The sequence below is a fragment of the Hippocampus guttulatus genome, chromosome 15, assembly GCF_054856545.1.
Source record: "Hippocampus guttulatus isolate MCC_2025c chromosome 15, RoL_Hgut_1.0, whole genome shotgun sequence".
In the NCBI taxonomy this organism is placed as follows: Eukaryota; Metazoa; Chordata; class Actinopteri; order Syngnathiformes; family Syngnathidae; genus Hippocampus; species Hippocampus guttulatus.
In genome coordinates, this window is record NC_141275.1 from 1,947,251 (window position 1) to 2,091,429 (window position 144,179).

The window sequence follows — 144,179 nt, forward strand, 5'->3', positions numbered from 1 at the left end:
AGCCCGGGTGAGGATCTCATTATTAGTCACTCTCTCCTCCCAGGAAACGTTGAGGAGAGATCGGAGTCGTCCTTGGTGGAACCTCTCGAGCCTCTTGATGCTGCTCCGATAGAGGGTCCAACATTCGGCGCCAAAGAGAAGGGTCGAGAGGACGACAGACTTATACACCATGATCTTCGTGTTGGTGGAAATGGCGTGATTCCTGAAGACCCGACGACCGAGGCGTCCAAAGGCTGTGTGGGCTGCCTGGATACGGTAGGTGAGGTCCTCCGTGAGGCCGGTGTCCTCCTGGATAATGCTGCCCAGGTAAGGGAACGCCGAGACCTGCTCGATGGGTTCGTCGTCTATGGTGATTTGGGGTGGACGATGGTTCAGGTGGAGGGTCTTTGTCTTTTTGGTGTTGACGGAGAGGCCAAAGGTCCTGTACGCCGCGGCGAAGCCGTCCGCGATGAGCTGGAGGCCCCCGGAGGAGTTGGAGACCGCAGCATTGTCATCAGCGTATTGGAGTTCGCTGACGGTCGTGACCATGGTCCCCCGCCTGCTCCTCAAACGGCTGAGGTTGAAGAGCGACCCTTCAGTTTGGTAGCGTAGAGTGATTCCGTGCTCCTGGACAGGGGTGACGTGGTGGATGAGCGCGGCGATGTAAAGGCAGAACAAAGTCGGCGCCACCGTGCAGCCCTGTTTGACTCCGGTCCGAACCGGGAATGGGGGAGTCGTTTCGCCCTGAGTCAGGACGCAACCCTTCATGCCGTCGTGAAACATCCGGATGAATTTGAATTTGAATGAATATGAATTTGGGGGGGCAGCCTTGACGTTCCAGCACTTTCCAGAGTGCTGCTCGGGGCACAGAATCAAACGCTTTGGCCAGATCATAAAAGATGGCGTGGAACTCCCTCCGCTGCTCCCGGCACTTCTCCAGGAGCTGTCTGGCGCAGAACACCATGTCCGCGGTTCCCCTTCCTGGACGGAAGCCCGCCTGGGACTCCGGAAGAACCCGCTCAGCGAGACAGGTGAGTCGGTCGGCCAGTATACGACAGATGAGTTTTCCAGCAGTTGACAGCAGGGAAATTCCACGATAGTTTCCACAGTCGAGTTTGTCGCCCTTCTTGAATATCGTGACGATGACGGAGTCCTTCAGTTCCCCAGGCACCGTCTCCTCGACCCAGCATTGAAGGATGAAGGTGTGGAGGCGGGTTAGGAGATGTGCACCCCCAGCTTGTAAAAGTTCTACGGGGATGTCGTCGACTCCAGCAGCTTTGTTCTTCTTCATCCTCCTCAGGGCTCCGGAGATCTCCCGGAGAGTCGGCAGCTCCGTCATCCAGTGTTGCACGGGGAGCTGGGGGACAGGATCGAGGAAGCCGTCTATTGCACATGTCGGACGGTTCAGGAGCTCCATGAAATGCTCCTTCCATCGCTGGTGAGTATCCTCCTTTTCCTGCAGGATTGTGCCGTCCTTTGCCTTCACAGCCATTGGAGGACTGTGAGCCGGACAGATGATCTTCCTCGTTGCTTCGAAGAAGGATCTGGTATCGTGACGGTCAGCGAAACTCTGCATTTGGTGGGCAAAGTTGACCCACCATTGATTTTGGATCCTCCGGATCTCTCTCTGTGCTTCACTCTTGGCCGCCCGGTAGGCTTCTTCAAGTCTCTTGGAGGAAACGCAGTTCTGCCATGCAATGCGAGCCTCTCTCTTTCTTGAAATCAGTGGCTCAATTTCTTCCAGTCCACGTCTTCTTTCGTCCCACCGGGGTTTAGCCAGTCTGGTTATAAAGAGACCAAGAATCTCTTTAGTGGCGAGCCAGCCCTTTTCCGAACCACGAACACTCTCCTTCGAATTTTTTTCCCCTCACGTGGCTACCCCATTGGATTTCTTCTCCCACTTCACTCCTCTCCATCTGTGACATGGCCGACATGGATACCTTCCAGCAGCTCCTTGTGATGCAGCGCCTCATGCAGGACGAGATCCGGGCGTTACGAGCCGAACTCCGGAGCCGTAGCAAGGACCGAAGCCACAGCCGTAAAGAGAATGAGTCACGGACGTGGCGGCAGCTGAGAGCGCTCCCCCTCCCAGGGCGGGAAACGGACCGGCCAGGAGGTGAGTACGTCACTCAACTCTCCTGATATCTCTGCTACGAGCCACATCCTTCACGTCTGCGATCAGACGTCTGGGCGACGCTTCATGGTCGACTCTGCCGCCGATGTCAGCGTCGTCCCTCCGTCCCCCGCAGAGTGCCATCACCCGACTAGCGGCTCCTCCCTCCAGGCAGCCAACCGCACCACCATCAAGACGCACGTCATATTTTTATTACTTTCTTTTAACCCAAACAAATGATGTTTATGCATTAGTGGATACGCTTTTATTTTGAAGGTGGCCAACGCCACTCGCTGGCGACAGATTACCGTAATGCACAGTATTGACAATCGCAGTGGCGACTCACTTGACTTCGATTTTGCGAGTGGAGGCTAGCTTGACCGCAGTCACGCCGAGTTCCGGGATAATGTTAATCGTCATTATTACCTTCAAAATTCAGGCTACACTCTATAGACAGAATTGTCTTCGTATTGTAACTGTCAAAGGACAAATGTTAACCTAAGCATGAAATAAATTTACTCACCACGTCTCTTCTGGATTTCTCACCGGAGCGTGCATAGGCAACTGTGGGTAAAGAGCGTCGTCGATAACTGCGAGCGCTGTACTACTCCTCCTCCTGGGCAATCGGCTAGTGCAGTGGTCCTCAACTAGAAATGCTGTAGGTCCACTTTTTTTTTTTTTTTTTTTTTTTAATAAGACGGTCATGGGGAGCTATATGCCCATTTAGTATAGTCAAGCCAAGCTTATACAAATCAACACTCCTCACAACCAATAATGGGGTGCATGAAAATAACAATTATTCACTTTGCCAGTACACAGCAAATAATGAGAGGTATTGTGTTGAGGCAGAGGAACTATTTTATTTTGTTAAGTTGTGCCTGCTTAATAATAGAAATAGCCCTTTTAGGGAAATGACATTTTTACTTTAACTTTGTTAAACAGTAGTTGTCTTTTTCCCCCTTAATTTAACAAAAGCAAAACAAAATACTCATTTTACCAAAATAAATACTAAACATGAAAACAAAAATATCCTTTTCATTTGTACAATTCCCCTTTTCACATCCCCTCTGAAATCACTTAAAAAATATATCAGAAGAGGAGTTAAGAACCATTTAAAATACTGACACAAGGGAGCACAGGAATGTGCAGTGCTGTTCTTCCACTATAGGTGAATGCATGCAAGGTCTGAGGCATGCAAATATTATTTGAGGACGCCATTGTGATGTTCATTTACCATGTTGCGGTGTTCTGCTGTTAAACAGCTGCAAAGATCCCCGGGTAGACGGCAGCAGAACTGCACACAATCGAAACCTCCCGCGATTCGTTTTGTCTAATTGTCTGTGTGCGGCTCTCCTGGGCTGAAGCTGTGAGCACACTGTGGCGTCGCGCATGCGTCTGTTTCCTGACACAATCATCCATTTTGAATGCTTGTGTATTGGGATAGACGCGTGCTGACACTTATGTATGGGCACACCTTAAGTTCAAAGGAGCCAATCAGCGCATCGTATATGCTGACGCTTATGTATGGTCACACCTTAAGTTCAAAGGAGCCAATAGCGCATTGTATATGCTGACGCTTATGTATGGGCACACCTTAAGTTCAAAGGAGCCAATCAGCGCATCGTATATGCTGACGCTTATGTATGGGCACACCTTAAGTTCAAAGGAGCCAATCAGCGCATCGTATATGCTGACGCTTATGTATGGGCACACCTTAAGTTCAGAGGAGCCAATCAGCGCATCGTTGTCGCCGACATGCCCTGCTCAGCCAGGGTCTCCAGTTAGTCAAACATTAATAAATGTATAACGTAAAAATCACTTTATAATTTTTTATTTTATACAATTTGCCGAGGATCCGGACAGAGGAGGTCCGGACAGAGGAGGTCGGCGGTCCGGTCGCGGATCGCGGTCCGCCAGTTGAGGAAGACTGGGCTAGTGCCTCACGAGGTTCACACCCAGTGAGGGCCCCAGCAGGGCCCTCGCCTGATTATTGTTTCAGGAGGGTTGTGGGGCGGCTGCTCCCACTCCCCTCCGTTCCGGTGGGGCGAGCGCTGGGCGGCTCACCTTCCGGTGAGACCCCACCTCCTTCCTCGCCGGCTGGTGGGCATTTAGCCGCGTCAGGGGCCCAAGAGCCACTTGGAGGCATCCCACCATGTGAGGCTGCACGCGAGCGCTGTTTCTTGCTTCTTGTTCTTGTTTTTGTTCTTCTTAATTGGTGGGTGGCAGCTAACATTTGCGGTGCATCACCACCTACTGTATCGGAGTGTAGCAATACTTGACTGTTGTATATTAAAGTACGTACGAGGGGGAAAAAAATCACGGAAATTCAAAACTTGTGTAAGTTGAGGGGTTCGTAGGTTTTGGATGGATTGCTCTATGTTCGGAATGGGCAAAAAGGGGAGATGGACTTCGTTTGAACACAGCTCTTTTTATTTTTTAACGTCTGCCTCGTAACTCTCGAACGAACACCCCTCTTTCCGGTAACGACCACCCTTCCTGCTTTCCTTCGCCAATCAGATGCAAGCAACATAAGAATATTTTAGAAAGTATTAAACAGAATATAGTTTAGGTAACTGTAACATAAAAGAATATAATGCTCAAATATAAAATGATATTAATTAACAATTTAACAAAAGCTTACACTTGTACTTGTACCTTCTTTCTCTGACGCCAGTAAACCTTAACAACATAATCTTACTTGACCACGTTTAATTTGTGTGTGCGCACTAGCGAGTGTGCACCAGAATTAGAATGTGTGTGTGCAAATGCGTGTGCATGCGCGCACACGCATGTGTGTGTGTGTGTGTGATGAATGGAATTCCGCATAGGTCTGCAATTGTAAAACAAGTCTGTGTGTAGAAAAAAAAATCTGAAACTGCATTTAAGGGTGGCTCAATACTGGCTGGCCATATATGGGCTGGAGTTGTAAATTGATTTCTGGCCCAAATACTTCACTCCACAACTGGCCCACATCTGGTTTGCCAGAGTCAAGCCAGTGCCTCCTTTGCCACTCCTGGGCCGTGTTCGGCCCACATGCATTATGCCAGTGCCGACACAAGGCCAGCTGTGCCAGCTTCATGCCGAATGCGGGCCAGATGCCTTTGTTGTTGTGGCTAGGCTATACAGTATTAGCCTGTGTGGTAAATCAAAGCTCTTTGATGTGTAAAGTCCGTTGCGTCAGTGCTGATTGGTTGAGTCAAAAGACGCACACACAACAGAGAGCAGTTGATTATTGACTGCTGAGTCGCGCTTAGCTCAAGTGGCGTTGCTACAAGCTATCCACTAAAAACAACGAACCCCTCAACTTACATGTACATTGAAAATCGGAAATTATGTCTTTATTAAAGACCAGAATATGAAATAGAATTTAAATCATTAGGTTAGTTTCTCTCTCGCGGCAAGAGAGGGCAAAAATAGGTTCTTATTTTTCTTACCGAAATAGCAGCGTTGTGGTATCCTAATCTTGAAAGGCATTTTTCACAGCATAGAGAAAAAAATCCTCTTTTCAAAGGAAAGAAAAATAAAAAGAATAAAAAGCAAGTGTCCGTGCTTGTTCTTTAGTTGTTCTCTTAGCTGAGATAAACATTTTAGAAAAAGGAAAAATGTAATAATCCATGCTGGGTCCAATTACTCTCGGCTGAGGCAGAGAGTTGGAAAAAAGGAAAAAAATCCCTCCGTGCCTGCTCTGTTGTTGGAGTTGGACACCGGCCCACAGGCCGTGTAATTTGTGTATAGTTATTTTTACTACCCATTTTCGCTGGAAGTTAATGAACCTGTCTGTTTTTCATCATGTGACATTATCTCAAAAAATAATATTCACAGGCATTTGAAGAACCCATAAAGCCGTTTCAAACATATCTACTGTAGTACAAAAGCTGTATATATCTGAATAATGCCATGTTATTTTCTTGCAACATTCTTAGAAAAAAAAGAAAAGAAAAACAATTATCATTCTTTGGATAAAAACCTCAGTTACAGTATCACCATACTATTGTATCATTCAACATTAAAGTTAGATACCAATCATTCTAGCATTATTTGACATCGACCAATTTTTTGTAAGGCAACTGTAAGGCTTTTCAAAGCATTATCAACTGAATAAAAAGGATCAAACATCTCTGGACCGAACTATTTGAAGGGGTGAATTTGATGGTCTGTGTCGCTCTCTAGTGGGCAAGATCCAATTTTGACTCCGAGCCCTTGAATCCACTTTCATTTCTGTATGGCTGAATTTACTCTTGAGCCAATTATTATTAGACTATTTATTCTTAAGCTAATTATTGATGTATTAACGTGACGCAGGGCACACGACAATATGATGTGGCTCTTTGCAGTAACACAGTAAATAAATTGCACACGACAATATGATGTGGCTCTTTGCAGTAACACAGTAAATAAATTGGTTCTTAGTCTCTGACTGGTTGGCCACCCCTGCTCTAAAACATGGCATCTACATCAGGGACAGTGACCCTGGATTGGCAGACTGGAGTGGTGATTCCCCTTTTCAAGAACATGCAACTAAAGATGAATCACACTCCTCAACCTCCCAGGTAAGGTCTATTCAGGGGTGCTGGAGAGGAGGGTCCATCGGGATGTCAAATCTCGGATTCAGGAGCAGCAATATGGTGAACCAGATCTACACCCTCAGCAGGGTCCTCGAAGAGGCATGGGAGTTCACCAACTAGTCTACATGTAATTTGTGTACTTGGACAAGACGTTTAACCATGTCCCTCTGGGAGTTCTGTGGGTGGGTGGGGGCTTCGAGAGTATGGTGTACCAAGCCCCCTAATATGGGCTGTTGAGTCCCTGTACCACTGATGTCAAAGTTTGGTCTGCATAACTGGCAATAAGTCAGATTAGTTTCCAGTGAGAGTTGGACTCCGCCAAGGCTGCCCTTTGTCACCATTTCTGTTCATAACCTTTATGGACAGAATTTCTAGGCCAACCAAGGCATTGAGGGGCTCCAATTTGGTGGCTTCAGTATTGCATCTCGGGTTTTTGCAAATGATGTGGTACTGTTGGCTTCTTCAGACTGTTCCCACTAACTCTCACTGGAGCAGTTTGCAGCAGAGTCTGAAGTCTTTGTGATGAAAATCTGCAACTTCAAATCTGGTCCTCAGTCGGAAAATGAATTCCTCCAGATCGGGGATGAGATCACGCTGTTATATATTCACAGCTCCTCTGAATATCACCTTTCTAGAGCCATCCATCCATTTTCAGAACCACTTGTCCTCAACCAGGGCCATGGGTGTGCTTGCTTGGAATAGTAGGTAGGGTCCATCCTGAACTGTAATTATCTGTAATTTTCATGAAAGGAAGCACCTGAAAGCATCTCGTTCCAGAGACCCAGCCTTGTATGTGTCCAGACGTTTTACAGTTTATGCTATTAAATCAGCTCCAGTGTAAGAGAATACAGCACTATGATCATTATGTGATCATAATGATTAAGGTCGTGTGGTGTGAATTCTGTCAAAGTCGATTTGATTAAATCAGTGAACACAGCAGGTGATGGAAGGTAAGGGTCTGTTTCTTAACGAGCGATGTCCAACTTCTGTAAAATGTTGCACTCTATGAGCTCAGACTAATTGTGCCACTTCTATTGACAGGCAAACTTGAGTTGAAGAGGTAGATGTCATGGCTAGGTGGGCAAAAATAACGAAAAGTAACAGTCACTAAGTCACTTTGTGGTTCATTCATTCATTTTCCAATCCGCTTTATCCTCATAAGGGTCGCGGGGGGTGCTGGAGCCTATCCCAGTAGGGCAGTAGGCGGGGGACACCCTGAACCGGTTGCCAACCAATCGCAGGGCACTTTGTGGTTCATCCACTTCAATTCGGCTTCCGCTGTCTGTCAGGGCGCAGTCACGTCATTAGATGATGTAGCTGCAACGTGTCATCACACACACACGTAATTCGTAATTTGGGCAGACCGGAATGCTGCTAGGAATTTCCGCTAACTACATGGCAACGGCCCGAGGTTTACTGAGGTCCTTTGTAAGATCGACAGGGAAAACCAGAAGTTGCTACGGGTATAAAGTTGTCTATATTTTTATATTCTTGTTAATTGAAGGGGCTTGAAGACAATTTTTTTTCACTTTAAATTTCACAAAATTGTGATTGTTTGCGGTGCAGTGCTTGGTGCTTAACTAATATTCAGTGGTAAATTACTTGTGACTTAATTGTCTTTTGTCTACTGTAATTGTCTTATTTATGTTGTGTTAAATTGTCCTTTTCTTTTGGTTGGTTCAATGCCAATGTTCTAAGGGATGCAAACATGATCATATGAAGCTCTGAAGAAGCATGAGAACGATCTTCATCAAATGAATCAGGTACGTTGATGAAAAACAGGCAGCACAGCGGAGCGGCCCTTGAGGACCGCATTTGGACACCCCTGCTATAAATTGTCCCTAAGTGTGATTATGAGCGCGGATGGTTGTTCGTCTCTGTGTGCCCTGCGATTGGCTGGCAACCGGTTCCGGGTGTACCCCGCCTACTGACCAAAGACAGCTGTGATAGACTCTAGCACGCCCGCGACCCTTGACAGGATAAACGGATTAGAAAATGGATGGATCAACCTGAACACTTTTCCCAGCAATAATAAGGTAGATATGGCTATCCCACTCGGGGGGAAAAAACCCATAAAAAAAAATCAAGATATGCATTTCCTTTACCCAGAAGGTGCACTTCCAGTCCGATGAAAAATAAGTTCATAGCTGTCTTCAGGCCTGATCAAATGTGGGAAATATTGACAAGATAGAATCGGCTAGGTCAAGAAACAACAGATTTTGCATTCTGTATATATATATACAGTATATATATATACTTTTGGTCAGTCTTTTGGGAAATGTTCAACCGGAGCTGTTTTGTTTTAATTTGTAGGGGCTACAACTAACCCATTATTTTTTTAAACTGCACAAACAACTAATATAATATTGATTATTTTGCAAGGTGTAATGCTTGTGCAAAGTTTCTTATGTTTTCATCAATGTTAAAAATATTAAAATCAGTGTCCTTTTTCTTGGCGAACAGCGTGTGTTCATGGCAACAGTTTTAGGTGAAATAAAATGCTTTTTTCCTGGTCATCTTGAATATCTGAGGATGAAACACCCACAGCTTAAATACAATCCGATAAAATATATCAGAGGAGTTTTTTGAAATGTAATCTCTGTAAAAAGCCAAATATTTGTATAAAAATTAAAGAAAATTCAAAATGTCAGCCTTTCTGTTTGCTTTAGCAAGTGGCTTCATCTGAGTTTTTGTTTGTCTTGGGCTGTTACATATCCCTCCAAAATTTCTGTGATCTTGGTGACACGAACAACAAAAATTGCAGGGTGTGTTGTTGAGCCATTTCGCACAACAAAAAAAATTTGACGTTGCCAGCCCTGATGTGTGTGCGAAGTTTCATGGTTTTTCGTGCATGTGTAGACCCTCAAAATTAGCATTGTTAAGCATAGCCACTGCAACAATACTTCATGAAAATAACACGCTAAGATAAAAAAAATTACGATCAAAACCTTTACATGCACTCTATATCCTTTATCCAGTAAGTGGCGCTATTGCTAAGATGAAAAATAAGTTTGTAGATGTTTTCAGGCCTTGACTTGAATTAAATAAGTGAAATTTGGAAAAGATTGGATCATCTGGGTCAAATTACAGCAACCTTTTTTTGACTTGGTGAATCATCAGACACTGTAAAGGCTCTTCACCGAAAACTCACAATATTTGGCCTTGATCATGACCAAATTTTCAGTGGTATTCATTTTGTGCAGTACATTAAAATATATAACAATTACATTTCTGGTCTTCACTAGGTGGCGTTATATGTAGAACTCAATATTATTATAATGGTCTTCGGGACATGACTATACTGGACACATGTCAAGTTTGTTTTTTGGGAGGGGGAGAATGTGCTTCAGCATTTCCTCCTTTGTGGCGAAAGAAATAGTGTTAAACGCACATTTTGATGCTGCGCCTAAATTATGTAGTATTTTTGAAAGTCAAAAAATGTCCATGTTGTTGTTCCAGGTCTTTAGATGATATAGCCAAAGATTGAAATCAATCGTTTGAATCCTATAAGACAAGAGTGAAAAAGTTTGACCCAGGTAAATGGGTAAAAATAGGCAAATTGTAGACAATCAAAAATTCAAAACTGACTTTGGTTTATTTTTGGTTTATATGGCTACAAAGGACATCTCGACGTGTTAGACCTGCCTGCCAATTTTAGTTGGCTTAGGTCAGACGTTCCAGGATTAATTTTTTTTTTATCTCGGTGACGCTACAGAGCCATTTTATTTTCATCGTTTGTGATGACTTTAAAATGTCAAAATTTTCACCAGGGCTGATGAGTGTACAAAGTTTGATGAGTTTTCTTCTATGTTTGGGTCCACAAAAATGTGATTTATTTTTGTCAAAACCCTAAAAATAAATAATAATAATAATAATAATACGCATTCGTTGCTCAGGCCCTAATAAGAGTTTCGACAGACAAGGAAACCGCTTGGACCCTAATCATCTAAATGTTACCGTAATTAAAAAAATGAACAAAAATATACAGTCGTAGTTGTGTTTGATTCTGTGTGCGCGTGCGACATTTGCAGCATTCTTTTTTATGTCGCGTACCGGATGGGAGGGGGCGCACTTCCTGCTGCATGACCTGCCTTCCTTTTTATGGAAAATGAGAAAATGCTTCCCAATCCGATATTCTAATTCTCTGTGTTTTCTGGGGGAAAAATAACTAATTAAAAGTCTTACAGTCGATCGCTCGTATCATTTGTGTTAGTCTTTTGATACTGAGCCTGAGTCTCGCGGTAACGGGTTAGAGTTGCAAATAATGTTTCCTTGAAGACGTATTGAAGAAGCAAGGACGTAATCGAAAGGTAAACGTTGAAGTTTCTTTTCATTGTTTGTTATAATAGTCTGCTAGTTTTGTCTGTTGCCTGGGAACAAAAAGTATATACAACTCGCATCAAAGTCCCGTACGAACAAAGGACAGCGAAGGCATAACTTTTCAAATGGGTTAAGAAGTTAACGGTGATGCTTGCATAAGTTTATGACTCAACTGGTGAGTATTCCATTCTAATCCGTCTGAGTAAACTGTTAGAGGCTCCATACTTGATGAAGTTGAGCTGAATATTTGCTGAGAGCTTATCAGTAGCGGCTTGATCAAATCGAGTTTTGGTTTTTCAGTGTGTGTGTGTGTGTGTTGGGGGGGGGGCACAGTGCCCGTAAGGATGGTAATGCTGTCTTCACGACCACGTTCAAGCCACATGTATTTTCTTTGACATTAAAGGATAGTTCATTTATTTTGAGAAATTATAACTTGGAATACGACAGGGTCAACCTTTTCCGCCACTCTCTGGTTTGCATATTTGTCCAGATTTCGATAACTTTAGTCTTTCTGATAGTTTATGATTTTACATTTGTGCACTCACACACACACACACACACACACACACACACACACACACACACACACACACACACACACACACACACACACAGACTCGGTGTAACAATCACCATTGTACTCTCTAAAGTATCATTTGGAATTGAACATTTTCAGAGAAACTATGCATAGAAATCATGAAAATGGCTTTTTTTCTTCTTTCATGACTCGCACAAAGCTTGTTGAGCAGCAAAAGCAGAATGGTCAACCATCAGTTAAATCACATTCTCTATTTATTTTGGGCCACATTTGAGTAATGATTGCCTTCAGAGAGCTGTCTGTGTCTTTGAAACCAAGTAAACGTAAAAATTCCTCATCATATTGTTCTTAATTGCCTCTGCATTCAAGTATTTTACAGTTTTAGATTGTTACTTATTATATATCATATAGGGTGGCCCAGTGGTCGCCTGGTTAGCGTGTCCGTTTTCTCCCACATTCCAAAAACATGCATGGCAGGTTAATGGAACACTCGAAATAAGGGGTCCGCAACATGGTGCCCACGGGCAACAGGGAGCCCTCAAGGATTACATGTGTAGCCCGCAGGCCTATTCCAAAAATAGCGTGTGATTAGACATTGTGACTCTCCAGGAATATTGTAGTCTCGATCATTTCAAAATGTGGCAGATATTTATAATAAAGTGTGGCAAATTGATGTTTCATAATTATTGTGAGAAATCGCTAATGTGATCAGTGTCTTCTCAGAAATGAATATCATTAATGATTAATCATTAATTATTACATATCAAGGTAGTTAATTGCTAATTTATTTCAAAAATGCATACTGTCAAATTGGTAGCCCTCTGCATAAATAAGTAGCCAAGAAGGAGATCTTAGTTTCAAAATGGTTGGTGACCCCTAAATGGTCCCTTGGTGTGAGTGTGAGCGCGAATGGGTGTTTGTTTATGTCTGTGGTTCTTAACCTTGTTAGAGGTACAGAACGCAGTTCATATGCACGTTCACCGAACCCTTCATCCGTGAAAAACTAAAATATGACTTTTCTCAAATTCATGACATAAAAACTATCACGACAGTCAGACATTGACTACTGAGCGAACTAAATTTCCCGCAGCACTGATTGGACAAGCAATGTAATGTGATCATCTGCAGCCAGTGATGGCCAAGCAGCCATGTCACAACTAATTGGCACGTTGAATCAAGTGTTGTCTTAACCTCCATGGCAGAGGCTCCATCGAACCCCTGAGACCGATTCACCGAACCTCTACGGTTCGATAGAACCCAGGTTAAGAACCACTGGTCTATGTGTTCCCTGCGGTTGGCTGGCAACCAGTTCAGGGTGTCCCACACCTACTGCCCGCAGACACCTGGGATAGGCTCCAGCACACTGCGACCCTTGTGAGGATAAGAGGATTTGAAAATGCATGGATTATATGTTATATATTTATGTACTGTATTTATCTTTTTAAATTATTGATTGAACCAATTTTGAAACAAGAGGTTAAGGTCAAGCAAGCAGGCAATCAAATACTCAGGCATATAACCATTGTACAATTAATTAACAAAACTTGTGGTCAAGCCAACTACGCATGCAATGACCATCTGGACAGTTTTGAGCCCTTTTTGCTCAAAATCAGCAGCGACACTTCATATTATCCTGACGTGTTACTCTGTATTTTTTCAAAAAATGGCTCAGTAGTGCCCCTATAAATTTTTAACGCATTTTTAACAGCCCCATTTGTACGTTTCACTAACATTTACACACAAAAAAAAATTAGGCCTTTTATCAAGGTCACATTTAAAAAAAAAATCCTCCTTGAGATTTTATCAGATTGCCTTGAACCTACGGATGTTTCATTTGAATATTTAACATAATAGCAGTTCTTTTGATCTCGTCGAAAATTGTTGCTGTTTGCCATGAAAAGTTATGCTGTATGTATGGTCTGAACATTGCATGAAAATGCGAAATTTTGCATACATCATACCGACTGAGGGCGGCCCGTGGTCCAGTGGTTCGCGCATCGGCCTCACAGTGCAGAGGTGCAGGGTTCGATCCCGTCTCCGGCCTTCCTGTGTGGAGTTTGCATGCTCTCCTCGGGCCTGCGTGGGTTTTCTCCGGGTACTCCGGTTTCCTCCCACATTCCAAAAACATGCTTGGCAGGCCGATTGAACACTGAAAAATTGTCCTTAGGTGTGAGTGTGAGCGCGGATGGTTGTTCGTCTCTGTGTGCCCTCTGATTGGCTGGCAACCGGTTAAGGGTGTCCCGCGCCTAGTGCCCGAAGACGGCTGTGTAAGGCTCCAGCAGCCCCCGCGACCCTTGTGAGGATAAAGTGGATCGGAAAAATGATGGATGGACCATACCTACTGATCCTCTTCATGCATCCTGGCACAGAAGGCGCCCGCACAACTGTTCTATTTGACCCATTCTTGAGCACACATCCTTGCTGCACCCGTGTTCGCAATTCCCCATCCTTTCTTTCCTTTTCAACTGTCCTTCTCCCTGTTGCTGTTGGCCTTCCAGCATTCCTTTCCCATCTCGCGGCCAAGTTAATACAGTCATTTACTATAATACATTTGTCACTTTTGTGCTTTGACAACCAGTGTATAACTGGTCATACAAGTGCTTGAAAATGTTTACTTTTGTTTTCCTACTGTACTGCTTACATTTCCCCACTTGATGCAGTTTTGAAAACCAGTACTCCCTCCACAACCTTCTTTACTTTCACTGGCACTAAGATAGGTGAAGTCATCCCCATCTTCAATGACTTTCCCTTCTCACTTTACAGCTACAGGGATCCCTCGCTATTTCGCGGTTCGTTTATCGCGGCTTCGGTGCATCGCAGATTTTTTCAAACATTCATAAAAATATACTATATATATATATATATATATTTTTTTTTTGAAGTCCGCAAAAATCAGTGTCTTAGTGTTGTTTAGTATGCGTGCTAGTGTGTGCGCACTCTGCTCAAGCGCGGAAGGTCCACGTGGGGCACGTGTGTGTGTGCGTGCACACATGGGCGAGCCGGTGAGTGGATGGGTGTTGCTGAGAGAAAGAGAGAGACAGAGAAGAGAGAGCGATCGAGGAGGCTTATAAGGACAAAAGCAGGTCTCTTTCATCCTTAATTGTCTTAATTGACTAATCATAAACACGTCTGCTGCAAGCTGCAGGATCGCTGGCGTGTGTGTGTGTGTGTGTGTGTGTGTGTGTGTGTGTGTGTTAGTGCCCTCTGCTCAAGCGCAAAGGCACACGTGGGGCATTTTTTTAATATACTGTAAATATTCTCTAGTACGGACTGTCCAATTTGTCCTGATGACAAATGAGCATGGTACATGTCCTTTATGAACCTGCAAGTATGTTGACAAAATGCACGTGTAACAACACAATCAATAAAATACAAAAATATACTGTCCAAAAACTGTTTATATAACAAAAACTGCAATACAGGTGTATCAAAAAAAATCACAACAGTAAAATACGTACAGTATTTTAATGTTTATTTTTTTCTGTCTTGGGGAAAAAAAATTGTATTTTGGATTGTTTTGTTGGATGCATTCTTTGGTTTATGACAATGTTTGCCTGTGTGTCACACAGTTTTCTTGCTAGTTGCAAGTAACTGTCCCGTTGATCACCGATGTCTGGTAATTCTTGTGCATACTGAAGGATTTTTGTTGCCATTTGCATTGCTTCTTTGCTGGATGGTGGCTTGTCATCAGGAGTTGAATTGATGCCTTGTTTTTTAAAGATTCGTAGATTTGCGTCTTTCCGACTCCAAGTGTCTCTTGGATGTTTTTAACTTTGTGTCCGACCTCGCTCAAACGGATGCATTTCACTCGCTGCGCTCTAGTCATTACATTTCTTCTACGTTTCGATGCCATGATCTACATGACATAAGTGAATAAAGTTAAAATCTTTCGCAATTACAGTAAAACGCAAGCCAATAAAAAGTCACTTACACGTCTTCGTTTAGAATCTGATGAATGAAAACGGCGAAGCGAACACGTTTCTTCGGTCGTGTCGAGTGGGTGATGCTTTTAAGCTAGTGCCGCGTTCTACAGGACGTAAGTGAATAAAGTTAAAATCATTCGCAATTCCAATAAAACGCACGGCAACGAAAACTCACTTACATGTCGTCGTTTAGAATCTGATGATCGAAAAACGCGAAGTGAAAACTTGTCTCAGCGTCGTGTCTTTTCCGTCGCATCGGGTGGGCGTTGCGTGTATTTAAGCTCCCGCAGCATTACGCCTCCATCCGGGTTACGGATAGTGGAATTCCCGCTTACGCAAGTTCCGGTAACACGTAATATCATAGTCAAAATGTTAATGCATAGGTTTTTATTACGGGTGAAGGATATTCCTTTTCATAGAATTCTGGGGATGGGAATATTTACTGTATATGTTAATTTGTCGCTACTTCGCGGATTTTCGTTTATCGCGCGTGGTTTTGGTCCCCATTAACCGTGATAAGCGAGAGATTACTGTACTACCTTTCTGTTGTTCATTCTTTTCATTGCTCTTTGATCCTCTTCTTGCTTCATGTCTGGACAACTCATCGATTTTTCTTTGCAATTTTGAGTGGTTGGATGATAGCAAGGTTATGTCGTCTGCGTAGTCAAGCTTTTCAAGTTTGGACATCTTTTTCCATGTAATTCCAGTGTTGTTACCTTCGGGTGGTCTGCCTCATCACCCAGTCATAATTCAGAACAAAAATCCTGACATCACTCACCTCTGCCCGACTCCTGTTTTCACATTCAACCATTCTGATGGTTCTCCGTCATCTAATAACTGCAACGTGGCGTCTGTATTTGCCAACTTGAATATTGATGATTTTCTCGGATATCCGAGAATGTATGGCTTCTTTATTTCCAACAGATTGTCCCTATGGACTGAATCAAAGTCTATGAAGTTCATGGAATGAAAGGCTTGCAACTTAATGAATTGTTCAGGAATGTTCCTTAACCCTTTCAGGGACAGCGGTTACCAGAGTGGACAGCCATTCAAATTTTGTTTTCTTTTATATTAATTAATCTTAATACCACAGATGTGCATCATCCACTACAATGGACCCCAATGTGTGTTGCCATCCACTGCCATTAATTTTTTTTCATGCCCCAAAACTAATAAAAACACTTCTAACAACTCTGGAGTTCCATTATTTATACCACATGCTTAGCCACTTTTCAACTTTTTGATCGCATCCTTGATATCTGCTTGACCTATTGGGGTTGTGTCAATAATTTCCATTTCAGGAAAGTTGGTATACTCAACATCTCCTGGGTTTGTTGGTGTTGTTTCAGTTAAGAACTTCTCCAAAGTGTTCCTTCCATCTTGCTTTTCTTTCTGCATCATTTCTTATGACATTTCCACATTTGTCTTTCCAACTTGATAAGAGGCATCGTTTATCATTGCATAACTTTTTGGTTATACTCAAGAGCAGGGGTGTCAAACTCATTTCACATTGTGGGCCACATACAGCCTCGGTAGATGTCAAGTGGGCCGGACTATTAAAAATTATACCATATATACCAATATATATATATATATATATATATATACCAAATATACTCTGCTATATACAGTAAATATTCTCTAGTACAAACTCGTGTTTGCGCTGTCCAATTTGTCCTGATAACAGAAATTCCTCATTTGGGAAATGAGCATGGTACATGTCCTTTATGAACCTGCAAGTATGTTGACAAAATGCACGTGTAACAACACAATCAATAAAATACAAAAATATACTGTCCAAAAACTGTTTATATAACAAAAACTGCAATACAGGTGTATCCAAAAAAAAATCACAACAGTAAAATACGTACAGTATTTTAATGTTAATTTTTTTCTGTCTTGGGGAAAAAAAAAGTATTTTGGATTGTTTTGTTGGATGCATTCTTTGGTTTATGACAATGTTTGCCTGCGTGTCATACAGTTTTCTTGCTAGTTGCAAGTAACTGTCCCGTTGATCACCGATGTCTGGTAATTCTTGTGCATACTGAAGGATTTTTGTTGCCATTTGCATTGCTTCCTTGCTGGATGGTGGCTTGTCATCAGGAGTTGAATCGATGCCTTGTTTTTTAAAGTTTCGTAGATTTGCGTCTTTCCGACTCCAAGTGTCTCTTGGATCTTTTTAACTTTGTGTACAGCCTCGCTCAAACGGATGCATTTCACTCGCTCCGCTCCAGTTGTTACAGTTCTTCTACGTTTCGATGCCATGATCTACACGACGTAAGTGAATAAAGTTAAAATCTTTCGCAATTACAGTAAAACGCACGCCAATAAAAAGTCGCTTACACGTCTTCGTTTCGAATCTGATGAATGAAAACGGCAAAGCGAACACGTTTCTTCGGTCGTGTCGAGTGGGTGCTGCTTTTAAGCTAAACAGGTTAGATTTTTGAAATTCCTTTCAAAAATCATCTCATTTCCTTCTTTTAAATAGGCCGTATTTTCGAAACCATGATTCATCAACAGATATTGAAAATTAAGTTACATCAAGTGTTTAATTTCCTTCCCTTTGAGTGTTTTATTTCCTCAAACGCTGCTGCCGTTGCGACAGTTAGTTTTTTTTGGAAGGTCTAAAAATGCGCAGAAAACATAATGAAATTCCAAAGACATTTTCTCTCAGGAAGTTTGGTGTGTCTTCACTAGCTCTAAATGGAGGACAAGCCATTTTGTTTTCAAGCTATGTCAATGCACAGCTAATATTTGCATAAGCGTAGTCACAGATATTGTGTATGAGGGATTGCCGCCAATGGGTGCATGTTATCCACCAAAACTAAACATGATTTTAAAACGACAGTAAATGCAAAAGTATAATTATTTTACTTGCATCGCCGTAACTCACAAAAGAGGTTCAACGGGCTTCATAGGCCTGCAGCTGACAATGACTGGCGACATCCCGTGATTCAAATGCCTGAGTGCAAGGAAAAGCTTAAATTCCCATTTTGGGGAGAAAAACAACCCCTTGAGAGGAGCCCGCAGGAGCTAACCATGCTTGAAAACACATTAAAGTTGGACATACAACAGGATTGGCAAAGGAAATAAAAATCCACATTCGACATTTATTGTGTCATAAAAATAAATAAATACAAGTCTATTTCACAGGTTGTCAGTATTACAATGTTCCATTATCCCAATGTGCCAGTACCCCAAAGTGGCCCGTTCTGGGAGGGCTCTTCATAGCTGCTCGCAGTGCCAGTAATTAGTTCTTTTGTAATCCATTCTCACTTGAAGATTTACAATGTGCAATATCTCTGCAACTTGCAATACACAAATAGTCAAACGCTTGCATCTTTGCACACTATACCATTATCCATTATTTGTTCTTTATTCACTAATGAGCATGATAACTACTTTCAAACTTGAGTACACTGTATTTTTTAAAAAAAACATTATTTTTAAATCGTTCTTATGTGCATTGCTCCAATAATGTAAGGAGGGAGAGTTTGAGGTAGACTGTCTTATAAAAAAAATTTAAACTGGTCCAATAAAGCCAAAACTACTGCTTGCTGTCATATATAAATAAGTAACTGTGTCATACTACATTAACATTTTACATTTTAACCAAATATGTTTTAGCTTTTACACTTATTCACATGTTTATTGTACATACAATTTAAGATTGTATGTCAATTATTTTTCACATTTTTGTCATAGACTAACTTGATTCAAATGGAGACTGTCGCTGTTTGCTGGACAATTCTTTTTATCTCAAGATGCTTGGTAATTGACCTGCGAATTTGCTTTCAATGCTGGTTGCTTTCCGCTTAAACATGGTTCCAGACAGACATTTCTGAAAAGTGTACTGATTACCGAAACATTTTTTCCGGTGACACAAGATTAGATTACCATATTTTCGCGACAATATGGCACACCGTATTAAAAAGCCGTCTCAGTTACGGGTGCTATTTCTGTATTTAACACATACACAAGGCGCACTGTATTATTGGACGCAGGCATGGCAAAATGTACGGTAGCTTAGAAAATACTGTAACATTTTTACACTTAAGCGTATACTGTATTTGTAAAAAGGCATCGGGAGCAAAACTGAGTTTGGTTGTAGTTTTGATTGATGTATTTAACATAGAGCTAAGATCGGTCCTAAAAAATCTAGCCTGACCCGAACCGGCCCGAGGGCATTTAAGCCCGACCCGGCCCGAGCCCGGTCACTTAACTTGATTTGCAGGCCCGAGCCCGAAGCAAACCCAACATTTCATATTTTATTTGTGAGTACTCGGGAGGAGGAGGGGTGATTTCTGATAACAAAGCCTGTCTTTTGTAACAAAATCTAAGTTAAACAAGACTGTATAAACATTTACATATTTTATATTTCTGTTTCTGAAGAGGTTACATTAGCTGACAATTTTCCATCATTGACTGATTTTTTTTTAAGAGTGGACGGGGAAAATCTAAGGCCGTCCGTCATTTTGACGGGTTGAAAATTGGGCCGTAAACCACCGCAGCAGTACGTCCTTAAGAATCTAGCGCGGCACTTTAAGAGAGAGTAGCAGAGAGACAAAGAGTGTTGTGATGAGGCGACTTCTGTTTTTTTTGCGAACCACGGTCTCTCGTGGCCAAAACTATTCACGGCCTCGAAAAAAAAAAAAAGTCAGTGAGGGAGAAGCCCGACCCGACCCAACCCGAAGCAATGATTGACATTTTAAGGCCCGACCTGACCCGAACGGGCTCGGGCTCGGGCGGCCCGATCTTACCTCTAATTTAACAATGTACTCATGTTACTTTCTGATCAGTCCTCATCCTCAAATCCATTATAGTCATATAATAGTATAATAATAATATAATAGTTTTCTGTATCCAAAATGAAGAGCTGGGCAAGTTCACAGTCAAAAATGCCAGATTCCCTCGCGTCGTCGTCAGAGTCAGTCTCGTTGCTGTGCGGCTCCTGAGAAATGGTGCCGGCTTTTGCGAAAGCTCGAACAGCAGTGCAAGCAGATACATTCATCCAAGCATCCACAATCCATTCGCAAATTGTGGCGGAACTCGCCCGGAACTCTGCCTCCCAGTTTTAATTGCTGTAACAAAGCGCTTTACAAAACAGTTAACATAAATAAGTTTTGTTGGTTTTAAAATACAGTTTATACATTTATGAAACTTAGAAGAGCCTTTTCATTTTGTCGAAGATTGAATGTATTACTGAGCTGCTGATACAAAAGGAGTATTTTATTTGTAATTCAGGAAAATTATTTCATGTTTACAAACATTGAATAAAGTTCTTTGCTGAATTTCAACCTGCTGGTACTGAAGTACGTGTACATTTGTAATAAATTTGTCGTTTTTGTGTTCATTTATTTTATTTTATGTTAAAGAACCAAAACTGAGGTTTTTGTTAATTGTCTTTTTTTTTTTACAAAATGCTGCCAGTTATTTTGGTTTTGCAATTTTTTTTTTGTCAATGGTTATTGATTACAGAATTGCATTTTGTAACTTTCCACCTTGCATGAATTTTAATAAAATATAACGGAAATTAATTCATCTCTTGTTTCTTATTACTAAGTGAATCCTAACTCAGGGAGACAAAAATGTGTGTTGTGAAAAAGTGCATCAAGACAAATCAATTAAAGACGCCTCAATAATCATTGAATAATCGAATTGTCGCCTCTGAATCGTCATCGTAATCGAATTGTAAATTGCCCAACACCAAGTAAAGTTGCATCCATGGTTCACACTGTCTTTTTCTCTGCTTTCTTAACATTCTCTATCCATTCTTTTTAGAAAGTAAAGACCCTGGACGGCACCCGGCCTTCTTTGAACTACGGAGTCAGTGCACGGCGTAGATGAGGGCCCCAAATGAAGAGTCATCCAGCAGCAGCAATAGTGCTGGAGGTGGCAGTAGTACCGTCCTGCAGCGTCTTTTGCAGGAGCAGATGAATCTGAGTTTTGTGATGCAGCAACAACAGGTAGGAGTTGGAGCTGGCAGCGGAGGAAATGGGGAGGGTGGCCCTTCAGAAGAGCATTCCAGGACCCCCAACATTGCCCGACAGGAGCCCCAGGGCCAGGAACTACAGACAGACGGCCTGGAGAAATTAAGTTCCAAAGTAGTGGGTGATGATGGGAGCAATGGAGGAGAAGGAAGCAATGGTGGAGGTGGCTCAACTAGCCACGGTCAGTGCCAAAACCCAGAGGAACTTCCGACTTATGAGGAAGCTAAGGTTCAGTCGCAATACTTTCGTGGCCATGGCCCACCTCCTCTGCATCAACAACAGAGCAACCAGCCACAGCAGAACACACTTCCTACCTTTGTGGGTTCTAGCTTTTATGTCACTGGGGTAATAGATTCTAAGTTGCGCACAGAGGGTCGGTCCACCATACAGCGTGTTAATGGGGCAGTTAAGGCACTCCAAGATGATGGACTAAAGGATCTTAAACAAGGGCATGTTCGATCCTTAAGCGAACGGCTCATGCAGCTCTCCCTGGCCACTTGTGGAGTCAAGGCACATTCTCCAGTCATTAGCACTTCACTCTCCCCCCAGCTGTCCCCTTCAGGGCAGCCAGAGGAGTACTACAAGCCCCAGCATCATGGCCCACCTCCAGATTACCCATTTAAACGAATGAGATCACCCGCTAAGCAGCAAAAGACTGGAAGTCCTTTTCATCAGGAACAAAGTGAGAGGGAGCTTTCAAGGACAGTGCCACATGTACGCTATCAGCCTCCACCAGAGTATGGCTCATTCAGGTGAGATAAATCAATGTTTTTCAAAACCTGTGCCGAGATATTGTCAGGTGTGCCGTGGGAAATTATACAATATGTATGCCTGTACCAATGTTCCCTCTAAGCTGTGAAACTGCGCACTGGTCGCACACTCTCAGCACACAAGAAAACCTAACCCGCGCAGTGAACGCACTGCAAATGAATTAGACTTTTTTTTTGTATCAATTTGCTGTGGAATTCAGTGAGTCACAGGTGTCCAGCCAATCACACGATACGATGCAATGACGCTATGCAGCCAATCACGGCATTGACAGTACTTGCGCATGTTCTCTGCTCCATAACAAAAACAGTGCGGTGGCGATAAGACGCTAATGCTAATCCTTTATCATGGCGAAACTCCCCAAACCAAAATAAGAATGAACTGCGGTTCTTTTAAGTTGTAATGGCTGTCGGACTATGTGCAAATAGAAGAACAAGCAGTGAAACTGGGTGAGATATTTACTTTTTCGAGTGAGAAAGGTCTGTTCTGCAAAAAAAGTAACTTGACTCATGTGATTACATCTTCTCAATATGTCAAATATTGATGAGAGGGCAGACCTGAGATCTTCAAACTTATTTTTCATTGTAGTGGTAGCACCACCTACTGTTTTTCTCCTAGCAAGAGGATCTTGAAAATAACTCTAAAATGAATGGGGAGCCAGTGAAGGGATGCCAGAGTAGGAGTTATGTGCTCCCTCTTACGAGTACCAGTCAAGAGGCGAGCAGCGGCATTCTGGACCAGCTGAAGGCGCTTAATGGAGGACTGGCTGACTCCAAAGTAAAGGGCATTGCAGTAATCGAGCTGGGATGTGACAAAGGCATGAATTACTGTCTCAAAGTATTCATGTGAGAGGAGAGGTTTTATTTTGGCCAGCTGTCTAAGGTGAAAGAAGCTGGATTTAACAACGGCACCAATTTGCCGATCGAGTTTGAAATCACTGTCCAGTTTAAGGCCCAAGTTTGAGACTGTTGACTTAAGATAAGGAGACAGGGGGCCCAAGTCTACAGGATGGGATGTACAAGGGCCACTGGGACCAAACAGTATCACCTCTGTCTTCTTTTCATTGAATTTCAAGAAATTTTGTGCCATCCAGGTTTTGATTTCTTCCAGGCAGGATAGAAGTGGCCTTAATGAGAAGGCGTATATTTTGCTCAGTGGGACATAGATCTGGCAGTTACCTGCATAGCAGTGGAAGGGAATACCATGTTTCCTTAAGATGGAACCCAATGGGAGCAGATACAGCGAGAACAGCAGAGGCCCCAGAATTGAGCCCTGTGGAACACCACATGACAGGGGAGCAGTGCGTGACTCAGAGCAGCCAAGGCTGACACAAAAGGTTCTGTCAGCTCAATAGGACCTAAACCACTCAAGAGCACTACCGCCAATGCCCACCAAGTGCTGAAAACGAGTCAGCAGAATACTGTGATCCACTGTATCAAATGCTGCAGTTAAGTCCAATAAAACTAGACACACGTGGTCTCCAGAGTCATTTGCCAGGAGGATGTCATTAGAAACGCGAAACAGGGCTGACTCCGTGCTATGCATCGTCTTGAAACCTCACTGGAAGACCTCCAAGATGTTATGTTCATCCAAGAAAAATTTCAACTGCATGTGCACCACTTTTTCCAGAATTTTGGAAATGAAAGGCAGTTTGGAAATGGGCCTGAAACTTGACAGCACATCTGGATCAAGACCAGAACTTTCGCAGAATTTTCGCGAAAAACATTTGCCATAGCAATGCACACTTCACCAATAAAACACCTATTGTGAGGGTCTAAACATGCATGTGAACTTTGCACACACATAAGGCCTGGTAAAATCCTCAATCATTTTTCAGTTCAATGTGCAATGAACAAACAATTGCTCAGTAGCGCCCCCTAGAAATATTAAACAAAGCAGCCTCGGTTGTACGTTTCACCTACATTTAAATTGAGGGGTTTATGTAACCGCCCAATACCTGCAAAACAGTCTCTTGGAGTCATATGCTAAACTTAATAGGAATGCTTCAATTTTGACTTTAAAATTCTTCCTTGCCGTGACTACAAAAGCTGCTGTAACTTCACCCACTTGATCATATCTTCTTTATTCATAATAGTCCAGTTATGAAAACTGGACTATATAATAGTCCAGTTATGAAAACTGGACTATTATGACCATTATTATTAATTCAACCCGTATTGTTTTGTGTTTTTTGTTATTGTAAAGTGTCCTTGGGTGTCTTGAAAGGCGCTTATAAATAAAATGTATTATTATTATTATTATTATTATTATTAATTATATATGATTCGGTGGGAAGCAAACTCCTCCTTACAAATTAGGCACAACACTCTACCTTTATCAATTGTGCCGTTAGAGCCTTTTTCGAATGTAAATTTTCCATTCGTTGGGCCGACAACTCCTCACCGCTGCTTTCCTGGCCCTCCCAACTCCAATGGAAGCCTATCAGCTTCTTGATAATGACAGCCAATTAATGTACGCTTCAAGCTGTGACTGACAGTTGTTTCCCCACCCTCAACAACTCAAACACAGGAAGCCAAAACATAAAAAGGGATATTATAAAAAGGCAACCCACCTTCAGAATCAATAAAGTTAGAGATTAAAATTTAGATTAATGCGATTAAAAAACATAACACACTAAATAGGATTGTAATTAATTATTCGCAATTAATCAGTACCAGCCAATTCTGGACCAAGTCTGAAAAGACATTTAAAAACGTCTTTGGGAGTGAATGAGTTAACGTGATAATTTGACACCTCTATTCAAAATATAGTTACATCTTGGGCCTTTTCATTCATTCATTCATCTTCCGAACCGCTTCATCCTCACTAGGGTCGCGGGGGTGCTGGAGCCTATCCCAGCTGTCTTCGGGCAGTAGGCGGGGGACACCCCGAATTGGTAGCCAGCCAATCGCAGGGCACACAGAGACGAACAACCATGCACACCCTCACTCACACCTCGGGACAATTTAGAGTGATCAATCAGCCTGCCATGCATGTTTTTGGAATGTGGGAGGAAACCGGAGTACCCGGAGAAAACCCACGCAGGCCCGGGGAGAACATGCAAACTCCACACAGGGAGGCCGGAGCTGGAATTGAACTGTGAAGTCGACGTGCTAACCACTGGACTACCGGGCCGCCCATATCTTGGGCCTAAATTTTCATAAAAATTACTGATGATAACGTGGCCCATTTCAACCACCACAACATGCAGTTTGCCATCAAGTTATATCTACAACCCTGAAAAAAAAAAACATCTTCTCTGAAGTTTTAATGTTTACTATGTTATTTGGGCTACAACGTCCCTTCTATGTGCACGTATGCGCGACGTATGTAACAGGACAGCTGCAAAACACAATGTGATGTCATGGTTTAATGAACAAGAAGCAACCCTGCTTTCTAAAAATTTGGGATTTTATATCAGTTTTATTTTTCTTGAAATTACAAGGGAATAGACTACATCTTTTCAAATATTTAGAGTCCTTGAAAATGGAGGTAATGCAATGACAAGAAATGGCTGTGATTCAATCAGGTAAATAGCATATATTTACACTTTACAAATTTGGTGGAGTATGAAGGCAAAATAACAAATGGCTTTGTCCAAATACCTTTGGACCTAATTGTATTTGTTTACCAAAAAAGTCATTTACAAATTCATAACTGTGACCAATTTGTGATTTATTGGGGGGTGGGGAGGGGGGGTTAATGCTATTCGTCACATTGATTAATTATGTCAATTCTGTTTTCTTTTTAACTGTACATGCACAGTTTGTATTGAGAGCAGAAAAATGCAAGTGTTGGATTCCAAGATTCTGTGGATACACCAAATAAGTCTAAGAGAGCTGTGTTAACGGAAACATTGTTCCTTTTCGCTCCTCAGGTCAACTAAGGAGGGTTCAGTTACTTTCCAGAAGTCCCTTCACCACCACAGTCCCACCTCTTCGATCACCTCCGTTGGTTCTTTGTCCCGGGCCCAATCTTCTACTCTTTGTAGCTTACCGAGTGCCTTCCATGCCCCTTATACCTCCCACCTGTCTGTCCCTCATCAACAGCCACATAGTCATGGTGAGACCTTCCGCAGCATGGGGATTCGCAATCTACAGGGTCCTGTTTCCCAGTTTGGCGAGACTTTCACACCGATGCCAATTGACCCAACACCACAAAGATGTCATGGTTTCCCCAGCGACTCCTTGCCATCGATTCACAATAAGCAGGAACAGACTCATCAATATCCACAACAGCATTCTCATAGCCTGCCCCTTCCCCAACCTCAACCTGTTGTCCAAGCCCGGCATTTCCCCCATCTGCATTCTTACTTCCACCTGCAGGAGCAGTCCTTTGAAATGATGGCACACGCTCAGCATAAGATGGACATGCTGAATGAAGAGAACAGAGTTCTGAGGCAGGAGATAGATGCCTGCCGTGATAAAGTCACCAAGCTCCACAAGGTAACATCAGAGCTAGTGATGGGCAAGTTGTGTCATTAAGGCTGCCCAGCCCATTGCTTTGGCAAAGGGTTCACTACTCGCCCTAATTGAAATGATTAATGCTGCCATCTGGTGTTCAAATTGACATGACAGGATCTTCGACAATATTTACTTTGGCACAATTGGGTATCACACCATGCAATGTGAACATATTCCTTGAAACAATAACGCAATACAGTGCCGTGAAAAGGTATTTGCCCCCGTCCTGATTTCTCAACTCAACTCAACTCAACTGTATTTATAGAGCACTTTCAAACAGCCATTGCTACATACAAAGTGCTGTACATGGAACAACTAACATATACAGCAGTAAAGCAACAAATCGGTAACAAAGACAATAGAAAGCACCGAACAGCAAAACCAAGAACAAATCTCAGTCATGCTGAGTCAAACGCCAAAGAATACAAGTGAGTTTTGAGGCGGGTTTTAAAGATGGGCAGGATTTCTGTGTTCTTTGCATATTTATCACACACCAAGGTATCAGTTCATCAAACCAATTTTAATACTCACAGAGACTACCCAAGAAAATGCAAAATGCTGTTTCTCAATGCCGATTTAATTTCTTAAGGCACACACAAAAGAAAAAAATCCAAACCTACCCGCCCCTATGTGAAAAAGTAATTGCCCCCTGAACCTAGTAATGGGTTGTGCCACCCTTGGTAGCAATAACTGAATCAAGCGTTTGTGATAATTGGTGATGTTGTCTTTCACATCACCGCAAAGGAATTGTTTTTTTGTTTTTTTTTTTGAGGGGGGGGGCACTCTTCTTTGCAGAATTGCTTCAACAAACCCATCTTGGAGGATTTTCTAGCAGGAACTGCCCACTTAAGGTCACATCACAGTTTCTCAATTGGATTAAAATCCAGATTTTGACTTGGTCACTCCAAAGCCTTTTTTTTTTTAGCCATTCAGAGGTGGACTTGCTGGTGTGTTTCGGATCATTGTCCTGCTGCATAATCCAAGGGCGCTTCAGTTTCACTCACAGTGCTTTTTTAGAAAACTGCCTTGGGACTACGGCTAAAAACGAGCATTTATACTAAATCCGGCGCATTTACACTGTTTAGTCTTGCGTTGATTAATATGTACTGCCCCAATGCAATGAATAAATAACTAAATTAATCAGTAAGTCAAACAAATAAATAAAAATAAAATTGAGTTTGAGAGTGCAAACTGTATGTCACATTTTCACCTTCAAGATTTTCTGGTGGACAGCAACAACGAATTCTCATTGTCCCATCAATCAGCAAGTTGTCCTGGTCCTGAGGTAGAAAAGCAGCCACAGTCCTCAAAGCGCTTTACACTTTCCTCATTTACCTACTGATGACGCAGCATCAGGAGCAACTGGGGGTTCAGTATCTTGCTCGAGGTCACTTTGACAAGGTCGCAAAGACCGGGAATTGAATCCCCAACCTACGGGTTGGGTGAAGATCGATGTTCCAAACTGTTTCTAAATGAATAAAATTGCGTGCTGTTACCCATGTTTGTTGACAGTGCTAAAATAGAGGTGACGAAATGTAAAAAAGAAGTGCATTAAAAATAATCATGATGGAATGACGAACTAACAGACTAATGTACTGGAACGGCCTGAAATAATAATGGACTGATGATGACCGACTTTCGGGTCTGCTTGCTGGCAAATGACAGAAAGTTCACTGACACAACCTATATTGGAGCTTAAAGCCCCATTCCCACTGAGCGGCGAACATTTGCAAGTGCTTCAGAATGTAGCGAATGTTGTGATCTCGTCAGGGTTCATAAGGGTTTGTTCAAAGTCGCAAACATTCACCAGTCACCAGGCATTGGCCTGTACTTTACGTCTCGCAACAGTATTTTGAAGAGGCTCAAAATTTCCTTGGATTCCTTTCAAGACAAGTAAAAAACAATAAAACTGTTGGTGAATGTCTGGCAAACATTTGGCGAACGTTTGCGACCTTGAATGAACCATGACGTGAACACGCATTTGCTAATGTCATAAATATTACCCCTTCAGTTTTATAGGGGCTGAAGCAAATAGTAAATCATGCACTTAGTTAATAGTAATAAATATGTCCTGTTGAGAATGAAGTCCACTGATATGCTCTGTGTGGTTTTAAATGTGAGGATAGACAACAAAAAAAGGATTAAGATTCTAAAATAATCAACTAAAAACTAATACATTATACAAAGTAGTTTCCTTGCTCTGTCTGTATAATCAACCAAAAGGCATATAACTAAACAACACCTTTTATACAATACAATAAAACTTTGTTAAAATAGCACAGCTGCAGCAAGGCACTTTACAAATAAAAATAACAAAAATACAACAAAATAAAGTGAGAACAGTAAATTAAAACACACATTAATGATACTAACACATATACCGTAGACATCAGAAAACAATAGAACAATGTCAGTTTTCTGTGGGGTCCAAAGTTAAAGAAAAAAGATGTCTTCAAACGAGTTTTTAATAAAGACAGAGTCTAACATTTAATGGATGGTCATGACAGAGGGAAGGTTCAGCAACAGAAAAGGCTTGATCCTCTCTGAGGCTCTGCTAAGTTCTGAATTCCTCCAGGAGCCACTAGTCGGCCGAACTGAGATACCAGGCAGGTGCGAAGGGGTGGAGGAGCTCAGAGGGGTAAGCTGGGGCAAGGCTATTAAAAGATTTGAAAACAAGTAGAAGTATCTTCAAATGAACTCTAAAATGAACTGGGAGCCAGTGAATGGAAGGCAGAGTCGGGGTTATGTGGTCCCTCTTAAGAGCTCCAGCTAGGATGCGAGCAGTAGCATTATGGACCAACTGGAGCATGTACATGAACAGTAAATACAGCAAAAAAAAAGTGACCTGGTAACTATAATAATATGTTTGTATTCACTAGTAGAGAATTTGAAAGTTGCCACATATGGTTAAAACAAGGTACAGTAATCCCTCGTTTATCGCGGGGGTTAAGATAAGATAAGAAAACCTTTATTAGTCTCGCAATGGAGAAATTCCCAATTCACAGCAGCAAAGTTATGAAAGGAAGAAGTAGAACAACAAAATATAGGAGCTGCTGGAAAGGCAGCCACTCTCGCGGCGCCATTTTGAAGTCAAAATAACAAAAATAATACAACACAACACGTAGGACACAGACAGTCGTGCAATCTTCACCAATTTTCTGCATACACTTTGTTGTCTGAAGCAGTTATATATGAAAGAGGAGAGGATCAAAGTGCCCTTTCTCCAGTGGATCAGAGACGTCAGAGACGCTACAAGCTAAGTTTTGAAAGCAAACACGAAGCTGTAGCGTCCATTGACGAAAAGAGATTAGTTCACTTCTCCTGTCCCACGTAATCCGCTTCAAACTCCAAGCCGCGACTCCCAGCTCCAAATCCGCATCGGCGCTCCGCGCTAACGCTCCTTTCTTTTCATCGTCGGCTCCTCAAGACTTACATCCATCCAGCCGCAGACCGTTCAACAGCACCGATCTCTCCGCTGAACAAAGCGGGGCTGTGAAAAATGCTGCCCATTACAGGCGCAAGACACAAGCGCCACGGGACTGTCCAGCAACGACAGTCAAATGGCGCCGACATTCCTCCCAGTCAAAAACAGTGCTGGTATAACCATGCTGCCGAGAAGGCGCAACCACCAAGCACAGAGTCTCCTCCTTGATGAATGTCGTGGCCAAAAAATGCTGAAAAAAGTCCACATCAGGTCCACACGACGTAACAACAAACACAAAGTGACAAAACAAACACAAAAACAACAAAAAAAGCAAGGCTCATGAGAGCACTTGCTGACAGCTGCCTACTCGGCTTCAAAGATGTTACGTTCCAAAAAGAACCAGTGATAAGTGAAATCTGTGAAGTAGGATTTTTTTTTTTTTAAAAAGCAACAAAATGTGAGAGGGACGAATTTTCAAATGAGCTGTATGTTTCACATACAGCATATTCGACAATAAAGTTGTACTTGGTACTTGATAGTCAGCTCTATTTTTTTTACAGTTATTATACAATACTGAACTATGTATACAATGCAGAGGTGATTGCTCTAAGACTGCAAGGGAAGCTCAGCTTCCCCTAAAATGTCAAAAAGCAAGTGATCAAATATATGTGTGTATGGACAATTGTGTGGACATGTCATTGACTAAATATGCGCTACAACGCGCTCAACTTTTTTTCCGAATCAGCTTTTTATTACTGGTTACGATGCGACTCTCTTCTCATTCATTTCCGCAGCTTCACTGTGCTTTAAACTGTGTGGATGCCGAGCGTCGACCGCACGGACGCTGGGCGTCAATAGAGTTCAGTGTAGGTTGTCCCAATGCATTGAAACGAGACATGTGCATTTGCCAACACACATCAAACAGACAACTACTTTGTGAGCTCTGCGCAGCCATTATCAAACGAAGATAATATCAAAAGCACTGGATAAATGCTGGTTTTGTCCCACCCATTGGACGCTCAGCGTCTCTGGGAGTCTATGGACAGTGGGCATTTATAGGCTGGCCAGGAAGCTCAGCTTTTCTGCATGATGATTGGATGATCTGTCTGAGGCTGAATCTCTTTTTGATTGACAGCGAAATGAGCCAATCCCCGATCTTATGGTGAAGGCAACCTTCTCATTTCTTTTGAAAAGGAACGGAGAGTAGAATTCACGTATAAATAAACGGACATATTTTATGATGTAGGCCGAAATTGAGCTTCCCCTCCTTGACAGACCAGCATCCGCCATTGATACAATGAAACCAAAGACCAAAACTATGTAAAGGTAAATTTGGCAAGCTGTACAGAGATGAGGTTGCGGAGACTGACGTTGGTCAGTCCCTTAGCCAATCAGGATGCAGAACACAATTCACTGTTTAAAAAAAAAAAGCATTAAAAAAAACTGCCCTTAAAAAAAATCTGTGAAACAGCGAAGTCGCGGAAGGTGAACCGCGTTAGATCGAGGGATTACTGTATGCTTATACTTTCGCGCGATATGATGGGAAGGCACAGACACGCTTGAGTGATTGTGATAAGCCATGTATTAATGTCACTTTGTGTTTTTCTTGTTCTCATCTGTCCTGGTTGTTGTCTTACTGCCTTAACTCACACCCCTTTGAGTTTGCATTTGTTTTGGGTCATCGAGAGTGTGTTTGGGTCAACCTGTCTTCACAACACAACCTTATCAATCCACCTATTTCTTCTGGCAGTTGGAAACCGAAATTCAGCTGGTTTCAGAGGCCTATGAAACCCTTGCTAATACCTCTGCCAAGAGAGAGGCCCTGGAGAAAACAATGAGGAACAAGCTAGAATTGGAGGTCCGGCGTCTGCATGACTTTAACAGAGATCTGAGAGGTAAGACAGCTGGAATGTCCAATAGCTGTTGTGACAAGTGATAGTGGTACCTTGATAACTCAGTAAACCAAACTCACTTCACACAGACTCACAATCACTTGGCAATCATCTTTGCCAAATAATAATAATAATAATAGATTTTATTTATAAGCGCCTTTCAAGACACCCAAGGCCACTTTACAATAACAAAAAACACAAAACAATACGGGTTGAGCAGCGGCAGCCAAAACGCGCCAGCGTTCACTCAACCCGAAAGTCAGAAAGAAACAAGGGAGGGAGAGGGGGAGAAAAAACCCCCCACGCTCGAACTACCCTCATTTGAGGATAATTTGAGTGAGGCAAAAAACTCCTGCACAAGCATACGACAGTTACAACAGGTCACAAGACATAAACAATGAAGACGGTGAAACAAGGGAATGTATGAGGGAGTGGGTGATGATGGGGGACTAGCTTCCGTGCGTACTTTCATCAGGGGAAGGTCGAGATAGCAGATAGTGTACAACTCTTAAAAAAATAGGCTTCAAGCTTGTTTAAGGCCCCTCTCAGTTGAAGTTTACCATCAAAATAAATGTATTTATTTAAAAGAACCAAATAGCTATTCAACAAAATTAAAAAGAACAGTTTAACCCTTTCAGGGACAGCGGTTACGACAGTGCACAGCTTATCATGTTATGTTACAGGTGCATGAAAGAGTTAAAAAAATGCAAAGTCACAGATACCCACAGTCTTTCCCTACATTTCATTGCGATCTGCCGAAGGATGCTCCGTCCTTCCTCTTCCTCCCCCTGCACATTGTGTGTCAAGCGACGCTGGCAGGTGGGCCCCACTTTTGACATATGGCTGATATATCAATGACACATTTCTAATAGGTCATTCCCATGACGTGTTGAGTGTCGAAGAAGAGCGCCCGTCCTAGCAGGCTTGCTGAAAATCCATATGTAGAATGTTACAAATCAACTACAACTTATTGGGAACACCAATGAAATTAAAAAAATAAATAAATAAAAAGACATATAATTCTGTTTGAATTTGTCTACACAGAACAGGTATTTTATAATGTTCCATTATTAGCCATGCTGCAAGTAGTTTGTCCTGTTCTGACAATGAACATTTATCCTATTAGCAGAATATTGCATCTTTTGTAAAACGCTGAAACTGATAACCTCAATTTTTCTGTCAGCTTGATCTGTCCAAACTGGTACTATGTGTTTAGTATTGTAAAATACGACTCTTATATCCTTATATTTACTGAGAGAGGATAACTGTTAGATTAAACAAAATGTTAACATGAAGCAATGGAGTTGTTACTGCTGTTCGTTATTCTGTACAGATTTCACTTTGTTATTTGGAAAACACAAGCTGGATGTTGCACATACAGCACATTTGATAATAAAGTTGTACTTGATAGTTGATACTTGACAACACATTTTTTGGATTTTATTCAAGCGCTATAACGTTTTTGTGACAACAGCAACCCTCTTCAAATGAAAGTAGGACTTTACTAAGTTTGTAGACATACATGGCACAATCCATGCAAGTGCTGCCACAGGGTGGATTGTTCAGATTTATGCATTGGACCATCAGTTTTAGAGGTTCCGTCATAATTTGACAGACATTTTTTCTTTGTCCCACAGTATTTTGTATCATACTGCCTTATGATGTAATCATGTTTATTTTGTTCTACAGTCATACCTCGGTTTTTGACCATAATCCGTTCCAGAAGGCTGTTCGAAAACCAAAACCACGCTCTTTAAAAAAAAAATAATAATAATCTTTATTGAACACGTCTGCTCACAATGGAACGCTACACGAGGAAGCGTCACTTCCTCGTCTACCCGAGGAAAAGCCCTCACTTCCTCGTATAAGGAAGGCGAGAGGAGTCAAGTGGCGCATTCAAGTGCGCTCAGTTTGGTCGAGGACAGATGTTCGGTCGTAATCCAAGGCATAAAAAATTCGAAATTTTTGGTCGAAAACCGATTTGGTCGAGAACAGAGACGTTGAAAAACCAAGGTTTGACTGTATTTCATTTGACTGCATCACAGGTTAAATTTTTAATGCTGTGTATTTTTGTCTAATAGACCGTATGGAGACTGCCAATAAGCAGCTTACTGCTCAAGAGTCTGATGGGTCAGAAAACAACCTAAAGACCATATCCCAACTGCTTGCACAGAGTGAGAACACACACACACACACACACACACACACACACACACACACACACACACACACACACACACACTCAAAATAGATCATATGGTACTATGTCTTGCTCTTACAGTCAAACCCAGGGGTCGGCAACCCAAAATGTTGAAAGAGACATATAGGACAAAAAACAAAACAAAAACCAAATATGTCTGGAGCTGCAAAAAAATAAAAGCCTTCTATAAAACTTAGAATGAAGGAAACACATGCTGAATGTATGTAGGAGACTGGACTGTCTCAGAAATGTTTATGTTATTCATTCCTTTGTTATGTTCACAAACGCCCCCATAGAATTTATTTTGTGATTTCGTCACTTGATTTTTTGTTTTGGTGCATTATTTTCGCTTTTCTTAGTGTCAGTGAAGTGATCATGAATTTCTGTTTTTCGGAGGCTGTCTTTGAACGCCTCTCGAGTTGAACGAGAAGAGAGAAGGCACGGAGTCAGACGCAGACGTGTCTGTGTTTGTCAAGACTGTTAAAACCACCAAGTATACGTTTTAAAAAACCAACACCACAGCTCTCCTTTTTCGGAGCTGCAACATGTATCTATATCGATTTGAGCTATATTAGCCTATGATCAAAATCTTTTTCCATTTTCAAAATTTTTTATAAAGCTCCACGGAGCCACTAGATGTCGCTAAAGAGCCGCATGCGGCTCTGGAGCCGCGTGTTGCCGACCCCCGGTCTAACCGTTTGAAATATGATAAGCGAAAATATCCTTAGAAGTCTTTACTTGTCTCCTTCTTCCTTCATTTAGTCAGTAGTTAACTTTGCTTTTGATATTATCTTCGTTTGATAATGGCTGTGCAGAGCTCTCAAAGTAGTTGTCTGTTTGATGTGTGTTGGCAAATGCACATGTCAATTAGTGTCGGGCAGAAACCTTTTAGGTTACAATTGGTTCCTGCTAAGAATCATCACTAGATGGCAGCGGAACACTAACAGGGAAATAACTCATTGGGGAATCTAAAGAGACTGTATATAAGGCACATCGGATTATAGAGCGCACTGTTGGCTTTTGGGAAAATTGAATGCTTTAGATGCCTTATAGTGTGGAAAATTTTAAGATTATCAATTGAACCCGCTTCATGGTAAAAACATACGATAATGATGCAGACGCCAGAGACTCAAAGACTGCTCATAGCCAAAATGACATGTTCAGTCAGTCACAGCTTTGTAGGGGGGGGGAAAAATGACCCACTATTTAGTTTAACCAGCATATTCAGATTCCAAGCATCAATCTATACACACTCAAATACACATGCAGAGCTGTATAACCATTTATAACTCATGTGTTGTTTGGTTTATGCCCAGACAAAGAGGCTTTGCGTGAGAAGGAAAAACTAGAGATGGAGCTGAATGTGCTGCACTCCACCACAGAAGACCAAAGGAGACACATTGAAATTAGAGATCAGGCCCTTAACAATGCCCAAGCCAAAGTGGTCAAATTAGAGGAGGAGGTAAGAACAGGGCTCTACATTAACTTTCTCAGTTGGCTGCGCTACCACGTGATTTGGTCACACTCTTTTTTGACTACGCATGCTGATGTCTAGTAGCCATACATAATTGGCAGACTGTAATTTTGCATTAAAAATGACAGTGCCTGGAATTATAATGTAAAATATTTCCTGTGAATATGATGTTTGTGTGCAACAAGCAGTGGCTGAAAACAGGTCATTTAATGCATATAATCTTCAATGAAAACAATGAAAATGATTTCAAACAAGTGCAAAACTAATAATAGGTATGCATGTGTTTACATATATTCAGGGGTTTTTTCTTGTTACTTTTCATAAATGCACTACAGAAATTACCTTAACTTTATATCAACATTGCTTCACTCCCTGCAATTCACCTCTGTACTAACTAACTAACTAACTAACGGTTTTCTCCTAGGAGAACCACAGTTTAATGACATAGTTTGTGGATGAACTGAATGGTGATTGTATGCCACGATAAAATCCGCCACAAAAAAAATATTTTGAACAAAAGTGCACCGACAAAGTATCAACAGAAATCGCTGGTCACAAGGAGCCAGGAAAAACAAGGCATAGATGAAAGGCAAGGTAATAGTCACGCTGAGAATATAAAAGAAATGACAAGACTCCAATTACACAAAAACAAAACAAGAGCAAGATCAAAGACAAAATTAGATCAACACTAATGAGGTACTAAAGAGCAAAAACGACAATGGCAATATTGAGAGGTCTGGAAAACAACTCTTGAGCATTCGTAACAACCAGGTCAATAATCCGATGGCGACTTGGCAATAAGACAAACCTTTAATACATTGCTTAACTGATGAAACGTTGGCAGCAGCTGTGCATGCTGGAGGGAAGGCTCTCCTCTGTCATCTGCTGGAGACACAAGACCAGAATCATGACAGTCCCCCCCCTCTCAACGGACGCCTTCTGGCGGACGACCTGGTTTTGGCAGATGGGATGAGTGGAAGGTATGGAGAAGGGACGGGGTCCAAGATCCAGGAGTGGGGATCCACTGCCGCTCCTCTGTTCCGTAGCCCTCCCTGTCGACCAAGTACAGGATATCCCTACTCCTGGGCCTACGGAATGAATGAATTGTTGTTACATTTTAACTACCTGTGGCATTAATTTCTCTGCTCTGATTCACCCAGACTCGGCTTTCCGAGGTCGCCTTAAAAAAGGGGTGTGGGGCTCGCTGGCGAGCGCCTTGTGGCCGGGCCTACGCCCATGGGGCCCGGCCGGGCTCAGCCAGAATAGGCAATGTAGGTCCCACTTCCCATGGGCTCACCACTTATGGGAGGGGCGAAAGGGGTCAGGTACAAAGTAAGCTGGGCGGCAGCCAAAGACGGTCCAATCCTTGGCTCCTGAAGCTAGCTCTTCGGTGGACGTGGAACTAGCTACGGACGTGGAATGTCACCTCTCTTGCAAGGAAGGAGCCCGAGCTGGTATGCGAAGCAGAGAAGTTCCGACTAGATATCGTCGGACTTGCCCCCATGCACAGCCTGGGCTCTGGTACCAGTTCACTCGAGAGCGGTTGGACTCTCTTCCACTCTGGAGTTGCCCACGGCGAGAGGTGTAGAGCAGGTGTGCCCATACTCATTGCCCTCTGGCTCAGGGCCTGGACATTGGGGTTTACACCGATGGATGGGGTATTGGTCCTGACTGTTGTTTGTGCCTTTACACCAAACAGCTGCTCAGCATATCCACCATTTTTGGAGTCCTTGCAGGGTTTACTGGAGAGTGCTACTGCTGCGGACTCCCTTGTTCTGCTGGGGGACTTAATTGCTTATGTGGGCAATGACAGTGAGACCTGGATGAGCATGATTGGGAGGAGCCTTCCCGATCAGAATTCGAGTATTGTTTTGTTATTGGACTTGTGTGCTTGTCACCGATTGTCCTTAACGAGGGCCATGTTCAAACGTAAGTGTGTCCATATTTGGACTTGGCACCAGGACACCCTTGGCCGCAGTTTGATGACTGACATTGTGATTGTATCATCAGATTTGCGGCCGCATGTTTTAAACACTCGGGTGAAGAGAGGGGCGGAGCTGTCAATTGACCACCACCTGGTGGTGACTTGGCTCTGATGGTGGGGAAGATGCCGGTCCAACTTTGCCGCCCCCAAACGTATTGGGAGGTTTTGTTGTGAGCGTCTGGCAGCTCTTCTGTCAGGAGTTTCAACTCCCACCTCCGGCAGAGCTTTTCCCACATCCCGGGTGAGGCGGGGGACATTGAGTCAGAGTGGACCATGTTCCGCGCCTCAACTGTTTAGGCGGCCAATCGAAGTCATGGCCATAAAGTGGTCAGTACCTGTCATGGCGGCAACCCCTGAACTCGCTGGTGGACACTGGCAGTAAGGGATGCCGTCAAGCTGAAGGAGGAGTCCTATCGAACCTTTGTGACCGATGGTATTCCAGAGGCAGCTGATGGGTATGGACCGACCAAGCGCAACATAGCTTCAGCGGTCGCTGAGACAAAAACTCAGCCGTGGAAAGAGTTCAGTGAGGTCGTGGAAGCCGACTTCCGAATGGCTTCGAGGAAATTCTGGTCCACCATCCGACATCTCAGGAGAGGGAAGCAGCGCACCATTAACACTGTGTACAGTGGGGATGGGGCTGTGAGTCGGTGGGCAGAATACTTTGAAGACCTCCTCAAACCCACTAACACAACTTCCTTGGAGGAAGGCTCTCCTATCCCTGGGGTTGAAGTCACAGACGTGGTTAAAAGGCTCTTTGGTGGCAAAGCCTCAGGGGTGGATGAGATCCACCCAGATTTCCTCAAGGCTCTGGATGTTGTGGGGCTGTCCTGGTTGACACGCCTCTGCAACATCGCGTGGTCATCGGCATGTGCCTCTGGACTGGCAAACCTGTGTGGTTGTCCCTCTTTAAAAAAAAAAAAAAAGGGATTGGAGGGTGTGCTCCGACAACAGAGGGATCACACTCCTCGGCCTCCCTGGTAAGGTTTATTCAGGGGTGCTGGAGAGGAGGGTCCGTCAGGAAGTCAAGCCTCAGATTGAGGAGGAGGAGTGTGGTTTTCGTCCCGGCTGTGGAACAGTGGACCAGCTCTACACCCTTAGCAGGGTCCTCGAGGGTCTGTGGGAATTCGCCCAACCAGTCTACGTGTGCTTTGTGGACTTGGCGAAGGCGTTCGACCGTGTCCCTCAGGGAGTTCTTTGGAGGGTGATTCTGGAGTACTGTACAGGGTTCTCAAGCTTTGAAGTCAAGATGGCGCCCGAGTAGGCAGCCGTCAGCAAGTGCTCTCATGAGCCTTGCTTTTTTTGTTGTTTTTGTGTTTGTTTTGTCACTTTGTGTTTGTTGTTATGTCGTGTGGACCTGATGTGGACTTTTTTCAGCATTTTTTGGCCACGACATTCATCAAGGAGGAGACTCTGTGCTTGGTGGTTGCGCCTTCTCGGCATCATGGGTATACCAGCACTGTTTTTGACTGGGAGGAATGTCGGCGCCATTTGACTGTCGTTGCTGGACAGTCCCGGGGCGCTTGTGTCTTGCGCCTGTAATGGGCAGCATTTTTCACAGCCCCGCTTTGTTCAGCGGAGAGATCGGTGCTGTTGAACGGTCTGCGGCTGGATGGATGTAAGGCTTGAGGAGCCGACGATGAGAAGAAAGGAGCGTTAGCGCGGAGCGCCGATGCGGATTTGGAACTGGGAGTCGCGGCTTGGAGTTTGAAGAGGATTACGTGGGACAGGAGAAGTGAACTAATCTCTTTTCGTCAATGGATGTTACAGCTTCGTGTTTGCTTTCAAAACTTAGCTTGTAGCAGACGTGTGCACATTTTCAGCATGACGTCTCTGATCCACTGGTGAAAGGACACTTTGATCCTCTCCTCTTTCATCTATAACTGCTTCAGACAACAAAGTGTATGCAGAAAATTGGTGAAGATTGCACGACTGTCTGTGTCCTATGTGTTGTGTTGTGTTATTTTTGTTATTTTGACTTCAAAATGGCGCCGCGAGAGTGGCTGCCTTTCCAGCAGCTCCTATATTTTGTTGTTCTACTTCTTCCTTTCATAACTTTGTTGCTGTGAATTGGGAATTTCTCCAATGCGAGACTAATAAAGGTTTTCTTATCTTATCAACCCTTCAGTCTCTATGCCACTGGTCTAGAATAACCAATTGTAATTCCCTTATTTTTTGCATAATAAGTTGCTTCGGATGATAAGACGCACCTTCAATGATTTTAAAACTTTTTACATTTATAGGGCGAACTGCATTGTAAGGCGCAGCGAATAGAAGTGGCTACGGTTTGCTAGGCATACACCAGATGGAGCTACTCCAAAAGGAATACATTACAATCCAACTTTATTTATCGAGAGCCAGCTGGAACAAAGCCGGGCATGAAACATATCCAGTAAATACAAATGGCATTACAAAACAATAAATGAAAGATAAAGGTTACGAAGACCATTGAGCCAACAAAAAGGCACACAAACCCATGGGCTCACATCCACAAGGGGCTAAATATCCTTAGAGGTCATGCTGGTCTTCTTCTTCCTTTGTTTAGTCAGTAGTTTACTATGCTTTTGGTATTATCATCGTTTCATAATGGCTGTGCAGAGCTCACAAAGTTGTCTGTTTGAGTGTGTGTTGGTGAATGCACGTCAGTTAGTGTTAGGCAGAACCCTTTTAGGTTACAATTGGTTCCTACTAATAATTATCACTAGAAGGCATAGGACCAGTAACAGGGAAACAACTCAATGGGGAATATAAAGAGACTGTGTAACACCATCCATAGAGAGCGCATCGAATTATAGGATGCACCGTCAGCTTTTGGGAACATTGAATGCTTTTAGGTGTGCCTTATAGCAGGGGTCCCCAACCTTTTTTGCCCCACGGACCGGTTTATGTCAGACAATATTTTCAGGGACCGGCATTTAAGACATGGCGGATTAATACAACAAAATAATATGCTATGAGCTGCATGAAAACTGTGGTGTTTTCAAAAAATAATAATAAACACAAGGAGCGTCTAATCTGGCCGCAACACTGATCGCTATGGTAATGTTTAATGCCTTCAAAATACGATACAACGCAAATTCAAAGTGCATGAAAATGACGACTCACCACCGCCCCGAGCTTGATTTTCTGCAACTAGACGGTCCCATCTCGGGGTAATAGGAGACAATGACACCTCAATTGTGTGGTTTATGTCCAGTCTACTTCGTAATTTGGTTTTAGTCGCCGTTGCTGCAGAAACCCCCCACCTCACACAGGTAGGATGTCGGAAATAGCAACAGTGCTATTGTGGCGATCTCAGAGTATTCAGCCATAACTTTAATCCAATTGTCTCGAACGTACTTTTAAGGCCACCGTCATTTGCGATCTCCGGCAGTTTTTTAACTCATTTTGCGACCTCCAACGTTTTGTTTTTAGCGTAATCGGTCACATGAGGGAGAAGCGTGGTTTGACGTGAGTCAAGCGTGACACAGACGGATGTCACGGAGAATCCGGTAATTTTTCAAAATAAAACATCTTTCGTATTCCGAAATAAATAAAACAGAATTAAGGCAAGTTCTTTCTGTGCGGCCCGGCACCAAATGCCCTGCGGACCGATACCGGTCCGCGGACCGGCGGTTGGGGACCCCTGCCTTATAATGCCTAAAATACGGTAGCTTATTTTCCATAATAGTTCAGCTGTAGTTGTGAATATGCCAAGTTATAGCAAAATGTTCTACTTTTGGGGTAAAGTTCCTGCGAAAAGTGTAAGGGCCTTAATATTAATATCTTCTGTGTGTGTGTGTGCGTGTGCGTGTGTGTGTGTGTGTGTGTGTGTGTGTGAGTGTGTAGCTAAAGAAGAAACAAGTTTATGTGGAAAAGGTGGAAAGAATGCAACAGGCTCTAGCTCAGCTACAGGCAGCCTGCGAAAAGAGAGAACAACTTGAACATCGACTCCGTACAAGGCTGGAGAAAGAGCTGGAATCACTACGCATGCAACAGGTATGCAAATCAAAATCGATTTTTTAAGCTTCAGACATTTACGGGTAATTTGTTTATTGCTGGCCACATTTGAACTAGAGAAGACAGTTATAGCTGTAATATTACCAATGTTGCACATAAGTGGTGCGACGGAGCACATGAGCAATTTAAATAAAACGCTTCAGTTCAAGTCATTCACTGCACTTTTGCGCACTCATATAATATCTGCATTCAATACACTCACTGTATATGCATGTATTATCTGAATTGCTTATCCTCAATATTAATATACGTTAATCATCTAGTCCACTCATGCAGGTTGACGTATCTTCTTCTTCTCCTTTCGGCTTGTTCCTTTTCAGGGGTTGCCACAGCGAGTCATAAATTTCCATCTTTCCCTGTTCTCTGCATCCTCTCCTCTGACTCCAACTACCTGCATGGATGCCATAACCTTTCCAGTTACCTGTGTGTGTAGCATTATTTCAAAGTCATTTTTTTCTCCAGACACTTAATAAATGTCCTTCTATTTTGTTAATAAAAGTTGGATACGCTTTGCACAAACACGGTTCCAGCGAGACCGCTGTGAAGTGTATTCAGTCACCCAAGAACTTTTAATTCTGGTCTTTCACAATGACATGCTAGTTTAGCAAATAGCATAGCTCCTCCGGCTTTCGCTCTGTTCACCATACTTGTAAGAAGGGGAGTTTATTCGCCGCCGTGGAGGCGAGATGACAGAGTGACTGTGACTGCTGAGTCAGCACCGAAAGCAATATGTTTCACAGGCATTATCAGCCAGCCAAAGCTCGTTGCTAAACTTGCTCTCGCTAGCTGTGGCTGCGTCTCGCGCCGATCTGCGAACTAACCGGCTGCACGTGATATAAGCAGCCCATTGAAGCTTTTAAGAACGTTTCTATGCTTCAATTGTTGGAAACACTTAAAAATATTATTCTCAGCGTTTTGATTAGATAAGATAAGAAAACCTTTATTAGTCTCGCAATGGAGAAATTCCCAATTCACAGCAGCAAAGTAATGAAAGGAAGAAGTAGAACAACAAAATATAGGAGCTGCTGGAAAGGCAGCCACTCTCGCAGCGCCATTTTGAATGAGGCTCAGCATGGCTTGGGCGTGGCTTGTTAGCTCTTCTTTTCCTCCTACGGCTCTTCTCATTCATGCACACAAGTTATTCCTTACTTGTGTTAATTTTCTTTCCTCTCCTTTGGAGCGCATGCCTCCACCCTTCTAAATGTTCTACTACTTGCTCCCTGCTTTCATTGCGGATCGCATATAAAAAATTTCACCAGGCCCCATGAGTGTGCAAATTTTGATGAGTTTTCTTGCATGCTTGGGTTCCAAAAAATGCAATCATAAAAGTCTGATTGTCATGTTTTCCATTCTCTGACATATTTTCTGGGACTGGATAGAATGTACATGTACGATAAAATACCTGTGTCTGAAGGTGATGTTTTCCATACTCTGAGTTGGTTTCTGTGTCCAAATGGAAAGTATCTGTTCACATTTTACACTGGTGGTGGGTCTTTTCACAAAATGACATTGGAGGACTGGAGTTGTCTCACTGGTTTCCCTTTGCACTCTGTTGATTCCTGGAGAAGTACGCTACTGCAGTGGTGAGAAATCAGCTGCATGGTACTAGCATAATATAGAATGAAATGCTGTGATAGTCTTTCAGGTCAGTGGTTGCGAGATCATAATTTGAGGAGTTCTGGGTTGTGAGGTGCCAGGGGTTGCGTGCAGTATACAATCAACTCCTTAAAAGTTTGCCTTTTCGTCTCTGTCATGCTTAACATTTGGTTTATTTTACCCTTCCTTGATGAGATGAAATATAGATCCACATCAATCAAAAAAGAACTTTGTTAACGGTAAAAAAAGCAGGGTTAGGTTGCCACACTAATATATAATAAATGCTCTTGCGATGGGGTTATCACAGTGCGTAGAGCCGATCTCAATGACCATGGTCATGAGCCAGGTCCACTGCGTCCTCCAGGGTAAGCCCCTGGTCCTGGAGATCCTCCCTGATGACATCAAGCCATCTGGTGTGGTGTCTGCGGCGTGGCCTCTTCCAGCCGGCTGTAGCTGGGTTGAATGAAAAGATGGCATGAGTAGGCTGTTCCAGGGGTAACCGGAAGAGATGTCTAAGTCAACGGATGCTCCTCTGAGCGACCAGCCGAGATGTGGGGGGCTGAAGGGTACGTTTTCGGAGGTCTGAATTGGTAACAATTGTAAAACTAGATAAGTATAGCACACATAAAAGTAAAAACATTTGGTTATATGCAGACTTTTCCTTTTCTTTTCTAATTGATATACAGTAAAAAAGATCCATTTATATACTATTACATAACAAGGGGTAGAACTAGATACGTTTTTTTACTTATTCCGACTCCTTTGAACATATAATTGTGCTGTATGATGACTGTTTTCTTTTACTTTCATACAATTTTACTTACCTTCACTTTCTGTCAATTTATTACTGTATCTTTTTATATGTTCAATAAACAATAAACAAACAAACAAACATGGAGGTGCCAGCTGCTGTTCATGATGGTTCTGAGTGACCTGCTGTCAAAGCCATCGACCCTCTTGGCCAGAGTCTTGTTAAAGGCCAGGATTCTGCACCATACAAGAGAATGGGAAGAACTGCTGTATTATAGATGCGCATCTTGGTCTTTTCGGACACTGAGTTGTGGCGCCATAGCGACTGAACAGCTGCAGCCGTGAGGCCGCGTCTGTGGTCGATCTCTGGCTTGGGATCGCCGTTACTTGTAATGGTGGAGCCCAGGTAGATGACGGAATCGACAAATTGCACTTCGTCTGAGCCAAAAAATAGGAGGGACGGGTGGGATCCACCACCAATATACCTAAGTTTTGTTTTCTGCCAGCTTAATTGGAGGCTGAGCTTTGCTGCTTCTGTTTGGTATGTGGAGAGAGTACTGCTGAGGTGTTGGAGGGAGTTGCTGAACAGGGTGGTGTCGTCAGCGTATTCAAGGTTGGTCATGTGGAGGTTGCCAAATGACATGCCTGAGACTTGCTCCCGGACTCGGATCATGAGGTTGTCAATGACACCTTCTCACCCATGCTCTTTCTGCCATTCGAAGCCACCGCCACCCTCAACTTCATGCCCAACCAGTCCACTATAGACCACATCTCAACTCTTCGACTTATTGTTGAGAAGGTCGGAGAGTCAGAGAGTTTCGGAAGGATCTCTTTATAGCTTTCATAGATCTTAAAGCTGCCTTTGACACAGTTGACCACCTCTCCCTTTGGAGCATCCTGAAGTACCTCAGAGTTCCACCCAAAATAACCACGTTGTTCCAGAGACTCTACAACAACTCAGAGAGCTGTGTTCGTGTCAATGGGAAGAACTCAGAGTGGTTCCCCATTCACAGTGGGGTCAGACAGGGCTGAGTGGCCACTCCTGACCTTTTTAACTGTCATTGAAACTCATATGCAGAGAAATAAATTGTATTAGCTGATAAAAATGTTGCCCATGCTTGATCCAGTTTTGACCCAGATCATCATAAAAACTGAATCAGTTTGTGCTTGTATATAAATACATTCACTCAAATTGTCACCAAAATATGTTCAGACCTTTCTATTTAAACAAGTGAATGTATGTGATGTTTTACATCCTTTTAATATGTCCATAAAACTGTATTGAAGTACTGTGTTAAGTTCTTGTCATCAAAATACCTTCTCCTTTCCAGCGTCAGGGAGGCACACCAAACAATGGTGTGGTCCCATCAGAGTACAGTGTCACCGCACTAATGGAGCACCTGAGGGAGAAGGAGGAACGTATTTTGGCTCTGGAGGCTGATATGACCAAGTGGGAACAAAAGTACTTGGAGGAGAGCGTCATGAGACAGTTTGCCCTTGAGGCCGCTGCTTCTGTTGCGTCTCAAAGGTAGAATTACCATTCTATGCATATGTATTATCATAATGAGATTAATTTTCTTGAAGGCATTATAGTATTTTGTTTACTGGTGATAATGTGTCCGATGAAGAGTTATTCAAAAGCGTCCCAATAGCAATAGCACAGGTGCCTCATCCTGGACATGGGCTATGGCATTTTGGTGGTTGGACCTAACCCAAACTCCAAATTGTGAGTGGCGCGAAAAGTAGTTGCCTCAAAGACCAGGATTTTAACTGATATATATATTGAAGAATCAAGTTTTGTCATTGATGATGCGCTTGTTAAAATCTATACCATGTCATCTCTACCCTATTCCAAATTACTACGCACGTCGTGTCTATGGTTTCTTAGGTAAGGCCAGGCAAGGTACTTTTATTTACATAGCACATTTCATACACAAGGCAACTCAGTGTGCTTCACACTTGCGAAGCAGATCTACAAGCATTTACAAATATAACAGTTAACGACATTCATTCAAAAGTAAAGCAGAGAAAACAAAATTAGTACAAAAATTATTCCAAGGTAGTTTGACAACATTTAAACATATTAGCAAACAATTTTAAAAACAAAAAAATAATTAATTAAACTGGGTTTCTAAAATATCTAAAAGAGAAAAACATTTTAAAAATTATTTAGGAGGACCTTAATCAAAGGTAAGAACAAAAGAGCAAAGATTTTATCCTGGAAAAGCATTTACACTTGGGGCTGACCCTGTTGTCATCTTATTCCATTTGTGCGCAACATAACCACAAACAGCTTGCACATTGTCCAGATTGACAAGGCTGACTTTTTTTAAATCTCTAAAATGGCAGGTGGCCAGCATAAACACAAGACCATGGCCGCCGTTGAGTTAGATAATACTAATCAGTTGGATTGTTTCCTCAATAGGTTTATTTAAACCTTGCTGTCTCTTCTTTGTCTACCAAGAACCTTTCCCAGTTCGACAGTCGCTGTACTTCACTAATCAAACACCAAGCCCACTTCATGAGCTGCCATGAGGAGAAGCACCCAGTCCTCTCCTCTCCCTCTGAACTATACACTTCTCTCGTGCTCTCATTACCACATCATTTTTTTCTGTTGCTTGTGAAGTCATAGTTGGATTACTGATTTAGGGTTAGGACAGGTCCTAGTTTATGGAGTTGGGGATCATCCTGTCTGATGTTGTGTCCAGTAATGTTGGAGCACAGTGACTTAATTGCCTTCTTTTTCATCTTGTACACAGATGAAACAGGCAAGTATGAAAACCTGCCTATTTCTCCTCTAATTACCCATTGGGTTTGAGGTGCCGAAGTTCTGCTGGTGGTTGGGAGCTGAAACTCCTTCTGACAGTTACCTCTGTCAGACATTCCCAGCACAATACATTTGGGTGTGCCAGGTCGGACCCGCATATTCCCCCACTGTCGCAGTCAAAACACCACGAAATGGGGATAGTTGACTGCTTCTCCACTCTTTTTATTTGAGTGTGCAAGACATTTGGCCTCGTGTCCAATGAATCCACTGCAAAGCCTCTCATCAAACTGTGGTGTGGGGTGTTGTGGTCCCAATTGCACAAAAGGATTGTTATTAATCTGTGGCAAGCACAGGAGTCTCTCGGGTGCTACCTTAAGCGACCCTGGCCAACGTCCCCTTTTTCACACTTTACCAAAAAAACTTCTATTGTCTTCAAAGTGTCGAAGCCAGGGGGATTTACACAGTCAACCTTGATATGACGACTCGTCTCTTGACTAAGTGGTTATTGCGCACACAGACAGTAAGTTTTATTTTTAGACACAGGTAGGGGGAACTCAAAGTTGCATGACTCGGGAGCAATGACGTTGGTTTTTAGTGCAGAAACCAATCAAATATTTACGCATTCGTCTATTCAGGGTTGCAGCAAAGGGGTTAGCTTGCTAATGCTGGCGACTATGTCGCACTGAGGACGATTCGATACACATCTCGATGCACTACCAGCGATGCGATACTTAAACGATACATGGAATTTTCTGGCGACACGATGCGATACGTTTCACCGTCGTCACGATGTGATACGATGCGATACACATTAAGTTCAAATCAATGCGATCCGATACGATACAATGCAATTTGTTGCGATATTGTGCAATTAAACATGATGCAAATAAGCAAAGAAAAAAAGTTTAAAAAAAGATGGAATTCAGTATGGTATTACAAAAAGGATACCACTTTATTCCTTATAAACAGTAGAACTTGTAAAACAACTTATTTAAGCCCTTTCACAATTGGGTTTTGTGCAAAGAAAATGTACGTAAACAATTTGGCACCTGAGACTCACAGCTGTTGCTGTTGTGTAAACACAAACAGACTACTCTCACTGAGTGTCTTATATGAAATATCCATCTCCATAGGACAGAAAAATACAATTTAAACAATATGGCAGTCACAGGCTCAAAGCTGCTGTGTGTATTGTCGCGTACACAGACCCCTGAGTGTCTCAAAATGAAATGTCCAAAAGAGTCAAAAAAAGAAAACAGATCTTTCTGTAAATGCCACTCTCATTATCAACATCTCACTTTGTGATGTACTTCATATGGCACTGCTTCAGTTTTTTTTCAGGAAGATTAGTTGGTCCACATGTTCAGGAAGAAGCCGACTGCGCTCTGCTGTTATATGTCACCTGCTGTGCTGAACACTCGTTCAGAGGGGACACTTTTTGCAGGGACGGACAAATAGCTCCTGGCCAATTTTGAAAGCAGTGGAAGATCTACTTCTTTTTTCCACCACTGCAACACGTCACCATTGACATCCAACCCATCCCTCCTCCTGTATTTTGTTATTTCTTCCTTAGCTCTCTCCCTTATGGTCTTCTCTGGTGCTCTAGGAGCAAGGAAACCTCCAAGCAACTGGTCCATAGCGGACTTCTTCTTGGGAGGCTCTGGCTCATCATCTGGAGTAGACAAGACAAAGCAAGACAGGACAAAAGAAACATGAGTCAAAACAATATGTCTACAATACTATCAAACACAAACAACAAAATAAACAGGATAATGCACATCCTCCTCCTGGTGCTGATACAGTAACAGGAATCATAAACAATAGTGCAGCCTCATAACTCACTTGGCAATGCTCCAAATTAATTCACACACAGCTGTGCGAACCAATAATATCAGCATATTAAACTAGTTATTAGTTAAATACCATATGACTGCATTACAATACCATCATCACACCTCTTTTCAAATCAATGAACTATTAGAGATAACATAACCAATTCCAAAAAAACAAACCTCTCTCATCTTCCTCCATCTCCTCCACATCATATTCATTGTCCTCCTCCTCCCTGTGGCCTCTCCCATCACCTTCGGCCTTAGCTGCCTGGCTCTCATCATCCAGCATACCATCAGCCCTTGCCTGACAATCAGCAGAGCAGAGAGCAGATGAAATTATCATCATCATCATCCTCTAGAAAAGCCAACCTGGACAAGTATTGAAAACTAGCATCAGTGTTGATTTATTTTCCATGTGAAAAAAAATACATATAATATCATTAGAACTAAAAAAGAAAACCCTTAAGTGAGATGGAAAATACTAAGAGTAAAACTAACTGCTGAATATACTGTATTATATTTCTTACCATATCCTCCACTTGTTGTGCTATCTTCAGGAATATCACATCCTTTGCAGTGTTGTCAGCATCCATGAAGTGCAGGTCATTGAAGTGGGGATCAAGGGCTGAGGCATTGTCGAGGAAGTCTTGGATGTAGTTGTAACGGGAATCAAAGTCCTGTCTGAAATTTTCTTTCATCTTGCCAATTGCGGCTATATCGCTGTGGTTTTCTCCAAATTCTGACCGTAGTTTGGCCAGTAGTGGGGAAACGATGGAGATAGTGGGGGTCTTTTCCTCACTGAGGAGCTTGGTTGCCAATTTCAGGGGGGACATCAGTTTCACAATATCTGGGATTACTTTCGTCTCATCATCTGAGAGGGGAGGCAGTGGTTCTCCCCTTGGCTTAATTTTCCTTAATGCTGCCGCCACAGCAGCCTTCTGTTCCCAGTAACGCTCCAACATATCAAGGGAACTATTCCACCTTGTGGAAACATCATGGATTAGCTTGTGGTGTGCCAGACCAAAGTTGTGCTGCTGATCACGGAGAGCATCGGATGCTTTGGTACTTCTGTGAAAAAATGTAACGACTCTCCTTATTTTCACCAGGATAGGTTTAACCTGGTCTACTGCAAATGTTTTTTGCAAGCACAAATTAAGTGTGTGTGCTATGCATCGCACATGCGGCTTCATTTCTGCGCCAGACCCTGCCAGTATCATGTTAGTGGCATTATCCGTGACTAACGCTGGCTTCTTATCGCCAATGTTCCACTCGCGGCAAACGTCGCGCAGTAACTCCGCAAGGTTTGCTCCGGTGTGCGACTCACGGAAAACTCTGGTCTGAAGAACGAAGTTTTGCATTTCCCACTCGTTGTCAACGTGGTGTGCCGTCACTGTTATATATGAATCAGTAGCGCAAGATGTCCACCCATCCACTGTAAGTGCAACTCTTTGCGCACTGTTCAGCGACACAGTAATCTCACTTCTCACTTTGTTGAACAGATCGGGAATATGTTTGTAAGTGAACACAGACCTGTCTGGTATTTTATACCTGGGTTCCAAAACGTGCACGAGCTGTCTGAAACCCTCGTTGTCCACCACGCTGTAAGGCTGGAGGTTTTTGCATATGAAATAAGCAGTGGCCTTAGTTATAGCCATTGCGCGGTCACAGTGAGCTGCAAGGGGACTCCCAAAATAAGAGGCAATTTTTTTCTGATCCTGACCTGGTTTGCCAAGAGTTTCTCCGGTGTCCAACGAGGAACTGGACGGGGAGGCAGGGGAGGGGGCGGGAAACTTGTCGGTGATGTGGTGCCATCGTTTTAAGTGGGTCTGCATATTTGTGGTGCTGCCGCTGTATGGCTTCTTAGTGCGACATTCTTTGCAAATTACGGAGGTTTTATCAAGCTTTCCGTCTTTCTTTAAGGAAGCTGTAGTATTTCCAAACATAAGATCTGAATGTTGCGGGTGCATTAAATATAGTAGTTTCCTCGCTGCTGCTTGCGCGAACTTCCTAGTGTTTCGCGAGTAGTGTACTGGACTGTATGTGACGCACGGCTTGCGTCCGTATTCAACACAAAACGCAAAATAATGATGGTGGATTCATCGCGCCTAGGAAAGGGCAGATAGGTGACGTTTAACATGAATAAAACTGCGCTTGCATCGGATTTTACCGATACCCACCAACGCATCGTGATGAATCTAGATTTCACCCGTCAATTGCGTCATACCCAGTGAATGAGCCGATGCACTCGCATCGCGCACGTGCGCATCGATGCATTGAGTAATATCGATTCTTTTCCACACCCTTACTAGATATGTGTGCCAGGGTGCAAATAGATAGAATAAGATACAAAGCCAGGAAAAAAGGTCACAGCGACACAACGGCCAAGCTCAAGTAACCCATCTACTTATGTGCCAAAGAGGCCTAATCCAATGATCCCTGATGGGTCACTTAACTAAAACTTGAGCTTTTGGCAAAAAAATGGTTTCGCCCCCACTTGAACTGAACAAAAGGTTTGTTCATCTCACCCTCTGTTTGTGTATACACAAATCCTAAATGTCCGTTTGATCCCGCACAAGGCAATGGTCACAAATGAGCCCCCCCCCCCGTACATGCCCCCTTAGGTGCCATTAACTTTAGGGATCACTAGTGTGGTACAGAATTATGGAAAATTCGACATAAATATAACAAAATAAGTCACTGATAATGGATTGGGTGTTTGTTTCGTATTGGTTCAGATGATGCAGGCAGGAAACTTGTGGACTGCATGACATTCAAGATCAACAACCTTTATCTTCATTAGTAATCAGAGAGCCTATACCAGACTATCTCATCAATGTTGTCATCCTTGTTGGAGTCTTTAAAACTGGGGTCTTTCAGCAGTGGGGGTTTCTCGAATTGAACATCCAGATAAGATGGTGGTCAGTACGTCCAATGACGGGGCCCGAATGCAAAGAACACAACAGGATCCACAAAATACAAACATGTCTAGCACTACTCCTATCAAAATGAATAAAAGAAAATAATTTCTCATGGGACGGCATGGTGGTCAACTGGTTAGCACGTCCGCATCACAGTGCAAAGGTGATGGATTAGATTCCCGCCCCGTCCTTCCTGTGCGGAGTTTGCATGTTCTCCCCATGGCCGCATTGGTTTTCTCTGGGTTTGCCGTCTCCGTGAGCCGTCACCTTACCATGGTGGAGGGGTTTGTGTGTCCCAATGATCCTCGGAGCTAAGTTGCCTGGGGCTTTATGCCCTTGGCAGGGTCACCCATGGCAAACAGGTCTTGGTGAGGGACCAGACAAAGCACGGCTCACAAAAAACCCTTATGACGAACAAAATAAATGGAACCCAGTTTCCCTTGCCCTGACGTGGGTCACCGGGGCCCCCCTCTGGAGCCAGGCCTGGGGGTGGGGCTCGTTGGCGAGCGCCTGGTGGCCGGGCTTAGCCTGAAGAGGCAACGTGGGTCCCCCTTCTCATGGGCTCACCACCGATGGGAGGGGCCAAAGGGGTCGGGTGCAGTGTGAGCTGGGCGCTAGCCAAAGGCAGGGACCCTGGCGGTCCGATCCTCGGCTGCAGAAGCAAGGTCTAGGGACATGGAATGTCACCTCTCTTGCAGCGAAGGAGCCCAAACTGGTGTGCGAGGTAGAAAAGTTCCGACTCGATATAGTCAGACTTACCTCCACACACAGCCTGGGTTCTGGTACCAGTTCTCTCGAGAGGGGTTGGACTCTATTCCACTCTGGAGTTGCCCACGGTGAGAGGCGCAGAGCAGGTGTGGGCATATTCATTGCCCCCCGGCTCAGTGCCTGCACATTGGGGTTCACGCCGGTAGACGAGAGGGTTGCGTCCCTCTGCCTTCAAGTGGGGGGACGGGTCCTGACTGTTCTTTGTGCATACGCACCCAACAGCAGTTCAGCGTACCCACCCTTTTTGGAGTCCTTGGAGGGTGTGCTGGAGAGGACTCCTGCTGGGGACTCCCTTGTTCTGCTGGGGGACTTCAATGCTCACGTGGGCAATGACAGTGAGACCTGGAGGGGCGTGATTGAGAGGAAAGGCCCCCCCCCCGATCAGAACTCGAGTGGTGTTTCGTTATTGGACTTCTGTGCTTGTCACGGATTGTCCATAACAAACACCTTGTTCAAACATAAGGGTGTCCATATGTGCACTTGGCACCAGGACACCCTTGGCCGCAGTTCGATGATTGACTTTGTGGTTGTATCATCGGATTTGCGGCCGCATGTTTTGGACACTCGGGTGAAGAGAGGGGCGGAGCTGTCAACTGATCACCACCTGGTGGTGAGTAGGCTCCGATGGTGGGGGAAGATGCCGGTCCGACCTGGCAGACCCAAACGGATTGTGAGGGTTTGTTGGGAGCGTCTGGCGGAATCCCCTGTCAGAAGGAGTTTCAACTCCCACCTCCGACAGAGCTTTTCCCATGTTCCGGGGGTGGCGGGGGACATTGAGTCCAAGTGGACCATGTTCTGTGCCTCTATTGTTGAGGCGGCCAATCGGAGTTGTGGCCGTAAGGTGGTTGGTGCGGCAACCCCCGTACTCGCTGGTGGACACCAGCAGTAAGGGATGCCGTCAAGCTGAAGAAGGACTCCTATCGGGCCTTTATGGCCTGTGGGACCCCAGAGGCAGCTGACGGATATCGACTGGCTAAGCGGAACGCAGCTTCGGTGGTCGCCGAGGCAAAAACCCGGGCGTGGGAAGAGTTTGGTGAGGCCATGGAAGCCGACTTCCGGACGGCTTCGAGGAAATTCTGGTCCACCATCCGATGTCTCAGGAGGGGGAAGCAGTTCACCACTAACACTGTGTACAGTGGGGATGGGGCGCTGCTGACTTCGACTCGGGACGTTGTGAACCGGTGGGCAAAGTACTTCGAAGACCTCCTCAACTCCACCAACACGCCTTCCTCGGAGGAAGCAGAGTCTGAGGACCCTGAGTTGGGCTCTCCTATCTCTGTGGTTGAAGTCACCGATGTGGTTAAGAAGCTCCTCGGTGGCAAGGCCCCAGGGGTGGATGAGATCCGCCCGGAATTCCTCAAGGCTCTGGATGTTGTGGGGCTGTCCTGGTTAACACGCCTCTGCAACATCGCGTGGTCAGCGGGGAGAGTGCCTCTGGATTGGCAGACCGGGGTGGTGGTCCCTCTTTTTAAAAAGGGGGACCGGAGGGTGTGTTCCAACTACAGAGGGATCACACTCCTCAGCCTCCCTGGTAAGGTCTATTCAGGGGTGCTGGAGAGGAGGGTCCGTCAGGAAGTCGAGCTTCAGATTTAGGAGGAGCAGTGTGGTTTTCGTCCCGGCCGTGGAACCAGTGGACCTGCTCTACACCCTTAGCAGGGTCCTCGAGGGTATGTGGAAATTCGCCGAACCAGTCTACATGTGTTTTGTAGACTTGGAGAAGGCGTTTGACCGTGTCCCTCGGGGAGTTCTGTGGGGGGTGCTTTGTGGGTATGGGGTACCGAACCCCCTGATACGGGCTGTTCGGTCACTATACCACCAATGTCAGAGTTTGGTTCGCATTGCCGGCAGTCAGCCGGAATCAATTCCAGTGAGGGTAGGACTCCGCCAAGGCTGCCCTTTGTCGCCCTCATCTATGGTCACGAGCTATGGGTCGTGACCGAAAGAATGAGATCCCAGATACAAGCGGCCGAAATTAGCTTTCTCCGCAGGGTGTCCGGGCTCTCCCTTAGATATAAGGTGAGAAGCTCGGTCATCCGGGAGGGGCTCAGAGTCGAGCCGCTTCTCCTCCACATCGAGAGGAGCCAGATGAGGTGGCTTGGGCATCTGATTCGGATGCCTCCTGAACACCTCCCTGGTGAGGTGTTCCGGGCATGTCCCACCGGGAGGAGACCCCGAGGACGACCCAGGACACGCTGGAGAGACTATGTCACCCAGCTGGCCTGGGAACGCCTCGGGATCCCCCGGGGAGAGCTGGAAGAAGTAGCTCGGGAGAGGGAAGTCTGGGCTTCCCTGCTAAAGCTGCTGCCCCCGAGACCCGGCCCCGGATAAGCAGTAGGAGATGGATGGATAGATGGATGGGTTTGCCGGGTTCCTCAATAATGGATGGATGGATGGATTTCTTCTAGTAATAATTAAGATTAATTATTCCTTTCCAATTACTAAATCATTTCACAGACAAACCATTTCATGGGTGAAACATTTCACACCAGCACCGCTCCCATTTTGGAGGTCAGCTCCATCAAAAAACAAAAACGAAAAAAACCCCAAATATTCATTTTAATCATTTATTGAACAGTTTGTTTGTTCCTTTATCCTCATGGTCAATCACTATTTAATGCAAAAACAATTTTTGCCGACTGCAGGACTCTACACTAACTTTTACACTGAAAGCACTGGAGCTACCAACTTTTTCAGTTGGTCGCACCAACATAGGATTTGGTCGCACCCATTTTACAACATGGACAACATGACCAGATTTGATGATGTATAGTCATCCCAACTGGCATACCGTAATTTTGTATGATGTAAAGATAAGACAAGTACAAATTATCCTTGTTGAAAATAATTTGCTTGTCCCTATAATCAGTAACAGATATCAGCTATTGGAAACCCCAATTGTAACCTGCCTGACCACCCACATAATAGACAAAAAGGAAGGAGACATCTAAAACACGCTGGATAGGAGCCCTCAAAGACTGAGTTTGGACACCCCTGACATCGAGTCTTCAATAAACAAAAATGTGTGTTTCTAGAATGTGGGAGGAAACTGGAGCACCCAGAGGAAACTCACACAGGCATGTGGAGAATCCACACAGGAAGGCCGTAGCCCAGATTTGAACCCACAACCTCAAAACAGGCAGTTGTACTAACCAGTTGTACATCAGATGTGTGTGAATGCTTCTCTGCATTGTATTATCTGATGGGCCACTCACTGGTTACAGCAATTTCAACAGAGAGTGTTGTTTGTTTCACCCTTAAAACAGTTGTTTGTTTTACAGGGACACCTCTGTCACAATGTTAAGTCATTCTTCCAGCAGCAGCTATGACACATCAGTGGAGGCCCGCATTCAAAAAGAAGAAGAAGAGATACTAATGGCGAATCGCCGATGTATGGACATGGAAAGCAGGTATTTTCGAAACTTCTGTATTTTTCTTGATAACTATCAGTAATGCAGAATGTAGACTGTTACTCTCTGTAAAAAATGTAGACGTTTCTTCAAGCCTTTAAATTAACATGACTTTTTACTGTCCCTTCACAGCGATTAAAGAAATTACAAACATTATTGGTCAGAGAAAATTGGTCACAGTAATCTTTTGACACAATCAGTTATGATGTAATCATAATCAAACTAAAAAATCATGGCATTTGCGGCATTGTGTTTCACTGGATTTAACACTATTTACTGACAACCATGTGTCAAATTGGGTGATTCATCATGTTTGAATATTTTTGACAGTGTCCCCCATGGGTCAGTGTTGGGCCCTAAATTCTTTTGCCGAGTTTACCGTACTGGGATTAATCCTGGTTCTAGATTAACTCCTACTTTATTCCAGGATTTATCGATAAAACTTTCAGAAATATGGACTCAGACTAGTTCTACTCTTGAGTTAAATAATCTCCTGTCTTGATGAAACACTCAAAGTCTAAATTAAGACTGAAATCAAGGCTGGCCAGGGGTAGGTTTAACTTCCAAACTAAGGCTGAATCTTTCACTCTGCATGATGAAAATGGATTTCCTTGACTACATCAATGATGTTGCCAGTGTCACATGACAAGTTCAATTTGTACCCAGGAGCAGACATAACACACAAGTTGAAAATCTACTGAAATACAACGTAACTAAAAAAAGGGGCTGCATGCAGAAGACAGCTGATGCGATGACTGGGTGAAAGCTTGACATACTGACCACACGTGTTAAGCCTCTTCCACATGATGGTAACAGAGGAAGTGTCTAACACGGTGGTTCTTAACCCATTTAATCCCACATTTTTCCCAGACATTTAAAAGTCAAAATCAGGTGTCAGTAGTAGCCCTTTTAAGTAATCAGTAATAAAAAAATTCTATAGCCCTGTAAACGAAATCATTGTTTGGTGAATCGGTTCTTCTCAGGGGTTCGACGGAGCCTCTGCCATGGAGGTTAAGGCACACCTGACTCAACATGTCAGTTATGACACGCCCGCTTGGCCATCACTGGCTGGTTCATTTTGTGCACAATTTAAAAAACGTATACTTATGTCTTGAAACTTTATTTAGCGTTTTTTTTCTGTTTTTAATCAATTTTATGTCTTAAATTTGTAAAAATAAATAGATAAAAAATATTTTTCACTCATGAAAGTTTCGGTGAATGTGCATATGAACTGGTTCGGTTCGGTTCCTCTAACAAGGTTAAGAACCATTGGTCCAACATAAGTATGGGAGTTGGCAAGGATTAAAATAATGGTGGGGAACACTGATTGGGTAACACAAGGGATCGGGTAAACGAGCATAGGTGGACACAAAGACATGCTCACCTTGCATGTTGCACCATCACAGCACATACACAATGAATATGTTTGTGAATAACGCATTGCGCTCTGCTAAATGCAAAGTGAAAAGGCTTTAACTTTCCCCTCAATGTTTCTCAGTATCAATCCTGCAATTGACAGGTAATCCTTCCAGGGTGTACAGTATCTCTTTTTACACTCTTCTAATTCAGTATAACCTGTTGTTTCTGACTAAGGATAAAGAATCTCCATGCCCAGATCATAGAGAAGGATGCGATGATCAAGGTACTCCACCAGCGCTCCAAGAAGGAGCCAATCAAGTCAGATGTGCCATCTGCAATGAGGCCCTCCAAGTCTCTGATGTCTATCTCTAATGCTGGCCCTGGAAGTTCAGGAGTGCTCTCTCATAGCATTGGACTCAGTAGCTCAGCCATCATTGAAGAACGCAAAGATAACAGCTGGAAAGGGAGCCTAGGTAAGAGTTGATAAAGTGTTCTTCACTATGTGTGTACTTTACAAACAGTGGGCTTGAAGTGTAATGGTGGTGAGGGTTTGCCATGCGCCATGGTCAAAATTTCCCATATTTTCCACTCCAGCAAAGGACCAATTCGTCCGTCAAAATTGCTCCGGCAAGACACGTAACAAAAGTCATGACGACAAAGAACAAATGTCCGTTTGCAAATAATCCCACTAGCTTCTTCGCGGAGAAATTTCGCATGTGATTTGTTGCAGTATTCAATCCGATGATGCATGAATTACATATGCCGGCGACATAGTCGTGAGGGTTAGCAAGCTAGCCCCTTGAATGGGACCCTGAATAGACGAAATATTTGATTGGTTTCTGCACTATAAACCAACGTCATTGCTCCCGAGTCATGCAACTTTGAGTTTCCCCTACCTGTGTCCAAAAATAAAACTTACTGACTGTGACACGGCGCAATAACCACTTAATCAAGAGACAAGTCGTCATAGTAAGTCTGACTGTTTGTTTAAATCCCCCTGGCTTCGACACTTCGAAGAGAACAGATGGTTTTTTGGGTTGTGTGAAAAAGGATACTCAAATGGTTTCACAGAGGGGAAGTTGGCCAGGGTCACTTAGTGACGATTTTCCAAAACACAAAAATACTGAAGAGCACAGGTACGTTTGTTTTTGACCTATCTCCAATTTTATTTCATGTGTTTTTACACATTTTTCCATACAAATTCCGACCCTGATGTATATAACGTAATTCCACATTGCACACTGACTAACATCTTTGTGATCATAGATTCTGTATGCAGTATGTATGCAGTAATCATGAATGTCATTATGATTGTAAACTGTAAATTAATCATAAAAATTCTATGTGCCAAATATAGTTTATAACTTCCTGTACACAAACATACTGCACAAAGTATGCCCGTAATAATAGCAACATAATTTAAAAAAATATAACTCATATAACGAAGGCCTCAAACCTTTTACAGCTAGTACCACCTAAAAATGTCGTTTTACAAATGCCATTATAGTGGCCTTCATCAAAAATACAGTAACATAGTGGGCCTACGTGTTCATTTAAAAAAAAATTGTTTCTTTTCCTAAAATATACCTTTCTTAAAATAACAATATTGTAAACCCTTTCAACATTGTTTAGTTCAAACATTAATACTGTGATGGAAATGATTACATTTAAATGTGTTGAAAAAATGTTGAGTAAAAATCATACTGCAAAAAACAAACCCTGAAAGACATTACATTATTTTTTTTCTAAATACATCATTTCAGAACACATGTTGAAAACATGCAAAGACTGAGATTAATTTAGTCCTGAAATGCAGAGACATATAAAACCCGTTTTCATTATCCCAGGTATCCAGATTTTTTTGAGAAGCTGAAGTGCAGGCAAGCTGACAACCAAGGAACAGCTTATTTGTACCACTACAACATGCACTTAGCCATCAAGCCACCAACTCAGGAAAAAAACATCTTCCCTAAAGTTTTGCGTTAATCGTCCAACAATGGCCTTGCCGTGTGTACAATTGTGCAGCGCACATAACAAGAGAGCGGCAAAACAAGCTTAAGTGTCGCCAGGAGATATTTATTCTGTTTAGGCTTCATGACCCAGTGCCAAGCCTGGTGGTGGTAGTCAGTAGTCTTACAAAAAAATCAAGGTAAATTGTTTTTCTCCTCCAGGGGTTCTGCTCAGTCCAGAATTTCGCCCAGACTCTCTCAGGACAGAATCTATGACATCATCTCCCTCCCCGGTATTTCCTTCGACACAAACGACAGCAGTTCACTCGAAGACAGGCAGTAGGGATAGCTGCACACAGACGGACAAGAATCAGAGTCAGGACACCAGTAAGCCAGGCACCCCAGCCCTTCAGAGTATGATGATGCCAAACCGATTGTCCAGCACCAGCCCCCTCTACATCACTGAGCGTGGCACTGGTAAGACAAACTGAGCATTATGTTCATTTTTCTAATATTTATTCACAAACAACTATGTTTTTGAATGCTCTGCGTCAACACGCACCTGATATATAGCTAGGTTTTAGTGATGTCAAAAATACCAAGATTATTTATTTCTCCACCAATGTGAACTATAATACATATGAAATTGTAGAATATATCACAAAACGCAGCAATTTTCAGAAAGGTGATAATGCAGCATGATGCACCAAAATGATGATTCAACTGACTTTTGTTTTAATTGATATTGTTTAATTTTGTTTGGCAAGATATTTCATTGTATGTTCAATTTTTGTAATGTTGCAACATTCATTTATAAAAAAAAATACATTTCCATGTATGAATTTATATTTTCTACTGTTGTGTGCCATAGAAAACAAATTTTGAAAGGAAATAAGGAATCCATGTTTTCTTACAAGTCTGTCTTAGTTTACTCACTTATGTTGAGATCTGTATGAAGATTGTGTTGTCTTCGAGTTGTGTTGAAGCCTCACGATTTGATTGAAAATGATTTATCGCTTTTTTGGAATGATCCAATTCAATATGATAGGCAATTTCAATTTTATATTTTGATACACAAAACATATTCTAATTAAAAGGTAACTCCAAATAACCAACATATTTTTTATTGAATTTTATTTTCAAACCAGCTCAGCTTTACTAATTCCCAATATTAAAAGAAAAAAAACTGATATCTGAAGAATAGTCAACGTGTCATGTGGAACAACAAAATTTATATGATTAAACTGTTCTGTACAGTGGTACCTCTACTTACGAATGTCTCTTCATACGAAACTTGCAAGTTATGAAAATCCTCAACAGGAAAATATTATCTCTTGTTTTGAAAGAAATTTCAAGATACGAAAGGTAAAAATTGTTAGGTTAATGCTGGTAATCTGATGTTAAGAACACATCAGGAACAGGAAGACTCAGGAGGCAGGCATGGTTGTCTTTCTTGCAAGAGAGAGTGCGCTAAAACATGTCTTGGTTCACAAACTCAGAGCAGCTCTCCAGCTGGCTCTGCAATGTAAACCGTTACAGGTTCCAGGGCAACTCTGAAGAGAGCGCGTTTGTCTCCTTGCATTTATTGGAAGGATTTCCCTGATACACGATCTTCTAACGGGTGTGGGGAGTATTTTCACATTCCACAACAGTTTCAGTAAAGCAGAGTTTCAATAAGAACACACAGTTCATTCCTGAGATGTCGTCAAACGGCCCCTACTGGATGTCGATGGTCCACGAACACAACTTCCACACTATGCTGATGTTTGCCTTGGACATTTTCGAAGGATTGCAAAAAGCAGACAAAAGCAAATGCCCTTTGATCAGTCCTTCACAAAACGCCAGGCAAAAACCACTTCTGAGAGAGAAGATGAACTAAAGAGGGCAAAAATGAGGAGGACGCAGTTAAAAATTAAATGACCATTATTTTTATTCTTCACTCTATTTCTTTGTTTTTTTTTTACATTATGCACATCTCTCATTTATTGTGCAATAATCTAATTGTAACATGTATGTCCATATTTTGATGCCTTTTTATGCTTTCAGTTGAAAAAAAAAGTCTCCATGTGAGTAACCTGGCTCAGCGCAGGTGCTGGTGAATTTTGTAATCTAGACCACTTTGCTTTTGAAATAAGGCATCTTAAGTCAGCTGACCATTTTACCACAAATTATTTTCAATGTTTCGCACCAACTAAAAAGAGAGAAAATTCTCCTTTTTTCCTGAGCTACTGTGTGTTGTGTCATGAAACGACTCCTCGGGGTCATTATTGAACAAGCGAATCCTCTCAACACTTGCTGAAATTCATGGAACATGTAGTTCACCATTTCAACTGTTTCCTCTCATGGTCTTTTCATTTTAGGGCCTTTCACACTTGCAAAGCTTGTCAATATGTCTTATTCCTTATAAACACACAGCAATGCTAAAATGCTACCCGCTCAAGTGAAGTTGCTCAAAGGCTTTTAAAACATTGTATTTAATGCTTTTCAACACAAGAAATGCTCAGTTTTAGGTTAAATTTGTATCTGTTTCAAATGTCCCCACTGAAAATGTTTCGCGACTATAAAGTACATTTTGTTGCTATGCACAATGTGGATTTCAGAAATAAAGTAGTTTTATTTTAAAAATAGGAAACCAATTGGTTTTGGTTGTCAGATGTATTTTGATAAAGTAAAAATATTTCCCTGAATACGTGATTATTCTCCAGAATTTTCAATAGGACACTCGAATACTGACATATTCGATAGCTGCCTAGTTATATTCAGACAATGGATGGATGGATGGATGTACACGCAAGTGTCTGATGCTGCGGGTACTTAAAACAGGTTACTGAGCCCCCACTGATGGGCTAACCTGGTGTGTGGATATCAAAAAAAAGTAAAACAACTAAAACAACCCAGTACAGTTTAAACTCAAAAGCAGTACAGTACTTGATAAGGAAAGTTATATCTGTCTCTTGAGTGTGCTTGAGTGTTCTGAACAGTGAGTCTCCTACTGTGGAGAAAACACTGGCTTAGTTTGAGAAAAAAACATACACGTGGTTATTATGTAATGCTAGCTGGCACCTGCAATTTCAAATTGAATCATATAATCTTGATCTATTTTATTTTGCTAATGTTCTTGTTCTTATTTTTATAGATGGACATGTGTTTCAGAGCAGCACTCTGGAGCGAAGGGTCCCGATCCAGTCCCAGACCCACCCACAGCATCATCCCTCAGCCAGAGCCACCCACCAAGAAGTGGACAAGGACATGATGGAGATTCTCATCTGACCCCATTAGCTCTTCCAAATGAGTGAATGGGCGGCAATGAGGAGGTGGTCCCGGGCATCCACAGCGTCACGCTCCCCAAACCCCCAGTCGACATACTGTAAATGTATTAGGTGCACGTTAAGCGCCGGATCAATAATAGAATAATGCGCATGCTGAAGCGGCACATTCTTTGAGAAAGGTCTGTCCCTCCCTAAATATGAAAATATTTATTTTGAGTTATGCATAACGGATGCCAGCTTGGAAAGGTTCACTTTGCGTACTTTCTAATGTGGTTATAAAGCAAACTGGCGTGCCAAATTTTTACCTCAGTGGTTTGTGCTCTGTGCTCCAACAGCGCGGTTTGGTCACTGCAAGAGAAAAACGGCAACAGTTACACATGTCCGTCGCCGGGAGTGAAATGAAATCAAAATGAAAATCTGCTATGTTCGAAAAGAAATGTTTACACACGCTGCCCACACGCGCCCCCACTCATTGACCAAAAAAATCAAATCGGGGGCTATCAAAAGCGGTCGTTGGCATCTTCTGTGCTTGGCACGCCCCTGAACTCGATACAAAAATAATGTACTGTACATACCGGTATTTTCTTTGTGAAGCACGTATCACAGCTTTTACACATTTCACTAATTCCTTTTATTTTTGTTTATTGAAAAATGCCTCTTTCTGTCCCAATAATAATGTTTCAATCAAACTATTGTTTCAAAACATCATGGAGTAAACAGTTCAAACAAACTCATATGTCCACATAAATGTGTACATATGTCCACTGTCCACTATCACATTTTAAAATCACCTTTGCTTTTGGGCTGCGCTTTGTAGACTGATTTGTCAGTAGCCAAGCAGCAAACAAAACATACTAGTCAAATGTTTAATTAATATGCTGAATCATCAGACTACTACACATAATAGCGAAAACAACATTAAATAACACATATGTTAGTGCAGGGGTGCCCAAACTTTTTTGACCGAAGATCTACTTTTCGATCAACCAACCTCCCGCGATCGACCCGCTACCGCGCACATACGCACGCACCCACTTACACACGCATGCCATGATGAGCAATAGCCTGACGCTGAGTCATACGACTTTGGCAGCTTGTTAACGATCGTAGCTCACGCGTACTGTTTTAAAATGCTTCTCTCGGCCCTCCAGATTCCCATCCTTTGCCCGTCGTCCCCTCGGTGAATTGTACAAAACAAACTCTGAATGAGAATAATGATAACGATAAAAGATATAGCGCAACAACTCTGATCACAAGCTGCAACTGCAGACTGCTCAGCGCGAACAATTTCCATGTTAGCGGTACTTTTTGTGAAAGTGAGACTGATAGAATGATTAGGGTGCAGTGTGCATTAACACAAAAAATACAGGATTACTAACATGCACTGAGACACAAATGTTTGGGGTTTTTTTCCCCTCTACACGGATCAACTTGGGACCAGTCCTTGATCTACTGGTCGATCGCGATCGACGTAATGGGCACCCTTGTTTTAGTGTTTGCAACATCAACTGAACACCATCCATCCATCCACCCATTTATCCCAGAGTTCGGCCACCCGCGGCTGCGGAGTCGCATGCGGCTCTTTCATCCTGATGTTGCGGCTCTGCGCGGCTTGGGAAAATTAATTCTAAGTGTCCTACTGAAGTGTATGTTATTTGTTTCAAAAGCATGGATCACTTCGTTATGTTCTGTGACTGTACACTAAGTGGCAGTGTATAAAATACTGTCGACAGGAAAAAGGAAGGAGAGGAGTTCTGTCATGGCGACTGACTATAGTGAATTGGATGAACTAGTGTTGTGCTGTTAATAGCCTGTTAAAATAATGCAGTGTTGGGCTACACTCTGGCCTTGTTATTCAGCCTCCCGAAAGCACAACTTCTTTCTTCAGACCTTGTGCAATTTCGGTGATCAGCATTGCTCTTCTTCAGAGACCTTTGTGAGCACTTGATGTCTAAGCAGGCAGATTTGACAGGCGGCATGCACGGAAAGCCCAGCGACACCAAAACTGCACAGTATCTGAACGTAGTATTTTATTTGTTTATTTGTTGTTGTTTAATTGTAGTTGTTAAATTGTAAGAGTTTTGTGATCTCGAAATCTTAAAATAAAATCATTTATATATTGTATTATTTTGTTGTCACCCAAAATATGCTTCTCACTGCCTTATTGGTACAAGCATATGCCATTCAAAGTGGTATATTTAAAAATAATGTGAAAACACGGTGGAAAAATCAATGTATTCAAGCTTTGCGAGTGGCAACTTGTGATGGATGCTGGTGGCTTCACTTATCTTGACGGCAAGTATTATGCGGCATTGCTAGTCCACTCGTAAAAATCCGTGGCTGCCATGCATATATTGTAGTCCATTATGGCCCAAAACAATCAGCCTTGGTTTCAACAGACCATAACATCTCATGTGTTTTGTTCATGTTCTATTAATTAAACCAACTCCCTATGATGCCTTGTCCTTTGTTGTCATATAGTTACTGCCCGTATAATTGTCTTGGATGCAATATGGCAACCACGTTTCCCTTAGAATACCAAGTGTCCTGGGTGATTTTAATTCACAATGCTATTAAGTGCTCTGTGTAAAAATGAATTTGTATTCAGTGCCCACCTGTGGCATGCGCATCGGCTGTGGAATGTGTTTTTTCTTTCTTACTTCCACCTTTGCATCCAACCAATTGACTTAATTTTTGAAAAGTATGGCATATTGCCGCTGCTGAATTTGCATTTATTTTTCATGACATTGCTTTCATCACTTCGGCAAGATCTTTGTAATCACACTCCACCTCACATATAATCAGTTCACTATCCATGTCAGTAGCTGCCACAGTTCACAGTAAAGAGCCAGCAACCATCTCAGAGATATGCCTATACATTCATAAGGTGCTTTGGATTGATAATGAATGGTTGAATAGAAGTGTTAAAGGTTACACTATAATACGAACCTTGTGGTGCACTTAACCAGGTAGATGTGGGGTTTTGTACGTATACATACACAAACATTTCATATAAATCCTTTCAACATGTTTATAATTGGGACCCCATATGTATTTCAGTTTCTTTGGCAACATTAGTCATGCTGATCAACCAATTGTAAATTCTGCTGTACAGTGTTATCGATAGGTTGCTTGCTGTGTTGGACCAAATCTATTTTTTTACCGTTTAGTAGTTTTTTTGGCACTGGTTGTATTTTTGACCCCCGGTTATTTTGCAACAACTGCAAAGAGATCATGTATTTTAACTTGCACTCATGTTTTATTGTTTAGACTTTTATTATTTTGAATAATTTTAAATAAAGTTTCTACATCAAGTTTGGCTTGTAAATTTGTGTCAAAAGATCTCAGGTAGGGCGCTCTGCACCTCACACCTGAGGCTCGCCAGCTCATCACCCACCTGTAACTCATCAGCTCATTTGGGCTGGTATAAGTTGGCTCCCAAAGCAGTCCTCAGTGCAAGTTTGTGCTTTACCCGACTGCAGTAATCTCTGTTGGCACCTACTGAAGTTTTTGTTTCCTGTACAGTGTACACTCTTCCATGTGGATTCCTCGTGCTTCAGTTCTCCCTGAACTTTAAGTCTCAGTTTTCCCTGAGTTGATTTTGCAGAGGCTGTAATGAACGACAAGTTGTGGCAAACATCATTTCTGTCTATTGCCATGTGATTGGGGTGAAATAACCTTAACTGGTAAGTTCCATTTATTCTTTTTTTTTTTTAACTTTATGTCGTATAAAGCAGTGGTTTTGTCAGAGATATGCCTCGAACAAGTTGAACAAACAGACTCAGATTGTCTTTGCTGCCGGCAGGGAGTTCAGTTATCGATGAAGCCAATCAGTGTTCGCTTCTCCAACTGAAACTCAACTTTCTGTGCTCCATGCCGAACTTTTATTGGGAACATATGCAAATTACAAGTAACATCAGGCAAACATTCTCCCTCTTTTGCATGCCGCGCTTTTCGGCCGGCCCTCCGTTACGCACTTCAGTAGACATTTTTAGACACAGACAACTCCCTACACAAACAATAGGTACTTTATTTCTCCACGAACTGAGACAACTGTAACTTTACTCAAGTACATTCTCATCACAGTGGGGGCACATCCTGTATTATCGGTTAACAAGCGCCTTCAATTTGGCCTTGATTCTCTGTGTACATTGTGTACAAGCTGCGAGAGCACACACACCTGAGGTGAACCAAGCATCCAATAAAATGAAACTTGTAAACATGATAACTTTGTGTTTGTTTAGTTCCCCAACCTTTTTTGACCCACAGACTGTTTAATGTCAGACAATATTTTCACCGACCGGCCTTGAAGGTGTGACAAATACAACAAATTAATATATGACCTGCATGAAAACTGTAGTATTTTCGAAACATAATAATAAACACAGATCATGACACAAGGCATGTCCTATCTGGTCGCTAATGTAACATTTAAACATGCCTTCAAAATAAGATACAAAGTGTATGAAAAATACGACTTACCATCACCGCATATTATGCGGAGTGGGCTTGGTGCGTGGGAATCTCCCATTGAGATAAATCCGTATATTAATATTATCTATTTATTTATCTATATATTAATATTGTCTATTAAATGGAGCCTTTTTTTTCTTAAAAGTCGTCAGCTTGTCTGCTGGCTGGGCATTTTTCCCCATCAAAGAAATTTGTTTTATATATATTTTTTTCTCATTTAGCTAGCTCCCGGGTTTCATTTTAGCGGTAACCTATCACATGACTGAGGAGCGCGCCTTGACCTGCGTCAAGAATGACATACTGTAGACCAGGGGTGCACATTACGTCGATCCTGATCTACCGGTAGATCTAAAACAGGTCCCAAGTAGATCCGAAGAGTGTCGAGGAGAAAAAAAAAAAAACAACAACCATTTGGGTGTCTTTGTACATGTTAGTAATATATTTTTTTGTGTTAACGTACGCTGCACCATAATCATCCTATCAGTCTCCTTTTCACAAAATAAGTATTTAAAAAATAAAATAAAGCAGGTAAATCTTGAATTTATGGTGGCGCGTGATGACGTCACTGGAAGTTGTTTGTGCTCAGCAGTCTGCAATTGCAGCTTGTGATCAGAGCTGTTGCGATCTATCTTTTATCGACATTATTCTCATTCAGAGTTTGCTTCGTGTACAATTCACCGAGGGCACGGGCAAAGAATAGGAACCTAGGAGGGCTCAGGGAAGCACTTTAAAACGGTACGTGTGAGCTACGACAGTGAACAGGCTGCAAAAGTGCATCGCCTGCCTCAGTTTCAGGCTCTTTCTCATCATGGCGTGTGTGTGTGTGTGTGTGCGTGCACGCGCGCGCATGTGCCGGTAAGGGTAGATCCCGTCAGGTTAGTTGATCGAAAAGTAGATCCTCGATCCAAAAAGTTTGGGCACCCCTGCTGTAGACGGATGTCACAGAATCTGGTAATTTTTCAAAATAAAATATCTTTCAGATTCCAAAATGAATAAAACTGAACTAATCAGAGTTATTTATTCTTTCTGTGCGGCCTGGTACCAAATGACCCGCGGCCCGGGGGTTGGGGACCGCTGGTGTAAAGGATCTGTATGTTAATCATAAATTTTCCGATCCGCTTAATCCTCACAAGAGTCGCAGGGGGGGGGGGGGGGGGGGGGGTGCTGGAGCCTATCCCAGCTATTATCTGGCAGTAGATGGGGGACACCCTGAACCGTTTGCCAGCCAATCGCAGGGCACACAGAGACTAAACCATTTGCGCTCACACTCACATCTCGGGACAATTTAGTGTTCAATCAGCTTGTTTTTGCAATGTGGGAGAAAACCGGAATACCTGGAGAAAACCCACGCAGGTCACCAGCTGTTGCAGCGGGGGGCAATTCTCTACACAGCAGTGGAGCTAGGGAGGGTGGCGTTAATTTTAATAAAGAAGTCCATCCATGCTGGCACGTTCTCAATGCAATATGGGTGACCAGTCACGCACTTAGTTTTCCAAGGCAATTTTTGTCCTTAGCCCAATTCGCTCAAGTAGGTTGAAATGAACTTTTGGCCGCCTCGCGTTGGTGTCAAACGTATGTAGTCCATCGCATGAATAAGCAGACGCAGCGAATAGAGTAGAAAACGCACACCCACACAGTGTGGGATGGGACCGAGAGGCATACAACGCAGCCAGCTTTCTTAACCGGCTGGGTTGAATTGTTTAAGTGTCAACCAAGATGGCATTTAGCTGCCAACACATTCACAATCAGTCACCAGACCGACTGCCGATGTGTTAACTTTTTTTGGACGGAGAACAAATGCTCCTTCTCTTGAAGCAAAGTGAAGTCACTTACTCCAGCATACAAACACGGTGTCATGTCTGTCTTTTGTTTTCAGCCCCAGAAGGAGTGAAGGGTGATTTCCTCCAGCAGGAACCGCCTACTTTGTCAGATTCTTGACCTTGGTTGCTGTTGTATTCGAGACCTCTCTTTCATAGTCACTCTCATTTTGTCATAGAACTTTAAGTTTGTTGTTTTTGTTTTTTTAAATCGATCTTGATCTTTGGTTTCAAGTTATTGGACTATTTCATTTGTGTATTCTCGGTTTTCTCTTGTACCTAGCCTTTGCAAGCACTTTGTTATGGGGTTTCTTTCTTGGCTCTTTGTGACCAGCAATTTCAATTTGTACTTTCTCCGTGTGCTGGGACAGGCAAAAATCCACTTCCGTCCTTGATTCTTTTAACTAATTTAATGCCATTTTTGGTGTATTTTATGGAGGGGAAAAAATCAAGTGTGTCACGCAGCTCCTCAGTATCAAGGTGGTGGGAATGACTTAAGTATGATAAATCACCACTTGATGGCAGGAGTGGCTTTGATCAGATCTTGGTCCACACGTGGTGTGAGTTCTGTTGCTATATAAGCATGGAAGCTATCTGATTTAAAATTTCTGCCCAATTTAGTCTAAGTTAAAGAAACCATAGCAGCACAGTTATTGACTGGTTGGCACATCTGCTCCACAGAGCAGAGGTCCAGGGTTTGAATCTGGGTTGGCCTACCTGTATGGAGTTTGAATGTACAACTACTCCGCGTGCCTGCGTGGGTTTTCTCCAGGTACTCTGGTTTCTTCCTACCTTCCAAAAACATGCATGGTAGGTTAATGGAACACTCAATTGTTCTTAGGTGTGATTGGTTGTTTGTCTACAAACCCCAAAAAGCTGAATACATCCATCCATCCATCCATTTTAAGATCTGCTTGATCCTCACAAACCATACAGTCTGGTGTAGCTGACACTCAAAACAAATTCATGTAGAGTTCACATCATATACAGTATGTTCTTGATCTGTCCAAAGTGTGGTGTGTTGCTGTAAAGTGCTTTAGCAAAAAATGAGACTTTAGGACTATATGTTACCATTAATGTCAACCCATTTTACTGACACAGCATGCTTTACTTCACTGAGGCCCAAAGACTGGTGCTAGTGTACTCCAGTAACAATGGTGTTCACAGATTTCTGAAAAGATGCATGATGATAAAAATAAATGCTTGATATTCGGTCATGTCTGAGTACTAATTTCAGCAATTGAATACAATTGACTGTGTTTACCTGTGATATGTTTGTCAGGGTTCTGTTGTTCGGCCTGGCCAGCAGGTGGCAGTCCGAGTGTATTGTCTGATTGCACACCTGCTGCCAATCTTGTAATTAAGGGACGTTGTATATAGGACCCTTCGGCTGTCAAAGGGTTGTCGGAGTATTGTGTATTGCATTGCTACTTCCACGCTCGTTGACCTTATTCTGCTATTGTTCTCGTCGTGTTTTTCGCTCTAAGCTTCTCTGTACTTTTTACTCTGCTCGGCAGACTTTTATTTTATAGATATTGGATTTTTCTCGCATGTTTTTCTAGACGTTGTTTTTATTTTGCATACTCGGTTCTAGTTTTCTTCCCTTGCCTTTTGGATGCAAGCGCTTTTTGTTAGTTACTTCATGTTCTTCCTGGTCCCTGTTTTAGGTCCAGCGCCTTTTGTTAACCATTATTATTATATACATGAAACTATTTCTTTGTCACGGAGATCTTGTTGACGTCGGTGATTATTGGGATCCAAAGCCTTATTTGGCTCGCCCAAATTCGTGACAGAAATACTCCGACCAATATGGATCCCGTAGACGCGAATAAGATAATGACTGCCTTGACCAGCCAGGGGCAACTAGTGGGCCAGCAGGGACAAGCGCTCGCGGAGCTCCGGGAGGCAGTCGCCATGCTGGCTCATCGACTTGATGATTTAAGTTCCCGGATGGAACAAGCAAGCAACCGAGGAATGCCATCTCGGGAGCAACTAAGGCTATTCCCGCACCATTACCCCCGATTATGGCGCGGGAACCTAATTTTCCACGTTATGGTGGCGAACCAGGGCTCTTTAGCCAATTTTTGCACCAATGCTCACTCATATTTGACCAGCAGCCTTAAGCGTATGAGAAAGATTCTACCAAGGTGGTATTCGTTATGAGCCTATTGACTGGTCAGGGGGCGTCATGGGCAGTGGAAATTAGCAATGCTCAACCCGTGCTTTGGTCTTCCTTCCCGGATTTTGTCGCCGAGTTTCGTGGTGTGTTCCACCATCTTGTCATGGGAAGAGAGGCTGAAGGATGGCTATTGGCTATTCAGCAAGGGAAACAATCCGTTGCCGAATACTCAATTTCGTTTCGGATCTTGGCCGCCCAGAGTGGTTACAATGACTGCGCTCTTTGTGGCTTGTTTTGGCGCGGATTAAATGTTTCTTTGAAGGATGAACTGGCAATCCGTGATGACAGCACCACTTTAGAGGACCTTATTAACCTGGTCCTTGTTTTGGATAATCGCTTGCGGGAACGCGGAGACTTACGGGAAAACGCCCGTTCCCAGCCCTGTTGTGCGGGTGGTTGGCCTTCCCGCGAGTCCTGGCGACCGTCCAGACCAGAGCAGCTCTCCAGTACCGGGACTGCCGATACCGATGAGGAGCCCATGCAGCTGGGAGGTGGACGTATGGGGCTAGAGGAGAGACGGCGCCGGATTCGGGACCAGGCCTGCTTCTACTGCGGTCAACAAGGACATCGAGTGGCCGACTTTCCCATTACCCCGACCCGCCTTGCGACGCGCTCCGACAAATGTGAGTTTAAATCCAGCACCGTCTCACGGGAGCCGAGCAGGGAGAAGTCCGTTTGGGGACTTTCTAAGAGACGAACTTTTTACGGTTCTTCACGGGCTCTTCCGTTTCAGGCACTAGTGGACTCCGGGCCGGATGATTGTTTTTTAGACCCTATGTTGGCAAACGAACTGGGTTGTCAGGTGGAAGAGTTAAAGGACATAAAGAGGGTTCACGATTTGGATGGACGACTCCTGGTGGAGGTGAAACAGATCACCTGCCCATTAAAGTTAAAGGTATCAGGCAACCACATTGAATACAGTAAGTTTTATCTAATGAGGTCCCGTTCCGTACCGTTAGTTTTGGGATTGCTGGGGTTGAAGAAACATAATCCCGTCATCTCCAGCGAATGTCCCGCTATCGAGAATTGGAGTCCGTTTTGTTATGCTCACTGTTTGCAGTCGGCAGCAGAGAACAGAAGGCCGGCATGTAACAATCCATCTGAAGCTATATGTTTGGATAATGTCCCGAGTATATACCATGATTTGCGTCAAGTGTTTAGCAAAGACCGCGCTCAGTCCTTGCCGCCGCACCGACCGTATGATTGTACCATCGAATTAATTGACTCATTGAATACCACCCCTTTTCACTGGAGCCACCCCCTCAATCCCTCACATTTTACTGAATTTTGACTGATTTGCAAGGCCCACAGAATTTTCTGTTCTATTGCTATATATACATGCAACCTGTCAAAAGAAAGGTGAGACTCTCTTCTTTCAGCAGAAAAAAAAGTTCGTTGGCAATCAGCATTAGAAAACTGCTAAGTTTTATGGAAAAGGCCGATTTTCTGCAGAAATCCACAGAAAATGAGCTTTTTGTAAAAGCATGCATTTCAAGCATCATTTCAAGTTTTACACTATTTTTTGCTTTTGTGGCAGCTCAAATACCTCGATAATGTGTTCCTCCTACAAAAGAACATTACAAATAATGTTTTTGTAGCAAAATAATTTATTTGCACACAACAAAACTATTGAACTATGACCAAAAGTGCAGCTGTGTAGAAGATGGTTTTTGGCTTCCATCCAGTTTGTCACCACATCGATTCATCCCACTACGTCCAGATGCACGACCTATAAATTATAGAAACATAAAAAGTTGCAAATATATCTTGCTGCAGAGTGAGGTACAATAATTTTATTTACCTTTCTTTCCACCACCAAAGCGAGGAGTCGTCATCTTTTGGCTTCTGGTTGGACAATCTGTAATGTATAGAAGTATGTACAATTACCACACTTTTATTTTTCAATTTTTTTATTGTTGCTTTCCACTTACATTTCAACATCTCTCACACACACACATACATGCTCGCACACTGCTATTTACACTATTCATTCCACGTTGCTCAGCATCCAATTTGAAATGAAACGGACAATGAATTTAACACTAGTGGTTTTAGCAGAGCTGAGCGGACCAAATGTGTCCTGTTTTTTTTTTTTTAAACCTATGGCGACATGCAAGTCAGCGCATATTTTCATCCACATCAACCGTACATAAATGATTAGTGTTACTGGCAACTTCATAGTATAGTATAGCGGGGAATGTAGCGGTACATAAAAGTGACTGAGGGGGCATAAGAAGTGATGAAGTTTTGAATGGGAACTTGCAAGCTAGTCAGCAGTTACCTCCTCGTTCCAGCGGCTCTGGCGAGGACTCTCAGCTGCTTTCCGTTATGTCCGAAGGCACATATTCGTCCGACATATCGGGATCCAAATCGCTCTCCAATTCATCGTTTTCGCCGTCGTCTTTACGAGACGATTCCAACGAATCGCTGACGTGTGCCCGGCGTCGGCCATGCGAAGCAATGCAGCCTCTTTGCCGTCATCGCTGGAAGTCGCCGGGGAGACGATTTGTGGGCGACGTGGGGCATCGGGAGGCACAAAATGCTCTGCCAAGCGATGATCGCTGACGTGGAGCAAGTTCATCTTCATCAGATGAACTCGAAACTCGGCGTGAGCTATGCGGGCTGCGTGTAGCACGCCATGTTTGTGCAGGCCGATGTTCGTTTGACAGGTGCCGCTTTCGATTAGTGACCGAAGTGTCATTTTCTCTTCCACACAAACACCATCTCCTTTGTTGTTTTGTTTCGAGGACGCCTTTATACCGAAAAAAAAATCATTTTTAGTTAGTTATTTCCTTTTCTCCATCGTTGCTAGTTGCTAATGTTCCAATCCACTATCCACATACGCCCCTCCTTCACTATACGCCCTTTCTACTACTTCTGCTGCGTGATCCTGGTTGATTTTTGCACCACTGCCACCCGATGGCCATTTTTTTGCTATTTAACATTGCCGTCAAGCCTAATCCTGTAGTGAGAAGTTGCATCGGACTCTCTTGCACCCTCCCCCATGAAAACACGTGATTGACGTATTAATACGTCATGGGGAGGGAACGGCTATGCGCTAATTGACGTATTTATACGTCAAAGGGTGTAAATGAGTTAACAACGCCTCTCTTCCGAGTTCACGTCTTTATCAGGTTTCTCACGCGGAACGAGAAGCGTTAAAAGAGTACATAGACAACTCTCTCGCGGCTGGCCTTATCAGACCTTCTTGATCCCCTTTGGGGGCGATTTTTTTCTTCATAGAAAAGAAAGACAAGTTGTTACGCCCTTGTGTCCACTATCGGGGACTGAATGATATTACCATCAAAAATAAATATCCCCTCCCATTGTTAGATTCGGTGTTCACCGCTCTCCAATCTGCCACTATATTTTCCAAATTAGATCTATGCAGTGCTTACCATCTGGTCCGTATTCGGGAGGGGGATGAATGGAAGACGGCATTCAAGACACCTTTGGGGCATTTTGAATACTTGGTCATGCCATTCGGGTTAACCAACGCGCCGGCCGTATGGACAGGACGCCTTATGATGCGGAGCGTCTTGTGTACGCGCTGAGTTCTAAAACCTGACTGACAGCCGACATGCTGTTTATATAGAGAAAAGGCAGAGGTGACTGTGGACAGGCATGCGGCAAAGAAGTTGGCCAATCAGTGAAGGGTGGGCGTGTAAGTGGACGCTAAAGGGACGCTACAAGCAGGTACCAACACCTGTATAGAGTGTGGCTATGTGCATTGTTGCAAAACAACTTCGGTTTTGGTTTCTAAGAACCCCCGAAAATAAATTCTACAAAGAGACACGCCTACGAAGCTCAGTTCAAACTTCAAGCCATCGCTTATGCTTTTGGCATGCGTGCCCATCTCACAGCAGCGGTGAAAAACCAAGTCAAGCAAATGAACTCTGAGCTTGCCGTTATTCCCGGAGGCTTGACTAAAGAACTCCAACCGCTGGACATCGGCATCAACCGGGCGTTCAAAGTAAAGTTGCGAACGGCATGGGAACAATGAATGATCGATGGCAAACACAACTTTACAAAGAGTGAGAGGCAGCGCCGGGCGAGTTACGCCACAATTTGCGAATGGATTGTGGCTGCTTGGACGAACGTGTCTGCTTGCACTGTTGTTCGAGTTTTTGGCAAAGCCGGCATCATTTCTGTGGAGCCACATGGCAATGAGAGTGACTGACAACGAGAGGGAACACGGCGTTTTTGATGGATTACCGGTACTTGCACAATTGTTCAATTCTGATACAGAGGATGAGGACTTTGATGGATTTCTGGGTGATGATTGATCGAAAAACGTGAGTACATTGTACGATGGCTAAATAAAATACAACGGAATTCAGTTTTGCTTCCGTTGCCTTTTTAAAAACGTGTTTTTAGCTTGTATCTGTATGTCTTGGCATGCTACCGTATGCTACAAGCTAACGTGTTTTTAGCGTGCGCGCATGCATGCCGTATAAGCTGGCGTATGTTTTACCACTGTAAAACTGCGCCCAATAATACAGTGCGTTTTGTCTATGTGTCAAATACAGAAATAGCACCCATTAATGAGACTGCGCCCAACCATACGGTGCGCCGAATGGTCGTGAAAATACGGTATTTGGACGACATTTTGATCTTTTCGCGTACTCTTCAAGAGCACCAACATCATGTCTGACTTGTTCTACAAGCGACTGTTGGAAAACCGGCGATTCGTCAAGGCTGAGAAATGTGAGTTTCATGTCGAGTCCATTTCATTCCTAGGTTTTGTTATCGAGAAGGGGCAGCTGAGAGCTGACTCTGCCAAAGTTAAGGCGGTGGTAGAGTGGCCTACGCCTACCACTAGGAAACAGTTGCAACGTTTCTTGGTTTTCGCAAATTTTTATCGCCGGTTTATCCGGAATTACAGCCAGAGAGCCCTACCTCTGACCCGGTTGACCTCAGTCAAGGTTCCCTTTAGGTGGGACACCGACGCCGACAATGCGTTTTTGGAACTGAAGAAGGCCTTCACTTACCCCCCGGTTTTGCAACATCCTAACCCATCCTTTCCTTTTGTTGTAAAGGTGGACGCTTCGGATTCAGGGGTGGGGGCGTTACTGTCTCAGCGATCCCCAGTTGACCAGAGACTCCACCCTTGCACCTTCTTCTCACGTCGTCTCAGTCCAGCCGAAGCCAATTATGACGTGGGGAATCTGGAACTGCTCGCTGTTGTTATGGCTCTGCAGGAATGGCGACACTGGCTCGAGGGGACTGAGGAACCGCTTACTGTGTACACCGACCACAAGAACCTCACATACATTCGCTCGGCCAAGAGACTATACTCACGTCAAGCCCGGTGGGCGCTTCTTCTGACACGGTTCAACTTCACACTTACTTACTGTCCTGGTTCCAAGAACATACGACCTGATGCTCTCTCCCAGATCCATGACCCCGCAGAGAGAAGCAGCGAACCACAGAACATTCTTCCCGACCATTGTATTTTGGGGGTCCTACGATGGGACATCGAACGGAGGGTCCAGGAGGCCCAGAGCGGAACCCCAGTCCCGGCTGGCTGTCCCGCAGGGCAACTTTTTGTACCCCCACCTCTGCGCTCTGACGTATTGCAGTGGGGGTACTCATCTAAGGTTGCGTGCCATCCTGGTGTGAACCAGACCTTACAACTCGTCTCCCAGTGGTTTTGGTGATTTGGTGGATTTCGTCAAGGCCTGCCTCGACTGCGCATGCAGTAAATCATCCCGTCAACCACCGGCCGGGTTGCTGCAGCCTCTACCCCCGTCTTCCTCAACTGGCGGACCGCGATCCACGACCGGACCGCCGACCTCCTCTGTCCGGACCTCCTCTGTCCGGACCCTCGGCAAATTGTATAAAATAATAAATTATAAAGTGATTTTTACGTTATACATTTTATATTTTTGGACTATAATCTGTGCATTACCGCGATCGCTTGTTAAAATTATCCGTTTTATTATTTGCGTGCACGAACAGATGTATTGCAGAGGACGCAGCAGCGCGACTGTGTGTGTATAATGTTTGACGAACTGGATACCCTGGCTGAGCAGGGCATGTCGGCGATAACGATGCGCTGATTGGCTCCTCTGAACTTAAGGTGTGCCCATACATAAGCGTCAGCAGATACGATGCGCTGATTGGCTCCTCTGAACTTAAGGTGTGCCCATACATAAGCGTCACGCATTCAAAATGGATGATTGTGTCAGGAAACAGACGCATGCGCGACGCCACAGTGTGCTCACAGCTTCAGCACAGGAGAGCCGCACACAGACAATTAGACAAGACGAATCGCGGGAGCTTTCGATTGTGTGGGATCTTTGCAGCTGTTTAACAGCAGAACACCGCAACATGGTAAATGAACATCACAATGGCGTCCTCAAATAATATTTGCATGCCTCAGACATTGCATTCACCTTTAGTGGAAGAACAGCACTGCACATTCCTGTGCTTCCTTGTGTCAGTATTTAAAATGGTTCTTAACTCCTCTTCTGATATATTTTTCAGTGATTTCAGAGGGGATGTGAAAAGGGGAATTGTACAAATGAAAATATTTTTGTTTTCATGTTTAGTATTTATTTTGGTAAAATTAGTATTTTGTTTTGCTTTTGTTAAATTAAGGGAAAAAAGACAACTACTGTTTAACAAAGTTAAAGTAAAAATGTCTTATTTCCCTAAAAGGGCTATTTCTATTATTAAGCAGGCACAACTTAACAAAATAAAAGAGGTCCTGTGCCTCAACACAATACCTCTCATTATTTGCTGTGTACTGGCAAAGTGAATAATTGTTATTTTCATGCACCCCATTATTGGTTGGTTGTGAGGAGTGTTGATTTGTATAAGCTTGGCTTGACCATACTAAATTGGCATATAGCCCTGCTCCCCATGACCGCCGTGCATGGGACCGGACCTTGGTCTTATAAATAAAAAAAAAAAAGTGGACCTACAGCCTTTCTAGTTGAGGACCAATGCTCTACCCGTTCCGCCTCCGCCGTGGTCCCACATCTCCATGGACTTTGTCACAGGCCTGTCTCTTTCTCGGGGCAAGTCCGTTATACTCACCATTGCGGATAAATTCTCTAAATCTGCCCATTTTGTCGCCTTGTCCAAACTGCCATCCGCACTGGAGACTGCCGACGTCCTCATTGATCACATCTTCCGTCTTCATGGGATCCCGGCGGACATTGTGTCAGTTCGTCTCCTGAGTATGGAAACGGTTCTGTCGGGCTTTGGGTGCCACTGCTAGTTTTTCTTCTGGATACCACCCGTAGTCCAATGGACAAACAGAACGCGCGAATCAGGACTTGGAAGCAGCACTGCGCTGCGTGTGTCTCCATCGCCCCTCATCTTGGTCGACTCACCTGCCGTGGGTGGAATACGCCCACAACACCCTCGTCTCGTCTGCCACCGGTCGAGCTCCGTTTATGTCGGCTTATGGTTATCAGCCTCCTCTGTTTCCTTCCCAGGAGGGTCAGGTGGAACTCCCGTCCATACAGCTCCACCTGAAACGGGCCCATCGCGTGTGGAGAGAGACCAGGGCTCCGCTGTCACGCGAACTGAAAAAAAAGACCATGTATAGGAAGGCGTTTTTAGCACGAAAAAAACGACCATGTATAGTAAGGCATTTTTCGCCCGAAAAAACAACCATGTATAGTAAGGCGTTTTTAGCCCCCAAAAAAAGACCATGTATAGTAAGGCGTTTTTCGCCCGAAAAAAAGACCATGTATAGTAAGGCGTTTTTCGCCCGAAAAAACGACATAGTATAGTAAGGCGTTTTTAGCCTGAAAAAAACAACCATGTATAGTAAGGCGTTTTTAGCCCGAAAAAAACAACATAGTATAGTAAGGCGTTTTTAGGCCCAAAAAAACTACCATGTATAGTAAAGCGTTTTCAGCCCAAAAAATCCGACCATGTATAGTAAGGCGTTTTTAGCCCGAAAAAAAACGACCATGTATAGTAAGGCGTTTTTAGGCCCAAAAAAAACGACCATGTATAGTAAAGCGTTTTTTGCCTGAAAAAAAACGACATAGTATAGTAAGGCGTTTTTAGGCCGAAAAAAACCCGACATAGTATAGTAAAGGAACCGGCAGATTGTTGACCGCCGCCGAAGCCCTGCGCCTAGCTATCAGGTGGGGCAGAAAGTGTGGCTGTCTACGAGGGATCTGCGACTGGCTGGGACATCTCGCAAGTTGGGGCCTCGCTTCTCAGGACCGTTCGAGTTGGAGTCAATCATCAGCCCCGTCTCCGTCAGGTTCCGGCTGCCGCCCTCCATGAAGGTTCACCCCGTCTTCCACGTTTCCCTGCTTAAGCCTGTGACCGCCAGCCCCCTGGCTCCTCCACCCACATCGCCTCCTCCTCCGCGGATTGTTGACGGCGACCCGGTGTACTCAGTGCGGGAAATCTTGGACTCTCGGCACAGGGTAAGGGGTTCCAGTACCTGGTCGACTGGGAGGGCTACGGCCCGGAGGAGAGGCAGTGAGTCCCCCGCTCCTGGATCTTGGACCCGTGATTTCCACGCTGCACAACCATCAAAGCCGGGTGGTCCGCCGGGAGGCGTCCATTGAGGGGGGGGGGGGGGTACTGTCAGGGTTCTGTTGTTCGGCCTGGCCAGCAGGTCGCAGTCCGAGTGTATTTTCTGGTTGCACACCTGCTGCCAATCTTGTAATTAAGGGACGTTGTATATAGGACCCTTCGGCTGTCAAAGGGTTGTTGGAGTATTGTGTATTGCATTGCTACTTCCACGCTCGTTGACCTTATTCTGCTATTGTTCTCGTCGTGTTTTTCGCTCTAAGCTTCTCGGTACTTTTTACTCTGCTCAGCAGACTTTTATTTGATAGATATTGGATTTTTCTCGCATGTTTTTCGATACGTTGTTTTTATTTTGCATACTCGGTTCTAGTTTTCTTCCCTTGCCTATTGGATTCAAGCGCTTTTTGTTAGTTACTTCGTGTTCTTCCTGGTCCCTGTTTTAGGTCCAGCGCCTTTTGTTAACCATCATTATTACAGTATATACATTAAACTATTTGTTTGTCACGGAGATCTTATTGATGTCTGTGATTATTGGGATCCAAAACCTTATTCGGCTCGCCCGAAATTGTGACAATGTTAGACTTTTTTCTTGTATTTATACGGAACAATGTGGCATGTTTTCTCATATCATGTTAGGGAAAAATATATTGAGATTAATGTAAATAGATTATATGGAGTAAGTCATGTATTTTATGGATCAAGTAAACCCAGGTAAGCGACAGCCCACGTACAATAAACTAGTAAATACGAAGCACATCGACAAGCTCAATGGCACGACGATGCCAAGTGGAAATTGTATTTAGCACGCCATCCATCCATCTTCTACCGCTTATCCAAGGCCGTGTCGCGGGGGCAGCAGCTTTTAGCAGGGAAGCCCAGACTTCCCTCTCCCTAGCTACTTCTTCCAGCTCTCCCCGGGGGATCCCGAGGCGTTCCCAGGCCAGCTGGGTGACATAGTCTCTCCAGCGTGTCCTGGGTCTTCCTCTGGGTCTCCTCCCGGTGGGACATGCCCGGAACACCTCACCAGGGAGGCATCTGAATCAGATGCCCATGCCACCTCATCTGGCTCCTCTCGATGTGGAGGAGAAGCGGCTCGACTTTGAGCCCCTCCCGGATGACCGAGCTTCCCACCTTATCTCGAAGGGAGAGCCCGGACACCCTGCGGAGAAAACTCATTTTGGCCGCTTGTATCCGGAATCTCGTTCTTTCGGTCACGACCCATAGCTCGTGACCGTAGATGTTGGAATGTAGATCGACTGGTAAATTGAGAGCTTCGCCCTTTGGCTCAACTCCTTCTTTACCACGACAGACCGATACAACGTCCGTATCACAGCAGACGCTGCACCGATCCGCCTGTCGAACTCTCGCTCCCTCCTGAAAAAAACTGAAATTGAGTGTTACGCCTAAACCAAAGGACTTATGCATACATTTCAACATGAATTTAGTTTAGGATAACCTCCTGAAGCCGAAATGACCATGAATTTGATCATACAACTCATTCCGATGAAGATACATTCAAACTCAGAAAACGTGCTCAGCTCGGCCTGAAAATGCATTTACAGCAATAAAAACTGAAATTTAGTGTCACGCCAAAACCAAAGAACTTATGCACACATTTCAACATGTATTTAGTTAAGGTTGACCTCCTGAAGCCTAAATGAACATTAATTTCATCATACAACTCATTCCTATGAAGAAACATTCAAACTCAGAAAACATGCTCAGCTCGGCCTGAAAAAGCATTTAAAGCAATAAAAACTGAAATTGAGTGTCCCCCACCTCAACCAAAGGACTTATGCACACATTTCACATGTATTTAGTTCAGGTTGACCTCCATCCATCCATCTTCTAACCGGGGCCGGTTGCGGGGGCAGCAGCTATAGCATGGAAGCCCAGACTTCCCTCTCCCGAGCTACTTCTTCCAGCTCTCCCCGGGGGATCCCGAGGCGTTCCCAGGCCAGCTGGGTGACATAGTCTCTCCAGCGTGTCCTGGGTCGTCCTCGGGGTCATGCCCGGAACACCTCACCAGGGAGGCGTTCAGGAGGCATCCGAATCAGATACCCAAGCCACCTCATCTGGCTCCTCTCGTTGTGGAGGAGAAGCGGCTCGACTCTGAGCCCCTCCCGGATGACCGAGCTTCTCACCTTATCTCTAAGGGAGAGCCCGGACACCCTGCAGAGAAAACTCATTTCGGCCGCTTGGATCCGAGATCTCGTTCTTTCGGTCACGACCCATAGCTCGTGACCATAGATGAGGGTTGGAACGTAGATCGACCTGTAAATTGAGAACTTCGCCCGTTGGCTCAGCTCCTTCTTTACCACGACAGACCGATACAACGTCCGCATCACATCAGATGCTGCACCGATCCGCCTGTCGATCTCTCGCTCCCTCCTGCCCTCACTTGTGAACAAGACCCCAAGATACTTAAACTCCTCCACTTGGGGCAAGATCTCCTCCCCGACCCAGAGGGGGCACTCCACCCTTTTCCAACTGAGGACCATGGTTTCAGATTTGGAGGTGCTGATTTTCATCCCAACCACTTCACACTCGACTGTGAAATACTCCAGTGAGAGTTGGAGAGCCCTGCTTGAAGGAGCCAACAGTATCACATAATCTGCAAAAATCAGAGATGCAATACTGAGGCCACCAAAACGCACCCCCTCAACGCTTCAGCTGCGCCTAGAAATTCTGTCCATAAAGGTTATGAACAGAATCGGTGACAAAGGGCAACCTTGACGGAGTCCTACCCTCCCTGGAAACGATTCCGACTTACTGCCGGCAATGCAAACCAAACTCTGACATCGGTGGTTTTGTGACCGACCAGCCCGTATCAGGGTGTTCGGTATCCCATACCCACAAAGCACCCCCCACAGAACTCTCCGAGGGACATGGTCAAACGCCTCCAAGTCCACAAAACACATGTAGACTGGTTGGGCGAATTCCCACATACCCTCGAGGACCCTGCTAAGGGTGTAGCATTGTTCCACTGTTCCACGGCCGAGACGAAAACCACACTGCTCCTCCTCAATCTGAGGCTCGACTTCCTGACGGACCCTCCTCTCCAGCACCCCTGAATAGACCTGACCGCGGAGGCTGAGGAGTGTGATCCCTCTGTAGTTGGAACACAGCCTTCGGTCCCCCTTTTTAAAAAGAGGGACCACTACTCCGGTCTGCCAATCCAGAGGCACTCTCCCCGGTGACCACATGATGTTGCAGAGGCGTGTCAACCAGGACAGCCCCACAACATCTCGAGCCTTGAGGAACTCTGGGCGGATCTCATCCACCCCTGGGGCCTTGCCACCGAGGAGCTTTTTAACCACATCGGTGACTTCAACCACAGAGATAGGAGAGCCCACCTCAGGGTCCTCAGACTCTGCTTAGCCAGTCAAGCTGCGTTCCGCTTAGCCAGTCGATACCCGTCAGCTGCCTCTGGGGTCCCACAGGCCATAAAGGCCCGATAGGACTCCTTCTTCAGCTTGACGGCATCCCTTACTGCTGGTGTCCACCAGCGAGTACGGGGGTTGCCGCCACAACAGGCACCAACCACCTTACGTCCACAACTCAGATTGGCCACCTCAACAATCGAGGCATGGAACATGATAAATTCGTCCTCAATGTCACCCGCATCCACCGGGACATGGGAATAGCTCTGCCGGAGGGGGGAGTTGAAACTCTTTCTGACAGGGGATTCCGCCAGACGCTCCCAACAAACCCTCACAATACGTTTGGGTCTGCCAGGACGGACCGGCATCTTCCCCCACCATCGGAGCCTACTCACCACCAGGTGGTGTCAGCTGACAGCTCCGCCCCTCTCTTCACCCGAGTGTCCAAAACATGAGGCCGCAAATCCGATGATACAACAACAAAGTCGATCATCGAACTGCGGCCGAGGGTGTCCTGGTGCCAAGTGCACATATGGACACCCTTATGTTTGAACAAGGTGTTCATTATGGACAGTCCGTGACGAGCACAGAAGTCCAATCACGAAACACCACTCAAGTTCTGATCGGGGGCGCCGTTCCTCTCAATCACGCCCTTCCAGGTCTCACTGTCATTGCCCACGTGAGCATTGAAGTCCCCCAGCAGAACAAGGGAATCCCCAGCAGGAGTACTCTCCACACCCTCCAAGGACTCCAAAAAGGGTGGGTACGCTGAGCTGCTGTTTGGTGCATATGCACAAACAACAGTCAGGGCCCGTCCTCCCACCCGAAGGCAGAGGGAGGGAACCCTCTCGTCTACTGGTGTGAACCCCAATGTACAGGCACTGAGCCGGGGGGCAATGAGTATGCCCACACCTCTGAAGGAGGATCGGACGAACCTCATCCGCTTCCGCAGCGGCCACCACCCCCTGCTCCGCCACTGGCTACACTGGATCGGTAGGGCAGAGGATGCGATCTGCCGGTTGTGCACGGAGGAGGACGAGACGTCTGAGCACCTTTGGCTCCGGTGCCCGGCCTTCCTGGCCGAACGCCAGCGCTACGGACTCGGCCAGACTCTAGATGAACTTGCGCGTCTCCCACGGGCATCGCTGGCGCTTCTGCGGACTACCCTCAGGCGCTTGCGGTGATACAACAACAACAACCCACACCTGCTCTGTGCCTCTCACTGTGAGCAACTCCAGAGTGGAAGAAAGTCCAACCCCTCTCGAGAGAACTGGTACCAGAACCCACGCTGTGTGTGGAGGCAAGTCCGACTATATCCAGTCGGAACTTGTCTGCCTCACACAACAGCTCGGGCTCTTTCCCTGCCAGAGAGATGACATTCCATGTCTCAAGAGCTAGCTTCTGCAGCCGAGGATTGGACCGCCAGGGTCCCCGCCTTTGGCTGCCGCCCAGCTCACATTGCACCCGACCCCTTTGGCCCCTCCCATGGGTGGTGAGACCATGAGAAGGGGGACCCACGTTGCCTCTTCGGGCTGAACCCGGCCGGGCCCCATGGGTGTAGGCCCGGCCACCAGGCGCTCGCCAACGAGCCCCACCTCCAGGCCTGGCTCCAGAAGGGGGCTCCGGTGACCCGTGTCCGGGCAAGAGAAACTGAGTGCCATTTATTTTATTCATCATAAGGGGCTTGTGAGCCGTGCTTTGTCTGGTCCCTCACCTAGGACCTGTTTGCCATGGGTGACCCTGCCAGGGGCATAAAGCCCCAGACAACTTAGCTCCTAGGATCATTGGGACACACAAACCCCTCCACCATGGTCAGGTGATGGCTCACGGAGGGGTATCATGCCATCTACTTCATCAAATCAAAACTGGGAAATTTTGAGTGGACTACTTACTGGGAGCTGGGGCAAAATGAACGTGTTTCCCTCGGATATTTGTGACCTGCGACTCGCCACTGCGGTCAAGCCAGCCTCCACTCGCAAAATCGAAGTCAAGTGAGCCGCCACTTCGATTGTCAATGCTCTGCATTACGGTAGTCACATAGGGACATAGATCTGGCAGTCACCTGCATAGCAGTGGAAGGGAATACCATGTTTCCTTAAGATGGAACCCAATGGGAGCAGATACAGCGAGAACAGCAGAGGCCCCAGAATTGAGCCCTGTGGAACACCACATGACAGGGGAGCAGTGCGTGACTCAGAGCAGCCAAGGCTGACACAAAAGGTTCTGTCAGCTCAATAGGACCTAAACCACTCAAGAGCACTACCGCCAATGCCCACCAAGTGCTGCAAACGAGTCCGCAGAATACTGTGATCCACTGTATTAAATGCTGCAGTTAAGTCCAATAAAACTAGACACACGTGGTCTCCAGAGTCATTTGCCAGGAGGATGTCATTAGAAACGCGTAACAGCGCTGACTCCATGCTATGCATCGTCTTGAAACCTGACTGGAAGACCTCCAAGATGTTATGTTCATCCAAGAAAAATTTCATTTTTTCATTTTTCATCTGTCTTTGAGCTGCAAAAATGCAACACATCAGAATCAGAATCATCTTTATTGGCCAAGTATGTAGAACACACAAGGAATTTGTCTCTGGTATAACACGCTGCATTAGTATCATCATAAACAAGGACATGACAAATAGGAAGGACATTTCGTAATGTAAGTGAACCGTACTGCGGTGGTACCACCCAGTGACAACTGTGAGACAATGTGCAAAGTATCAAGCAGAGCTTAAGTGATCAGTGGTAGAATACAATACTATGACAGTTTGTACAGTTGGTGCAGAAAATCATTGAACCATTTTAGAGTGACCAGTAGCAGTATTTGTTGTACAAGAAGAGTGACTACGTCAGTGACTGTTTAGGGAGTTAATGGCTAGAGGGAAGACGCTGTTTAAGTGTCTGCTGGATTTGGTGCGCATAGATCTGTAGCGCCTGCCTGAGGGGAGGAGCTGGAAAAGGTGGTGGGCAGGGTACGGGGGATCCAGGAGGATGTTCCATGCCCTTGTCTTGATTCTTGCAGTGTACAAGTCCTCAAGAGTGGGTAGGGCGGTGCCAATGATTTTTTTCCGCCGTCCTAACTGTCCGTCGAAGTCGGATTTTGTCCTTTTTTGTGGCGGCCCCAAACCAAACCGTGATGGAAGAACACAGGATTGATTCGATGACTGCCGTGTAGAACTGACATAGCACCTCCTGTGGCAGGCCATGCTTCCTCAGCAGCCTCAGGAAGTATATCCTCTCCTGGGCCCTTTTCAGGATGGAGATGGTGTTGACTTCCCACTTCATGTCCTGGGAGACTGTGATTCCCAGGAACTTGAAGGTCTCGACAGTTGACACAGGGCAGTTGCATAGTGTGAGGGGCAACTGTGGAGAAGGATGTTTCTTGAAGTCCACGATCATCTCTACAGTCTTGAGCGTGTTCAGCCCGAGGTTGTGTCGGCTGCACCAGAGCTCCAGCTGCTCCTCTTGTTGTCGGTACGCAGACTCGTCGCCGTCTTTGATGAGACAGATGACCGTGGTGTCGTCTGCGAGCTTTATGAGTTTGACAGCTGGACTTGTTGAGGTGCAATTGTTTGTGTAGAGGCAGAAGAGCAGTGGAGAGAGGACACATCACTGTGGGGCTCCAGTGATAGTGGTGCGTGTTGATGATGTTGTTGCTCCCAGTCTCACCTGTTGTATCCGTCCCGTCAGGAAGCTGAGGATCCACTGGCAGATCGTAGGGGACACACCGAGGTGGAGAAGTTTGGGGGTGAGGAGTTCCGGGATGATGGTGTTGAACGCATAGCTGAAATCCACAAACAGGATCCTTGCGTAGGTCCCAGTGCTGTCGAGGTGCTCGAGGATGTAGTGCAGACCTATGTTGACTGCGTCCTCCACAGACCTGTTTGCCCGGTAGGCAAACTGAAGAAGATCCAGCAGGGGTCCGGTGACGTTCTTTAGGTGGTTCAGCACAAGGCGTTCAAAGGACTTCATGACCACAGACGTCAGAGCGACAGGCCTATAGTCGTTCAATTCCGATGTTGCCGATTTCTTGGGAACTGGGATGATGGTAGACTGTTTGAAGCAGGATGGGACCTCCAGGGATCTGTTGAAGATTTGTGTGAAGACCGGAGCCAGCTGGTCAGCGCAGACTTTCAGGCAGGAGGGGGACACTTTGTCGGGCCCAGCAGCTTTCTTGATCTTCTGCTGCTTGAAGAGCCGTCTCACGTCCTGTTCGTGGATCTGTAGTGGAGAAAAGGAGGGTGGGGGGGGGGTAGATAGAGTAGTTTCTGGTAGAGGTGTGTGTGTGTGGGAAATGGGGGTGTCCTTTTCAAATCGGCAGAAAAACATGTTTAGTTCATCAGCAAGACCCTTATTGTTTACTGTTTGGGGGGATGGCATTCTATAGTTTGTGGTTGCTTTCAGGCCATTCCATACAGATGCAGAGTCGTTCGCAGAGAACTGGTTTTTCAGCCTCTCTGCATAGCTTCTCTTAGCGATGTTAATTTCCTTTGACAATTGGTTTCGGGCGTGTTTGTACAGTGCCCGATCTCCACTTCTAAATGCGGCCTCTTTCTCTTTCCTGAGTTGCCTGAGTTTGGGAGTGAACCATGGCTTGTTATTGTTGAAGGAGCGGAAGGACTTCGTTGGTACACACATGTCCTCACAGAAACTGATGTATGATGTTACAGTGTCTGTGTATTCATCCAGTGTGCCCGTTGAAGTTTCAAAGACGCCCCAATCAGTGCAGTCTAAGCATTCTTGTCGAGCTAGCTTTGCTTCATCTGTCCAATTTTTCACAGTCTTAAATACCGGTTTAACACATTTGAGTTTCTGTCTGTATGTAGGTATGAAGTGGATTAAATTGTTGTCAGAAAGACCCAATGCTGCACGGGCGATCGATCGGTATGAGTTTTTGATTGTTGTATAGCAGTGGTCTAGAATGTTGCCTTCTCTGGTGAAACAGTCAATGTGCTGCTTATATCTGGGAAGTTCACGGTTAAGATGTGCTCTATTAAAATCGCCCAAAATGATCAGGGGTGACTCTGGGTATTTTAGTTTGAGTTTGTTTACTTGTTCAGCTAGCGTTTGTATTGCCGTGTTAGCGTTAGCTTGTGGCGCAATGTAAACACCGACGAGTAAAAAGGAGGTGAACTCACGTGGCGAGTAGAATGGCTTGCAGTTTAAAGACAGCGACTCCAGGTCCGGGCTGCAGTGTGCGTCGAGCTTCGTGACATCAGTGCACCATTCTTCGTTGATATAGAATCAAATCCCACCAGCTTTCGATTTCCCTGATAGCTCCGTGTCGCGATCGGCTCGGAGAAGGCGGAAGCCGGGTAGATGTAGCGCGGAATCCGGGTGGCGGTCACTGAGCCAGGTTTCAGTGAAGCAGAGCGCAGCAGAACATGCAAAGGTTTTGTTGGTCTTTGTGAGGAGAAGAAGTTCATCCATCTTGTTTGGCAGAGATCGTAGATTAGCAAGATGGATCGATGGGAGCGGGGTTTGAAATCCACGCTGCCGGAGCTTGACGAGCATGATGGCTCGCTTCCCCCTCCTCCGGCGGCGTTTCCATGCTCCGTACAGCGCAGCCTCTCCGCTCGCGATAAGCTCCAAAAAACCTTGTGGATTTTCGTGTGCTGGTGAAAAAAGACCGAGCGTAGACTCCCCAATGCCAAGCAACTTTTCCCTCGTGTAAGTAAGCCGCTCAGGGTCGCCAAAAAATAACGAAAATGACAACAACAGGGATAATACTAGGGAGCGTGTAACCGAGGCTGCCATACCTGTCGGCGCCTGATGATACATGTTGCAGTATGTACCACTGTCCATTCTGCCAGCCCGCATGGTTTAAACCCACATACTACTGCAAGGTAAAGGACCATGTGGAGGGCCATTTTAACCGAGCAGTATCACATGAAAGTAAGTTTGCGAGACACAATTTGTGTGAGTCACAGCATCGATAATTTGTATTTGGATGGCTCCTAACCAATCACTCAGTGACCTGTTGGAGCTGATCATTTTTAAAGATGTTTTCTATGAGAATTGTAAATGATTATTTAAAACATTTAAGCTCTATTTTCCATCACAGGGTATACCATTTATAAATGTGGGCTACAATGCCGACCAAAATTGCACTTTCATTGCATCTATTGCCGTGGAATAATAATGCACTGGGTACCCTTCATAAATCACCTTCGCATGTGTAAGGAAAAGCACCCTGCTTTGATGGTCTCTGCTGCTGCTGCTAAGGCGCCTGCATCCCCACGACCCACCGCTGTCTCACCTTTTGCTGCCCCACCCACCGCTGCCCATCCCTCTGCTTCCCCACCCTCTGCTGGACCTCCTGCCGCTGGACCTTTTACTACTGGACCTTCTACTGCTGGACCTTCTACTGCTACGCCACCTGCTGATGCACCACCGTCTGTGCTGCCTGATGTGGCTGCATCATCCATTGCCCCATCTGTTGCCCCACTCTCCACTGCACCTCTTGCTACTGCGCCATGTGCTGCTGCATCCTCTGTGCTGCCTGCTTCTGCCCCACACAGTGCCTCGCCACCTACAGTGCCCATACAGCAAGGTGGACGGATGAAAAAAATCCGTCATCGACAGATTACTCAAAAATGTCACATTTCCCGTATTAGGTTCAATAAGAAAAACATTAAAAGGCATGTTGAAAGAAAGCACACTAAAAGCAAAAGGATGTGACAGCAATGCACCACCTCGAGAATGAGAGCATCGATCCCATTAATGGAATATATGCTGTTTCAAAGTCTCACTGTGGTACTTGGATTCCCCTTCATGTTCATCTTAAAATATGGGGTGAAAATCAGCATGTTTCATGTGAATCATCCGACTGCCAGAGAAACGTGGAATTTGCATTGAAGAGTGGATTGCCTTCTCATCAGTGTGTACACCTCAGGTCCATAGTATCCTGTTCATTGTATGCTTCACACCCTGTGCTGAAGGAGGAGACTCTGATCGAGATGGTTAGCAGCAAGTGGTTTGCTGAGGACAAGAAGCTGCTCTGCCTTGCTCGACAAAAGCATGCCAAAGAAAACAACATTACATTGTCTGTATACACCAACATTGGAACCCCACAGTCCAAAAAGTGCATATCGATTTGTGAACCTACAGTGTCTTATTTCAGCCGATTGGGGAGAGTCATGGTGTCTTATGACACAAAACAAAATACATGGCACTATCCTTGCTTAAAAACAAACAGATCATGTCCACACAAATACATAGCAAAATGGCACTTATTTGAGACAAATCGGGAGCTGATTCGGAAAGTAATGTTTCGGAGGTAATGTTATCCCCAGCTGCTCCACACTTTCAAAATAGATACACAAATATAGATTTTTTTTGTATTTGTAGATTGAAATATTTTAGAAAATATTCGCAAATGTACAAATCCTTTTCTCTTAATAGGCTATTATTTATGGTCTCGCCGTGACCCACAAGGTCTGAGTGGCACATGCCGAACACTTATTTATTGTTGGACAAACGTTACACACAAGGTAAGAGTAAACTGTCTAATTCTCTTTCAACTAAAATGCAATTAAATCCTTACTCCCTTTCTCATGTACCAAATAATACATTTCAAAACATTTCAGTTTCTGTTGCATTTCATGTTTTACAACCTTATTTCAGTGAAAGAGAGGAATTTGAGCAGAGGATCCAAAAGGAGTTGCGACAACAAGGGAAGTGAGCGAGTGACTGAGTCATTGAGTGAGCGATAAAGTGCTTTTTCAAAAATACTTTTTGGGTTTTATTTTTGAATCCTACAGTGCTTTAGAAATGGACATGGATCATTTTAGGGAATATAGGTATACATTTTGGCGGGGATACAGAATCTGGTTTTATTTTATCTGTTTTTTGTTAAACTTAAGAACAGTTCCATCAAGCTTCATACATGCTGGTTTGAAGTTGTGTGATATTGATAGTTTCAGAATTTGTTTTATTTATTATAATGCATAAAAAGGCATGTTTTTTGTAATTATTGTATTATATTAAAACCTTATGAATTATCGATTCTACTCGTCAAACCTGTTATGTTAACCACGGAGTCTAAGAGCTACTGATTTTAGTTGAATTGCAAAGTAGGTCATCAAATAAGTAAAAGTAATTCTATCTCAAATTTGTTTGAGAAAAATATTAAAATCTTAACTTAATTTTTAAAGAAAGAAAAAGTCATTTAAATTCCCCATTACAATTAATGAACATTTCACTTTCCTTTGCAGTCGTGCAGTCGTATATATACAGTATATACTGTATATCTATCAGTGGCGGGCCGTGCATTTCAACCTTAGGCCTTCAGTGACGTCACATACATTAACACAATACAGTATGGGCTCGTCAAGCAGCACTTAATTTCAGGAGCATTTAAAACCATCAAGTATACATTCACAATTAAGAACAGGAAACTAAATTTATAGATATTGTCAAAAATAAAAAGATGATTTAAAAATACTAAATAAAATGCCACCCAAATTACGCTGTGTGATCTTAAACAAGTCTGTCCAATAAATTGCGCAATGTCGCAGTTTCATAGAAGACACCAACCACACAATAACAAAACAAACTATTCTTTGAAAATAAAGTTAACAGATCATTTGCATTTTGAGAATCGGCTATACAACAGCAAATAACTGAAAATGTTGAGCAGCTGAGATTGAACGAACTTTAGTGCACGAAGCTGACTACAATGCGCCATTATAAATTGCAGGTGAGCTGATTTATTTGATACATTTTTGTATCTTTGTCATTTTATTTTGTTACCATTAATACTAACGAAATAAAATAACCCCTCCGTGAGCTGTCACCTTACCGTAGTGGAGGGGTTTGTGTGTCCCAATGATCCTAGGAGCTAAGTTGTCTGGGGCTTTATGCCCCTGGCAGGGTCACCCATGCCAAACAGGTTCTAGGTGAGGGACCAGACAAAGCATGGCTCAAAGACCCCTTATGATGAGTAAAATTAATGGATCTCAGTTTCCCTTGCCCGGACGCGGGTCACCGGGGCTCCCCTCTGGAGCCAGGCCTGGAGGTGGGGCTCGTTGGCGAGCGCCTGGTGGCCGGGCCTACACCCATGGGACCCGGCCGGGCTCAGCCCGAAGAGGCAACGTGGGTCCCCCTTCTCATGGGCTCACCACCCATGGGAGGGGCCAAAGGGGTCGGGTGCAATGTGAGCTGGACAGCAGCCAAAGGCGGGGACCCTGGCGGTCTGATCCTTGGCTGCAGAAGCTAGCTCTAGGGACGTGGAATGTCACTTCTCTTGCAGGGAAGGTGTGCGAGGTAGAGAAGTTCCGACTGGATATAGTCGGACTTGCCTCCACACATAGCCTGGGTTCTGGTACCAGTTCTCTCGAGAGAGGTTGGACTCTCTTCCACTCTGGAGTTGCTCACGGTGAGATGCGCAGAGCAGGTATTATACTCATTGCCCCCCGGCTCAGTGCCTGTACATTGGGGTTCACACCGGTAGACGAGAGGGTTGCCTCCCTCCGCCTTCGGGTCGAGGGACGGGTCCTGACCATTGTTTGTGCATATGCACCAAACAGCAGCTCAGCGTAACCATCCTTTTTGGAGTCCTTGGAGGGTGTGCTGGAGAGTACTCCTGCTGGGGACTCCCTTGTTCTGTTGGGGGACTTCAATGCTCACATGGGCAATGACAGCGAGATCTGGAAGGGCGTGATTGGGAGGAACGGCCCCCCCGATCAGAACTCGAGTGGTGTTTTGTTGTTGGACTTCTGTGCTCGTCACGGATTGTCCATAACGAACACCTTGTTCAAACATAAGGGTGTCCATATGTGCACTTGGCACCAGGACACACTAGGCCGCAGTTCGATGATTGACTTTGTGGTTGTATCATCGGATTTTTGGCCGCATGTTTTGGACACTCGGGTGAAGAGAGAGGCAGAGCTGTCAACTGATCACCACATGGTGGTGAGTAGGCTCCGATGGTGGGGGAAGATGCCGGTTCGTCCTGGCAGACCCAAACGTATTGTGAGGGTTTGTTGGGAGCGTCTGGCGGAATCCCCTGTCAAAAAGAGTTTCAACTCCCACCTCCGGCAGAGCTTTTCCCATGTCCCGGGGGAGGCGGGGGACATTGAGTCCGAATGGACCATGTTCCGTGCCTCGATTGTTGAGGCGGCCAATCTGAGTTGTGGCCGTAAGGTGGTTGGTGCCTGTGGTGGCGGCAACCCCCGTACTCGCTGGTGGACACCAGCAGTAAGGGATGCCGTCAAGCTGAAGAAGGAGTCCTGTCGGGCCTTTATGGCCTGTGGGACCCCAGAGGCAGCTGACGGGTATCGACTGGCTCAGCGGAACACAGCTTCGGTGGTCGCCGAGGTAAAAACCCGCATGGGAAGAGTTTGGTGAGGCCATGGAAGCCGACTTCCGGATGGCTTCGAGGAAATTCTGGTCCACCATCCGATGTCTCAGGAGGGGGAAGCAGTGCACCACTCACACTGTGTACAGTGGGGATGGGGCGCTGCTGACTTCGACTCGGGACGTTGTGAACCGGTGGGCAGAGTACTTCGAAGACCTCCTCAACTCCACCAACACGCCTTCCTCGGAGGAAGCAGAGTCTGAGGATCCTGAGGTGGGCTCTCCTATCTCTGTGGTTGAAGTCACTGATTTAGTTAAAAAGCTCCTCTGTGGCAAGGCCCCAGGGGTGGATGAGATCCGCCCGGAGTTCCTCAAGGCTCTGGGGATGCTCTGCAGCATCGCATGGTCATCGGGGAGAGTGCCTTTGGATTGGCAGACCGGGGTGGTGGTCCCTCTTTTTAAAAAGGGTGTGTAAGGAGGGTGTGTTCCAACTACAGAGGGATCACACTCCTCAGCCTCCCTGGCAAGGTCTATTCAGGGCTGCTGGAGAGAAGGTTCCGTCGGGAAGTCGAGCCTCAGATTGAGGAGGAGCAGTGTGGTTTTCGTTCTGGCCGTGGAACCGTGGACCAGCTCTACACCCTTAGCAGGGTCCTCGAGGGTACGTGGGAACTTGCCCAACCAGTCTACATGTGTTTTGTGGACTTGGAGAAGGCATTTGACCATGCCCCTCGGGGGGTTTGTGGGGGGTGCTTCGGGAGTATGGGGTACCGAGCCCCCTGATACGGGCTGTTCGGTCACTATACCACCGATGTCAGAGTTTGGTTCGCATTGCCGGCAATAAGTCGGAATCGTTTCCAGTGAGGGTTGGACTCCGCCAAGGTTGCCCTTTGTCACCGATTCTGTTCATCACCTTTATGGACAGAATTTCTAGGCGCAGCCGAAGCGTTGAGGGGGTCCGTTTTGGGGGGCCTCAGTATTGCATCTCCGCTTTTTGCAGATGATGTAGTACTGTTGGCTCCTTCAAGCAGGGCTCTCCAACTCTCACTGGAGCGTTTCGCAGCCGAGGGTGAAGCGGTTGGGATTAGGATCAGCACCTCCAAATCTGAAACCATGGTCCTCAGTCGGAAAAGGGTGGAGTGCCCTCTCCGGGTCGTAGAGGAGATCTTGCCCCAAGTGGAGGAGTTTAAGTATCTTGGGGCTTGGGGTCTTGTTCACGAGTGAGGGCATGAGGGAGCGAGAGATCGACAGGCGGATCGGTGCAGCGTCTGCTGTGATGCGGACGTTGTATTGGTCTGTCGTGGTAAAGAAGGAGCTGAGCGAAAGGGCGAAATTCTCAATTTACTGGTCGATCTATGTCCCAGCCCTCCTATGGTCACGAGCTATGGGATGCCTCCTGAACGCCTCCCTGGTGAGGTGTTCCGGGCATGTCCCACTGGCAGGAGACACAGAGGATGACCCAGGACACGCTGGAGAGACTATGTCACCCAGCTGGCATGGGAACGCCTCGGGATCCGCCAGGAAGAGCTCGAAGAAGTGGCTGGGGAGAGAGAAGTCTGGGCTTCCCTCCTAAAGCTGCTGCCCCCGCGACCTGACCCCGGATAAGCGGTGGAAAATGGATGGATGGATGGATAGATGGATGAAATAAAATTACAAGAAGAAATGTAAAATAAAATTCATTTACTCACCAATGTAGTGCCTGTTCACTGAGCTGCAGATCTACGCGAGTGTCCCCAAACGTTTTTAAACACACCGTAGCTTGTAAGTGCCCAGTGTCACGTTCCGTATTTGACAGCAGGGGGCAGGCGTTCTTGCTTGCCGCCTGCACACCTGCCACCCATTAGTTGACGATTGCACCTGCTATATCTAGGCACTCCGACAGTCAACTCACTGCCGGAGTATTCCACGCCGTGCCATTTGCTATCGCCTATTCCTTCTCGGTTAAAACACAGATTTGATAACTATTGACTATTATTGCGTGCTTTGATATTCCTCTCGTGTTTGATTTAATATTTTGCCTAAAGAACTTTCACCTTGCTGTTTTTGTTCGCAAGCGTTTTCTGTTTCCTCGTTATTATTTCCTGGTCCTCTTTTTGACCAGCGTTTTCTGTTGTCCGTTTAGACGGTGATTTTGTGTTATATTAAATCTCATTTTTTTGTGACAAAATACTTTTCTGTGTCTGCTATTTCCGGGATCCACTTATCTCTAGTAGTTGCGCACGAAGTGATTATTCTATCGCTTCGGGCCCAACGTGACAGAATACTCCGGCCACCATGGATCCCGCAGACATGGAAAAGATTTTGTCTGCTCTGTCCCGTCAAGAGCAACAGATGAGTCAGCAGGGCCAAGCCATTACGGAACTCCGCGGCGCGGTTTCCACGCTGGCTCATAGGTTCGATCATTTCGAACCCCGTATTGTACGATTAGAGGAATGGAGAGCACCTCCCCCGGTGGTTCATCATACCACCACTGAGGCACCCGTCTCCTTCCCAATAAGTAGGGAACCGTCGCTTCCACACCCCCCACGTTACGGGGGTGAGCACGGTCGGTGTGGGCACTTTCTCCACCAGTGCTCGCTCATCTTCGACCAGCAACCTTCCGTCTATGCTACTGATGACGCGAAGGTTGCATATGTAATGAGCTTATTGACAGGTCAGGCGGCGTCATGGGCTATGGCGATGAGCGACGCAAAGCCGAACCTCCGATCTTCTTTCCCCGGCTTCGTGGCAGCGTTTCGCCGGGTGTTCCACCATCCCATCCGGGGCAGAGAGGCTGAGGGTCGGCTACTCGAACTCCACCAGGGGAGGCGATCCGTAGCGGACTACTCGATTGAGTTCCGGATTTTGGCCGCCCAGAGTGGCTACGAGGACAGGGCGCTGTGTGGATTGTTTCGTCGCGGATTGAACACCCAGCTCAAGGATGAACTAGCGACCCGCGACAATAGTTCCGACCTAGAGGAGTTAATAGATCTCTCCCTACTATTGGACAACCGCATGAGGGAGAGAAGCCGGGAGCGTGGAGGTGGTTGGTTCCCGTTCCGGCATGCGACGTACCGCGGGGGATCCCGCGAGACGCCTCGGGCAGCTGGGTCCGGAGACCACCCCCGATCCTGGAATGCTGTCACCAGGGAGGAGCCGATGCAGCTGGGTGGCGGAAGTTCCAGATCGGAGGAGAGACGGCGCCGGTTCAACGATCGGGCTTGGTCTGACAGCGGCCCACAAGGACCTCACGCCGCTCCCGGTCCTCCGGAACCTCAGCCAACTACCTTCACCGAGTACTGTGAGTCACGACCCCGCGCAGAGCCTCCCGAGCCTCGGCGAGCCGACTCCCGGCCGGGGCACCACAAGAGACTGGAACTCGAAGGGGAGATCTATGGGGCGTTCCGGGCGCGGCGGATCAGGGCTCTGATAGACTCAGGGGCTGATGATTGTTTTATCGACACCGACCTCGCCTCAGAGTTAGGCTGTTTTATCGAAGAGTTGGCCGAGAAGAAGCGCGTTCATGATCTCGATGGGCGCCTCCTGGCGGTTGTAACACAAAGAACCGAACCACTAAAGCTCCAAGTATCCGGAAACCATGTCGAACGCAGACGGTTTTATTTAATGCGGTCTCGAGCCGTTCCGGTTATTCTCGGCTTGCCCTGGCTCAAGACTCACAACCCCGTTATTTCCTGGGAGCGCAATAGAGATTTGGAGCCCGTACTGTTATGAGCGTTGTCTACGATCAGCCGTAGGGGGATGCGAACGTGCCGGCGACGACTCCCCTGAAATCATCTGCCTTGACGGAGTGCCAAACTGCTATTATGATTTACGACAGGTATTCAGTAAGGATCGCGCTCGCTCTTTGCCCCCGCACCGTCCATACGACTGCGCCATAGACCTGCAAGTGGGCGCTCCGCTGCCGAGTTCACGGTTTTATCAGGTGTCTCAACCGGAACAAGAGGCATTAACTGAGTATATAAACAGCTCGCTCACTGCAGGTCTAATCAGACCATCGCGATCACCGTTAGGTGCAGGATTCTTCTTTGTAGAAAAGAAGGACAAGTCGTTACGACCGTGTGTGGACTATCGTGGGCTCAATGACATCACCATCAAAAATAAGTATCCGCTGCCTTTGTTAGACTCCGCCTTCGCTCCTTTCCAATCGGCCACCATTTTTACAAAATTAGATTTACGTAGTGCTTACCATTTGGTCCGCATCCGGGAAGGAGATGAGTGGAAGACAGCTTTTAAGACCCCACTGGGTCATTTCGAATATTTAGTCATGCCTTTCGGACTGACTAATGCTCCCGCGGTTTTCCAAAGCCTGATCAACGACGTGTTAAGGGACGTGCTGAATATTTTCTGTTTCGTCTATCTTGATGATATCTTAATTTTCTCCCGGTCGTTGCAGGAGCATAAACAACACGTCAGACTTGTTCTACAGCGGTTATTGGAAAATAGGCTCTTTGTCAAGGCAGAGAAATGTGCGTTTCATGTACCAGCCATCTCTTTTCTGGGGTTTATTATTGAGCGGGGCAAGCCGAGAGCCGACCCCATCAAAACGAAGGCGGTGGTGGACTGGCCGACACCGGCTAGCCGCAAGGAGCTACAGCGTTTTTTGGGGTTTGCTAATTTTTATCGACGGTTCATTCGCAATTACAGCCAAAAGGCACTCCCGTTGACCCGACTAACGTCCATTAAAGTCCCGTTCCAATGGGACTCTGATGCGGACTCGGCTTTCGCAAATTTGAAAACAGCATTCACTAATCCCCCCGTGCTACAACATCCTAACCCTGACCACCCTTTCATTGTAGAAGTGGACGCATCGGATTCGGGAGTGGGGGCGGTCTTGTCCCAGCGTTCCCCGGTCGACCAGAAGTTGCACCCCTGCGCCTTTTTCTCTCGTCGTCTCAGTGTCGCCGAGTCAAACTACGACGTGGGCAATCGAGAACTGCTGGCTGTGGTTGCAGCCTTACAAGAATGGCGACACTGGCTCGAGGGGGCTAAGGAGCCATTCACTGTATACACGGACCACAAGAATTTGGAATATATCCGCTCCGCCAAGAGACTGAACTCCCGTCAGGCCCGATGGGCCCTACTATTAACCCGGTTTAATTTCACCCTCACATACTGTCCGGGATCCAAGAACACCAAACCTGACGCCCTCTCCCGTCTCCACGACCCCGCGGAAAGGGACCGAACGCCGGAGGCCATTCTCCCGGCTCATTGCATCCTGGGGGCGTTGAGGTAGGAGATTGAGCGGAAGATACAGGAAGCTCAAGATGGGGTCCAGGTCCCGGCTGACTGTCCCGCGGGGAAGCTGTTTGTGCCCCCACCGCTGCGTTCGGAGGTATTGCAGTGGGGGCACAGGTCCAAGGTGGCTTGCCATCCTGGGGTGAACCGGACTGTGCATCTCATCGCCCAGCGGTTCTGGTGGCCGGAGCTTCGGAAGGATGTGGTGGAATACATCAATGCCTGCTCCTCCTGCGCCTGCGGCAAGGCCTCGCATCGGCCTCCGGCGGGGTTGCTCCAGCCATTACCCATTCCTCCTCGACCTTGGTCCCACATCGCCCTGGACTTTGTCACGGGCCTTCCTCCATCCCGTGGGCGTTCCGTCGTTCTCACTATCGTGGACCGATTCTCAAAAGCTGCCCACTTTATTCCCCTGTCCAAGTTGCCGTCGGCGTTGGAGACCGCCGACCTCCTCATCAAGCACGTTTTCCGTCTCCATGGCATCCCTTTGGACATAGTGTCGGACCGGGGGCCCCAGTTCGTGTCCCGAGTGTGGAAGCGGTTCTCCCGGTCCCTCGGGGCCACGGCCAGTCTGACCTCGGGGTATCACCCACAGTCCAATGGACAAGCGGAGCGCGCCAACCAGGATCTGGGGGCCGCCCTCCGCTGTGTGTGTCTCCACCGTCCCTCTTCCTGGGCCGACCACTTACCTTGGGTGGAGTATGCGCACAACACCCTCGTCTCTTCAGCCACTGGAAGGTCCCCCTTCATGACGGCCTACGGGTATCAACCACCGCTGTTCCCGTCCCAGGAGGGACAAATAGAGGTCCCTTCTGTGCAGTGCCACCTCAAGCGGGCCCATCACGTGTGGAGGGAGGCCAGAGCCGCACTGTCCCGCACGGCGACCCGGAACTGGCTGATTGCGGACCGTCGTCGGCGCCCAGCACCAACCTACGAAGTGGGGCAGGAGGTGTGGCTGGCGACGAGGGACCTGCGCCTGGCCGGCACGTCCGCGAAATTGGGGCCCCGATTCACCGGGCCGTTCGTGGTAGAGTCCATCGTCAGCCCCGTCGCGGTCAAGCTCCGGCTGCCGGCCAACATGAAGGTTCACCCCGTGTTCCACGTCTCCCTGCTCAAACCGGTGACAACCAGTCCCTTGGCTCCTTCTCCCACTCCGCCCCCTCCTCCGCGGGTCGTCGATGGTGACCCGGTGTACACGGTACGGGCCATCCTGGACTCTCGGCGCAGGGGAAAAGGTTTCCAGTATCTGGTCGACTGGGAGGGCTACGGGCCGGAGGATCGGCAATGGGTCCCCCGCTCCTGGATCCTTGATCCGTCCCTTCTTCGTGACTTCCACGCATCTCACCCATCCAAGCCGGGTGGGCCGCCGGGAGGCGTCCGTTGAGGGGGGGGGGGGGGGGGGGGGTACTGTCACGTTCCGTATTTGACAGCAGGGGGCAGGCGTTCTTGCTTGCCGCCTGCACACCTGCCACCCATTAGTTGACGATTGCACCTGCTATATCTAGGCACTCCGACAGTCAACTCACTGCCGGAGTATTCCACGCCGTGCCATTTGCTATCGCCTATTCCTTCTCGGTTAAAACACAGATTTGATAACTATTGACTATTATTGCGTGCTTTGATATTCCTCTCGTGTTTGATTTAATATTTTGCCTAAAGAACTTTCACCTTGCTGTTTTTGTTCGCAAGCGTTTTCTGTTTCCTCGTTATTATTTCCTGGTCCTCTTTTTGACCAGCGTTTTCTGTTGTCCGTTTAGACGGTGATTTTGTGTTATATTAAATCTCATTTTTTTGTGACAAAATACTTTTCTGTGTCTGCTATTTCGGGGATCCACTTATCTCTAGTAGTTGCACACGAAGCGATTATTCTGTCGCTTCGGGCCCAACGTGACACCCAGCCGTGCTCTGATGTTTCCCTGCTGCCTTGGTTAAACAACTTAAATTGGTAAATCCAGTGGAAGGTCCGTCTTGAAAATTGTGTCGAAAGTAGTTCTGCAACCAGATCAACGTCTTCTCCTTCGGCCATTTTGGGTCAAAATGCAGCAACAGCTCCCTCTAGCAGGCGCTAATCCAATCACCGAACGCGCACGTCCAGTGTCGACGTAACCCTTCTTGCTGGCCCTGGGACGCAGACTCGTGATCTGATTGGCTATTGCAACCTGACTGTGCACGTTCATTTACAGCGCACAGGGGCCTGCTCTGTTTACTCTGAGCAAATTTAATTTACCTGGCAACACAAGCTATCTGAATTATGATTGGTTAAAAACTCTACCATAATAAATAAGTTATTTATCGACTAAGTGGAAATAATATGACGTAAAGAAGACAGAGAATAATTTTGTTTACATATTTATGAAAATAAAATAACATAAATAAAATTTATGTTATTCTCAGATTTATTAAATTTACTTTTCGGAGAATGTTTAGGCCAGCAGAGAAGGCCTTGCTGGCCCTGACGGAACGCCACTGATATCTATATATACTTTATTTTGAAAATCAATTGCCTAAATTTACCACAGCCACCGGCGTATGTCTACCATTGCCTGAAGCTACCTCCTCCGAGTCTGCAGCTCGATACTACAGTATTGGGCTTGACCGCAGTGACTCGCCACTCTCACGGCGTGATGGTAGTATGAATTATAAACTCTGTACTCCTCCGTGCAACCGTCGATACCACACAGCACCCACAAGTCGGGACTGCGGCCGTGCAATCTGTTCCATCAATAAGGGCGTCAATGAGAAAGCAAACAAACAAAAAGCACAAATCGAGTGCTGTTTATCCATCGGTTATTTTCCAAGAACAGCTTTCTAAAGAACTTCGATTGCGGGGAAAACTAGGAATACAGTAAGTGCAATTCTCTTGTCAAACATAGCCTCCTTGAGGCTATGTTCTAATGAGCTGTCAATGCAGAGGTATTTCGTATATCATATTATTAAAAGGATTTTATTGTTAAATACAGTGTGCTACGGAGAAAAATTAACATATCAACATGATAATGTTAGGTCCACCGGATTTGATTTGGTATCTTCCAACGTGGACCCGCCAACATATTACTGTTGTGCTCATTTCGTTTACTAGCGAATAATAATCTAAACGAAATTTAATTATATGTCTTCATAGCAGTACAAACATCTTGACTGGCGAAACATATACAGGAATAGACCATGTATCAGCCTCTGCATTCAAAGGTGACATCTAATTTTCACAAAGATCTAACATTAAGATTAAGATTAAGATATCCTTTATTTGTCCCGCAATGGGGAAATTACAATCAGAATTCAGAAAGGAAAAACGCTGGGTAGGGAGAGGGAAAAAAAAACCACGCTTGAACTATCCTCTTCCGAGGATAATTTAAGTCCAGGATAAAAAAGACCCTAGCACATGAATAAGCATTAAACAGTTACAACAAGTCACGAGACATAACATGTCTAAGGGGGGGGGTGGTGAATGGGAAGGGGGGATGCTAGGGTAACCGCGACGCGGCCGAAAATGACCAGCAGCACGGTCACCGTTGCGCTCCGCATTATCGAACCACGTCACGGGGGAAAAATAATCGGAGCGATGAAGACGGTGATAACAAGGATGTGTATGCGCGTGTGGTTGTCCAGTTGTGTATGTGTATGCGTGTACAGGTCATAGCTGCTTCGTCGAGGTCTGCTCATCATGAAGACATTCCATGGCCGAGAAGGAGGGGGGTGGTGGTGGGGGCCCTAGACTCCATTCGTATTTCCATCCAGGGGAAAGGCCAGATAGCGTTGTTTGTTTTGGAGGGACGGCCGCCAACAATTCCAGACAGCCTTGAGTCCTTGGTCTGTATCTCCTCAGAGATATTAGCACTTAAGATTCGTAAATGTGTACGTTTGCTAGCCTTAGTATTACACTAAAGCTAGCAAACGTATTATTGCTATACAGTGTGTAGCAACAATTAAATTTAGGAATATTTTTTGCGGACTTTGTATCGGTTTGTCATGGTAAAGAAGGAGTTGAGCCAAAGGGCAAAGCTCTCAATTTACCAGTCGATCTACATCCCAACCCTCATCTATGGTCACGAGGTATGGGTCGTGACCGAAAGAACGAGATCCTGGATACAAGCGGCCGCAATGAGTTTTCTCCGCAGGGTGTCTGGGCTCTCCCTTAGATATAAGGTGAGAAGCTCGGTCATTCGGCAGGGGCTCAGAGTCGAGCCGCTTCTCCTCCACATCGAGAGGAGCCAGATGAGGTGGCTTGGGCATCTGATTAGGATGCCTCCGGAACGCCTCCCTGGTGAGGTCTTCCGGGCATGTCCTCCTGGCAGGAGACCACGGGGACGACCCAGGACATGGTGGAGAAACTGTCACCCAGCTGGCCTGGGAACGCCTCGGGATCCCCCAGGAAGAGTTAAAAGAAGTGGCGGGGGAGAGGGAAGTCTGGGCTTCCCTGCTAAAGCTCCTGCCACCGCAACAATATCCATAGTGTGGGACAAATAAAGGATATCTTAAATCTTAAACCCAATAAGCGGTAGAAGATGGATGGATGGAATATTTTTTGCTCACTAACAAATCTGACGAGCCAACTGAAACTAGTAGTGTATTCAGGTGCAGTGTTGTTATTACATGCATACTTATAAAGGCGGTAAAAATATTTCAATTTTATAAAATATAAATCTGGATTTCCAAGCAGGATGAGCTTTCATTGACTCAGATGTGATCAGGACCAAGACAGGACTATTAGGATCTTGAAGGCTTATCCTTATTTTAAAGAGGTAGGACATGTAAGTGTATATCATTTCCGTAATCAACTCATTTATTTCCGCTTAGTACTCTGCACACCAGACCTTTTACACACTCCTTTTTTTGCATCTCTTGCTCTTAGTTCAAAGGTGAACTCCAGTGAATCCTTGATAAGTGGAACCCCTTCTTCACAATGGAGCTGAAGAAACTGATGAAATGTTTTCACAAGGCAAAATTTTGTGGAGTGTTCAGAAAAATCACAGGACCACCATTCCAAGACCAAAGTGAGGATCATTAGCTGAAATCTCCCCACCCATACATAAAGACTTGAAATTATTTTTTCATTTTGATTGATTTGATTTTCCTATTTCCTACTTGCAGGCTATCTATCCATCCATCCATTTTCTGATCTGCTTATCCTCACGTGGGTCGCGGGGTGTGCTGGAGCCTATCCCAGCTGTCTTTGGGCAGTAGGCGGGGTACACCTTGAACTGGTTGCCAGCCAATTGCAGGGCACACGTAGACAAACAACCACGCGCGCTCACACTCACACCTTGGGACAATTTAGAATGTTTTATTAACCTGCCACGCATGTTTTTGGAATGTAGGAGGAAATCGGAGTACCTGGAGAAAACCGACGCAGGCACGGGGCGAACGCCACACAAGAAGGCCGGAGCTGGATCGAACCCTGCACATCTGCATTGTGAGGCCGACGCGCTAACTAGTTGACCATCAGGCTCATCAAGTCTAAGTTAACCAAATACAAGTGAATATTTCTTTATTTTAAGAAAATAGTTCTAAATATTACAGCTCGAAAAATGATGACATAACTTGTTTTAAAATTTTGCTAATTTTCAGAATTATTTTTATTATTTTGAAATATTTGTTCTTAAAATTCCCACTGGGGTTTTTGCGGTGAACAGAGATCTTCATTCGGAATGACAAAAAAGGTCTCCATGTAAACCCGGCGATTGACCTCATGCAAACCTCTACCATGTTTGGGTCATGCAGCATCCCAATCATCCAGAATCGATTTGGTATCATATTACACTCGGTGTGCAAGGGGCAGTTCCATCCCTCAGTGAAAAGGTGTAACAGTCATGGTATGAAGACAAATACAACACAACAGAGGTGATTTGGCAGGTCAATAAAGCCTTTTTCCTCCAATCCAAGGAGTACGCTGTCGTCTTGACATGTTACACCCCAAAGTTCTCTTCATAGCCGTTACATTTTACGATTCAAAAGAAAGGAGAGGATCTTTGTAGACGTTTTTATAAAAGCTTACTTATACATGATTGGATTTACATGCATACTATCACAAAACATGTTGAAGAACTTAAAATATGGTTAAAATTATTTTAGAAACAGAGGGTATCTATTTTTCTGGACAACCTATGTTATTATCCCAGAGGTATGTATTGGAACTATTAAAACCCTTTCTGTGAATGAGACGTTATTGGACGTTTGCAAATAGGTAAGAGCGACTGTAAATGGAGATATAAAAGGGAGCACAATTTTGTCACTCTTTCATACGTTTATTACATGCTGGAACACAAATATGGCAGAACAAAATCAATGAATATGAACTACAAACAAAGTAGCATAAAATAATGTGGCTGTACTGTATTTTTTCCTTTCAAAACTTAGACCCCAGCAGTAATACAGAACTTGTCAATAAATGGAATTTTAACACTAAAGATATATGGAAATAACACTCCAGCCCTCTGACAGTAGCCCAGGCAAAAGAAAAAAGAAAAAAAACTCACATGATACAGGAACGTCAAATACAATTAAAAATAATGCAGTTGGAAATAAGGGATGCTTTTCAAGATTGCATATACTTGTTATTTTATCAAAGACATGAGACATTTTTGGAAAAAAAACCCCAAAAAGATATTAAAATTAAGAACTACTTCAAGCTGGATATGGACAAACACAACATTCTCGAGTACCCTTACTTTGCAAAAAGGTGCAATACAGAAAATATACTGTAAGTATGCCATGCGGAAAAAACAAACAAAAAAAACCTTTAAATCTTGACGATGGAACTATGAGCCATCGATTAGAGACATATACTGTACTTGAATGAGTGTTGCTGTGGCGGTAAGAGAGTTGCCTCGCAACATAAGTTACAGGTTCAATCCTTTGTCCCTGGTGTGATGTTTAAGTATCTTTTAGGAAGAAACAGAAATACATTTCATTTTCGTTCTCTCTTCTCTCTCTCTCTCTGAACATTGTTGGCAACTAGAGTTGATTTTCTTCTGTCCAACTGCGTTTGAGTACAAATCATTCAGTGCCCTGGTCGGATTTTGTTTTTTGAGAGCCAGCGTCTCAATATCGTAAAGCATCTCAATTTTAAGTTTCTGAAGGTTAAAATCAATTTCATCCTGTGTTTTATGCTTTGTCTCTGAATGACTTTGGCATTTATTCAATCTTTGATCTGTTTTCTTCTCTGCAGATGTCTTTTTCTTGTGTATCCAATATGTTTCAACAAAATTGGTAATCACCTTTAGTCGCTTCTCCAAGTGTTTTTTCATCTCATGTCCAGTGCATTTCATCCGAACAATCTCCTTCTTTTCCATGTTTGTATCCTTCCAGATTTTTCGCAGGCAGTCTTGTTTAGAGGCATTGCTCACTATGGAAACACTTATTTTTTCCAATGATTCAGGCAAAGTGGAAAGATTCATTTTCTGTTCTCTTCCTGCGTTGTCACTGATGGATAAAATTTGAGGATATTCTCTTTCTGACCTCATAAATTGACCTTTTATATGATGATATTTATGTTCTTGAAGTCCCAACTTTGTTTCCAATTGTTGTGTTTGCATCACTGTTTCATGCTGCAGAGCATTTTGGCTGTGCTCTTTAATTTTTATTTCATTCATTTTTATCAAGTCTTGCCAATTCAGCCATTCTTTAGAAAGAACCTCAGTTTGTATACCCTTATTTGATTTTTTCACAACAACATGGGTGGTCTTTTGTTTTCGCAGGTTATAAAAACCAGACATGATTAGTTTCTGCTCAAGTCCATCACACATGTCTTTCATTATTTTACTCAAATACAGGCAATGTTTATTTTGATGTGCTAAGTGAAATATAATCTGTTGAAAATGATCACATAGCTTTTGTTTTAAAAGTTTTAATTTTGCTCGAACTAAATCATTTCTTCCTCTATTGAGTCTGGCAGATTGAAAGACTCTTAGCTCTGACTGTTGGACATCAATGAGTCTTTCTGCATTAACAACTTTTTGCTTCTCCTCAAATTCTTTTCTTTGTTTGACCATACTTGCCAGCAGACCATCTTGCCGGCTCCTTTCTCTTTGCAACAGTCTGTTTCGATTTGTTTTTTGGTCTGTCTCTTGGTCGAGGTCGGCAAGCGTCTTCTTCAAGGCAAGTGTCGTGTTCTTTACGCCTTCCTGATTTGTTTCTAAATTCAGTCCTTTCCTGAACATGTTTTCAAGTCTGTTCTCGTTTGCCTTCCGTAGAATGGACTTTGCTTTTTCCAGTAATTGTCTGTTAGTTAAGATGTGATCTTCGCACAATTTGAGCTCAGACCGCAGTTGTTCTGTTTTCTCCTTCTCTGTTGTCAAACTTTCTCTATCGACCTCTAAGTTATTCTGAATTGAGAGTAAATGTTCCCCCTCCTTGATGATTCTCCCCATTGCAGAATCAACTTCTTCTGTCTTCTCAAACATTTCTTCTTTGTGTTTCACCAGGATCGACAGCAGACGACTCAACTGGTACCTGTGTCTCAGCAGCAATTCGTCTCTAAGTGACACTTGACCTTTCATCTGATCCAAGTCCGCAAGTGTATTCGTCAAGGAAAGGGATATTTTCTGCATCACTTTCTTGTTGGCTTCTAATTTGAGCGTATCTTTGTAAGTGCTGTCAAATTTCCTCTCAGTCACCAGCTGTAGACCGGCCTTTACGGTTTCTGTGGATTGTATTTTAGTCATGAAGTGATCTTGCAAAACTTTGAGCTCAGACCGCAATTTATCCAGCTTGTCCTTCTCAGTTGTTTGTCTTTGCCTCTCGACATCATTAGTCTTCTCCATTGAACGTATTTCTTCCCTCTCAATGCTGACTCTGCCCGAAGCAAGATCAACATCTTTGCCGATCTTCTCAAGTTCTTGTTTTTGGTTCAGCGTACTTGACAGCAGACTACCCAACTGGATCCTTCCGCTCAGCAGCAGTTTCCTTTTCACTGCTACTTGGGCCGTCATCTGATCAAGGGCTGCAAGCATGTCCTTCAAGGCAAAAGTCATTTTGGGCACAGCTTGCTGGTTTGCGTCTAATTTGATGACTGTCTTGTCATTGTTTGTAACACTCTTTTCATTCAAACCCTGGAGATTGGCCTTCACCATTTCCAGTGACTGTGTATTAGTCATTAAGTGGTCTTCCCAGCGTTTCAAGTCAGACCGCAGTTGTTCCATCTTGTCCTTCTCAATTGTTAGTCTTTTCTCCTCTACATCGATACTATCCTCGAATAAAAATACATTTTCCCTCTCAATGGCGACTCTGTCCGAAGCAAAATCAACATTTTCTCCGGTCGTATCAAGTTCTTCTTTTTGTTTTGCCATGCTTGACAGCAGTCTACCTGACTGGACCGTTCTTCTCAGGAGCAGTTTGCTTTTGATTGCTACTTGGGCTGCCATCTGATCAAGGACCGCAAGTGTGGTCTTGATGGCAAGCAACATTTTCTGCAGGCTTCGCTTGTTGCCCTCTAATTTGAGAGCCTTCTTGTCAATTTTTTCACGTTTCCTCTCAGTCACCTCCTTGACATTGGCCTTCGCCGTTCGTAATGGAATGTTAGTTATCAAGTAATCTTCGCATAATTTCAGCGCCGCTAGCTGTTTTTCCAGCTGGTGTTTCTCAATGACGAGTCTTATTCTGTCTTCTTCAGTAGCATTTTTCTTTGAAAGTATCTGTATCCTCTCATTAATGAGTCTTTCTGCAGCGGCATCGACCACTTTTTGCTTCTCCTCAAGTTCTTTTCTTTGTTTGACCATACTTGGCAGGAGACCATCTTGCCGGCCCCTCTCTTTTTGCAAGAGTTGGTTTTGACGACTTATTTGGTCTGTCACTTGATCAAGGCCTGCAAGTGTCTTCCTCAGAGCGAGTGTCATTTTCTCCAGGCCTTCCTTATTTGATTCTAAATGAAGCGCTTTCTTGAATATGTTTTGAAGCCTGTTCTCATTCGCCTTCTGTAGATTGGACTTGGCTCCCTCTAGTGGATTTATTTTCGCTATGAAGTGATCTTCACACACTGTGAGCTCAGACCGCAGTTGTTCTGTTTGTTCCTTCTCAAGTGCCAGACTTTCTCTGCCGGACTTTAAATTATTCTGAATTGAAAGTAATTTTTCCCTCTCCTTGATGATTCTCTCCATAGCAGAATCGACATCTTCTCTCTTCTCAAAAATGTCTTGTTTTTGTTTGACCATGATGGACAGCAGGCGATTCAACTGGATCCTTCGTCTCAGCAACAGTTTGCTTTTCACTGCAACTTGAGCTGTCATCCGATCAAGGTCGACAAGTGTGTTCTTGACGGCGAGCGGTATTTTCGGCATGCCTTCCTTTTTGGATTCTAATTTGAGTGCTTTTTTGGTCACGTTTTCAAGTTTCTTCTCATTGACCTCCTGGAAATTGGCCTTGATGGTTTTGAGTAATGGAATATTAGTGAGTAAGTGATCTTCCCATACTTTCAGCTCCGCCTGCTGCTGTCCCATCCGGCGTTTCTCGATGGCAAGTCTTCTCCTGTCTTCCTCAATCGTATGTTTCTTTGAAAGTATCCGTTTCCTCTCATCAATGAGTCTTTCTGTAGCGGCATCAACAACTTTTTGCTTCTCCTCAAGTTCTTTTCTTTGTTTGACCATACTTGCCAGCAGACCATCTTGCCGGCTCCTTTCTCTTTGCAACAGTCTGTTTTGATTTGTTTTTTGGTCTGTCTCTTGGTCGAGGTCGGCAAGCGTCTTCTTCAAGGCAAGTGTCGTGTTCTTTATGCCTACCTGATTTGTTTCTAAATTCAGTCCTTTCCTGAACATGTTTTCAAGTCTGTTCTCGTTTGCCTTCCGTAGAATGGACTTTGCTTTTTCCAGTAATTGTCTGTTAGTTAAGATGTGATCTTCGCACACTTTGAGCTCAGACCGCAGTTGTTCTGTTTTCTCCTTCTCTGTTGTCAGACTTTCTCTATTGACCTCTAAGTTATTCTGAATTGAGAGTAAATGTTCCCCCTCCTTGATGATTCTCCCCATTGCAGAATCAACTTCTTCTGTCTTCTCAAACATTTCTTCTTTGTGTTTCACCAGGATCGACAGCAGACGACTCAACTGGTACCTGTGTCTCAGCAGCAATTCGTCTCTAAGTGACACTTGACCTTTCATCTGATCCAAGTCCGCAAGTGTATTCGTCAAGGAAAGTGATATTTTCTGCATCACTTTTTTGTTGGCTTCTAATTTGAGCGTATTTTTGTAAGTGCTGTCAAATTTCCTCTCAGTCACCAGCTGTGGACCGGCCTTTACGGTTTCTGTGGATTGTATTTTAGTCATGAAGTCATCTTGCAAAACTTTGAGCTCAGACCGCAATTTATCCAGCTTGTCCTTCTCAGTTGTTTGTATTTGCCTCTCGACATCATTAGTCTTCTCCATTGAACGTATTTCCTCCCTCTCAATGCTGACTCTGCCCGAAGCAAGATCAACAGCTTTGCCGATCTTCTCAAGTTCTTGTTTATGGTTCAGCGTACTTGACAGCAGACTACCCAACTGGATCCTTCCGCTCAGCAGCAGTTTCCTTTTCACTGCTACTTGGGCCGTCATCTGATCAAGGGCTGCAAGCATGTCCTTCAAGGCAAAAGTCCTTTTGGGCAACCCTTGCTGGTTTGCGTCTAATTTGATGACTGTCTTGTCATTGTTTGTAACACTCTTTTCATTCAAACCCTGGAGATTGGCCTTCACCATTTCCAGTGACTGTGTATTAGTCATTAAGTGGTCTTCCCAGCGTTTCAAGTCAGACCGCAGTTGTTCCATCTTGTCCTTCTCAATTGTTAGTCTTCTCTCCTCTACATCGATACTATCCTCTAATAAACATACATCTTCCCTCTCAATGGTGACTCTGTCCGAAGCAAAATCAACATTTTCTCCGGTCGTATCAAGTTCTTCTTTTTGTTTTGCCATGCTTGACAGCAGTCTACCTGACTGGACCGTTCTTCTCAGGAGCAGTTTGCTTTTGATTGCTACTTGGGCTGCCATCTGATCAAGGACCGCAAGTGTGGTCTTGATGGCAAGCAACATTTTCTGCAGGCGTTGCTTGTTGCCCTCTAATTTGAGAGCCTTCTTGTCAATTTTTTCACGTTTCCTCTCAGTCACCTCCTTGACATTGGCCTTCGCCGTTCGTAATGGAATGTTAGTTATCAAGTAATCTTCGCATAATTTCAGCGCCGCTTGCTGTTTTTCCAGCTGGTGTTTCTCAATGACGAGTCTTGTTCTGTCTTCTTCAGTAGCATTTTTCTTTGAAAGTATCTGTATCCTCTCATTAATGAGTCTTTCTGCAGCGGCATCGACCACTTTTTGCTTCTCCTCAAGTTCTTTTCTTTGTTTGACCATACTTGGCAGGAGACCATCTTGCCGGCCCCTCTCTTTTTGCAAGAGTTGGTTTTGACGACTTATTTGGTCTGTCACTTGATCAAGGCCTGCAAGTGTCTTCCTCAGAGCGAGTGTCATTTTCTCCAGGCCTTCCTTATTTGATTCTAAATGAAGCGCTTTCTTGAATATGTTTTGAAGCCTGTTCTCATTCGCCTTCTGTAGATTGGACTTGGCTCCCTCTAGTGGATTTATTTTCGCTATGAAGTGATCTTCACACACTGTGAGCTCAGACCGCAGTTGTTCTGTTTGTTCCTTCTCAAGTGCCAGACTTTCTCTGCCGGACTTTAAATTATTCTGAATTGAAAGTAATTTTTCCCTCTCCTTGATGATTCTCTCCATAGCAGAATCGACATCTTCTCTCTTCTCAAAAATGTCTTGTTTTTGTTTGACCATGATGGACAGCAGGCGATTCAACTGGATCCTTCGTCTCAGCAACAGTTTGCTTTTCACTGCAACTTGAGCTGTCATCCGATCAAGGTCGACAAGTGTGTTCTTGACGGCGAGCGGTATTTTCGGCATGCCTTCCTTTTTGGATTCTAATTTGAGTGCTTTTTTGGTCACGTTTTCAAGTTTCTTCTCATTGACCTCCTGGAAATTGGCCTTGATGGTTTTGAGTAATGGAATATTAGTGAGTAAGTGATCTTCCCATACTTTCAGCTCCGCCTGCTGCTGTCCCATCCGGCGTTTCTCGATGGCAAGTCTTCTCCTGTCTTCCTCAATCGTATGTTTCTTTGAAAGTATCCGTTTCCTCTCATCAATGAGTCTTTCTGTAGCGGCATCAACAACTTTTTGCTTCTCCTCAAGTTCTTTTATTTGTTTGACCATACTTGCCAGCAGACCATCTTGCCGGCTCCTTTCTCTTTGCAACAGTCTGTTTCGATTTGTTTTTTGGTCTGTCTCTTGGTCGAGGTCGGCAAGCGTCTTCTTCAAGGCAAGTGTCGTGTTCTTTATGCCTACCTGATTTGTTTCTAAATTCAGTCCTTTCCTGAACATGTTTTCAAGTCTGTTCTCGTTTGCCTTCCGTAGAATGGACTTTGCTTTTTCCAGTAATTGTCTGTTAGTTAAGATGTGATCTTCGCACACTTTGAGCTCAGACCGCAGTTGTTCTGTTTTCTCCTTCTCTGTTGTCAGACTTTCTCTATTGACCTCTAAGTTATTCTGAATTGAGAGTAAATGTTCCCCCTCCTTGATGATTCTCCCCATTGCAGAATCAACTTCTTCTGTCTTCTCAAACATTTCTTCTTTGTGTTTCACCAGGATCGACAGCAGACGACTCAACTGGTACCTGTGTCTCAGCAGCAATTCGTCTCTAAGTGACACTTGACCTTTCATCTGATCCAAGTCCGCAAGTGTATTCGTCAAGGAAAGTGATATTTTCTGCATCACTTTTTTGTTGGCTTCTAATTTGAGCGTATTTTTGTAAGTGCTGTCAAATTTCCTCTCAGTCACCAGCTGTGGACCGGCCTTTACGGTTTCTGTGGATTGTATTTTAGTCATGAAGTGATCTTGCAAAACTTTGAGCTCAGACCGCAATTTATCCAGCTTGTCCTTCTCAGTTGTTTGTATTTGCCTCTCGACATCATTAGTCTTCTCCATTGAACGTATTTCCTCCCTCTCAATGCTGACTCTGCCCGAAGCAAGATCAACAGCTTTGCCGATCTTCTCAAGTTCTTGTTTATGGTTCAGCATACTTGACAGCAGACTACCCAACTGGATCCTTCCGCTCAGCAGCAGTTTCCTTTTCACTGCTACTTGGGCCGTCATCTGATCAAGGGCTGCAAGCATGTCCTTCAAGGCAAAAGTCCTTTTGGGCAACCCTTGCTGGTTTGCGTCTAATTTGATGACTGTCTTGTCATTGTTTGTAACACTCTTTTCATTCAAACCCTGGAGATTGGCCTTCACCATTTCCAGTGACTGTGTATTAGTCATTAAGTGGTCTTCCCAGCGTTTCAAGTCAGACCGCAGTTGTTCCATCTTGTCCTTCTCAATTGTTAGTCTTCTCTCCTCTACATCGATACTATCCTCTAATAAACATACATCTTCCCTCTCAATGGTGACTCTGTCCGAAGCAAAATCAACATTTTCTCCGGTCGTATCAAGTTCTTCTTTTTGTTTTGCCATGCTTGACAGCAGTCTACCTGACTGGACCGTTCTTCTCAGGAGCAGTTTGCTTTTGATTGCTACTTGGGCTGCCATCTGATCAAGGACCGCAAGTGTGGTCTTGATGGCAAGCAACATTTTCTGCAGGCGTTGCTTGTTGCCCTCTAATTTGAGAGCCTTCTTGTCAATTTTTTCACGTTTCCTCTCAGTCACCTCCTTGACATTGGCCTTCGCCGTTCGTAATGGAATGTTAGTTATCAAGTAATCTTCGCATAATTTCAGCGCCGCTTGCTGTTTTTCCAGCTGGTGTTTCTCAATGACGAGTCTTGTTCTGTCTTCTTCAGTAGCATTTTTCTTTGAAAGTATCTGTATCCTCTCATTAATGAGTCTTTCTGCAGCGGCATCGACCACTTTTTGCTTCTCCTCAAGTTCTTTTCTTTGTTTGACCATACTTGGCAGGAGACCATCTTGCCGGCCCCTCTCTTTTTGCAAGAGTTGGTTTTGACGACTTATTTGGTCTGTCACTTGATCAAGGCCTGCAAGTGTCTTCCTCAGAGCGAGTGTCATTTTCTCCAGGCCTTCCTTATTTGATTCTAAATGAAGCGCTTTCTTGAATATGTTTTGAAGCCTGTTCTCATTCGCCTTCTGTAGATTGGACTTGGCTCCCTCTAGTGGATTTATTTTCGCTATGAAGTGATCTTCACACACTGTGAGCTCAGACCGCAGTTGTTCTGTTTGTTCCTTCTCAAGTGCCAGACTTTCTCTGCCGGACTTTAAATTATTCTGAATTGAAAGTAACTTTTCCCTCTCCTTGATGATTCTCTCCATAGCAGAATCGACATCTTCTCTCTTCTCAAAAATGTCTTGTTTTTGTTTGACCATGATGGACAGCAGGCGATTCAACTGGATCCTTCGTCTCAGCAACAGTTTGCTTTTCACTGCAACTTGAGCTGTCATCCGATCAAGGTCGACAAGTGTGTTCTTGACGGCGAGCGGTATTTTCGGCATGCCTTCCTTTTTGGATTCTAATTTGAGTGCTTTTTTGGTCACGTTTTCAAGTTTCTTCTCATTGACCTCCTGGAAATTGGCCTTGATGGTTTTGAGTAATGGAATATTAGTGAGTAAGTGATCTTCCCATACTTTCAGCTCCGCCTGCTGCTGTCCCATCCGGCGTTTCTCGATGGCAAGTCTTCTCCTGTCTTCCTCAATCGTATGTTTCTTTGAAAGTATCCGTTTCCTCTCATCAATGAGTCTTTCTGTAGCGGCATCAACAACTTTTTGCTTCTCCTCAAGTTCTTTTCTTTGTTTGACCATACTTGCCAGCAGACCATCTTGCCGGCTCCTTTCTCTTTGCAACAGTCTGTTTCGATTTGTTTTTTGGTCTGTCTCTTGGTCGAGGTCGGCAAGCGTCTTCTTCAAGGCAAGTATCGTTTTCTTTATGCCTACCTGATTTGTTTCTAAATTCAGTCCTTTCCTGAACATGTTTTCAAGTCTGTTCTCGTTTGCCTTCCGTAGAATGGACTTTGCTTTTTCCAGTAATTGTCTGTTAGTTAAGATGTGATCTTCGCACACTTTGAGCTCAGACCGCAGTTGTTCTGTTTTCTCCTTCTCTGTTGTCAGACTTTCTCTATCGACCTCTAAGTTATTCTGAATTGAGAGTAAATGTTCCCCCTCCTTGATGATTCTCCCCATTGCAGAATCAACTTCTTCTGTCTTCTCAAACATTTCTTCTTTGTGTTTCACCAGGATCGACAGCAGACGACTCAACTGGTACCTGTGTCTCAGCAGCAATTCGTCTCTAAGTGACACTTGACCTTTCATCTGATCCAAGTCCGCAAGTGTATTCGTCAAGGAAAGGGATATTTTCTGCATCACTTTCTTGTTGGCTTCTAATTTGAGCGTATCTTTGTAAGTGCTGTCAAATTTCCTCTCAGTCACCAGCTGTAGACCGGCCTTTACGGTTTCTGTGGATTGTATTTTAGTCATGAAGTGATCTTGCAAAACTTTGAGCTCAGACCGCAATTTATCCAGCTTGTCCTTCTCAGTTGTTTGTATTTGCCTCTCGACATCATTAGTCTTCTCCATTGAACGTATTTCCTCCCTCTCAATGCTGACTCTGCCCGAAGCAAGATCAACAGCTTTGCCGATCTTCTCAAGTTCTTGTTTTTGGTTCAGCGTACTTGACAGCAGACTACCCAACTGGATCCTTCCGCTCAGCAGCAGTTTCCTTTTCACTGCTACTTGGGCCGTCATCTGATCAAGGGCTGCAAGCATGTCCTTCAAGGCAAAAGTCCTTTTGGGCACACCTTGCTGGTTTGCGTCTAATTTGATGACTGTCTTGTCATTGTTTGTAACACTCTTTTCATTCAAACCCTGGAGATTGGCCTTCACCATTTCCAGTGACTGTGTATTAGTCATTAAGTGGTCTTCCCAGCGTTTCAAGTCAGACCGCAGTTGTTCCATCTTGTCCTTCTCAATTGTTAGTCTTTTCTCCTCTACATCGATACTATCCTCGAATAAAAATACATTTTCCCTCTCAATGGCGACTCTGTCCGAAGCAAAATCAACATTTTCTCCGGTCGTATCAAGTTCTTCTTTTTGTTTTGCCATGCTTGACAGCAGTCTACCTGACTGGACCGTTCTTCTCAGGAGCAGTTTGCTTTTGATTGCTACTTGGGCTGCCATCTGATCAAGGACCGCAAGTGTGGTCTTGATGGCAAGCAACATTTTCTGCAGGCTTCGCTTGTTGCCCTCTAATTTGAGAGCCTTCTTGTCAATTTTTTCACGTTTCCTCTCAGTCACCTCCTTGACATTGGCCTTCGCCGTTCGTAATGGAATGTTAGTTATCAAGTAATCTTCGCATAATTTCAGCGCCGCTAGCTGTTTTTCCAGCTGGTGTTGCTCAATGACGAGTCTTATTCTGTCTTCTTCAGTAGCATTTTTCTTTGAAAGTATCTGTATCCTCTCATTAATGAGTCTTTCTGCAGCGGCATCGACCACTTTTTGCTTCTCCTCAAGTTCTTTTCTTTGTTTGACCATACTTGGCAGGAGACCATCTTGCCGGCCCCTCTCTTTTTGCAAGAGTTGGTTTTGACGACTTATTTGGTCTGTCACTTGATCAAGGCCTGCAAGTGTCTTCCTCAGAGCGAGTGTCATTTTCTCCAGGCCTTCCTTATTTGATTCTAAATGAAGCGCTTTCTTGAATATGTTTTGAAGCCTGTTCTCATTCGCCTTCTGTAGATTGGACTTGGCTCCCTCTAGTGGATTTATTTTCGCTATGAAGTGATCTTCACACACTGTGAGCTCAGACCGCAGTTGTTCTGTTTGTTCCTTCTCAAGTGCCAGACTTTCTCTGCCGGACTTTAAATTATTCTGAATTGAAAGTAATTTTTCCCTCTCCTTGATGATTCTCTCCATAGCAGAATCGACATCTTCTCTCTTCTCAAAAATGTCTTGTTTTTGTTTGACCATGATGGACAGCAGGCGATTCAACTGGATCCTTCGTCTCAGCAACAGTTTGCTTTTCACTGCAACTTGAGCTGTCATCCGATCAAGGTCGACAAGTGTGTTCTTGACGGCGAGCGGTATTTTTGGCATGCCTTCCTTTTTGGATTCTAATTTGAGTGCTTTTTTGGTCACGTTTTCAAGTTTCTTCTCATTGACCTCCTGGAAATTGGCCTTGATGGTTTTGAGTAATGGAATATTAGTGAGTAAGTGATCTTCCCATACTTTCAGCTCCGCCTGCTGCTGTCCCATCCGGCGTTTCTCGATGGCAAGTCTTCTCCTGTCTTCCTCAATCGTATGTTTCTTTGAAAGTATCCGTTTCCTCTCATCAATGAGTCTTTCTGTAGCGGCATCAACAACTTTTTGCTTCTCCTCAAGTTCTTTTCTTTGTTTGACCATACTTGCCAGCAGACCATCTTGCCGGCTCCTTTCTCTTTGCAACAGTCTATTTCGATTTGTTTTTTGGTCTGTCTCTTGGTCGAGGTCGGCAAGCGTCTTCTTCAAGGCAAGTATCGTTTTCTTTATGCCTACCTGATTTGTTTCTAAATTCAGTCCTTTCCTGAACATGTTTTCAAGTCTGTTCTCGTTTGCCTTCCGTAGAATGGACTTTGCTTTTTCCAGTAATTGTCTGTTAGTTAAGATGTGATCTTCGCACACTTTGAGCTCAGACCGCAGTTGTTCTGTTTTCTCCTTCTCTGTTGTCAGACTTTCTCTATCGACCTCTAAGTTATTCTGAATTGAGAGTAAATGTTCCCCCTCCTTGATGATTCTCCCCATTGCAGAATCAACTTCTTCTGTCTTCTCAAACATTTCTTCTTTGTGTTTCACCAGGATCGACAGCAGACGACTCAACTGGTACCTGTGTCTCAGCAGCAATTCGTCTCTAAGTGACACTTGACCTTTCATCTGATCCAAGTCCGCAAGTGTATTCGTCAAGGAAAGGGATATTTTCTGCATCACTTTCTTGTTGGCTTCTAATTTGAGCGTATCTTTGTAAGTGCTGTCAAATTTCCTCTCAGTCACCAGCTGTAGACCGGCCTTTACGGTTTCTGTGGATTGTATTTTAGTCATGAAGTGATCTTGCAAAACTTTGAGCTCAGACCGCAATTTATCCAGCTTGTCCTTCTCAGTTGTTTGTCTTTGCCTCTCGACATCATTAGTCTTCTCCATTGAACGTATTTCTTCCCTCTCAATGCTGACTCTGCCCGAAGCAAGATCAACATCTTTGCCGATCTTCTCAAGTTCTTGTTTTTGGTTCAGCGTACTTGACAGCAGACTACCCAACTGGATCCTTCCGCTCAGCAGCAGTTTCCTTTTCACTGCTACTTGGGCCGTCATCTGATCAAGGGCTGCAAGCATGTCCTTCAAGGCAAAAGTCATTTTGGGCACACCTTGCTGGTTTGCGTCTAATTTGATGACTGTCTTGTCATTGTTTGTAACACTCTTTTCATTCAAACCCTGGAGATTGGCCTTCACCATTTCCAGTGACTGTGTATTAGTCATTAAGTGGTCTTCCCAGCGTTTCAAGTCAGACCGCAGTTGTTCCATCTTGTCCTTCTCAATTGTTAGTCTTTTCTCCTCTACATCGATACTATCCTCGAATAAAAATACATTTTCCCTCTCAATGGCGACTCTGTCCGAAGCAAAATCAACATTTTCTCCGGTCGTATCAAGTTCTTCTTTTTGTTTTGCCATGCTTGACAGCAGTCTACCTGACTGGACCGTTCTTCTCAGGAGCAGTTTGCTTTTGATTGCTACTTGGGCTGCCATCTGATCAAGGACCGCAAGTGTGGTCTTGATGGCAAGCAACATTTTCTGCAGGCTTCGCTTGTTGCCCTCTAATTTGAGAGCCTTCTTGTCAATTTTTTCACGTTTCCTCTCAGTCACCTCCTTGACATTGGCCTTCGCCGTTCGTAATGGAATGTTAGTTATCAAGTAATCTTCGCATAATTTCAGCGCCGCTAGCTGTTTTTCCAGCTGGTGTTGCTCAATGACGAGTCTTATTCTGTCTTCTTCAGTAGCATTTTTCTTTGAAAGTATCTGTATCCTCTCATTAATGAGTCTTTCTGCAGCGGCATCGACCACTTTTTGCTTCTCCTCAAGTTCTTTTCTTTGTTTGACCATACTTGGCAGGAGACCATCTTGCCGGCCCCTCTCTTTTTGCAAGACTTTGTTTTGACGACTTATTTGGTCTGTCACTTGATCAAGGCCTGCAAGTGTCTTCCTCAGAGCGAGTGTCATTTTCTCCAGGCCTTCCTTATTTGATTCTAAATGAAGCGCTTTCTTGAATATGTTTTGAAGCCTGTTCTCATTCGCCTTCTGTAGATTGGACTTGGCTCCCTCTAGTGGATTTATTTTCGCTATGAAGTGATCTTCACACACTGTGAGCTCAGACCGCAGTTGTTCTGTTTGTTCCTTCTCAAGTGCCAGACTTTCTCTGCCGGACTTTAAATTATTCTGAATTGAAAGTAACTTTTCCCTCTCCTTGATGATTCTCTCCATAGCAGAATCAACATCTTCTCTCTTCTCAAAAATGTCTTGTTTTTGTTTGACCATGATGGACAGCAGGCGATTCAACTGGATCCTTCGTCTCAGCAACAGTTTGCTTTTCACTGCAACTTGAGCTGTCATCCGATCAAGGTCGACAAGTGTGTTCTTGACGGCGAGCGGTATTTTCGGCATGCCTTCCTTTTTGGATTCTAATTTGAGTGCTTTTTTGGTCACGTTTTCAAGTTTCTTCTCATTGACCTCCTGGAAATTGGCCTTGATGGTTTTGAGTAATGGAATATTAGTGAGTAAGTGATCTTCCCATACTTTCAGCTCCGCCTGCTGCTGTCCCATCCGGCGTTTCTCGATGGCAAGTCTTCTCCTGTCTTCCTCAATCGTATGTTTCTTTGAAAGTATCCGTTTCCTCTCATCAATGAGTCTTTCTGTAGCGGCATCAACAACTTTTTGCTTCTCCTCAAGTTCTTTTCTTTGTTTGACCATACTTGCCAGCAGACCATCTTGCCGGCTCCTTTCTCTTTGCAACAGTCTGTTTCGATTTGTTTTTTGGTCTGTCTCTTGGTCGAGGTCGGCAAGCGTCTTCTTCAAGGCAAGTATCGTTTTCTTTATGCCTACCTGATTTGTTTCTAAATTCAGTCCTTTCCTGAACATGTTTTCAAGTCTGTTCTCGTTTGCCTTCCGTAGAATGGACTTTGCTTTTTCCAGTAATTGTCTGTTAGTTAAGATGTGATCTTCGCACACTTTGAGCTCAGACCGCAGTTGTTCTGTTTTCTCCTTCTCTGTTGTCAGACTTTCTCTATCGACCTCTAAGTTATTCTGAATTGAGAGTAAATGTTCCCCCTCCTTGATGATTCTCCCCATTGCAGAATCAACTTCTTCTGTCTTCTCAAACATTTCTTCTTTGTGTTTCACCAGGATCGACAGCAGACGACTCAACTGGTACCTGTGTCTCAGCAGCAATTCGTCTCTAAGTGACACTTGACCTTTCATCTGATCCAAGTCCGCAAGTGTATTCGTCAAGGAAAGGGATATTTTCTGCATCACTTTCTTGTTGGCTTCTAATTTGAGCGTATCTTTGTAAGTGCTGTCAAATTTCCTCTCAGTCACCAGCTGTAGACCGGCCTTTACGGTTTCTGTGGATTGTATTTTAGTCATGAAGTGATCTTGCAAAACTTTGAGCTCAGACCGCAATTTATCCAGCTTGTCCTTCTCAGTTGTTTGTATTTGCCTCTCGACATCATTAGTCTTCTCCATTGAACGTATTTCCTCCCTCTCAATGCTGACTCTGCCCGAAGCAAGATCAACAGCTTTGCCGATCTTCTCAAGTTCTTGTTTTTGGTTCAGCGTACTTGACAGCAGACTACCCAACTGGATCCTTCCGCTCAGCAGCAGTTTCCTTTTCACTGCTACTTGGGCCGTCATCTGATCAAGGGCTGCAAGCATGTCCTTCAAGGCAAAAGTCCTTTTGGGCAAACCTTGCTGGTTTGCGTCTAATTTGATGACTGTCTTGTCATTGTTTGTAACACTCTTTTCATTCAAACCCTGGAGATTGGCCTTCACCATTTCCAGTGACTGTGTATTAGTCATTAAGTGGTCTTCCCAGCGTTTCAAGTCAGACCGCAGTTGTTCCATCTTGTCCTTCTCAATTGTTAGACTTTTCTCCTCTACATCGATACTATCCTCGAATAAAAATAAATTTTCCCTCTCAATGGCGACTCTGTCTGAAGCAAAATCAACATTTTCTCCGGTCGTATCAAGTTCTTCTTTTTGTTTTGCCATGCTTGACAGCAGTCTACCTGACTGGACCGTTCTTCTCAGGAGCAGTTTGCTTTTGATTGCTACTTGGGCTGCCATCTGATCAAGGACCGCAAGTGTGGTCTTGATGGCAAGCAACATTTTCTGCAGGCTTTGCTTGTTGCCCTCTAATTTGAGGGCCTTCTTGTCAATTTTTTCACGTTTCCTCTCAGTCACCTCCTTGACATTGGCCTTCGCCGTTCGTAATGGAATGTTAGTTATCAAGTAATCTTCGCATAATTTCAGCGCCGCTTGCTGTTTTTCCAGCTGGTGTTTCTCAATGACGAGTCTTGTTCTGTCTTCTTCAGTAGCATTTTTCTTTGAAAGCATCTGTATCCTCTCATTAATGAGTCTTTCTGCAGCGGCATCGACCACTTTTTGCTTCTCCTCAAGTTCTTTTCTTTGTTTGACCATACTTGGCAGGAGACCATCTTGCCGGCCCCTCTCTTTTTGCAAGACTTTGTTTTGACGACTTATTTGGTCTGTCACTTGATCAAGGCCTGCAAGTGTCTTCCTCAGAGCGAGTGTCATTTTCTCCAGGCCTTCCTTATTTGATTCTAAATGAAGCGCTTTCTTGAATATGTTTTGAAGCCTGTTCTCATTCGCCTTCTGTAGATTGGACTTGGCTCCCTCTAGTGGATTTATTTTCGCTATGAAGTGATCTTCACACACTGTGAGCTCAGACCGCAGTTGTTCTGTTTGTTCCTTCTCAAGTGCCAGACTTTCTCTGCCGGACTTTAAATTATTCTGAATTGAAAGTAATTTTTCCCTCTCCTTGATGATTCTCTCCATAGCAGAATCGACATCTTCTCTCTTCTCAAAAATGTCTTGTTTTTGTTTGACCATGATGGACAGCAGGCGATTCAACTGGATCCTTCGTCTCAGCAACAGTTTGCTTTTCACTGCAACTTGAGCTGTCATCCGATCAAGGTCGACAAGTGTGTTCTTGACGGCGAGCGGTATTTTCGGCATGCCTTCCTTTTTGGATTCTAATTTGAGTGCTTTTTTGGTCACGTTTTCAAGTTTCTTCTCATTGACCTCCTGGAAATTGGCCTTGATGGTTTTGAGTAATGGAATATTAGTGAGTAAGTGATCTTCCCATACTTTCAGCTCCGCCTGCTGCTGTCCCATCCGGCGTTTCTCGATGGCAAGTCTTCTCCTGTCTTCCTCAATCGTATGTTTCTTTGAAAGTATCCGTTTCCTCTCATCAATGAGTCTTTCTGTAGCGGCATCAACAACTTTTTGCTTCTCCTCAAGTTCTTTTCTTTGTTTGACCATACTTGCCAGCAGACCATCTTGCCGGCTCCTTTCTCTTTGCAACAGTCTGTTTTGATTTGTTTTTTGGTCTGTCTCTTGGTCGAGGTCGGCAAGCGTCTTCTTCAAGGCAAGTGTCGTGTTCTTTACGCCTTCCTGATTTGTTTCTAAATTCAGTCCTTTCCTGAACATGTTTTCAAGTCTGTTCTCGTTTGCCTTCCGTAGAATGGACTTTGCTTTTTCCAGTAATTGTCTGTTAGTTAAGATGTGATCTTCGCACACTTTGAGCTCAGACCGCAGTTGTTCTGTTTTCTCCTTCTCTGTTGTCAGACTTTCTCTATTGACCTCTAAGTTATTCTGAATTGAGAGTAAATGTTCCCCCTCCTTGATGATTCTCCCCATTGCAGAATCAACTTCTTCTGTCTTCTCAAACATTTCTTCTTTGTGTTTCACCAGGATCGACAGCAGATGACTCAACTGGTACCTGTGTCTCAGCAGCAATTCGTCTCTAAGTGACACTTGACCTTTCATCTGATCCAAGTCCGCAAGTGTATTCGTCAAGGAAAGTGATATTTTCTGCATCACTTTTTTGTTGGCTTCTAATTTGAGCGTATTTTTGTAAGTGCTGTCAAATTTCCTCTCAGTCACCAGCTGTGGACCGGCCTTTACGGTTTCTGTGGATTGTATTTTAGTCGTGAAGTCATCTTGCAAAACTTTGAGCGCAGACCGCAATTTATCCAGCTTGTCCTTCTCAGTTGTTTGTATTTGCCTCTCGACATCATTAGTCTTCTCCATTGAACGTATTTCCTCCCTCTCAATGCTGACTCTGCCCGAAGCAAGATCAACAGCTTTGCCGATCTTCTCAAGTTCTTGTTTTTGGTTCAGCGTACTTGACAGCAGACTACCCAACTGGATCCTTCCGCTCAGCAGCAGTTTCCTTTTCACTGCTACTTGGGCCGTCATCTGATCAAGGGCTGCAAGCATGTCCTTCAAGGCAAAAGTCCTTTTGGGCAAACCTTGCTGGTTTGCGTCTAATTTGATGACTGTCTTGTCATTGTTTGTAACACTCTTTTCATTCAAACCCTGGAGATTGGCCTTCACCATTTCCAGTGACTGTGTATTAGTCATTAAGTGGTCTTCCCAGCGTTTCAAGTCAGACCGCAGTTGTTCCATCTTGTCCTTCTCAATTGTTAGACTTTTCTCCTCTACATCGATACTATCCTCGAATAAAAATAAATTTTCCCTCTCAATGGCGACTCTGTCTGAAGCAAAATCAACATTTTCTCCGGTCGTATCAAGTTCTTCTTTTTGTTTTGCCATGCTTGACAGCAGTCTACCTGACTGGACCGTTCTTCTCAGGAGCAGTTTGCTTTTGATTGCTACTTGGGCTGCCATCTGATCAAGGACCGCAAGTGTGGTCTTGATGGCAAGCAACATTTTCTGCAGGCTTTGCTTGTTGCCCTCTAATTTGAGGGCCTTCTTGTCAATTTTTTCACGTTTCCTCTCAGTCACCTCCTTGACATTGGCCTTCGCCGTTCGTAATGGAATGTTAGTTATCAAGTAATCTTCGCATAATTTCAGCGCCGCTTGCTGTTTTTCCAGCTGGTGTTTCTCAATGACGAGTCTTGTTCTGTCTTCTTCAGTAGCATTTTTCTTTGAAAGCATCTGTATCCTCTCATTAATGAGTCTTTCTGCAGCGGCATCGACCACTTTTTGCTTCTCCTCAAGTTCTTTTCTTTGTTTGACCATACTTGGCAGGAGACCATCTTGCCGGCCCCTCTCTTTTTGCAAGACTTTGTTTTGACGACTTATTTGGTCTGTCACTTGATCAAGGCCTGCAAGTGTCTTCCTCAGAGCGAGTGTCATTTTCTCCAGGCCTTCCTTATTTGATTCTAAATGAAGCGCTTTCTTGAATATGTTTTGAAGCCTGTTCTCATTCGCCTTCTGTAGATTGGACTTGGCTCCCTCTAGTGGATTTATTTTCGCTATGAAGTGATCTTCACACACTGTGAGCTCAGACCGCAGTTGTTCTGTTTGTTCCTTCTCAAGTGCCAGACTTTCTCTGCCGGACTTTAAATTATTCTGAATTGAAAGTAATTTTTCCCTCTCCTTGATGATTCTCTCCATAGCAGAATCGACATCTTCTCTCTTCTCAAAAATGTCTTGTTTTTGTTTGACCATGATGGACAGCAGGCGATTCAACTGGATCCTTCGTCTCAGCAACAGTTTGCTTTTCACTGCAACTTGAGCTGTCATCCGATCAAGGTCGACAAGTGTGTTCTTGACGGCGAGCGGTATTTTCGGCATGCCTTCCTTTTTGGATTCTAATTTGAGTGCTTTTTTGGTCACGTTTTCAAGTTTCTTCTCATTGACCTCCTGGAAATTGGCCTTGATGGTTTTGAGTAATGGAATATTAGTGAGTAAGTGATCTTCCCATACTTTCAGCTCCGCCTGCTGCTGTCCCATCCGGCGTTTCTCGATGGCAAGTCTTCTCCTGTCTTCCTCAATCGTATGTTTCTTTGAAAGTATCCGTTTCCTCTCATCAATGAGTCTTTCTTTAGCGGCATCAACAACTTTTTGCTTCTCCTCAAGTTCTTTTCTTTGTTTGACCATACTTGCCAGCAGACCATCTTGCCGGCTCCTTTCTCTTTGCAACAGTCTGTTTTGATTTGTTTTTTGGTCTGTCTCTTGGTCGAGGTCGGCAAGCGTCTTCTTCAAGGCAAGTGTCGTGTTCTTTACGCCTTCCTGATTTGTTTCTAAATTCAGTCCTTTCCTGAACATGTTTTCAAGTCTGTTCTCGTTTGCCTTCCGTAGAATGGACTTTGCTTTTTCCAGTAATTGTCTGTTAGTTAAGATGTGATCTTCGCACACTTTGAGCTCAGACCGCAGTTGTTCTGTTTTCTCCTTCTCTGTTGTCAGACTTTCTCTATTGACCTCTAAGTTATTCTGAATTGAGAGTAAATGTTCCCCCTCCTTGATGATTCTCCCCATTGCAGAATCAACTTCTTCTGTCTTCTCAAACATTTCTTCTTTGTGTTTCACCAGGATCGACAGCAGATGACTCAACTGGTACCTGTGTCTCAGCAGCAATTCGTCTCTAAGTGACACTTGACCTTTCATCTGATCCAAGTCCGCAAGTGTATTCGTCAAGGAAAGTGATATTTTCTGCATCACTTTTTTGTTGGCTTCTAATTTGAGCGTATTTTTGTAAGTGCTGTCAAATTTCCTCTCAGTCACCAGCTGTGGACCGGCCTTTACGGTTTCTGTGGATTGTATTTTAGTCGTGAAGTCATCTTGCAAAACTTTGAGCGCAGACCGCAATTTATCCAGCTTGTCCTTCTCAGTTGTTTGTCTTTGCCTCTCGACACCATTAGTCTTCTCCATTGAACGTATTTCTTCCCTCTCAATGCTGACTCTGCCCGAAGCAAGATCAACAGCTTTGCCGATCTTCTCAAGTTCTTGTTTATGGTTCAGCGTACTTGACAGCAGACTACCCAACTGGATCCTTCCGCTCAGCAGCAGTTTCCTTTTCACTGCTACTTGGGCCGTCATCTGATCAAGGGCTGCAAGCATGTCCTTCAAGGCAAAAGTCCTTTTGGGCAAACCTTGCTGGTTTGCGTCTAATTTGATGACTGTCTTGTCATTGTTTGTAACACTCTTTTCATTCAAACCCTGGAGATTGGCCTTCACCATTTCCAGTGACTGTGTATTAGTCATTAAGTGGTCTTCCCAGCGTTTCAAGTCAGACCGCAGTTGTTCCATCTTGTCCTTCTCAATTGTTAGTCTTCTCTCCTCTACATCGATACTATCCTCTAATAAACATACATCTTCCCTCTCAATGGTGACTCTGTCCGAAGCAAAATCAACATTTTCTCCGGTCGTATCAAGTTCTTCTTTTTGTTTTGCCATGCTTGACAGCAGTCTACCTGACTGGACCGTTCTTCTCAGGAGCAGTTTGCTTTTGATTGCTACTTGGGCTGCCATCTGATCAAGGACCGCAAGTGTGGTCTTGATGGCAAGCAACATTTTCTGCAGGCGTTGCTTGTTGCCCTCTAATTTGAGAGCCTTCTTGTCAATTTTTTCACGTTTCCTCTCAGTCACCTCCTTGACATTGGCCTTCGCCGTTCGTAATGGAATGTTAGTTATCAAGTAATCTTCGCATAATTTCAGCGCCGCTTGCTGTTTTTCCAGCTGGTGTTTCTCAATGACGAGTCTTGTTCTGTCTTCTTCAGTAGCATTTTTCTTTGAAAGTATCTGTATCCTCTCATTAATGAGTCTTTCTGCAGCGGCATCGACCACTTTTTGCTTCTCCTCAAGTTCTTTTCTTTGTTTGACCATACTTGGCAGGAGACCATCTTGCCGGCCCCTCTCTTTTTGCAAGAGTTGGTTTTGACGACTTATTTGGTCTGTCACTTGATCAAGGCCTGCAAGTGTCTTCCTCAGAGCGAGTGTCATTTTCTCCAGGCCTTCCTTATTTGATTCTAAATGAAGCGCTTTCTTGAATATGTTTTGAAGCCTGTTCTCATTCGCCTTCTGTAGATTGGACTTGGCTCCCTCTAGTGGATTTATTTTCGCTATGAAGTGATCTTCACACACTGTGAGCTCAGACCGCAGTTGTTCTGTTTGTTCCTTCTCAAGTGCCAGACTTTCTCTGCCGGACTTTAAATTATTCTGAATTGAAAGTAACTTTTCCCTCTCCTTGATGATTCTCTCCATAGCAGAATCGACATCTTCTCTCTTCTCAAAAATGTCTTGTTTTTGTTTGACCATGATGGACAGCAGGCGATTCAACTGGATCCTTCGTCTCAGCAACAGTTTGCTTTTCACTGCAACTTGAGCTGTCATCCGATCAAGGTCGACAAGTGTGTTCTTGACGGCGAGCGGTATTTTCGGCATGCCTTCCTTTTTGGATTCTAATTTGAGTGCTTTTTTGGTCACGTTTTCAAGTTTCTTCTCATTGACCTCCTGGAAATTGGCCTTGATGGTTTTGAGTAATGGAATATTAGTGAGTAAGTGATCTTCCCATACTTTCAGCTCCGCCTGCTGCTGTCCCATCCGGCGTTTCTCGATGGCAAGTCTTCTCCTGTCTTCCTCAATCGTATGTTTCTTTGAAAGTATCCGTTTCCTCTCATCAATGAGTCTTTCTGTAGCGGCATCAACAACTTTTTGCTTCTCCTCAAGTTCTTTTCTTTGTTTGACCATACTTGCCAGCAGACCATCTTGCCGGCTCCTTTCTCTTTGCAACAGTCTGTTTCGATTTGTTTTTTGGTCTGTCTCTTGGTCGAGGTCGGCAAGCGTCTTCTTCAAGGCAAGTATCGTTTTCTTTATGCCTACCTGATTTGTTTCTAAATTCAGTCCTTTCCTGAACATGTTTTCAAGTCTGTTCTCGTTTGCCTTCCGTAGAATGGACTTTGCTTTTTCCAGTAATTGTCTGTTAGTTAAGATGTGATCTTCGCACACTTTGAGCTCAGACCGCAGTTGTTCTGTTTTCTCCTTCTCTGTTGTCAGACTTTCTCTATCGACCTCTAAGTTATTCTGAATTGAGAGTAAATGTTCCCCCTCCTTGATGATTCTCCCCATTGCAGAATCAACTTCTTCTGTCTTCTCAAACATTTCTTCTTTGTGTTTCACCAGGATCGACAGCAGACGACTCAACTGGTACCTGTGTCTCAGCAGCAATTCGTCTCTAAGTGACACTTGACCTTTCATCTGATCCAAGTCCGCAAGTGTATTCGTCAAGGAAAGGGATATTTTCTGCATCACTTTCTTGTTGGCTTCTAATTTGAGCGTATCTTTGTAAGTGCTGTCAAATTTCCTCTCAGTCACCAGCTGTAGACCGGCCTTTACGGTTTCTGTGGATTGTATTTTAGTCATGAAGTGATCTTGCAAAACTTTGAGCTCAGACCGCAATTTATCCAGCTTGTCCTTCTCAGTTGTTTGTATTTGCCTCTCGACATCATTAGTCTTCTCCATTGAACGTATTTCCTCCCTCTCAATGCTGACTCTGCCCGAAGCAAGATCAACAGCTTTGCCGATCTTCTCAAGTTCTTGTTTTTGGTTCAGCGTACTTGACAGCAGACTACCCAACTGGATCCTTCCGCTCAGCAGCAGTTTCCTTTTCACTGCTACTTGGGCCGTCATCTGATCAAGGGCTGCAAGCATGTCCTTCAAGGCAAAAGTCCTTTTGGGCAAACCTTGCTGGTTTGCGTCTAATTTGATGACTGTCTTGTCATTGTTTGTAACACTCTTTTCATTCAAACCCTGGAGATTGGCCTTCACCATTTCCAGTGACTGTGTTTTAGTCATTATGTGGTCTTCCCAGCGTTTCAAGTCAGACCGCAGTTGTTCCATCTTGTCCTTCTCAATTGTTAGACTTTTCTCCTCTACATCGATACTATCCTCGAATAAAAATAAATTTTCCCTCTCAATGGCGACTCTGTCTGAAGCAAAATCAACATTTTCTCCGGTCGTATCAAGTTCTTCTTTTTGTTTTGCCATGCTTGACAGCAGTCTACCTGACTGGACCGTTCTTCTCAGGAGCAGTTTGCTTTTGATTGCTACTTGGGCTGCCATCTGATCAAGGACCGCAAGTGTGGTCTTGATGGCAAGCAACATTTTCTGCAGGCTTTGCTTGTTGCCCTCTAATTTGAGGGCCTTCTTGTCAATTTTTTCACGTTTCCTCTCAGTCACCTCCTTGACATTGGCCTTCGCCGTTCGTAATGGAATGTTAGTTATCAAGTAATCTTCGCATAATTTCAGCGCCGCTTGCTGTTTTTCCAGCTGGTGTTTCTCAATGACGAGTCTTGTTCTGTCTTCTTCAGTAGCATTTTTCTTTGAAAGCATCTGTATCCTCTCATTAATGAGTCTTTCTGCAGCGGCATCGACCACTTTTTGCTTCTCCTCAAGTTCTTTTCTTTGTTTGACCATACTTGGCAGGAGACCATCTTGCCGGCCCCTCTCTTTTTGCAAGACTTTGTTTTGACGACTTATTTGGTCTGTCACTTGATCAAGGTCTGCAAGTGTCTTCCTCAGAGCGAGTGTCATTTTCTCCAGGCCTTCCTTATTTGATTCTAAATGAAGCGCTTTCTTGAATATGTTTTGAAGCCTGTTCTCATTCGCCTTCTGTAGATTGGACTTGGCTCCCTCTAGTGGATTTATTTTCGCTATGATGTGATCTTCACACACTGTGAGCTCAGACCGCAGTTGTTCTGTTTGCTCCTTCTCAAGTGCCAGACTTTCTCTGCCGGACTTTAAATTATTCTGAATTGAAAGTAATTTTTCCCTCTCCTTGATGATTCTCTCCATAGCAGAATCGACATCTTCTCTCTTCTCAAAAATGTCTTGTTTTTGTTTGACCATGATGGACAGCAGGCGATTCAACTGGATCCTTCGTCTCAGCAACAGTTTGCTTTTCACTGCAACTTGAGCTGTCATCCGATCAAGGTCGACAAGTGTGTTCTTGACGGCGAGCGGTATTTTCGGCATGCCTTCCTTTTTGGATTCTAATTTGAGTGCTTTTTTGGTCACGTTTTCAAGGTTCTTCTCATTGACCTCCTGGAAATTGGCCTTGATGGTTTTGAGTAATGGAATATTAGTGAGTAAGTGATCTTCCCATACTTTCAGCTCCGCCTGCTGCTGTCCCATCCGGCGTTTCTCGATGGCAAGTCTTCTCCTGTCTTCCTCAATCGTATGTTTCTTTGAAAGTATCCGTTTCCTCTCATCAATGAGTCTTTCTGTAGCGGCATCAACAACTTTTTGCTTCTCCTCAAGTTCTTTTATTTGTTTGACCATACTTGCCAGCAGACCATCTTGCCGGCTCCTTTCTCTTTGCAACAGTCTGTTTTGATTTGTTTTTTGGTCTGTCTCTTGGTCGAGGTCGGCAAGCGTCTTCTTCAAGGCAAGTGTCGTGTTCTTTACGCCTTCCTGATTTGTTTCTAAATTCAGTCCTTTCCTGAACATGTTTTCAAGTCTGTTCTCGTTTGCCTTCCGTAGAATGGACTTTGCTTTTTCCAGTAATTGTCTGTTAGTTAAGATGTGATCTTCGCACACTTTGAGCTCAGACCGCAGTTGTTCTGTTTTCTCCTTCTCTGTTGTCAGACTTTCTCTATTGACCTCTAAGTTATTCTGAATTGAGAGTAAATGTTCCCCCTCCTTGATGATTCTCCCCATTGCAGAATCAACTTCTTCTGTCTTCTCAAACATTTCTTCTTTGTGTTTCACCAGGATCGACAGCAGACGACTCAACTGGTACCTGTGTCTCAGCAGCAATTCGTTTCTAAGTGACACTTGACCTTTCATCTGATCCAAGTCCGCAAGTGTATTCGTCAAGGAAAGGGATATTTTCTGCATCACTTTTTTGTTGGCTTCTAATTTGAGCGTATTTTTGTAAGTGCTGTCAAATTTCCTCTCAGTCACCAGCTGTGGACCGGCCTTTACGGTTTCTGTGGATTGTATTTTAGTCATGAAGTCATCTTGCAAAACTTTGAGCTCAGACCGCAATTTATCCAGCTTGTCCTTCTCAGTTGTTTGTATTTGCCTCTCGACATCATTAGTCTTCTCCATTGAACGTATTTCCTCCCTCTCAATGCTGACTCTGCCCGAAGCAAGATCAACAGCTTTGCCGATCTTCTCAAGTTCTTGTTTATGGTTCAGCGTACTTGACAGCAGACTACCCAACTGGATCCTTCCGCTCAGCAGCAGTTTCCTTTTCACTGCTACTTGGGCCGTCATCTGATCAAGGGCTGCAAGCATGTCCTTCAAGGCAAAAGTCCTTTTGGGCAACCCTTGCTGGTTTGCGTCTAATTTGATGACTGTCTTGTCATTGTTTGTAACACTCTTTTCATTCAAACCCTGGAGATTGGCCTTCACCATTTCCAGTGACTGTGTATTAGTCATTAAGTGGTCTTCCCAGCGTTTCAAGTCAGACCGCAGTTGTTCCATCTTGTCCTTCTCAATTGTTAGTCTTCTCTCCTCTACATCGATACTATCCTCTAATAAACATACATCTTCCCTCTCAATGGTGACTCTGTCCGAAGCAAAATCAACATTTTCTCCGGTCGTATCAAGTTCTTCTTTTTGTTTTGCCATGCTTGACAGCAGTCTACCTGACTGGACCGTTCTTCTCAGGAGCAGTTTGCTTTTGATTGCTACTTGGGCTGCCATCTGATCAAGGACCGCAAGTGTGGTCTTGATGGCAAGCAACATTTTCTGCAGGCGTTGCTTGTTGCCCTCTAATTTGAGAGCCTTCTTGTCAATTTTTTCACGTTTCCTCTCAGTCACCTCCTTGACATTGGCCTTCGCCGTTCGTAATGGAATGTTAGTTATCAAGTAATCTTCGCATAATTTCAGCGCCGCTTGCTGTTTTTCCAGCTGGTGTTTCTCAATGACGAGTCTTGTTCTGTCTTCTTCAGTAGCATTTTTCTTTGAAAGTATCTGTATCCTCTCATTAATGAGTCTTTCTGCAGCGGCATCGACCACTTTTTGCTTCTCCTCAAGTTCTTTTCTTTGTTTGACCATACTTGGCAGGAGACCATCTTGCCGGCCCCTCTCTTTTTGCAAGAGTTGGTTTTGACGACTTATTTGGTCTGTCACTTGATCAAGGCCTGCAAGTGTCTTCCTCAGAGCGAGTGTCATTTTCTCCAGGCCTTCCTTATTTGATTCTAAATGAAGCGCTTTCTTGAATATGTTTTGAAGCCTGTTCTCATTCGCCTTCTGTAGATTGGACTTGGCTCCCTCTAGTGGATTTATTTTCGCTATGAAGTGATCTTCACACACTGTGAGCTCAGACCGCAGTTGTTCTGTTTGTTCCTTCTCAAGTGCCAGACTTTCTCTGCCGGACTTTAAATTATTCTGAATTGAAAGTAACTTTTCCCTCTCCTTGATGATTCTCTCCATAGCAGAATCGACATCTTCTCTCTTCTCAAAAATGTCTTGTTTTTGTTTGACCATGATGGACAGCAGGCGATTCAACTGGATCCTTCGTCTCAGCAACAGTTTGCTTTTCACTGCAACTTGAGCTGTCATCCGATCAAGGTCGACAAGTGTGTTCTTGACGGCGAGCGGTATTTTCGGCATGCCTTCCTTTTTGGATTCTAATTTGAGTGCTTTTTTGGTCACGTTTTCAAGTTTCTTCTCATTGACCTCCTGGAAATTGGCCTTGATGGTTTTGAGTAATGGAATATTAGTGAGTAAGTGATCTTCCCATACTTTCAGCTCCGCCTGCTGCTGTCCCATCCGGCGTTTCTCGATGGCAAGTCTTCTCCTGTCTTCCTCAATCGTATGTTTCTTTGAAAGTATCCGTTTCCTCTCATCAATGAGTCTTTCTGTAGCGGCATCAACAACTTTTTGCTTCTCCTCAAGTTCTTTTCTTTGTTTGACCATACTTGCCAGCAGACCATCTTGCCGGCTCCTTTCTCTTTGCAACAGTCTGTTTCGATTTGTTTTTTGGTCTGTCTCTTGGTCGAGGTCGGCAAGCGTCTTCTTCAAGGCAAGTATCGTTTTCTTTATGCCTACCTGATTTGTTTCTAAATTCAGTCCTTTCCTGAACATGTTTTCAAGTCTGTTCTTGTTTGCCTTCCGTAGAATGGACTTTGCTTTTTCCAGTAATTGTCTGTTAGTTAAGATGTGATCTTCGCACACTTTGAGCTCAGACCGCAGTTGTTCTGTTTTCTCCTTCTCTGTTGTCAGACTTTCTCTATTGACCTCTAAGTTATTCTGAATTGAGAGTAAATGTTCCCCCTCCTTGATGATTCTCCCCATTGCAGAATCAACTTCTTCTGTCTTCTCAAACATTTCTTCTTTGTGTTTCACCAGGATCGACAGCAGACGACTCAACTGGTACCTGTGTCTCAGCAGCAATTCGTCTCTAAGTGACACTTGACCTTTCATCTGATCCAAGTCCGCAAGTGTATTCGTCAAGGAAAGTGATATTTTCTGCATCACTTTTTTGTTGGCTTCTAATTTGAGCGTATTTTTGTAAGTGCTGTCAAATTTCCTCTCAGTCACCAGCTGTGGACCCGCCTTTACGGTTTCTGTGGATTGTATTTTAGTCATGAAGTCATCTTGCAAAACTTTGAGCTCAGACCGCAATTTATCCAGCTTGTCCTTCTCAGTTGTTTGTATTTGCCTCTCGACATCATTAGTCTTCTCCATTGAACGTATTTCTTCCCTCTCAATGCTGACTCTGCCCGAAGCAAGATCAACATCTTTGCCGATCTTCTCAAGTTCTTGTTTTTGGTTCAGCGTACTTGACAGCAGACTACCCAACTGGATCCTTCCGCTCAGCAGCAGTTTCCTTTTCACTGCTACTTGGGCCATCATCTGATCAAGGGCTGCAAGCATGTCCTTCAAGGCAAAAGTCATTTTGGGCAAACCTTGCTGGTTTGCGTCTAATTTGATGACTGTCTTGTCATTATTTGTAACACTCTTTTCATTCAAACCCTGGAGATTGGCCTTCACCATTTCCAGTGACTGTGTATTAGTCATTAAGTGGTCTTCCCAGCGTTTCAAGTCAGACCGCAGTTGTTCCATCTTGTCCTTCTCAATTGTTAGTCTTCTCTCCTCTACATCGATACTATCCTCTAATAAACATACATCTTCCCTCTCAATGGTGACTCTGTCTGAAGCAAAATCAACATTTTCTCCGGTCGTATCAAGTTCTTCTTTTTGTTTTGCCATGCTTGACAGCAGTCTACCTGACTGGACCGTTCTTCTCAGGAGCAGTTTGCTTTTGATTGCTACTTGGGCTGCCATCTGATCAAGGACCGCAAGTGTGGTCTTGATGGCAAGCAACATTTTCTGCAGGCTTTGCTTGTTGCCCTCTAATTTGAGGGCCTTCTTGTCAATTTTTTCACGTTTCCTCTCAGTCACCTCCTTGACATTGGCCTTCGCCGTTCGTAATGGAATGTTAGTTATCAAGTAATCTTCGCATAATTTCAGCGCCGCTTGCTGTTTTTCCAACTGGTGTTTCTCAATGACGAGTCTTGTTCTGTCTTCTTCAGTAGCATTTTTCTTTGAACGTATCTGTATCCTCTCATTAATGAGTCTTTCTGCAGCGGCATCGACCACTTTTTGCTTCTCCTCAAGTTCTTTTCTTTGTGTGACCATACTTGGCAGGAGACCATCTTGCCGGCCCCTCTCTTTTTGCAAGACTTTGTTTTGACGACTTATTTGGTCTGTCACTTGATCAAGGTCTGCAAGTGTCTTCCTCAGAGCGAGTGTCATTTTCTCCAGGCCTTCCTTATTTGATTCTAAATGAAGCGCTTTCTTGAATATGTTTTGAAGCCTGTTCTCATTCGCCTTCTGTAGATTGGACTTGGCTCCCTCTAGTGGATTTATTTTCGCTATGAAGTGATCTTCACACACTGTGAGCTCAGACTGCAGTTGTTCTGTTTGCTCCTTCTCAAGTGCCAGACTTTCTCTGCCGGACTTTAAATTATTCTGAATTGAAAGTAACTTTTCCCTCTCCTTGATGATTCTCTCCATAGCAGAATCGACATCTTCTCTCTTCTCAAAAATGTCTTGTTTTTGTTTGACCATGATGGACAGCAGGCGATTCAACTGGATCCTTCGTCTCAGCAACAGTTTGCTTTTCACTGCAACTTGAGCTGTCATCCGATCAAGGTCGACAAGTGTGTTCTTGACGGCGAGCGGTATTTTCGGCATGCCTTCCTTTTTGGATTCTAATTTGAGTGCTTTTTTGGTCACGTTTTCAAGTTTCTTCTCATTGACCTCCTGGAAATTGGCCTTGATGGTTTTGAGTAATGGAATATTAGTGAGTAAGTGATCTTCCCATACTTTCAGCTCCGCCTGCTGCTGTCCCATCCGGCGTTTCTCGATGGCAAGTCTTCTCCTGTCTTCCTCAATCGTATGTTTCTTTGAAAGTATCCGTTTCCTCTCATCAATGAGTCTTTCTGTAGCGGCATCAACAACTTTTTGCTTCTCCTCAAGTTCTTTTCTTTGTTTGACCATACTTGCCAGCAGACCATCTTGCCGGCTCCTTTCTCTTTGCAACAGTCTGTTTCGATTTGTTTTTTGGTCTGTCTCTTGGTCGAGGTCGGCAAGCGTCTTCTTCAAGGCAAGTATCGTTTTCTTTATGCCTACCTGATTTGTTTCTAAATTCAGTCCTTTCCTGAACATGTTTTCAAGTCTGTTCTCGTTTGCCTTCCGTAGAATGGACTTTGCTTTTTCCAGTAATTGTCTGTTAGTTAAGATGTGATCTTCGCACACTTTGAGCTCAGACCGCAGTTGTTCTGTTTTCTCCTTCTCTGTTGTCAGACTTTCTCTATCGACCTCTAAGTTATTCTGAATTGAGAGTAAATGTTCCCCCTCCTTGATGATTCTCCCCATTGCAGAATCAACTTCTTCTGTCTTCTCAAACATTTCTTCTTTGTGTTTCACCAGGATCGACAGCAGACGACTCAACTGGTACCTGTGTCTCAGCAGCAATTCGTCTCTAAGTGACACTTGACCTTTCATCTGATCCAAGTCCGCAAGTGTATTCGTCAAGGAAAGGGATATTTTCTGCATCACTTTCTTGTTGGCTTCTAATTTGAGCGTATCTTTGTAAGTGCTGTCAAATTTCCTCTCAGTCACCAGCTGTAGACCGGCCTTTACGGTTTCTGTGGATTGTATTTTAGTCATGAAGTGATCTTGCAAAACTTTGAGCTCAGACCGCAATTTATCCAGCTTGTCCTTCTCAGTTGTTTGTCTTTGCCTCTCGACATCATTAGTCTTCTCCATTGAACGTATTTCTTCCCTCTCAATGCTGACTCTGCCCGAAGCAAGATCAACATCTTTGCCGATCTTCTCAAGTTCTTGTTTTTGGTTCAGCGTACTTGACAGCAGACTACCCAACTGGATCCTTCCGCTCAGCAGCAGTTTCCTTTTCACTGCTACTTGGGCCGTCATCTGATCAAGGGCTGCAAGCATGTCCTTCAAGGCAAAAGTCATTTTGGGCACACCTTGCTGGTTTGCGTCTAATTTGATGACTGTCTTGTCATTGTTTGTAACACTCTTTTCATTCAAACCCTGGAGATTGGCCTTCACCATTTCCAGTGACTGTGTATTAGTCATTAAGTGGTCTTCCCAGCGTTTCAAGTCAGATCGCAGTTGTTCCATCTTGTCCTTCTCAATTGTTAATCTTTTCTCCTCTACATCGATACTATCCTCGAATAAAAATACATTTTCCCTCTCAATGGCGACTCTGTCCGAAGCAAAATCAACATTTTCTCCGGTCGTATCAAGTTCTTCTTTTTGTTTTGCAATGCTTGACAGCAGTCTACCTGACTGGACCGTTCTTCTCAGGAGCAGTTTGCTCTTGATTGCTACTTGGGCTGCCATCTGATCAAGGACCGCAAGTGTGGTCTTGATGGCAAGCAACATTTTCTGCAGGCTTTGCTTGTTGCCATCTAATTTGAGAGACTTCTTGTCAATTTTTTCACGTTTCCTCTCAGTCACCTCCTTGACATTGGCCTTCGCTGTTAGTAATGGAATGTTAGTTATGAAGTGATCTTCGCATAATTTCAGCGCCGCTTGCTGTTTTTCCTGCTGGTGTTTCTCAATAATGAGTCTTGTTCTGTCTTCTTCAGTCGCATTTTTCTTTGAAAGTATCTGTATCCTCTCATTAATGAGTCTTTCTGGAGTCATATCTTCAATTTTATTTTCATTCCGTTCTTTGAGACTTTCTATGACTGTTTCAGTTGATGTTTTGTCTGTCATAAAGTGAACTCCTCGTACATTCTCCTCAGAGTTCAATTTTTCTGTCTCCTTTTGAATTGCAAAGATTTTACTTCTGACATTATTTTTCATTGCACATAGGTTCTGCATTGTGTTGCTTCCTCTGTTCACAGCAGCATCAACCTTTTTTGTATTTATATCGTGTTTGTGCCAAAAATCTTCAACATCCTTTCCATGCTTCTGGACACATTTTTTGAATTTGTTAAATGTTTTGTGTAAGTCTTCTTTTTTAAGCATTACACTGTTGAAAATATTTTGCTCGGTTTTTGAAATAAATTGCATGAAATATTTCATTTGCTCTGTTCTTTGCCGAAGCTGCAGAGTCGAACCCTGAAGGTTGTGTGTCTTTGTACTCATGTCATTAAATAAACTAGAGAGAATGTTTTTATTGACTCTGAGCTCACACTTTGTGATTTCCAATTCTTTTGTTGTTTCTTTCAATAATTCTTTATTTTTCCCAAGAAAAAAAAAATGCCCTTTTATGTCAGCCTTGTATTTGTTCATGTTACACCTTATCAATTCCAGCACACTTTTCTTTACTTTCCTTGATATTTTCTTTAAATCACAAATTTCCTTTCTACTTTTAATTTCTAGCCTTATGTTTTCCACTTCATATTTTATTTTCCTTGTGATTTTTGGCTCTCTACCTCTGTTTTGCTTGATGTCATGAATTGTTTGGTTCAGCCATTCACAGTGCATTCCCATAATTGTCTGTAATTCCATGCATTTGTGAATCACAGGACACTTGTTTTCACTTTGACTGGAGTCGTTTGTGATGATGGAGGATGTGGCTTCTTCCTGGCATTTTTTTACATTCCGTTTAAGGATCTCTAAATGATCAATTTCTTTGGTAACCATCTCCAGTTGCCTATTTTGTTCTTTTTGCCACTTTCGTGTCCTCCTTTTGAGTGATTTATTTTCTATTTTTATCTCAGCATCTTTCTTTTTATTTTCTTGCTGTATTTGATTGACCTTTCTTAAAATATTTAGATTTTCTTTCTGGTTGATCTCCAACTCATTTTTTAACACTTCAATCTCTTTGGTTTCTGTTTTCACACTCCTAAGTCTCATTTCAAGTTCTTTTATTTGTGTTTGCGTTTCATTTCTGATGTCGAGCATTTTCCTAAGGGGGAACATCATCTTTGATTTTTTCATCCTTACATCAAATATAAGAGTCTTGCTCTCTCTTTGGAAGGCAGTGAGACATGCTCTTTGGTTGCATAAATGAACCATCGCATTTTCCAGAATTTTCATTTTCTCACTCATAATTTCCAGCTGTGTGTGGATCATTTGCATGGTGTCACGGAGACCAATGACGACTTGTGAATTTAACTGTTCTTTACCTGTTTGATCTACTATTTTTTGTCCCTTCATTCCTTCTAAATGTTTAATCCTAGGATTGTTACATGCACAAATTACAACAGTTGAGTCATTGGTCCTGCCTTTACTGTTCTCAGACAGTTCTTTTTGCTGTTGTTGCAGTTTGAACCTCAGAAGTTCCAATTCATCCCTCTCTTTTATAATTTTTTCGAGCATTTTGTCAAACTCTTTTACCTTCCTTTTGGCACTCGCTTTCATTAATCCTATTTCGTTTTTCATTTTAAACCAGATTTTTGTTGTTTCCTTCAGTTTTCTTTTGCATTTTCTTAATGCTTGTTCACTTTGCTTTTTACTTTTCACAAGCTCTGCCTTTTGCAACTGTATTTCCTGTAGCTCTTGTTTAATAATGTTATTTTTATCAAGTTGCTGTTTCTCTCTTCGTATATCCTCCCTTAAACTGTTTACGTTGTACGTTTCTTGCACAGCTCTTACTTGAGTGCCTTCAGGCACCCATGCCTCGTTTTTGGCTCCTTGACATTCCTCTTTGTCACTTTTGTTTCCCAGTACTGTGGCCTTTCCTATGAGTGATCCAGCTTTAATTGTAGTTGTAGCTCCATTCAGATCACCATTTTCATTGTCCACTCCTTCCATTTTGTAGACTGAGTTTGTATCATCAGTTTGTCTTACTTTTTTATTGGATTTCCAAAGGCTAGCAGTTGTCTGAGGAAACCCGGAAAGGCTTTTCAGGTCTTGTTTCTTATCACTTTGATCTTGATTTTTATTTTGTGGGTTATTTTGTTCTTCCTCTGGATGTTCAGTTTTGGCGAATATATTTTGGAAATGATATTCAGTCTTTGGTCTTTGCAAATTATTTATATCCATGATCAGTCTATTCATCTCCTGAATTCTCTCCTGCATGTTCTCCATAGAATGTTCTATTGTCTTTCTCTGTTTTTCATCTGTCACCTTGAGTTCACGTGCCTCATTTTCAGCATGTTCCATTTCTCTTATTAATTCAGCCATAGGAATTTCTTCAGTCACTTCCATCTCTGTTTTTTCTGTGTCATCCGATGTAAATGTTTCATCCTTAACCTCTGTGCTTGTTTCATTCTGGCCTTCTTCATACGATGAAAAGACAGATGTGTTTAGTTTTACTGAGGTCTCTTCATATTTCCATCTGCTGAACTGAGGGTTCTTCAAATTGAGTTTGTCCTTTACAAAAAAGAATATTGTTTTGTTATTATTTTTCATCCATGGTTTTGTCAACTGTAAAAACAACATAAGGGGTTACTTATGTCAACAGATTTACTCCAACTACAAATATTGGATGTTTCCAGCCGACATTCTAAATTAAGAATATTAGGGTTTAAAACAAAATTTAAAAAAAGCCACCCCTCTGGTCAGCTCACCTTAGGCACGGGGCAAGAATATTGGAATGCAGCAGTGAAGAAAGGTAGCCCCCCTACCTTTCTTCACTGAGATCATTTTGGCATTTTGAGATGAGAGTATTAAAAATCTTAAAATGAACTAAAAAATGCACAGGCAGCCAGTGGAAGGAGGGCATAGTCAGAGGTGTTCACGTGTTACGGTTGATAGGCAGTGGCAGCATTTTGAACCAACTGGAGACCTTTTAAAGAGCACTTGCTGACTCCAAAATTAAGTGTCTTCCAGTAAGCTTACTGAGTTGTGATGAAGGCATGGACTATAGTTTAAAAATACTAGTATGTCAGAGAAAGGTTCACCTTTGCCAGCTGCTCAGGTGAAAAAAAGGTTGACCTAATTATAATTAACCCACCAATTTGGAACCAGTATTAAGTAAATGTCTCATTAGAACATCAAACGTGAGACTGTTAGCGTCACAAAATCTGCCAAGGAGCCCAATTAAATGGTCCGTGTCTGTGTGTGTGTTTTCCATTAAGGTTTAAGTGTATGGCCCTCCAGGCTTTTAATACAGCTTTTATCTTTTCAAGACAAAGCTGACAACCAGTTCAGGGTGTCCTACTGCCCGAAGACAGCTGGGATAGGGTCCAGAAAATGGATGGATGGGTGGATGGATGGATGGATAGATGTGTGGTGTCCAGAACTGTCCAGGACTTTTTACTTATTCTTTTTATGTTGTGCAACATGTGACCAGCCCGACACATGAACAAGGACATATTTTGGACCTAATTCTTGGTTATGGTCTACCGGTGTCATACTTGAAAGTCCTGGTCAATGTGGTTTCTGATGGCATGACACTTTTCTTTGATGTTGTTTCATCTCGTGCTGCTGTTAATTAAACCTGCAGCTCCAGAGTGCAACCGCCAAATATTTACCCCTCTCACTGCTGGTCAGTTCGCTGATGCCTTCAATGAGCTTAGCATCCCCTCTTCAAATACAGAGGAACTCACCTCTTCAACTAGCCTAGACCTGAGCCAAAGTTTAACGACAGAACTCGCGCAGCAAAGCAGGAGTGTCATAAGCTAAACGTAAGTGGAAAAATAGCAAGCTGCAGGTCTCTTATCAAATCTGGAAAGACTGCTGGCGTAACTACCAGATCACATGTAAAGCGGTCAAAAAGAGAACCATCCATCCATATATCCATTTTTTGATTTGCTTTATTCTCACAAGGGTCACGGGGCATCCTGGAGCCCATCCCAGCCGTCTTCAGGTAGTAGGCGGGGGGAGGGACACCCTGAACTGGTTGCCAGTCAGTCGCAGGGCACACAGAGACGAACAGCCATCTGCGCTCACACTCACACCTAGGGACAATTTAGTGTTCTATTAACCAGCAATGCATGTTTTTGGAATGTGGGAGGAAACTGGAGTGCCCGGAGAAAACCCACACAGGCACGGGGAGAACATGCAAACTCCACACAGGGAGGCCGGTGCCAGAATCGAAACCTGCACCTCTGCACTGTGAGGCCGACACGCTAACCAGTCCGGGCCGCCCAAGAGAACAATTATCAAACCTAATTCAGGCTAACTATCAAAACCACTGTGAACTATTTAAAACTATTGGTTGTGTACTTAAACACCCTCAATCTATTTGCTCAGACTTTACACCTGAAATGTGCAACAGATTCCTGCAGTTTTTCATTGATAAGATTTATACAGCTAGGACTCTTGTTTCTAATAGCACATTTGACCTCTTTGTCTATGTTCTGTGTTCAGTTGTGTTAAATTCTTCTGAAGCTGTGTCCTTGACGTTTTTAGAGGGCGTGGTTTGCTAGACAAAGCGATCTGGATCCCTTTATGACTCTCTTCCTCCACATTTCTTTGAGGAGTTTCTCCCGAGTATTTGCAAATCGGGCTTGGCCGTTATCAATAGAAGTCTGTCTTCTGGGTGGCGGATGGCAGTCATGGAGTAGGACGCACGGTTGGAGAGCTCCTCGATTACTTCAAGCAACGCCGTACTTTCTTAGTATTTTGACGAGTTATATTTGTATTTAAAGGCGTTGACGAAATGCCTAAAGCAAACAAAAAGTCGGTTTCACGGTTTGAAATAACCCACTCGGACGGAGAGGATCGCGCCGCAAGCGACATTGACGGCCGGCACGAACCCGGGGAGCTACGGGCTAATGAGTCTACAGCTAACCTATCAACGATCCTGCAAGAATTAAGGGAATTCCGGCGTTAAAGCGCCAATACACTCACCGAAATCAAGGACGAAATTAAGACGACTAACAACAGAATAGATGACGTCGAAACGAGGATCTCAGAGACGTAAGAAAGAGTGCTGGGGCTGGAAGAAGCTACTAAGGAGCTGCTACAGCTACAAGCTAAAATGCAAGATAAGATAACTGATCAGGAGGGACGAGCAAGACGGGACAATATAAGAATTTATGGTGTTGAGGAGGGGGTTGAGACCAACTCTGCAACGATGATAGTGTTTGTAGAACATCTCTTTAAAGAAAAGCTCGAGCTTTCTCCCTCCACCGATCTGAAGATTGAGCGGGCACATCGAGCACTAGGCCGTAAACCTCCCGCCGATTCCCCCCCGAGGTCTATAATAGTAAAATTAGCCAGCAATAAGATGAAGGAGGAGGTCCTGCATAATGTTTGGCACAAGAAGGGATTTCTGTACAGACTTTCTTTTTAGGAAAAGCTTCACATGTAATGTATTCTGGGATGTTGCAGGTTGACAACATTGGCCCGGTGTGGTAAATTAAAGCCAAAAACTTAATATGGTGTGAAAACTAACTGAATTTGCATAAAACAATTGAAAACAATGTTTCAAAGTACTTTAAAGTGGAAGAATAACAACAAAAACAACTTGGTATAGATTAGGAACAATATTAATAACTTTTCATCCCCTACATCAAACAATATTGAGATATAATACTGTACCAATAATAATATTGACGTCTCAAATCCTAATTGAGAAGGACAGGTCTGACAACAATTTGTAAAGCACAAAAATACTTTGCACTTCAGAGAGGCCATTTGTGTGTAGCCATTTTGCGCACACTGCATCGTCCACGTTTATCAGCATGGATGGGAAAATGATCGAATCGGTCTTGTCTGACCTCAACTGAAGGGGTTGTTTTTAGTTCTGGGCCATTCTTCATAACAGCATACAGGCTTGATTGGTCAGAAATAAGTTCAAACACAGATTCATCCATGAACTGATCAAAATACCACTTTGGACTTGGTATTTCATCTGGTGGAGGTGAGAATGCAGGTCCTTGTAATGAAGGGTGTCTGTCAGCTGCTGGGGGTTTCCTCTGCCTCCAAGAAAAAGCTTTGTTTAGAGGAGCTGGGCCGGGCTGAGGCTCATCATCATCTGGGACCTCAGTGTCATTGTCTGCATGTACGTTATGAATTTCAACATCAAGTGTATTTGGATTAGGTATTGCTATTGCTCCCAGTGTCTCATCATCATCAAGGCTGAAGTCAGACTCGTATGCTTCAACAGGTTCAACAAAATCTGGATCACCAATTTCATCGTCTGAAATGGATTCAATCTCAGATAAAGCACCATCAGGAAGGCAAAACATTTCAATGGCTTCCTTGAGTGAATAAGATCTTTGTCGGCCTGCCATAACGCATCACAAACCTGCAACCAGAGTATTCTGCAAGCTAGTTTACTAAAAAAGCTTCCAGTCCAACAAAGATATATACTAAGATAATATGTGCAATGGAATTTAGGCTACATCAGTTTTGCTCACTGAACAGTCAAATGAACATCACATTATGCCATTGTGTTTGATCAAATCTGCCTCTTATAGTGTGTAACTTCACTCCAAATTATTTCATTTTCCATAGGATGCACCCTCAATGACAACTCAAATCAATAAGTAAACACTGGTGATAGGAAAATACCCCTTGTATAGACTGTTGCTCAAAATATAGGTAAACTAGAAGACAAAGCATGTGGCATCCATTGGTACTAGTCCGGCCAAACGTTGCAAAGCTGCAACAATGAAATTGAGCTGCCCCTGAGATAAAATCTACAAATTGGCATATACTGTATCTCTATACTGTCATGATTCATCTTATACAGTATTGGTTTCGAAATAAAGGAGATTGGTAGTTATACAATTATGAAATGGATGCCTAGAAAATCCTTTCATGAGTACCCAAGAAGGAAGGCATGTTGAAAGTGAGAAAACTCGCCATCTAGTGAGCTATTGGGGAAACTGTTTGTTGCTCATGCACAACGAAGGTCTGCAGTGGTACTTTTGAGGAAAAAAGGGCTCATAAAATATGAACGTGGATTAATTAGGGGATTAGAATTTAGTTGTTGCAAAATAGCATCGCCTGCCCCGAGAGGGTTTTAAACTAGACAGTGATTTTAAATTGGATCAGCAAATAGGTGCTGTAGTTAAATACAGCTTTTTTTTCATCTTAGGTAGCTGGCTAAAGTAAAGCCTCTCCTTTCTCAAGAGCACTATGAAACAGTAATTCATGCCTTCGTCACATCTCGGCTGGATTACTGTCATGCATTTTACTTTAGAGTCAGCCAATCCTCCGTTAAGCATCTCCAGGTGGTCGAAAATGCTGCTACTTGCGTCTTGAATGGTACTCGTAAAAGGCAGCAAATAATTCCTTCTCTGGCATCACTTAATTGGTTCCCTATACATTTTAGAGTTCTTTTCAAGATTCTATTATTTGTTTTTTTAAATCTTTAAATAGCCTCGCCCCACATTAACTGTCTGAGTTCCTCCGCCCCTATACACTTGCCCAGTGCCTCGGGTGCGTGGACCAGACAGTATTAGAGGTTGTTTTTCCAGTTGTTCCCGATTTACTGTGAACTCCCATCTTTAAAACTTGTCTTAAAACTCATTTTTGTTCTTTGGTTTTTGGCTCATACTTGATTTTTCGTTTTACTGTGTTTGTACTTTCTGCTGTCTACCTTATTAATTTATTGTTTTATTGTTGTATGAATTCTTCTTGGTCCATGTTCAGCACTTTGTATACAGTGGTGGTTGTTTTAAAGTTCTCTATAAATATATTTGAGTTGAGTTGCGTTGCGTTGATAGAGACACTTACCCTCTCA

The 144,179-nt window shown here is 44.2% G+C and overlaps 2 protein-coding genes and 2 long non-coding RNA genes across 5 annotated transcripts in view; 2 read left to right on the forward strand and 2 right to left on the reverse strand.

Moving 5' to 3' along the window:
• The first annotated feature begins 793 nt into the window (after positions 1 to 793).
• Positions 794 to 1,484, forward strand: LOC147193444 (uncharacterized). 2 transcript variants are annotated; one of them, XR_015103088.1, is made up of 3 exons: positions 794 to 1,010; positions 1,080 to 1,193; positions 1,280 to 1,484. It is a non-coding gene; the product is annotated as an uncharacterized LOC147193444 (long non-coding RNA). The 2 variants fall into 2 exon arrangements; XR_015103089.1 differs by having other exon boundaries at positions 1,080 to 1,181; positions 1,280 to 1,298.
• Positions 1,485 to 10,759: 9,275 nt separating this feature from the next.
• On the forward strand, positions 10,760 to 65,511 carry amot (angiomotin). Its single transcript, XM_086131429.1, has 12 exons — positions 10,760 to 10,967; positions 21,220 to 22,180; positions 26,074 to 26,641; positions 31,834 to 31,978; positions 34,057 to 34,149; positions 35,492 to 35,637; positions 41,462 to 41,611; positions 45,310 to 45,506; positions 55,542 to 55,670; positions 57,264 to 57,502; positions 59,201 to 59,455; positions 62,115 to 65,511. The coding sequence occupies exons 2-12, from the start codon at positions 21,282 to 21,284 to the stop codon at positions 62,246 to 62,248; spliced, it is 2,955 nt and encodes a 984-aa protein (XP_085987555.1). The 5' UTR covers positions 10,760 to 10,967; positions 21,220 to 21,281; the 3' UTR covers positions 62,249 to 65,511.
• A 6,846-nt stretch (positions 65,512 to 72,357) lies between these two features.
• LOC147193446 (uncharacterized) lies at positions 72,358 to 73,365 on the reverse strand. Its single transcript, XR_015103091.1, has 3 exons — positions 72,998 to 73,365; positions 72,518 to 72,574; positions 72,358 to 72,445 (listed from the first exon to the last, which is right to left on the reverse strand). It is a non-coding gene; the product is annotated as an uncharacterized LOC147193446 (long non-coding RNA).
• A 30,813-nt stretch (positions 73,366 to 104,178) lies between these two features.
• LOC147193447 (uncharacterized) overlaps positions 104,179 to 144,179 on the reverse strand; it is a 51,605-nt gene continuing 11,604 nt past the window's right edge. The window contains exons 4-5 of the mRNA XM_086130934.1: positions 144,173 to 144,179; positions 104,179 to 138,910 (exon numbers count right to left, since the gene is read on the reverse strand). The exon at positions 144,173 to 144,179 is cut by the window's right edge and continues 1,225 nt beyond it. Of these exons, the coding sequence (XP_085987060.1) occupies positions 105,026 to 138,910; positions 144,173 to 144,179 (33,892 nt within the window). The 3' untranslated portion in view covers positions 104,179 to 105,025. The remainder of the gene's footprint in view (positions 138,911 to 144,172) is intronic.

Coding starts and splice junctions, on each gene's coding strand:
- amot (XM_086131429.1), top strand. CDS start 21,282: ATGAGGGCCCCAAATGAAGAGTCATCCAGCAGCAGCAATAGTGCTGGA. Junction 34,150..35,491: donor ATCCCAACTGCTTGCACAGA/GTGAGAACACAC, acceptor GTTTATGCCCAG/ACAAAGAGGCTTTGCGTGAG. Junction 55,671..57,263: donor TGTATGGACATGGAAAGCAG/GTATTTTCGAAA, acceptor TTTCTGACTAAG/GATAAAGAATCTCCATGCCC.